General features: G+C 41.9%; 4 protein-coding genes across 14 annotated transcripts; 2 read left to right on the top strand and 2 right to left on the bottom strand.

Moving 5' to 3' along the window:
• Positions 1-29,649: 29,649 nt before the first annotated feature.
• ncln (nicalin) lies at positions 29,650-42,649 on the top strand. Of its 8 annotated transcripts, none has more exons than XM_084067043.1 (15): positions 29,650-29,945; positions 31,817-32,007; positions 34,380-34,521; positions 35,142-35,236; positions 36,145-36,225; positions 36,727-36,830; positions 38,308-38,396; positions 38,771-38,910; positions 39,225-39,451; positions 39,991-40,078; positions 40,225-40,263; positions 40,486-40,649; positions 41,396-41,449; positions 41,754-41,832; positions 42,314-42,649. In XM_084067043.1, exons 1-15 carry the CDS (start codon positions 29,771-29,773, stop codon positions 42,374-42,376), a joined length of 1,731 nt encoding a protein of 576 aa, XP_083923169.1. In that variant the 5' UTR covers positions 29,650-29,770; the 3' UTR covers positions 42,377-42,649. The 8 variants fall into 8 exon arrangements, with proteins under 8 accessions (XP_083923169.1, XP_083923170.1, XP_083923168.1 ...); XM_084067044.1 differs by having other exon boundaries at positions 34,377-34,521; positions 39,225-39,403; XM_084067042.1 differs by having other exon boundaries at positions 34,377-34,521.
• Positions 42,650-44,782: 2,133 nt separating this feature from the next.
• On the bottom strand, positions 44,783-87,024 carry cers1 (ceramide synthase 1). Its single transcript, XM_084067050.1, has 7 exons — positions 85,679-87,024; positions 59,658-59,817; positions 54,991-55,171; positions 52,939-53,100; positions 52,404-52,551; positions 51,559-51,716; positions 44,783-48,885 (listed from the first exon to the last, which is right to left on the bottom strand). The coding sequence occupies exons 1-7, from the start codon at positions 85,943-85,945 to the stop codon at positions 48,843-48,845; spliced, it is 1,119 nt and encodes a 372-aa protein (XP_083923176.1). The 5' UTR covers positions 85,946-87,024; the 3' UTR covers positions 44,783-48,842.
• Positions 87,025-87,691: 667 nt separating this feature from the next.
• cope (COPI coat complex subunit epsilon) lies at positions 87,692-96,071 on the bottom strand. Its single transcript, XM_084066853.1, has 10 exons — positions 95,955-96,071; positions 95,727-95,789; positions 95,367-95,467; positions 93,945-94,097; positions 92,367-92,420; positions 91,964-92,045; positions 91,358-91,513; positions 90,172-90,240; positions 88,861-88,935; positions 87,692-88,022 (listed from the first exon to the last, which is right to left on the bottom strand). Exons 1-10 carry the CDS (start codon positions 96,054-96,056, stop codon positions 87,969-87,971), a joined length of 909 nt encoding a protein of 302 aa, XP_083922979.1. The 5' UTR covers positions 96,057-96,071; the 3' UTR covers positions 87,692-87,968.
• Positions 96,072-100,352: 4,281 nt separating this feature from the next.
• Positions 100,353-122,780, top strand: tnfaip8l1 (tumor necrosis factor, alpha-induced protein 8-like 1). Of its 4 annotated transcripts, XM_084066964.1 has the most exons (4): positions 100,353-100,664; positions 101,918-101,954; positions 117,378-117,657; positions 120,007-122,780. In XM_084066964.1, the coding sequence occupies exons 3-4, from the start codon at positions 117,386-117,388 to the stop codon at positions 120,293-120,295; spliced, it is 561 nt and encodes a 186-aa protein (XP_083923090.1). In that variant the 5' UTR covers positions 100,353-100,664; positions 101,918-101,954; positions 117,378-117,385; the 3' UTR covers positions 120,296-122,780. The 4 variants fall into 4 exon arrangements, with proteins under 4 accessions (XP_083923090.1, XP_083923089.1, XP_083923092.1 ...); XM_084066963.1 differs by lacking the exon at positions 101,918-101,954; XM_084066966.1 differs by lacking the exons at positions 100,353-100,664; positions 101,918-101,954 and adding an exon at positions 115,749-115,858.
• The last annotated feature ends 7,220 nt before the right edge of the window (positions 122,781-130,000 follow it).

Here is a 130,000-nt window from a genome sequence, read left to right as displayed (position 1 = left end):
GACTGAAACATATGAATCCAATAAAGCATATTCCTGCTGAAAGTCAGTGTTCAACTGTAATATGCGCTTGACTTCTCGTGAGACATTGGCATGAACTTAGCATTTCAAAGAGCCTGTCACTCTCTCCGTCTGCATCTCATCTGTGAGGTTGTTGTCGAGTGGGTTCGGTTGCAGCCAGGGTCGTGACCTTAGGTTCAGTGGACCTGCGGCAGCAGTAGCTCCAACACAGGCCCATGGTTTTTCTCACAACTTGTCATTTACACGCTATAGAGCAGCAGGAATGGACCGGACTCAGGCTTTGTTCCCCAGCTGTTCCCGTTCAGCCCCAAAACACAATTACCCAGGCCAGCACACAGCTACGGGCCAGAACCACATATACCCTGATTGAATAGCGGAGGGGTAACAAAAGCAGATCAAGCCCAATAAAGCAGCCACATCATGAAATCTGGTCAGCCTTTGAGGCCTGAAGATAAAAGGGACCCTGACATCGCTATGGAGACTAAAACGAGAGACGAGGCCGGAGTTGGAGGCTTTGGTCTGGATAACCCGTTTATGGCTGTGTAATTTTGTGTGTGCGCTTTGTGTATGTTTTTTTGATGGGGGCTGGAGAGTGTGTGGTGTATGTTTATGATTTCAGCATATGTGGCAGGAGGCCCAGCCAACTGGGTGTAACAAGTGTGTAACTCTAGAAGGGAGCTGGATCATTGACCCTCCACAGTTAGTTGGAAATCCTTGTTTCAGTCAAGAAAGACACAGTAGAATCTTCAGTGTTAATTTTTACTTTTGCGACTCTGAGAATGTAAAAATGGTTTTAAGTCAGTGATTCTCAACCTGTGGGCCGGGGACCACTGGTGGGCCATGAGGGTATTGCAAGTGGGCCCCCAAATAAAGATTTTAATGATGATGTAACATAAAAGAATAATGTAAAAAGAAAACTAAAAAACATATGTCATGGTGTTTTTTCTATAAAACCTTGAAAGAAAATGAGTTTTCTTTGTCATACCAATGAATAGGAACTATACTATGTATAAGTATACTATGTTAGTTCCATTCATCCAAGCTGGAACACAATCAATTGATTGACCATAAAAATGCACCCGGCCCGCCCATCTCCCCCATAACATGTTAAGTGGTCAGATGGGTGGGCCGCAAACGCCTTTGAGATGGTTGAGAACCACTGGTTTAGGTGATAATTATATTCAACCCATTTCAGAAAAGAAAAAACATGAACGTTTTTTTCTCAGTCACATTTCAGTTTTATTCTGCTAGTTATGATTGCATTGGTTGATACATTACATAAAGGTCTTGTTACACCTACAACAGCAGAATAATTATTAATTAGAATAAATTATTTAGATACATTTTCATGAATAAACATGAATGATGTGCATTCAGTTAAATTCAGTTGATACAATGTTACATCAGTGGTCCTTAATCCTGATCTTCAGGGACCTCTTGCGCTGCTGTTTCACTTAACTGAACCAGGAATTTAATTTCATGAATTTGCAGATCTACGTGCTCACAATGCCACGTGATGTGACGCGTTGTGGGCTACTTTTAAAGTTAAAATAATAATTGTAATAAACTAAATTAATGACATGCCAAAAATAGGGACACCAGGTTGAAAGTGGTTAAATGCATTCAACTGGTGTCCTTGTAATTTCACCTCTCCAATCACAGATCTGGGATGCCAGGTGAACACAAGCAGCACTAGGGCTCCCAACGGATGAGGGCTGAAGAACTCCATCCATTTCAGAAATGGATGGAGCATTGCCCTGAAGACAAGACTCCACCACTGATGTGATCAAGTAGCCATCTTAAAAGCCTTATTTATACCGGCGTTGCACACCAAAAATAGCTGATCTACAAGCTCATAATGTGACGCAATGCGAAGAGTTGTGAGTTTGTAGATCGGCTAATTTTGGTGTGCGACATGCATCACAACCAAGTACAAATCAGGTATTACGCTGTCATCAGGTAAAACGTTAGAATAGAACCTCCAGGTAGAGTCTATTTCTAATACAATGGTAATGCCACGGCGCCATCCACAATCAATGGGGCTGCTGGATAATAGCAGATTCATTGTCTGGGCTAACAAGCTTTCATTTCCCTATGGGTATAAACTCCTTAAGATGAAACTCTTTCCTTTCTGAGGCTGTGATTTATACCTACAGTAGAGACAGGGAGAGGGGGGGGGGGGGTGAAAGAACATTGTGCACATTCCCAATCACTGATAATGGGGGCAGCCAGGGTGACATCAATTACACAGACATAGCAGACATTTCACTGGGATTACCTCACAATGAGCCCCAGTCCCTCTCAGTCTGGCCTTTGATAGCTCAAAGAGAACGGGTGAGAAACAGAGGAAGAGAGTAAAAAATAGCAACCTTGTCAAGGGAGGAACATGAGGCTGAAATAAACATGAAGGCTAAACAGAGCAACAACAAGGGCTGCATCAGTATGCAACAGTATTCACACCGTCCGCCACTCAATATCTCAGGGTCTGCTGTACCTATAAAATGATAAATATGTTCAGGAAAAATCCATAATTTGAATTAATGAAGGGACAGTCATCTAACTCTAGCTGCTCTGTCTCGGATTAACTGCAGATTTTAGTGCCGATGTCTGACAGGTAGGAATGCTCAAGTTTAATTCCATCAGGGACAATCATGGCGGGAGCCACGGACCACCACATGCCCCCCGCCACTCCCTCCTCCAAGGCTCTCTTTAAGGGGGTGTGGCAAATTGAACAACAGTGCAGAGCAGCCAAAAAACGCTGAGACTGCGCTGTGTGCTGATTGGAGGATGATGAGGTGATGCAGAACAAAGATTCAACTTGTTAGTGGGCTCCACTCCTGTTCCTGCTGAACTGAGCCAGTTTTCAGATTAAACACTGATACCAGTTCAGTAGGCACGGGAGGTTACAGCCCCCTCACCACTTCATATGGGAAAGTGCAGCCTGGGTATCATTACATAGATATATAGATATAGTCCACCATTAAGTCCATGTTCTTGTTTGTTGGCAAACCGGCTGGCAGGCTGGTGCTGAGTTAAGTGAAGTGGACAAGAAATGGGCATGTCCGGACAGATCTGCATTCTTGAAATCCCAATAGATCCAATGGTACATTCAAGTCCACATCGGAAGTGGGTCTAATTGCATCGCTCACTGAAAAAGCATTCAAATACCTTAGTATGCATGATGGTTCTTGCCAGGTGCATAGCAACATATCAGTTGCTAAAATAAGTCTTGTTAGTAGCACTACACTCTGTACAGTCAGTGACCTTATTCAGTGTATTAGCCTAATATATCAATGTTCTTAATGTATTTAATTGAAATCTCCCGTCTAGGATGTAACAATACAACAACATTTAAATCTGCATGGCATGGCATGGCAATGTCAGGTTGTTAGTGATTGTAAAGTATTATCAAGTTATACAAAACATATAAAGTGCTGGTCCCACTATGTCCATTTATCTGTTTCAGGAAAACCCAACACCTAAATTAATCACAAACTACTTTGAAGGTTTTCAGGTGTTGTTTGTTCCTGGTGTGATTCATGCTATGTGATCTGAAGCTGTAGAGTCCGGAACACAGAATACATCCAACCCACACCAACTCCTGCACCGAACCATAATTCTCATTCATTAACTCCCACGCCTGTACTGAATTTCCTCCTCTCATTCTCCCTCCCAATATCCCTCTCTCTCTCTCTCCCTCTCTCTCCTTTCCTCCCTCCCTCGCTCCCCTTTCTTCATATCCAAAGATCATCAAGTTCTTTCCATTCACCGGAACAAATCCCCCTCCGCCGAAATCAACTATTTCACCTCAGGCACTGAACTTAGCCACTGTGAACAACACATAGCAGGGATCAATGCTCACCAATTAGCTAAGCTCTGTGCCTTTAGCAAGTGGCTGGCTGGATTTGGAGGGAACAAAGATTTGCGCTAGACCTTTACGTGACTACTCAGTGGTAACATTGGTGGTTTCAAAATCTGCGGCGCTCCAGATTCAAAAGTTCATTTCGCCTTCGGCAGGGTTCATTTCATTCTGTGCTTCAGAGTACATGCTGCCACTCACTGAGGGATCCTTGCCTATATTTCAAGCAGCAGCAACAGTGAATCCTTGGGTCATGCAGCCGTGGGCCAATTTGGATCAAATTTGAATTTCAAGTAATAATTTCAGGCAGCCATGCTTTTAGCTGCAGTTAGAGGTGTTTTACTCTTCAAAATCTAATTCCACAGCAGTAATCTCTTGTAATCTTGTGTGAGACCTTTTTAAGCAACATTCGTCTGAACATTAAAACATCTCTGGTCAATATGTCCATTATTTATTTCACTGACTCCATGGTAACATCCAGTGTCTTGTATCAATTTTCTGTCTCAACATGAGCGGAAAAGCAGAGCGGCCGAGAGAAGCTGCAAACAACACATGCCAGAACTGCCAAGGAATGTAAGGATGCACCTGGATCACCTGGTGAGCTGTGAAGGAGTGGAAATCCCTGGCAATGTGATTTTTGTTTCTCTTTGTGCATCAAATCACGGTGCCAGGAACCCTCCCCACCACAGCCAGGTTGGTGGCTAGATCCCCTTTGCCCCGATTCACCCTCCTCACCTTCTCCACCCTTCTACCGTATGTTCCACATGCTTCACCCTGCAGCTGTTGGACACCTGTGACCTGAGAGAAAGAGATAGAGAGAGAGAGAGAGGGGGGGAGAGGGAGGGAGGGGGCACATAGTTTTACAAGTTGTAATTCTATAACAGAACCGTTGGAACCCACGTCTCTGACAAACTCAAACCCTCATCCCTCATACTTGCAGTCTGAGGAACACTTGAATGCTTTGAACGAGCCATCAGAGCTGGGACTGATTTGATCAATTACGATGAACCTCAAACCACTCTTTCTGTACAAGCCTGGAATGTAAGACAATACACCTGACCTCGGTAGGGAAAAAAGAAAGTTATGAAGTTTGAGCGGACATGAGGAATGACTATGCAGTGTTCTGCGCTGCCTGGGCCGTGCGTCAGCAGGATGCAGCAGATGTGAAGTCTGGTCGGAATATGCAGACCCAGCTGCCTGCTCAGCCTTGCTTGTTTAAAGTGACTCAGAGACAAAAACACTGGCTCTGTTTGGAATGGCGGGGGCCGCAAACACTGTCTGGTGCTACTGGACATCAATAGTCATGGTATAAAGTGCCAGTGTAGGAAAACTGAATATCAAGCATATGGCCCAAGAGGGGCAATGCCCGCCCCTATCCACTTTAAATAATCAAAGTAGAATATGATAAATGATTGCGGTTCTGCTCCGACTCTCTCACCTCAAACAAGGGCTTTCCACTCATCAAACAGGTCAATGTGGAAATATTTGATCTCTGTTCCCATTCTAAATCATTCCCAAAGCTCTTGAAGTCATTGGGTGGATCTGGGTGAGGGAAGACGTACAAAAACAAACTCCCACACTCTTTACAACTTCCCCCTCGCTGCATTAGAATGTCATCATGTATTATTATCTATTGTTGTTGTTTATGCTGCTTTGCTAGGAAAATTCCAGGGCCACCCTGGTGGGAAGGGGATAATGACAGGATTGTTGAGCGGTGAGGAGGAGGAGGAGGAGGGTAGAGTTGAGTCTCAAAATTCTCTCCTTGATCCCTTTGCATTATGTTCTCATTGCCTCTCATTCCCTCCTAACCGGATTATCAAAACCATTGGCGGACCAGATCTGAACTTCCTGCCATCTGACCTTCTCCTCCCATTAAGAGCCAAGAGATGGAAAGAAAATACTTCGGTAACTCACCCATTTTAAAGACTGTCTAACCAGACCAAGGAAAAGACTATCATTCTGACTATGATCCTCGTTTACAGCATCTTGATAATTACACATCATTTTCCTGAGGACTATCCTTCAGTGCCACAGGGCTACACTTAAAGGTCCATAAAGGAATTACAATATCCGCTTACAGGAACCCCATTGCATCCATACATTGTTTTTATGTAAGGACAGAGTGTCTTCCACAAGCCTGAATAGCAGCATGCCTTTGGCTCTGCGTGGTGTTTATAAGTCTGTGCACAGTCACAGCACATGGTGTACAACTTAGCGAAGTGGTGCGGAATCCTTTCCAGACAGAGAAATATGTCCATCGTGTCAAACAGCGTGAATGTGAACACTCTGTCTAGTCCTCCCTACCCTGGAATCATGAATACAAAATGTTGTCCAAGTCTGAAAGGTGGAACTAAAGGTTGAGCTTCACCGCACTGGCTGTTGGGGAACGGAATGAGCGATTGTGTTTGTGTGTGGGTGTGTGAAACACACATAAAGCTGTGTCTTAACGTGTGTATGTCTAAGACAGAAAGAAAGTGTCAATGTGTGACAGTTGACTCAAAGGGAGTTGTCTGAGTTAGGGTTTGTTTGGTAGGTGTGTAGGCTTAATATAGGAAATGTTTCGTTTGTGATATCATTCTCCACTAATGCTCACAGTGAGTCAACACTGTCGAGTTGACTGAATGGCGCATTAAGTCGACAGATTCTTGACACGTGGGCCAAAAAAAGAGAGAGTGGCATATAAGGTCAGTTCTGGCCAATATATCAGCTATTATTTGGCTTTTTTGACAACATCGGTATTGACAATTATGCAGCCGATGTGTCTCAATTTCTTTCCCACTTTCAACAAGTGTCCCTATTTTGGGCATATTATATAGGCTATTAAAAAATAGCTGATTTTCTACTGTTTGAAAAAAAGACGAAAGTTTTTCAAATTGATAATAATTGATTTCGCACTTTTTTTGTTTTGTTTTGTTTTGCTTTACAAGATATCGGTTAAAACATCTGTAATCGGTGGGCTAGGAATCGGGATCTGGCATCGATGAGGCTCTACGTTGTAGAAATTCATTTGCTGGAACAGATAAGTCAAATAATATTTGAAAACCTAAGTAAAGGGGACAAAGGTAGCCTGCAAAAACATGATTGGCATAACTATAGTAATGTATGTGAAGGATGTGGTATGTAAGACACATGGAATCTTTCATCTAAAATCACAATGCTGTAGTCAAACTCTAAAGTGGCGTACTGTACAACAGCCTCATTGAAAGTGGTGTGATTTTGGGTGATTGTAGATCCCACACTAATGTATTTGATTACATTCCCTGAACTACAAAGAATGCATTCAAGAGTTTTTCTTTTCATATGCCAATACCTTCTAGAATTCCTAACCTGAATCTCTACTTGCTGTCCACCATAAACTATGCATTTGTCAATAAAAACATGAATGGCACTGGAAGCTGGAGTAATTACTGTTAATTTAATACACTTAAATGATTTATCTGTAAAATAAATAGTTGTCTGTATGTTAAATCTTACTTACTTCCTAGTGTAGACAATAATGTTCCTATCCGATTAAAAATTCTATTCTGTTCTATCAGTTGGTAGTGATTTCTGTGTAGCCATAGCAACTAAACAGAACACTTGGTCTAGTTTGTTTGTGGTTTGTGAAAGCATGAGGTCAGACCACTAGTTTGTGTGAGGCCAAACGGACATAATTCACAACCTTTTGTAAGTTCTTATTGTGCACAAGGCAGAAGGCGTGAATAAGTCACCATATTTAGAAAGCACAATGTCTACAGTGTCAAACCAAGCGACCCCATTCATATAGTCTTGACAATTTGCTCATAGGCGCAAAGCTGAAGGTGTGGACAAGGACCGTCAGTGGGACATAAAAGTGGGCATTGAGAGTTGGGTGCCAGTGTCCCCCCCCAAAAAAAGGGGTGTAATGTACAGAATTAGACCGGAAGATTTACATAGCATACATTCACTGATGTGCAGTGGTGCAAAGTAACTAAGTACATTTACTTAAGTAATGTACTTTTTTTTTTTTAGGTATTTGTACTTTACTTGAGTATCTCCAATACTTTTACTTCTACTCCACTACATCTCTGATCCAAATATTGTACTTTTACTCGACTACATTTATTTGACAACTTTAGTTACTAGTTACTTTGTACATTTCGATTTTTATTACTAAACAGACATTAGCCACTTCAGCCCTATATATATTTCGGCCATTTGAAAATAGCCAATCTACAAGATCACAATGCGTCGTGATGCGACGCATTGTGAGCTTGTAGATCTGCTATTTTCAAAAGATTTGCATACATTTTAAAACTTGTGAAATAATGCGACATTCTGCATAATGAGTACTTTTGGTACTTTAAGTCCATTTTGATACCAATACTTTTGTTCTTTTACTCAAGTCAATTTTGAATTCTGGACTTTTACTTGTAACAGAGTATTTCTACATTGCAGTATTGATACTTTTACTTAAGTAAAAAATGTTAGTACTTTTTCCACCACTACGATGTGTGAAGTTCCATTAAGCATATTTTCGTCCTCTACAGCAATCCTGTTTGCTATGGGACTGAGTAGTTTACTCAGGGGATGCTGGCATGTACTGTATGTGATGGTGGTAGTGATGACTGCAGGTGTTAGTTTCACAGCTGACCACAGCTCTGCTGTGCTGATGCCACTATGCATGTCGCACACCGGTGCCACCATGATTTGTCATCCCGCTCTCACAAAAGGCAAGCAAAGTATAGTGGAGAGAAGGAAAGCCAGAATGTTTGCGTGTGCACAGAGAACAACTTCCACTTCTTAATGAAATGCTAGTCTATAAACTCTTGCATGCTGGGTTTATGGATTCTGCTTCTCCAATCTGTTTCATGTGCAAAGCAGATGCCATGCAAAGTGCAAAGCTCCTCTGAATTGTAAAGCATTGCTATTCTTGCTTGACAGAGTGGAGCGTGGGATCAATCCAGGGACCATTTAACACAGAGATTGATTCTGAAATTTAATACAAAATCCCAGGCAATTGCAATTAGCCAAAATGACACTGACCTCCAAGTTGTGTAAATGGTAAATGGTGCATTCATATAGCACCTCTATCCAAAGCCCTTTGCAATGCGCATTATATTAACCCATTCACACACCGATGGCGGAGGCATTCAAGCGGCCAATGAATGCACCAACCTGCTCATAGGGAGCATTTTAGGGTTCAGGGTCTTTCTCATGCAAGGACACTTGAGAAAGGCCGGGGATCGAACCGGGGAACCGTCCGATTCCCAAGTGGCCACTCCACCAACTGAGCTACTGCTCAAGCACATAGTGTTGTGCTTGTTCATCCCCAGAGATACTCTGTAGCAGATGTTCCCAAACGCTGTGCCAAGGCACACTGGTCCAGGTGTCCCTTGGGACACCTTTTGTGACAACCACACACTATTATTGCAATAGTATACAACTATACACAAAGTTATGAATCATTTTTCAATTTGCTATATCAGTACTTTGTGCAGCACAGTTTCTACATCAAAGGCAAATTCTATACCCTAAAAAACATATTTCAAAGTGATATTATTTGGTGCAAATTCAAATAACTATTTCATTGAAATTATTTTCACACATTTTCAAAAATAGCAAAAATAGTTTGCTATATATCTACATAGATACAAGCTCACAACCTGTCGCAATGCAACACAGTGGGAGCTTGTAGATCGACTATTTTCGCTATACAGGTGTGCCTTGAGATTTGGACTTGCCTTGGGCACAAAAGATTGAAAACCACTGCTCTAATAACCCTTTTGCTGAGACATGGGTACTGATGGAGTGGCTGAGATCCAACTCCAAGAGATACAGCACCTGGGGCGGACATAGCTGAGCGGTTAGTGAGCTCGCCTGGGGAGCCAGCGGCCCTGGTTCGACTCGAGGCCAGGCCAGCAATGTGTCGATGTGTGTCCCTGAGTAAAACTCTTAACCCCTAATTGCTCCCCGAGCGCTGCACAATGGCTGCTCACTGCTCCTTTTAGGATGGGTAAATGCAGAGGACAAATGTCACATATATGCAAACATACTGTGACAAAAAAACACCCCTTATATCATTATATTATATATTATTACAGCAGAGATACATGTTTCAACTAGATGGCAGGGCACGCCTCTTTACACACAGGTAACCCAAAAGCCCCATGGGCATTAAGAAGTCATCAGCAGCGCTGGTTAGATCTGGGCTTCATCATGCAGCCCATTAGGCCACTCATTATAGATAAACCCCAACTCAAGTCTCACATACAAAGTGCCCAGTTCTCGGGGGAGTTTTTTCCCCACATGTTCTATCAAGTATAATCCACTTTGCATTGTGTTAATGCAATTTGGCGGGGTGTAATTTCATGCAAAATCAATCATTGCAAATCTTTTTTTGAAAATGAAGCGGAACAAGACATTTGAGTCTAACCGGATTTAATTGCCGAGTCCCATATCAAAAGAACGACTTGTTTAATGGGTTTGAATGTGCAGTAAGCTTTGTACAAGCATTGACACACCTCTTGTAGAAACACTAGAGGTATAAAGGTAAAAGATTTGATCTAGCTCTCCACACTGACAGGAACATGATCGATCATAATGCATGAGGGGAAATGGGCACGATTGCATAAAAGCCTGGTGCACACTATCTCTGAATCTGATAGTGGTAGCTATCCCGGCTATTAGCTAATAGCTGCTGCAACCCTGATAACATTCTGAGTGGAGGAGAGAGAGAGAGAGAGAGAAAGAGAGAACAGAGAAGAGAGAGAGAGAGAAATCTCAAAGCGTGACTGGGAAACAAGGGAAAGTGCTAAAGAAAAAGAGATCTGTAGATTGCGAAAGAGAAAGCGAGGCAGTGAAAGAGAGGTGAAATCAAGCAGAAAAAAACTGATAGAGATGGTATGTGTGTTAGAGAGATGAATGAGGGAGAGAGTGTTCAAGTGAGCTAGTCATCAGACACAGACATAAACATTACTACTGCTGGGTTCATTTGAGGACACCGGGATGCACTGGAGCTGCTATGCACAGAACGAACTGATTTACTCAACTAGACTCAAACCAAACCACCTGTTTTATTCATGGCACACCTTATATAATCACAGTGACTCAAGACAACACCCATCAAATCAAAGGTCTCTTGAATCCTATGAATATATGACCCTGTCCTGTCCTCGTATCATTTTCCGTCATCTGCATTGACGCAAATATGGTTATGTGTACTGTAGTGTGTTGTCATATCGATGGCAGTACTGCAGATGCCTGCGCTTGCACCTTTCCAGCTGTTTCCCATTCAGGCAGACAAAGGAAAAGGAGCAGAGGAGATGGGAGAGGCAGCCACGGCAGACTTTTGAGATGCATCCGTCACCATGGCGTGTGAGAAGGCCAGGAGGAGTTGGCGTGTTCGGATCGTGACCTCTGTAACCGGCAGGCTCCCTCCCACTCCAAGCATGCAATCTCTCCACATACTGAGGCCTGTTTTTCCACCACACATGGCTCCAATTGGAGGCTGCTGCTGCTGTTTCTGCTGCTTCGAAAAATAACACCCTTGACAAACCTGATTATGAAATCAATGATGGGCATGAACATATGGTATTGAGCTGACACTGTCACCACAGTTGGCTATTTCTAAAAGATTTCTGTCTAGTGTTGACTTAAATGTGGATTCATAGTATTCACGTGATGTGTTTTGCCGTACAGTATGGCACAGTGCTACAGCTCATTGGCCATGGTTGTCATTTCATGATAATCACCTGCTATTTGATTACAATCACCTGTTGTTTGCCACCGACATGTCTGCCACCGAATACTATGAATAGAAAAGAGAGCTTGTTTGAATAAGTATGCCATTGGTTGAACATGTCCTTGAAGTCTTTATAATAGCTTGTGTGCACATGTGCATGCATGTGCTAGTGTGCTTATGTGTGTGTGTGAGTGTGAGTGTGAGTGTGAGTGTGAGTGTGAGTGTGAGTGTAAGTGTGAGTGTGAGTGTGAGTGTGAGTGTGGGTGTGGGTGTGGGTGTGGGTGTGGGTGTGTGTGTGTGTGCGTGTGTGTGTTAGAAGGCATGTGTTTAAACTCTTGCCCCAGCACCAACAAGGAAAGCTGTTTACTACTTGGTTCATCGTTAAAAAGTAAATATGCGTCAGTCGGGTGCTATCAAAGGCCCCTTCATTTGGTCCGTGGCTAAGACGGCTTGGATGTGTGCTGTAATTGCCTCGGTTCAGACAGCAATTCTCTGTGGTCTGGCTGCAAGAGCCCAGGGAAGCCATACTGTCCTGTACACTTAAACACTGTAGTTGATCTGAAGAGAGCAAAAGAACACACAAAGTGCAGAGAAACCGGGGGACACACCTGAGGCCGGAGCCATTTGAATGCACACAGACACAGAGATACAGATAGAAAGATGGATACATAATAACTAACTTACATACACACACGCACAGTGATCCATATCGATGGAAAAGATACAGGCAAACCCAAATAACAAACATCTGTTCATTGTTCCATGACAACGCCCCAAATCACATCTGACACAGTTATTATTGGATATGCAGTCTACAACCTTCTTTCAATATAAACGGTCAAAAGAGGATTCAACTTGCCCTCACAGTGGTCTTAGGTTCTCTGTATTAACCAGTGCATTTAACTGTGAAACCGTATTTAAGCATGTAATAATACTAGTAAATATAATATTTAAAAAATGTGATTATATTTTAGTCAGTAGGCAACTGGTTACTATCAATATTACTGTATACTGTACTTATTCAGCGTTTAATGCTGACACAGTATTAATACACATGTTATTAACACTGGAGGACATTGCTGTATAATGCCATTATTAAGTTACCATGTTACCATTTTAACTTGTGACATGCATAGGAAACCATCATGTCCCAAATCACATTGGTATGTAAACTGTTACACAGTGGTCATTCTCATATAAGTGACATGCAGCATGTGCCATGATTATTGAGCCTAAAAGAAATGTTTCTTCAAAGTTATAACCTGACCTTCTCTCGTTGCCTTATCCATGGGAACAAGTCTGAATGGCTGACTTAGCAGACCCAGATAAAGCCTTGGAGCATAGTCAAATATTTGAACTATTTGTCTAAAAATGTCCTGAGTGCTTGACTTCAGGGTTAGTTTATAAAATCAAAACTCCCTTTCCAAAACAGTGGTGAGATTATGGAATTCTAGGACCCCCCACAACAATAATGAGCTTGCTAAGAATAGGCTTCGGCGAGGTCCCCACATGGAACAGCGCACAGGTGTGTGCGAATTACTAACTGTAATACCTTCTCACATAGTCAAAATCACACGTATCATATAGCTAGCTTCACATTCAACTGGATTTAGATAACATTGCATGATACAGCATGCCACAGTATGTTACACCTAGAATGTGTTGAAGTAGATTCTCTCTTGAAATCTATTAGTATTAAAGTGTAAAATGTTAGGCCATAAAAGTAATCACTTAATATAGAGGCACATTTTAAAGTACCACTGTCAAAAGATGTACACTGAAATACAGCATTCACTAACTCCTACTATCTGGATTTTTTTTGTCTGATCTCCAGTCAGTCAGTTGTCAAAACGAGACAGGCATCCAGGGAAACAGTGAGACAATAAAAAGAATATCAAAGACAGAGAAAGAGCAAGGTTTTTAGGAGTCATGACTCGTGACACTCACCCTGGCCCCAGATCCAGGAGGCTATTTGTTCCTTGGGAGGTAGGTGTGAGTCAGCTTGGAGTTCAGATGAGGATATGGAAGAGTTGATCCAGGAGGACCCGACTGAGCGACCAACACTTACTGGCTGGTTTGCTGGCTGGGCGAAAAACATGTACGCAGCCGTCTGGCTGCCCATCTGATTGATTATCTGCACGCTACCTGACTGTCTGACTTGTTGACTGGTTGGTTGGCAAACTGACTGTCCGACTTTTACAGAGCAAAGTAACGCTGTGCCAACTGGGCCATTTCACATCAAGAAACTGTCGGCAGCACCGCAATCCTCAGTGCCAGGGGGCTCCCTGAGAAGTACTGTCACCAGAGCCATCCTGTCCTGTCCTGTCCTGAGCTCTCTTGGGTGGTTCCCAGAGCTCAACAGTGGAGAGGAGGGAAGGCTGAAGATTTGTTCCCCTGTTCCCACAGCTCACCAGGAGGAGAGGAGTGGAGGCTGCTCTGTTCCCATAGAGGTCAGATGTGGAGTTAACACACCCAGCCAGCTGGCTGGTAACTGCTGCCTGCCTGCTACCGGAGTTCTCTCTCTCTCTCTCCCTCCCTCCCTCCCTCTCTCTCTCTCTATCTCTCTCTATCTCTCTCTCTCTCTCTCTCTCTCTCTCTCTCTCCCTCTCTCTCTCTCTCTCTCTCTCTGTCCTCCCTGTAAACCTGATAAATCACTCTGGAGACACACAGCAGCGTCCTACTCAGCCAGTCGCCAGCCCAGGGACAGAGAGATAGAAGGGAGAGAAGGACAGGGAGAGACTTTCAGCGGGTTGTCCCAAGAGATCCACTGTCCATATAAGAGTGTGGAAGCAGCGCTGCCAGTTCTCCCTCTCCTTCCTTCACTCATACTCCCTCCCTCCTTTCTCTCCTCCCTCGTTCCCTCTCCTCTTTCATCCCCTTCTCTTGTTTTATTTTTTTTTCCAGGCTCCGTTGAGACACTCTTATTGTAGCAATTGCATTAGCCTTTAGCCAGAGAGAAACGGCTCTTAGTGCCTAATGCACTGCTCTCTCGCTCTCTGTTTTTCTCTGTCTCACTCTCTCCATGTGTGTACCAGCTTGACATGCACACACACACACACACACACACCCTTTACCTCTACAGCTTTTCTTCTTTCTCTGCAAGTTATTCCTTAAAGAGACACTCTCTCTTTTTCCCCCTCCATCCAATAAGGCTCTCAGGTGTTTCTAACAGAGTCCAGGTGCACTATCATGTTTCAGGCGGGGAGGGTGGGGGTAGGGGTGAGGGGGTGCATCTGAGAGGCATTGATTGTGTTTCTCTGTATGCCTTGTTATCATCCCAAATATTTACAGAACTAATGCCACTGCCGGAGAACTTTACAACCAACATACTGTAATGTTTGTAAAGACCATATTGTAACAAAGCATCCTGTTGTGTTATGCAAAACCTATTCATAATGTGTACAATGTACAAATACGCAGATCTCACGAATAGAAACAAATCTCAAAATACATGTCAAATTCAACAGGAGCCACCATATAGTATCAGGATTGGATAAAATATCCTCCATCAAAACAATCACTGTGCTAGCAAGATCATTATTATGGTGATTCAACAAGAGGTGGCTTATACAGTTCTTGTGGATTACAGTGTAAATAGCAGCTCTGCTAATGTACTGAACAGCTCCACCAACAGACACACACATATTATCTCCATATTTTGTATTAGATTTATTTTTGTAAATTCAAGTTTGTAGATCTGCTATGTTTGCTATTTTGGAATTTGAGTCCTGCAAAGTAACAATTTTGGACATAGGAGATTTCCACCCGACAGCAACGATGTATATGTAGGAAGGACATTTTAGTTGATTGAATGCTTCACACCTCAAAGGCAGAACAGCAGTTGCCTGTGGCGCGACTTGTTCCCTGCCATAAAACTAGAATGACCAGAGTGCAGTCAGGACTGTATTTCAAAATATATTACACATCAAGACATAGCATTCACACTAATTAAACCTGCTGTGTTCTTTTTCAAGTTGGGTAATGTCTTACTAAAGCAGTTTGCAGGAAGAGAACTGCAGTCCCTGCAATGTTCTCGAAATAGTCTTGTCCTCCTAAACGGAGAATCATACTGTTATGAGAGCGATTTGTCATCTCAGTGCGCTAAATTAGAGGACAGTGTCTTAACTGCTTAATTTTCTAGTGTCTAGTTTCTGCACTTGTGAGCTAATAGGGGGATTTATTTAGCACTGCAAGGGATCGACATGGTGAGTCATCTCCAGTAAAAGACCGAGTGCGAGTGGCACACACAGTCTGTCACTGTACTTCACAAATGAACACAATGGGGAGACATTAGGAAGCACTCTGAGAATCACTGAAAGTCTACACGCAATTATGAGGACACATGATGGAATTGTAGTTGGGGAATCAGGACATGAGGGCATTTATCATGTTGATGTTTTCTCAGCACAAGTTATGATATTTCATCTTCCAATCGATGAAATCCCAGTAGCCTCAAACCAAGGTGCTCATGTTTGTTTACCCGTTATGTTCTCGGGGACCATATTCACTTGTTTATCCTGGTGTTGATTATTCGAACTTTCCAGAAGTCTGAGCCAGGTCAAAGGAGAGAGGCAGCATCACAGACAGTGATCCAACTCCTGTCTCAAATGACACGAGACCACACATCCACCAGTAGACCTGCTCCGATTGTATGTTATTTGATACTATACAAAGCGCATAAAACATAGGGATTGAAAACAACAGACACTGAGCTTGTGTTTTTCTACACTGCCATTGGCTATCTGTGCTGGTAATAATAATTGAGTTTTTTTAATACTGAATCAAAGCCGAGAGCTCTAACAGTTGAGGCTGCTGCAGTAGTTGATGACAGAGTGAGGGAGGCAGACAGCCTGACAGCCTGGTTCAGTCGGACCTTTCCAGGGTGGGCTGAACGCGGTGCCAGAGGGAATGCCATGCACGGTGCTGTGCCGGGAAGGCAAGCCTACGCAAGCGGGCACCACTGAACCAGAAAGGGGGAGGGAACACACGCACAAACACAGGCATTTCACTGCCCTCAGTCACAGTCCAAACAAACACGGACACACACACGCACGCACGCATGCACGTACACACACACACACACACACAAGTAGGCTATGCAAACGAGATGTTCCATGGCATGTGGCAAATGCCCAGTTTTCCTGCCCACATCCTGTTTCCAGAGCAGACCAGAGTCTGCGTCTTCACACGGGGCAGAACGGAGGCCGCAGAGGAAAAATGATACAGATTAAATAGATGCTGCTTTCATTTTCTATTTACCTTTTTTTTGGGAGGGGGGGGGGGTAAATATATATAGTTTGATTTCACCCCCTCTTTATTATAGTTTGTTTTACCACACCATACATCACTGTCAGCGTTCTCATAAATGTGCTATGAGCTATGTTCAAAGTTACATGTTGTGTAAACCAGATTCTTACAGCAGGTCCAATAACACACATGCACACGCACACGCACACACACACACACACACACACACACACACACACACACACACACACACACACACACACACACACACACACACACACACACACACACACACACACACCTGAACAATTTACGGTATAAACAAGGACTTTTATTGAAAGCTGTTAGAGAGAATGCATATTGCATATTGTCTTTTCCGCTCTCTGACTTTTCTTTTCCCCCACACATACAGTATTACAGCACAACTGAAGCGCAAATGTCATCTTTCTCTTAGCTATATGAAAGTGTGGTATCTTCCTTTTGAGCTTGCTTTTCCAGGAAACCGGTATTAATGCCCGCCTTTTGGATCGAAAATATACAACAAAAGCAATATGCATTCATTTTGAATATGCTAGCAATTCCAATAGTGGCCTTTGTACTATACAGTACACTCCTCAAGGCATCTTTGGAAATGTTCTTCAAAAGACTCAAATTAAGAACTGTGCCCTCAGGCTGACACATGTGTACGCAATATTGACTCATTAAAAGTAGTACATTATCTAAGGAACTCACCCGAAGAAGCTGCCGACACACACACACACACACACACACACACACACACACACACACACACACACACACACACACACACACACACACACACACACACACACACACACACACACACACACACACACACACACACACACACACACAGCACACACACACACACACACACACACACACAGCACAAATTAGAAATCTATATCAAAGAGACAGAGCACAACAAAAACACTTTACTTTATACTCGCATGACCACGTCGCTCGACTAATTTAACAGAATTCTACGTTGTGTCGCTGTTTTTTGTATGTTTGTTTGTTTGTTCGTTTTCGTTAGATTTGTTCCCAAATACTGTAGATCTTACTCCTTTAACCATAACAACCATAACCCACAAGGATAAAGACGAGAGATTGAGACACTGCTGTGGAACAGCTGTGTGTCCTGGGACGGACAGAAGGTACAGGAGGTGAGCGGGGCAAATGGGGGATAGAGATGGAGAGATGGCTAGAAAGAAGTGGTTGGCTTCCGGAGAGGGGAAATCCCTGGGGACTAGCGAGCCTCTCCCTCTCTCCTCAAGTTCCAGATGGAGGGAGATACCACATCTGGAGGCAACCAACCACACCACACCACACCACACCATGGCATCAAAGGATGGAACACGGTGGACAGCCAAACAGGTGGCAGGGCAGTCCAACTCTCTCTCACGTAGGCACGCACGTGCACACACACACGCACGCACGCACGCGCACGCGCACACGCACACGCACACGCACACACACACACACACACACACATATAGAAAGTACACAGATATAAACACGTACAAACACATATAGAAAGTACACAGATATAAACATATGCAAACACTCACACACATTCAGTATACATGTGTAAACCACCCCCTAGCTCTTCACTGAATCCCCAAAAGGCTCCATTTGGTGACATTTGTATACTCTCAGAATTAAATGGACCAGCCAGACACCAGCACATACTAAAGACCACTGTGATGAAGCTGCTACAAGTTGTTACAATCTTTGAAAATTGGTACTGTATATGCAACAGTGTCACGAAAAAAACGCACCGGTCCATTTCATTGAACTCTCCGAGTTCAATTAACTACTGAGATTGTACTGTGTGCACTTGTACTTAAAAATATCCTGTCTGTCTCTTATCTCTCTCATCTCGTTCTACAGCTGCAGCAGCAAGCAGACCGCACAGGATGAATTCATCAGCGTGAGAGACTGCAAGACGTTTCCATGAAGCACATGTTGTGAGGCTCCCTGTTCCAAGCTCCACGGTGCAGAGCAGCCTACCCTAAACCCTGGTCCAGCACTGTACTTCATATGGCTGCTGATGTCAACGGATGAGGCGTTTATGTGTTAAGTCCTCCTCAGATCATCCTCTAGAACACTGGTTCTCAAAGTGCTTGAGAGGGTTCCAGAGGGTCCCCACCAAAATGAGGAATAGTTTAAACACTTTTTTTGTATTTTTCGGCTATTTGATCATTTGCTATTTGCCCAGACACATTAAATCTTTTCAAATGGGAGTCCAATTTAGGGGTCCTTGACATGAAAATGTTCGAGAACCACTGACCTAGAAGAGCAGTGCTGTCTCCTTGTATTGCATTAAAGCCTAATTTAAACTTGTTGCATGCCGAAAATGTATCTCTCAAGGCAGTTTTAGCTAACAGCAGAATCTGTAAGCACTACTACCTTAAACATGTAAGGTTGTTGTTAGTAGGAATACAGAAGCACCCAGGTGGAATTGGACTAAGAAAGGGGAGGAGTCAAACTCAAGTTCCTGTTTTACACAAAAAAGGAGGTGGTGCCCCCAGAGGCAAAACAAAGGGATTTATTTATTTATTTTTTACAGAATGGGTTCACACTACCCAGATTGGCCAAAACAATCCACAAGCTCGCAGTGCGCTGCAGAGTGGTCTATAAATTAAGAATAAGCCTACTCAAACACAGTGTTCATTTTTACATCAATCTTAGATTTTGTTTTAGTCATAGGCTTTTGAATAAAATTCTATTTATTTCAAGTCATATTTTAGTCATCTGATGTTTTGTTTTAGTCTAGTTTTAGTTGACAACATTTCATTTGATTTTAGTCAACTAAATCTACAGCTGATTTAGTCTACTAAAATGTCAAAGGTTAAAGGGTAGGGTAAGTCATATTTTTGATGAAAACAAAAAGTGTTTTGTTAAAAGGTTAAAACACTATATTCTGATAGTAATCATTGCTTATCAGTTCAGTAACAGGGGTCTCACCATCTCTTCAGCTCTAATAAATAGAAAATACATTTTCTTTTTCTGTTTACTAAACAGCTGGAGAAACAGGGTGACTCCTGTTACTGAACAAACACTCTATAGCTATTAGCAATTAGTACTATCAGGTTAGTGAGCCTGCCTAGGGAGCCAGAGGCCCTGGTTGCCCCAGGTTCGATTCCAGGCCAGGTCAGGATATGTGTCGATGAAATGAAATTTGTCCCTGAGCAAGACTCTTAGTCTTAACCCCTAATTGCTCACAGGTTCTCATTGGAAACAAGACCGCAAGGACTTTCATGAACGACCTGTTAAAAGGAATTATCCTTATCCTTATCAGAATGTAAAACTATTTAACACTTATTTAACAAAAGATAACACACCTTTAAAGTGTAATCAATGTTTTAAATGATTCTCAAATGTACATTTATCTTTTTAGTTATATATTTGTTTCAATTTGACGCCAGAGAAACTTTACATTCATTCAGCATGCCTATCAACCTTTTACTTTACAAACTAAGATAAGCAACTCTGGGTCATTCACATCTCTAATCAGTACAGGACAGGTCAGTGGTGGTTTCTATTATTTTAGCTTGTGTTGTATTTCAAGTTTCATGAATTCATAGATAGATTAAAGTTAAGTAAAAATAAATAAATACATAAATGAAACATTATGTGAAAGAAAATGCATGGCCTACTGGCAGAATGCACAAGAAATTGCTGATCGGTCCAGTAGTTTGCGCGATTAGCCCCAGAAACACAGACAGGCTTACAGATAGACAGACAGACTCACAGACCCATTTCTAGGCGGCTCACCTCCAACAGAGCCCCAGCCACATTATCCTTCTCACAACTTAGGTCAGTTAGTCACTGCATTTCTCTGTACAGCAGTGGTTTTCAAACTGTTTGTGCCCAAGGCGCACCAATGAGCAAGTTAAAATCTAACACTGTTTGGGAACCACTGCTGTAGTGTATGCCTATAGTGTAACTTCACACTCTTACTTTACTCATGGCAGCAGGATTTCTTCATTTCCTGTGTGAGCAGATGAATCTGAGTTTGATCTGAGGCATGTGTGTCATCTGTACAGTGTGAGAGCGAATGCTTCTTGGTAGCTTCAAAGCCAGGAGATTTTGAGCTCTCTGAATCAAAGGGTGTCCTCAATATCTTGAATACAGAGAGAGAGAGAGAGAGAGAGAGAGAGAGAGAGAGAGAGAGAGAGAGAGAGAGAGAGAGAGAGAGAGAGAGAGAGAGCGAGGTTCTCGCTGAGGTGGTCAGATGATGCCTTTCATGGTCAGTTGATGCCTTTCAAAGTGTGTTCAGCCACACAGATGTTTTGCGTTTTAACACCCTGAGCTGATAAAGTGTGAGCAGCTGTATTGATAAGCTGTGACTGACAAGAGGAAAAGGAGAGAGAGAGAGAGAGAGAGAGAGAGAGAGAGAGAGAGAGAGAGAGAGAGAGAGAGAACGAAAGAAAGAAAGAAAGAAAGAGAGAGAGAGAGAGCGCGGTATAGAGGTATAGAGAAAGCAGGTTCGGGGGGGTTATGCGAGAAGAAAGTCTCATTCCATATAAATCTCAGTGCAAGCATAAACAGGAGCAGAAGGGAACCATTCGCTCCCTCCTGCATGCCTCAGACCAGATTACTTCCTGAAGGTTCGCTAGCATTTCAATCATGCTGCCCCCCCTTCCTTTTCTCTCTTTTGCTCACTCCTTTGCAATTGCTTGACTGGGCCTCCGTTATTTATATTCATAACAAACAATGTATTTATGAGGATGGGAGGATGGGAGGGCGAGAATAGTATAGAACAGAGGAGGCTCTGTGGCTCAGAAGCAAACTAGTTTTAATACTACCTCATCAACAACAATGGAAACTGCTGTGGTGGGTTATTGGCACACCAGGGACCTCCGTTATAAGCCTCAATTGACAGGATGGATGGAACACACCAAAGCCTCTCACAGTCACTTCAACCCTTGGCCTCATCCTTCCAGCATCCTGACCAATTACAAACCAGATGTGACTAAAGCCCCAGGATCAGGCCTCGCTGATTGGAGCAGATCAGCATCACAGGTTTTGACTTGGATCTCCTGGTTTGGGCTCTGTGACGGGGGTCTGATGTCTGTGAGGTCTGTAGGGGGACCTCAATGGGGGTCCATCTGTGTTGAGGTTTCATTCAGAAACACCAGGATTATAAATATTGTACACACCATCCTGCATGTCTACAATGTAATAATGCATCGTTATATTTTTACCTCCATCACCAAGGTTTTTAGACGACTGACAAACTATTTCAGATGTGGTGGGGAGTGCTGATTGGACGGTATTCCTCCATGTACAGTAAAGTCTATATGTATCCAATGCTATGACAGCAATTGCATCAAAAAAAGCTTTGAATTTGCATGTTTGCACGTTATAATAAACATAAGCTTCTGGATTAATCTCAAATACTTTGACATCGTTCTTCCAATCGTCGTCTGAGTGGCCCAAACCTGGTCTACACTTGGCCGACTATCAGTCAGTAATCAGCCCAATCAGGCCCGGCAAACAACCAAAACAAACAGTAGGCGGGTGAGCGATGGTTGGACAGCACTCCTCTAGGGCGGACATGACCTCAGGACAAGGTGGCCTCATGACTAATTGGTGTTTAAGCTCGATCACAGTCAGCACACTTCCTACTCCTGTGGGCCTGCTAAATGGCTCCATTCTCTCTGTCTGCCCCCTCCTCTCTCTCTTAGTCTTCTCTCTCTTTTCTGTCTCTCTCCCTCCCTCCCTCCCTCCCTCCCTCCAGGCCCCCCTAGCCACCCGTCTGTCTGTCTGGTCTGGAGGGAGGCACCGTGGGAGTTTAATTGCCTCGTATTTCCACGAAGCCAAGTTCATTACATTAACAGCTCTGGCCCACGCCGCATTCTTCTAACCTGCCGCAATTTGTTTTTGTATTTATTAGGCTGTCAGAGGAGGCAGTTTCCCGCTCAACTCAGGGGGAGAGAGCGAGCGTGGCTGGGTGAGGGAGAAGGTCAGAGCAGGCTCTCAGGCACAGGCGCCCATTGTGATCTACTAGCCAGGCGGATGAAAACATGACAGGGAGGCACACAGGCGTGGAATGCAAGGCCTTCTCTGTCCGGGAGAAATCAGGGTCACTCTGAGGGGGGGGGGGGGGGGGGGTGGGGGGTGGGGCGGTGACGGAGAGACATTAGGAGAGGAGGAAGGTCAACGGAGAGGTGTCGAGTCAAACCGTAAACATAATTTTGGGATTAGATGGAGGATATCATTTTACACAATTTAAAATCAAGTCTCCTTCACAGGCTCATGGAACACATAACCTGCTAGCTGAATAATAATAGTTCAACGTAGAACATCTTAACAGGTCAGAGACCCTACAGTAATTAATTGCACTTGTTAGTGTTGCATGTTTTGATACCTGGCTTAGACGGATAAGAAGGTCCAGTAATAACTCAAAAGGTATTCTACAAATGGTGTACAGACTGTGATTAGAATATGCCTCAATATCACCCCACTGACCATGGCAGATACATAGACAGAGACACACAGAGGAGTGTGTGCCAGAAGCTAGTGGGACATCAGACAACATTTATAGAACGGATATTTCCATTCATAGCAATGCTGTGCTTCCATGTCACATAGAAAAATGCAGTATATAATCGAGCCACGAGGGTCTCTGTGTTGTGTTTGTTTGATATAAAGATACATTGGTTTTATGGCATCTTAACTAGCAAAAGAGGTGGCTCTTAACATGAAGGAATGACACGTATGACCTATCTATACAGTCATAGCTATGTCCAGAACAGAGGTTTCCTTTCAGAGAAGTTGAGGGAACACAGTGAACATCCTTTCCTATCATATTGCACAGCAGATTACCACATCACATCCTTTGCCCTTACAACCCTGGGTCTCTCTATGTATTTCTTTATGTTCCTCTCACTCTATGTACATTCCCTGTTGTGGCACATGCACCTCTCCATTTCACAACCTTATTGCTCAGCTACATGTTGGATGTGTGATTTCATACATTCTCTTTCAATGAAATAGGCTTCCGAGAAAACAGGACATTTGTGAAACTTCAAAAAGAATGACAGAAATAGAACAGCTGTGGTAAAAAAGGACATTAACTTTCTGCACATGGAGATGAGGTGAATGCAGTTGGCCAACAGTCTGTATTGCAGAAGTGTGAGGCCACCACAAATCCCTGGCTAAGGTTATTCAAGAAGAACTAGTATCTTTACTCATCAATGCTGACGGTACCGTACGATGATACTAAACTAAGCGACTATGAATTAAATATATAACATCAAGCCATGCCCGGCATAAAATGGATCAACTTGATTCCTCACTGGGGTTCACAGGAATCATGGGGGAAAAAAGGGTGAAGACAAAAATCAGACAAAGAAGTATTGTAAAATGCTGAGGAGTATTAAAAATAGGCAGGGAGAATTAAATAGATATGGAAGGAGAAAGAATAGACAGAAAGATAGATGGAATGAGCAGAAGAGAGAGAGAGAGGGTGGAGAGAGAGAGAGAGACAGAGAGATATGGCCAGTCCACGGGACATATGAGTGAGCAGCTCTGAAAGTGGATATGAAGGCGGATGAGCCACGCCAACCTCCTCTGACCACATTAACAAAACCTAATGGAACGGCTGGCTCCAAGAGGCCTCGTCATCCATTATCTGACTGTTGCTGCAACCAAATAGGCTCCCTGTCTAGCTGGCTGCCTGCAGCTCACCATCATACCCTGTTCTTCTCTTCATCTCATTTCTAGTGGCCTTAATGAAAATTATGTCTAAACTAATTGCTTAGTAGGTACAGTAGCAAAGACAACAATGCCTGTATTTTAGTGCTCAGACCTTTTGTGAATGTACCTACTGTACCCATTGCAATTCCCAGCACACACCCCGTTACTCTTCCGCAAAACATCTGGGCTGACTGCAGATTTTTATTTCCCCCCTTTAATCCGTCGTTATACCAATTCCCAATTTTCCCTACACTTGTGTAGTCCCCATCACTGCTAAGTGCTAACCCCTACATTTGTGGGAGGGTAGACGTGTCTTCTCTGATACACATTAATTTGCCACTTCTTTTCATCTAAACAGTGAGGAGTTTCGCCAAGAGTGCGTAACGCGTGCAGAGGAACATGCTATCCAACCTACTGTAGTTCTTCTCCATGCCGAACAGGTGCCCTGACCAACCTGTTGGAGTCACTAGTACTGCGACAGAGATCGCCTTCCTTGCTCGGCTTCATCTTTGAACACGGCCAATTGTCTTCGCTGGAGCGCCCGGCCAAGCACCGTGGCACCGTGGAGGATTCAAACCCATAGTCTCTGCGATGGTGGGCAGGAACTATGCCAATGCTCCAACCGAGTGCCCCTGACAGCTGAATTGTTTTCTAGGCATCTGTGACTTCACACTATATGGCAAATTATGCAACAGCAAATATACAGTGATATTCGTCTGACAGCATGTGAACTTGAAAGCAATTCAATATTTGACAATTTAGTATTGCTTTGTATTACTTTACTTAATTAACTGTACATTTCTGTGTTCATTTTACTCTGAAAGTGTAAAATGAAGCCATAAGAGTGTATAAGGAGTCTCAGAGCTGACTCAGGATTTTACAGTGTATCGACATTTTGACAATGATGGATTACGCTGATGGAACCAAAATATGAAAGAGAACCAGTGGTATCCTTTAAGGACCCCAATATGCTCAGCGGTTGAGCAACCTGCCAGTGTGGTGAGAAAATGACAGCATCCTCTGAGAATGAGAGAGAGCAAGAAAGAGAAGGGAAACACAGAGACACACTACAAATTGCTTACTTTACTGTGAGCTAGCTAATCTCCCGTTAATCCATGGTACTTACCCACACACACTGACTGAATCTTTTGTGTGGCCACACAGAGGAAGTGTTTTTCTGTGGTCTGGGGTCAGGGGCAAAGGCTGGACTGATTCAGAACATTCCCAGGAGCAGTGGAAAGAAACGGGGACACAGTGAACAGCCCGCACATTGTGTGTGTGTGTGTGTGTGTGTGTGTGTGTGTGTGTGTGTGTGTGTGTGTGTGTGTGTGTGTGTGTGTGTGTGTGTAAAAAGGCAAGTGTGCATCAGTTTTTGAATAGCGCACTGTTTACTGTAAAGTACGTGGACATTCCCTCTGTCATACAATAATGTTTTATGTATTTGCACAAGGCCTTGTCTTCACATTATTGAGCCACCGGATGTTTCTGATATTTGAATTAGCCTCTATCGGCAATGTGACAGCTCACCAATTAACAAACCTTAGGTGAGGTGCTGGAGCTGAAGAAAAACTAAATAAATAGAGAAAAGAAGCAGCATGCGCTCACTCAAAACAGCAAAAATCTAATTTTATTGAAAAAAGCTCACAATAAAATTTGATTTTTGCACAGGTTTGAGTGTGGGAATGTTGTTTCTTTCATTTGAGATAGACTATGACATGATGACTGCTGCAGGGCAATGCAACATGGTATAAACAAAACATTATTTCCTACTAATGTGTTATTGGCTTTTTTCATTTTGCCATTCATATAATCACAATGTTTTCCAGTGTTTTGAGATACGTTTGTGGCGGTTGAAGAATATCTTCAACATTACCAAATACCAGGCCGTCTGAGAATATCTCCAATTGATAATAACTGCCCAATAATGCAAAATCATTACCACGAGTTTGTATGGTCGTACCTAATTGGTTTTCCTCCTTTGTTTGCCTCCTGCTCTCTCATAGGCCCGGGCAAGGATTACTCACACAACGGAAATAATGACGCCAAGGTCCATTAAGTGGGATGGCAGGACATCATATCAGCATTAATCTCCCACTTAGCTGAGCAGCCCACAGAGGGGAGAGAGCTGGGGGCAAAGAGAGAGAGAGAGAGAGAGAGAGAGAGAGAGAGAGAGAGAGAGAGAGAGAGAGAGAGAGAGAGAGAGAGAGAGAGAGAGAGAGAGAGAGAGAGAGAGAGAGAGAGAGAGAGAGACAGACAGACAGACAGACAGACAGACAGACAGACAGACAGACAAAGACAGAGAGAGAGAGAGAGAGAGAGAGAGAGATATGATAAGAACATAAGACATCAGTTCTAGCCGTGGTCTTTCCTCAGATTTAGAGCAGAGTTCGAACATTTCTGAGATGGTTATACTGTCTGTAATGTACAAGCTCACTATACGTTGCATGCAACACATTGTGATCTTGTAGATTTTCAAAAGATTTTTATACATTTGAAAACTTGTGAAATGGGGACAATCCGACAATGTGCATAATGAGTACTTTCTACTTTGGGTACTTTAAGTACATTTTGATACCAATACTTTTGTACTTTTACTCAAGTAAATTTTGAATTCCGGACTTTTACTTGTACCAGAGTATTTCTACATTGCAGTATTGATACTTTTACTTAAGTAAAACATTTGTGCACTTTTTCCACCACTGCTGCACTCTGCACTGCATAATAGTAAGTACCCTGACCTCTTACCTTTCTTACCCACGGTGTGGTAATATCTGTTCTACAGCGCCATCTGCTGTTGGAATTGCATTCTGGTCTGGTCTTGTCTGCTGTTGGAAATGCATTCTGGTCTGGGTCTACAGCGCCATCTGCTGTTGGAAATTATGCATGGCCAGTAAATAGCTGTCCCAGATAGATCCTGAAGGACCACAGATATGAGATAATTCCATTGTATTCATTCAGTATAAAATATTTCAAAGGGGTCGTCATTTAACTAAACACAATAAAAATGAGAGGAAATGAAACAAAGCCCTTCATTAAGTACCGTGCATTGCACGCGTGTGTCTCAAGCGCTTTCAATACATATCGATGAATAAGCCCGCATAGGTGATCTGTTGCAAGCTGAGGTAACCAAGTCATTTGCCTGCTCAAAAAGGCGTTTGTCAGTTGGTGCCAGTGTTGCCATGTCCGCTTATTATAAGCGACTTTGGGCTTGTTTTTCTGTAAAGTTGCTTGTAAATATTGGTTAGTAAGTGTAGTTGCATGGGCTTGTTTCCAATGTTGTTGTTTTTTATTATGGTTGAAACCAGTGGTTCTCAAAAAATGTTCATGTCAAGGACCCCCAAATTGGAATGGAAATATTTTGTTCCAGGGACACCCAGATTTGTGGATTGTGTTGTTAGAATCATGTTCCGCATTTTGTACCTTTTTCAAGATTTCTTTGGGGGAAAATAACAGATCTGCAAGCTCACAACGTGTTGCATCGCGACGCGTTTGGGCTTGTAGATCAGCTATTTTCAAATAGCCAATGTAATGTGTTAAAGGGCGAAGGGCACATTGACACACGCCTTTTCTATTTGAACGACTCTATCAAACAAGATGTCGACAAGGGCAAATATTGCAATAAGCTCAAAGCAATAGGTTTTGATGACACGTCGGTGAACAACTGGATGAGATCCTACCTGGAAGGGAGGGAGCAAGTGGTGGAAGTAAACGGCACCCAGTCCCCTCCCCTCCCAGTGACTTGTGGTGTTCCTCAAGGAAGTATACTAGGACCTCTACTGTTCCTGATATATGTGAATGATATGTCTTCAGCTTGCGACTGCAAACTGTTCCTGTTCGCAGATGACTCTGCTGATCTCGGACAGGGACAGGCTGCAGGTTGAGAAAACTCTCAGCACTGAACTCAACAAGATCTGCATCTGGCTCTCCGACAACAAAGTCTCATTACACCTGGGTAAAACTGAATCCATCCTCTTTGGGTCCAACCCTAACCTTAGCAAGGCTGAGTTTCATGATCAAAGTGGGTGAAAATGTTATCACAAGAAAGGAGGAAATTACCTACCTGGGTTCCATCTTGGAGGCAAACCTCTCCGGTGACAAAAACGCCGAAAAACGATCAAAAAGGTCCACAAAATAACACGGAGGATGTGGAGGATTGATCGTCTAGTCAGTAAGAATACTCTGAAGATTCTTGTAGGGGCCCTCATACGAGGTCATTATGATTATGCATGCACTTCATGGTATCACAACACCTCCAAGGCCTTAAAAACAAGGCTCCAAACATCCCAAAACAAACTTGTAAGGCTACTTCTTGGCCTCAATTACAAAACCCATCTAACCCATGCCCATTTTGCTAGGATTGGATGGCTTAGGGTTGAGGACAGAGTACAGCAACTTGCTATGGGCCTGGTCTTCAAGATACACCACAACATTGGGATCCCCCTGTATTTGTCAAAATACTTCCAAAATGTTAATCAAGTCCATGATCATAACACCAGAGGCAGCTCCACAAACCATGTTCAACCCAGATTTGGCACAACAAAGGGAATGAACTCGTTCTCATGCTATTCATCAAAAATGTGGAATGCCCTACCAAAAGGAGTAAAGGAGTGTAAAACCCTACTCACTTTAAAAAATGCCCTAAAGATACACCTTCAGGAGGCTGCAATTCAAAAATGGCCCTTGTCCAAGTCCTAACCTACCCCATATCCTAACCTAACCTACCCCCTACCCCCCCCCCCCTCTCTCTTTCTTCTTTTGTACATATTTTTCACTCTTCATACCAGTAACCTGTAAACTGATTGTATGACATTCTGTATAGTAGTGTGTATATCTGTCTGTCTCTTATATGTCATCATGATTTGTGTGCATGGGGATCTCATCTTAAACAAGCTAAGTGCTTAACTGAGCTATCCAGTTTAGTAGACCTTGTATTGCGAATTTGTACTTCCATGTACTGTCATGTACTGTTCTCATGTCTTACTAAATAAAGTACATCAATCAATCAATCAAGGGCTCGCTTCTTCTGGGCTCGTTTCTCTCTCTGAAAACCTGGCAACCCTGGTCGGTGCGGTTTCTAGCGTTGTTGGGGGATGCTACAGCTAGCACACAGTAGCTAACCTTCCTGTCAAGCTTCCTTCCTGGTTGTTGGAGACAGACAGCGACTAAAAAGAATACCATTTCTCTCTGATTTGTCGCGCAACACAACCGCCAACATGTTCGAGGAGGCGAGCGAGATGTTCGACAACATGTTCAAGACGTCCTTTCCGCTCACGTTCATTGTGTTCATCCCCGCGGTGCTCATCCTGGTGTCGCCGCTGCCAGCCGAAGCCGCACATGAGTTCACCGTGTACCGCATGCAGCAGTACGACCTGCAGGGGCAGCCCTACGGTGAGCGAGGAGAATACCAGGTCTATGTATCCAAATATATGCGGGCGCGTTGAGAGCTTGTAGAGCTTGTTATTTGGATACATACATGCATCATCATGGCATGTAGTAGCTTAGCCCTGGTTTAGCGAGTTCTCTCTAACGCCCTGCCAAGGCGCGCTGCTATTCTCATAGACTTGAAAGATCCCAATGCCGTGCGAGGTCTCCCGACTTTAATCAAAATAAATAAACCAAACTATTTTGCTGCTCACCGAAACAAAGGCTGCTTTGTGTTGTTTAAAGTCTATTCTCCGGGGTGGGAAGCCTGTCAGCACACCACCGTCTCTGTATAATACACTTTTTGGGCAGAAAATAAAATATGTACAACCAGATGGAATTTGTGTGATTTACTCCACTGCGCCCTCTACAGATCTGGTCCATATAAGTTACCATTGACCAGATCTGTAGAGGGCGCAGTGGAATAAATAAAACAATTTCCATCTGGCAGACATATTTTATTTTTTGCCCAAAAAGTGTATTGTACAGGGAAGGTGGGGTGCTGAGAGGCCTCCCATCCTTGAGAATAGCCTTTAAACAACTCAAAACAGCGTTTGTTTCGGTGAGTAGCGAAATAGTTTAGTTTATTTTTTACTAAAGACAGACCTCGCACGGCAGTGGAATTTTCGGCCTGTGAGCAGAGCAGCGCGCCTGGCAGGGCGTTAGGGAGAACTCGCTAACGCTCTGGACCAGGGCTAGTAGTAGCTGTCCCAATGACAGCTCGCAGTTAGCGTGGCTAGCCGAGTTAGCATGGTTAGCCCAATGCTTTCTGTCCTACTGCAGCAGTCAGTCCCTCGTTGATGGCTCTGGTCCATACCGTTGGGAGTTCTCCTTCTCCTAATGCTATGGACCAGAGCGACCTCATTGACAGAATCAAACCATTCACCTTTTAATCAATCTCATTACTGACTCCTCCCTCATTGATACCAGAGTGTGAGATTTCATTTCTGGTAAGCGGTGGTAGCAACACTACAATCAACTTTCTTCTCAGTATGTGGGTTGTTACATCTCACATTTATCTATGAACGAGAATGAATGGGATCTAATAGCATTTTGTATAGGCTTCAAAACCCAACCATGCCCTTACCTAGCCCTAGAATGTCTGTGATCTTACATACATTTCAGGTATTCCAAATACACAGTCATAGATCACCCTCGTCGACGCGCTGTGTAGTGACGATCTGCGCGACCATAAACGTGCTCTAAACTCCGTCTGTACTCACCCAATAATTAATTCCTAAGACTTGAGTCATATTTTGTCCTCTAGTTTCATATCCATTTGAAAGTTTTGCCAGAAAACGTGTGTTTAGTCAAATATCTCCACTTTCCCACGAGCTGCACACGGACGACTTTCTGTACCGGCGAGGGGCCCGGGAATGAGTGCAGGACTGAATATATGTAAACTTCCTTTAGGACGCACAAATGTTTGGGACACACAATTGGCAGATGGAGTGATTCATTACCCCGCACCAATCACAAGCACCTGTCAATTGTGTTCCCCATTCGTTTGTGCTTCCCTGTGTCAATTTGTTATGACGTTTTAAATTTGGTCCTTCACTCAAGTCCGTGCCCCTCGCCCGTACAGAAAGTCGTCCGTGTGCAGCTCGTGGAAAAGTGGAGATATTTGACTAAACACACGTTTTCTGGCAGAACTTTCAAATGGATATGAAACTAGAGGACAAAATATAACTCCAAGTCTTAGGAATTAATTATTGGGTGAGTACAGGCGGAGTTTAACATAAGTAGATGGTCTCTTTATGTTGTCAAAATGGTATTAGTTGACTTAAGACGTTATGTTTGCAAATACATTTATTGACTAATATTTCTGTTGTCTCTAGGAACCAGGAATGCCATACTGAACACAGAGGCACGTTCTGTGGAGGCGGAGGTGCTAAGTCGCCGCTGTGTTATCATGCGGCTGGCAGACTTCTCCTATGACAAGTACCAGAAAGCCCTGCGCCAGTCAGCGGGAGCTGTGGTCATCATCCTGCCCAAGAACATGTCTGCTATGCCTCAGGACATAGTGCAGGTATAAGAACACATCTGCTATGCATCAGGACATAGTGCAGGTATAAGAACATGTCTGCTATGCCTCAGGACATAGTGCAGGTATAAGAACACATCTGCTATGCATCAGGACATAGTGCAGGTATAAGAACACGTCTGCTATGCATCAGGACATAGTGCAGGTATAAGAACACGTCTGCTATGCCTCAGGACATAGTGCAGGTATAAGAACACGTCTGCTATGCATCAGGACATAGTGCAGGTATAAGAACATGTCTGCTATGCATCAGGACGTAGTGCAGGTATAAGAACATGTCTGCTATGCCTCAGGACATAGTGCAGGTATAAGAACACGTCTGCTATGCATCAGGACATAGTGCAGGTATAAGAACATGTCTGCTATGCCTCAGGACATAGTGCAGGTATAAGAACATGTCTGCTATGCCTCAGGACATAGTGCAGGTATAAGAACACGTCTGCTATGCATCAGGACATAGTGCAGGTATAAGAACACGTCTGCTATGCATCAGGACATAGTGCAGGTATAAGAACACGTCTGCTATGCCTCAGGACATAGTGCAGGTATAAGAACACGTCTGCTATGCATCAGGACATAGTGCAGGTATAAGAACACGTCTGCTATGCATCAGGACATAGTGCAGGTATAAGAACACGTCTGCTATGCATCAGGACATAGTGCAGGTATAAGAACACGTCTGCTATGCCTCAGGACATAGTGCAGGTATAAGAACACGTCTGCAATGCATCAGGACATAGTGCAGGTATAAGAACACGTCTGCTATGCATCAGGACATAGTGCAGGTATTCACCTCCAGTGGCATCATACATGACCATCTTAAGAACACGTCTGCTATGCCTCAGGACATAGTGCAGGTATTCACCTCCAGTGGCATCATAAATGACCATCTTAAGAACATGTCTGCTATGCATCAGGACATAGTGCAGGTATTCGCCTCCAGTGGCATCATAAATGACCATCTAGCATACAAAAGTATAGTCCTAGTCCGTTGCAGAGATTATGACTAAGTATTGAGTTACCACCTACAGAACAACCACTGCTCACATTGGGCCGCACTCAAATTACAGTTGGATTCATGACGTGCGCACCGGCCATTTTTTTTCTTAGCACCTTGCGTATGTTAGTAAATCATTACGATAATAATAATGGCTTGAATGTATATGCCGCCTTTCATAAACCCAAGGACGCTTTACATAAAAACAATGAACAACCAACAAACAAACAAAACGACAAACAACTATTTGCCATAAGCCTGAGAGAATAGGTGTCTTTTCAAGGCAGCCTTAAAAGAGTCCAGTGTGGGAGCATGGTTAATCTCCATTGGAAGAGAGTTCCTAAGGGTTGGGGCTGCCACACCTCAGGCTCTGTCCCCAAAGGTTCGCTTGCTTGTTTGGGGGATAGAGAGTAAGTCTGTGGACCACAGGTTGTGTGACAGAGTACGTTTTTGGAGGAGGCCTGAGAGGTTCTGTGGAGCCAGGGTGTTCAGACATTTGTAGGTGAGGAGGAAGAGTTTGTAATAGATGCGGAACTTAACAGGAAGCCAGTGCAGCTGGTCACGGGTGGGGGTGATGTGCTGCGAAGGCTTGGTGCGGGTGAGAGCTCAACCACACTTCCATGTACAAAATCATGAGCACAATGCAGTTGCGTGCGGGGAAGATATGATGACGCCTGTGCAAGACGCAAAAATAAGTTACACATAGCGCTGGTCTTGGAAAATAGTGCAATGGGTGTCTGTTACTAATACTGTATATTTTTTTAATTATGGAAGAAATTATTACAATTTGTGACTGGTACATTTAACTAACTTACCATTCTTTGTAAAACATTTGCAAGCATTTGGTGGATGGTCTGGTGTTAATTTCCCCCACTGTTTTATAATGCAGGAGGTCTCGTGTGAACCTGCACTGTCAGGAAAACATGCTTTGAGCATTGCTCTACTTTCGAACTGAGATTTATGTACAAACTCAAATTAATCCACGGATGCCATCTCTTATCAGCTGTGCCACACTTAAAACAAGAACAGGCAAAACCAGACTTCTAGGGTTCAAAGAGACAAACGTGAAAAAAGTTTGAATGTTTTCATTCCTTTTTTTTATTGGTGTCATAATCCCTTACGTTTGCCAAGTACAAATAATTCAAAGGAAATTGTTTCAGAGACACAATGGCCTCATTGATACTAGCACAACATGATGCAAAGGAACTGAAAGACATATTTGTCTAATACTTGTCTCATACTAAATTTGTTATGATTAAATGGTGAACTACCATTTATTACATGTTTATTGATTGAAACATATTTACTTTGCTGTGTACTAGTTGTCAAACTACCCTCTTGTATTGTTCCTTTCTAGCAGTTCATGGAGCTGGAGCCAGAGATGTTGTCCACCGAGACAATCGTCCCCGTCTACTTTGCCATGGAGGATGATGAGCTGCTGTCCATCTACAGCCAGACCCTGACGTCGTCCTCCTCCCAGGGCTCATCCTCTGCAGCCGAGGGTAAGTTCCATAGATTAGATCTTTATTTAAAACCCATTAAGACCTGAGGCCCATTCTACAAATGCCTTCTAAATCAGATCTCACACTTTCGAGATTTTTTTTAAATGTTAAAAAATGGATGTACAAGCTCGCAGCGTGGCACGAAGTGAGGCGCTGTGAGCTTGTATATCTGCCTCTGTCTTCGGCCTGGCGGAGACGATGACAGAATCCTGCCCTTGGCTAAGGCAAATATGTAAGCAGAAATACATGCAATCAAAATCTAATGTGGCTAAACATCACAGATGTACACCGATCGTTGCAGTCCAGTCAACTGTACAGTAATGGTATCCTACAGTGTTACTGCTGAATAGAATACACCAGTGATTCTGTGGGGACTTCCGTGTCTACTCTGTATAAAGCATAGAGGCGCTCTTTGGGTGCGATGAGAAGTGAAACCATTTTCACCCGTTTATGTGTACATAGTTATTATTACAGTGTATATAGAGGGCAGTGTATTTGTGAGAAATATTATGTATATTTACAGCAAGAAGATGCATAGGGCACTGGCAAATGATAAAGTCATATCCTATCCTTCCACACTTTTAATATTCATTTGTACTGTGTGTTCTGCCTTCTTATAGTGCTGATTCATACGGCCACAGCCAATGGCTTTCAGATGGTGACCAGCGGAGCTCAGAGCAAAGCTGTCAGTGACTGGGCCATCACCAGCCTGGAGGTGAGAATCCTACCTCCAGGGCATGCAATCTGAAATGCCATAACCTTGAGAAAACATTATTTTACTCCGCTAAGTACTTACGGGGTGCTAAGTATTTTGCCAAATATTTTAGAGAGAATAAAATCAACAGAACTACTGAGGTGTCCGCTGAAATGTGTGTTGACCTAAGCAGGGTGTTAAACCCCAGGGGGAATAAATGGGTTTTAGTCATACTGCAGGGGATTAGGAGACAGACAGTGGATTTCCTCTGAGGCCTGGGGGCAGGCGGTTACTCTTGACTGTAGACCAGAACATTGCATAGTAAAGGTTTTAATAGTCTACATGGTCCCATAAGTTTAGGCTTAAGTCACTGCTGTAAGCTCTCTATTCTTGACTTCATTTACTGCTTGGTCTCATGCGCCACATGCTTTGACTTAGAACAGAGGGCGCAGTAATTGAATTAAAATTGAATGTCTGGTGAACCCTAACTAAATTAATCATGTTACAAGTTTTCTAATCAATCCAAAGTCTCATTTCTTACTGTATCACATGGATATGTAAATGAACCACCTCAACAAGAACACGTGCATGAAGGCAAGGCCTATAGAATATTTTGCACACATAGATGCACATATTTGCATGTACTACAAATGCTTAATAGACATTGTTTTATTACTATAAATGGAATGTGTCTCCAAAGACAGCATCCTAATCATGTCTTGAAAGAGACCCTAATAAAGCAGTTATGCACCCTTTTTTTGCATAAAGCAAAGTGCGCCATCTGCTGTTGTAGTGCAGTAACAGCACTCTCTTTACTGAGCATTATGGCATAGCAATTAGCTATAGAATCAACCACCTCTGCTGTAGGGTCTAGCATTTAAAACCTTTACCCTATAACTTGTCTAATGAGGGTCTCTTATTTCTCTCAGGGTCGTCTGGCTGGGGTTGGCGGGGAGGACCTGCCCACCATTGTCCTTGTGGCTCACTATGACTCCTTCGGTGTGGCTCCAGTACGTGTTTTGGAAATGTTCTAGGAATGTTCTAACTGAAGAAATACTTAACTAGCCTACTAGTTGAAGGAGTTTGTCAAATAGCCTGTTCAGGGTTGTTGTTTTTTCTTAATGCAAATGAATGCAAAGAATTATCCTAAGTAATATTTATTTGAAGATTAAGTAATAAATATTTGAGTAACCTGTACAGACAAAAAATATATTTAATTAGTATACAAATAGTGGTCTTTTTTTATTTACTTGAGACAGCAATGATGTGTTTATGACATTTCAGGAAAGCCTTCACACAAAATGTACAGAATAAAAATAAAACAATCCCAGTTGACCAATATCTCGTAGACCTGATATAGCCTAACTGATTTAGGGGGGAAACCAAAACGTTGTCCCAATTCAAATGTATTCATAACTGACCGTTATTTCTCACAATATCCCATTACTGTGTGGTGGAGGCATGGGGTTACAATATGAAAGTTGACATCCTGCATATGTTGTCATCTACAGTGGCTTTCCTATGGAGCAGACTCTAATGGCAGTGGAGTGTCCATGTTGCTCGAGCTGGCTCGTCTCTTCTCTAGACTATACACATATAAGAGAACACATGCTGGGTGAGTAGTAAACAACTTGGCAAGTTAATTTATTTGTGGTGGCTAATGGTCAAGAAAGGCCTCTATATGTACTGTACACTCATATCTCTGCCCATTGGCCTCCAGTTATCCTTCTCTGCATTGTATAGACCAATTATTTGTTTACCAACATTGAGACTGGACGCACAGGTGATTGTTTCATGCAATCAATTCCCAACATATTGTTTCGGGGTGCGCTGGTTTCAGTTCATTCAACCTCCTCTTGTGTGTTGGCTAGTGAGGCGCGTCCTATCGAGACATGACAGAATGGGTTTCATTTGGTGCCGGCCTGCGCGCGCATACTGGTTCTTATCAGTGTGACGTCGTCTGTTAAGCGGTCTATAGGGAAGAAAGGAGGAGTTCAGTATGGATCCCTGGGAGACCATTGAAGTATATAGGGTTTAAGTGGTTAAGATGCTAAACATCATACCCAATCTATTGTCGCTGTCAGGTGGAAACCTTGTATATGTCCAAAACTAGTCTGTTACTTTTCAGGTAATGGAAAAAAGAACCTGTGTTCCAATGGATCCAATTATCTATTCACAAGCTTTTGTTAATCCTTTTCATTGGTTATAAAACACGGACAGACCTAACCTAACAAATCTAACAGCAAAAATAGCAGATCTACAAGCTCACATTTTGCAATGTGATGCACTGTGAGCTTGTAGATCGGTTATTGTTGCTACTTTTGTGTGACCCTGTAGTATGTTGAAATATGTAGATACAAGATTTCTGCCCGGCAGCAATGTTGGCTATGTTCTCCATACCAATAATTACTGTGCACTAGAGCCCTCTGCTGGATGTGATGTGGAATGCCACTTTAGAACTGAGCAGTTGGACACAAATCAATCTCTTCACTGAAGCTTGAAAATATTTCTAAAAAGAAGTGAATGCCAACTTTGGGGGTTCTATCGCACACTGCACATAAAGATGAAGTCTATATTATGCTACCCTGTAGTTGTTATGGACGGCATCCAAACCCTTTCACAGAGCTTCATTAACTATGCACTACTGACAGGAACTCCATTGACTTCCACTTACAGTGGTCAATAATGTGGGACAGACGCCTTTTTGTTTACGTTGTAACCTACTTAGCTGGATGGAAACAGTTCTTTTAACTATTGCAAGTGGCAGCTGAAAGAGGTGTGTGTGTGTGTGTGTGTGTGTGTGTGTGTGTGTGTGTGTGTGTGTGTGTGTGTGTGTGTGTGTGTGTGTGTGTGTGTGTGTGTGTGTGTGTGTGTGTGTGTGTGTGTGTGTGTGTGTGTGTGTGTGTGTGTGTGTGTGTGTGTGTGTGCGCGCGCTCTCTGAGCGTGATCCTAGTGTTATAGTTGTGATGTGAAGTCTGCCATCCACTTCAGTGAGAATTATTTTCAAAACTCTAACATTTATAGTGATCATTCTTGGTGTGGGTGACCCTTTACTCTAGATTTGACTCATAATGTGTCCCTGTGTGTTTTAGGTTCAACCTGCTGTTCTTTGTGTCTGGAGGAGGGAAGTTCAACTACCAGGGCACCAAACGTTGGCTGGAGGACAACCTGGACCACACAGGTACTGTTGCGGGTTGTCAGCTGCCTGCTATACATTTGCTCAAACAGAATAGAGATGGAGTGGGCACTGGACATTGTTGGATTTGTAATTTACCAATCGATCACACAGCATGGCATCCATGGCCGGGGTTGTTTTGGAAATCATATAGGAACAAATGTACAGGAAATGTATATAAGCTCCAACATTTGACCAGTCACACTTATCTCCACATGATGGCATGTAAACTTGTGTTAAATCCCGGCCTCATTGAGCCCTGTATTCATGCAGGCCTCAGCAGGTCTTAGACAAACAATGCCTCATCTCTGCTTTTCACCCTTCATGCATGTTTCCTTATTTGTGCCCATCATCATTGTGTCTCTTATCTCCCTCTCCAGACTCCAGCCTGCTCCAGGACAATGTGGCGTTTGTGTTGTGCCTGGACACTCTGGGGAATGATGATTCACTCCACCTCCATGTGTCCAAGCCTCCAAAGGAGGGAACCCCTCAGTATTCCCTGCTCAAGGAGCTGGAGACGGTAAGAACCAGGAGACATGCTGCCGCTCAGAAACCATAGACTATGTTGGAGGACTAATGATTCTCCTTTGCAAAACAAAAAGCTACCCTTGTTCAATTGACCGTATTCAAACGGAGGCCCTTTTGCCCTCATGTCATACCTGGAGGGTGGCAGGTCTGACATAAGAGGAGAATGGCTGCTGTGTGATATGGTCAATGGGGAACAATTGTGTCCCAGCTATAATCCATACTTAACTTGATTTGGTGTAATAACTTAACCGAGGTAAACTTCCTTCTGTTGCTTTCTCCCCTCCCCACCCCTCCCTGTGGTCCCAGGTGGTAGACAGCCATTACCCAGAGGTGAAGTTCTCCATGGTTCACAAGAAGATAAACCTGGCTGACGACACACTGGCCTGGGAGCACGAGCGCTTCGGGATCCGCCGGCTGCCGGCCTTCACTCTCTCTCACCTGTCCTCGCACCGCCTGGCTCAGCGTTCCAGCATCATGGACGTGCGGTCAGTGTCCCTCTCCTCTCGCCACGGAGCGGGAGAGCCCCCTGCTGGGTGGGTTCATTACTGCAAGTCTCCGAATCGACGACAAAAAACAACACGTGTCCATCATAGTCACCATCACCATCTTGTTGTTCATTGTCGTGGATTGTTGTAGTTGGTCGTCACAGCTTCACCCAGTTCGTCCAACCTTTGGGCAGCCCACCTATCCCAACCCTGTCTTGTCGCACCATCCAAATCAATCCCCATTGTACACTTGGACAAGCTGCTGTCATAGCTGTCTGTCTGTGAGTGTATTCGTGAACCATTTATCTGTTTTGTGTGATATGGAGCCTACTATGTCAGGCTATTTAATGGTTGTTCAGTGTTGTTTTCCCTGGCATTCTTTTTGTATTTTTGAGGCTGCCAATTTCACAGAGTTGTTTGCAGGTTATGATTCTCTGTACCCTTCCAGGTTATTTAAATATGGGAGCTCAGTAGTTATTCTCTCTTCCTTTCTAACCGTGCTGGCTTTCTGACTGCCTTCTGTTCTGTTGAGTTGTTAGTCCACAGGTCTAACGGTATGTGTGGCCTTATGGTCTTTGTGTTTGCAGGCCTCATGTTGACTTGAAGAAGCTGAGCAGGAACACAAAAGTGGTCGCAGAAGCCCTGGCTAGAGTCATCTACAACCTGACTGAGAAGGTACAACACTCTCTCTCTCTCTCTCTCTCTCTCTCAGTTCTCGCAATTTCAGTTCCTTGACTTTCTGTTACACCTGTAATTAATTCCTAAGTTCTGTCTATACCTAGTCTGTGTAAATTACTCTTGTGTTCTGCCTGTCTGCACAGGGTGCCCCAGGGGATCTGCAGATCTTCACTGAACAAATGGTAAGCTCCTAAACTCGATTAAACTTTTCTTGCAGGCACAAGTCTGGCAGTGTCCTTGTTGAGATTTGTTGCTATATAGTTGAGGCATAGTTTTCTGTTGATGACTCACACATGGCTAATACTGGAAATTCTCTCTTCCGGTGTGGACTATGTACCTCATGCTAATTTGTGACTGTTCTTATTTGTTTGTCTGTGTCATATGTCTGTGTATGATCACTGTAGCAAGTACAAGAGGAACAGCTATCATCAGTGGTGGACTGGCTGACAGCCCAGCCCAGAGCCGCCCAACTGGTGGACAAGGACAGCAGCGTGGTGTCCACCCTTGAGTATCACTTAGGACGCTACCTCAAGGATGTCAAGAGGCACTACGTCAAAGCTGACAAAAGGTATAGTGGCCAAAACATAAATACTTATTAGACCCTCCAGAAAAACGCGGGCAAAAATCCTTGATTATGTGGTAAAATCCTTGATTATGCGGGCTAAAATCCTAGATTTTGCGATGAAATATGCAGGGGTTTTATGTGATTTTATGCGGTGAAGTTGCAAAATATGCGAAAAGATGCGAAAATATGCGGCACATATTTCACAAATTATGCAATGCGCATATTATGCTATGCGATGCGCATATTATGCGATGCGCCCTTTTTGAAAAAAAATTATCCCTGCATAATCATGCGTGTAATCGCATATTATGCGCATAACCACGTTTTTCTGGAGGGTCTAGTATATGCACACCCTTTTTAAATTTGAACATAATAATAGTTACTAAGACTCCTGATGTCCTTACAGAGTAGAAGTTTGATGATGTGAAATCAGGTTTGACATTGCTAGTCGTCATTTGTTCACATTCTGAGACTCACTTGTGCAATGTAAAACAAAGTTGATTCTATAGCATAGACTAGAGAAACAAGTTCATGTTTGTCTACCGCATAGGTTATGGTAGCAATAATGATGAATCAACCCAATCACACCCAAATGAATGCTGAGATGCTAGAGCTCGGAAATACATTCAAAATAATTCTAGATGGTAGTCCAGCTCAACGTTTATGCGAGACGCAGTAATGCAGTGGTGCGTTTTAGACTGCTCCAGATGATATCGCTCTGACAGCTGCTTCCTTTCTCTCCTCCTCAGGGACCCAGAGTTTGTCTTCTATGACCAGCTCAAACAGACTATGAATGCTTATAGGTAAGGGATAATGGGCTGCATTTCATTGGCTGTTGGGTGGAATCCTCATATGTCCAAAAGTAGCAAAAATACAAGCTCAAAACGTGCCGCAGTGTGTTTTGAGCTTGTAGATCGGCTATTTTTGCTACTTTTGTGTGATGCTAGTTTGACGAAGTAGGGCATTCATTTACAAAAAACATAAAAAGTTGAAATATGGAGATACAAGTTTTCTACCCAACAGCAACGATTCATATCTTCATAGAGATGTTCCTCCTCTGAGCTTAAGTTAACCTGAGGTTTTTCTTTTTTGATTCTCCCATATCAGAGTGAAGCCTGCCATCTTTGACCTGCTGCTGGCTGTCTGTATTGCAGCCTACTTAGGAGTGATGTATGTGGCCATTCAGGTGGGTCAAGTCACAGGTTTCATCTTCATCTATATATATATCTCTCTCGCTCTCTCTCTCTCTCTGTCTCTGTCTCTCTCTCTGTCTCTCTGTCTCTCTGTCTCTGTGTAGTGTAATACTGCTATCCGTTTAATGGGAGGGCCAGCGGGCATATGTATAGATATTTATTTAGTGACTCAGACATATCGGTCGGAATGTCCGGACTGTGTGAGGGCCGCTACTCGTCCCGAACCTCTAGTTATACAAAAGTTCCATACGTTACAATTTATGAAATAATTCATTATAAATTGAAGAAAATGTAAACTAACAGTTATAAACAGTGGCTGGTGGTAGTTTCTAGGTTGCAGGTCACAAACAAGGTGGATCCATTCAGAGTGCTATACTGGGAGATATTCGCATTGTCTCTCAGTCCTATACCGGTCTATGTATAATTGGTACTCCTTAGTTGGTTAATTGGTAATGTTGCCTCTGTCTTTTCCAGAACTTTGGTGTCCTCTACAGTATTGTCCGCAGAATCACCCAGCCCAAGACAAAGACTCACTAAGCTCCACCCATTTCCTCTTCTCATCTAGACTCCACCCCCTTTCTTCAAGTCATCAACAAACACTAGCCAATAAGAACACAAGGGCTGGACCAAGCAGCTCTATTTGTGAAGTTTTCCATACAACAATATCCCCCCCCCCCCTGCCCCCGCCTCAACCCGAAGAAAACTGATGTCAGATCCTTTCTTGCTGCCAACTTTTAGTCATCCAGCCTTTGGTCTCAGTGGCCAAAATAGTTGGGATTTGTTCCTATGTCTTCTGTCCCCATGAACAAACATTTCACCGGTCATTATTCATCACAAATCCAACCCGTAGCTGCCTGTTATTTTATTTTATTTATGTCCAATCTAATCTGTGGATCATTGAGTAGAGGATGGATCTAAGCCAGACCAGTGGTTCTCAAACCTTTTAATGTCAACGAGCCCCCATAACTCTAGAGTGTACGGGTCCATTTGGTTCCATTAGTACACTCTCAGATTAAAGACCTGTAAGGGCCCATTTGGAACCCTCTCAAGGAACCCTTAGGGTCCCTGGACCCCACTTTGAGAACCACTGGTCCCAGGTGGTGGATGTTTTTTTGTCTGAGCTTTTTTGCCGTTCCATATAGCTAACCAAGTGGCTGAAACCTACAGTATACCAAGGCTCTGGGATCTACACTGTTTAAAGTAGGTTGTGAGGGCTAACCCATTACTGTACCCACTGATCACTCTGCCTTCCTCTCAAAGTGTTTATTCTGCCAAACTAATGTGGAGGGGTGAGTTGTCTTCAAAGGCAGCTAGGAGGAAGACTTGACTGTACAGGAATTACTCTGGAATGAATAAATATATATGTGTGTGTTTATATACATACGATATATATATATCTCAGATATATGGTATATTAGAGTTCTATTAGCCAGCCCGGTTGACTTAAAAATTTCCTCTAACAGAAGAATTGTTTACGTGAAGGATGGCTTGTCTAAAATTAAATGTGAAATACAATACTGTATATGCCATTGCCTTTTTAGTGAAATTAGCAAGACCTGAAACAATGTCTTTGCTGCTCTATCTGTGAATCCTCCTATTACTCATTCAGTACAATGATTACAGTTTTAGAAAATAAAATGGGTCAAGGGAGGAAATGAACAATAGCTGCCATAAATGCAGTTGTAAATTGTGGTTGTGGTCACGCAGTTGGTCTACTTTATTACCCACTTTGACAGGTAACAAACCATCTTTTGGAGAACCTGCTTTATAACAATCTTGGTGACTTGTAAAATAGTGGAAGTGAAATTTGCAACTTCCAGCCACTGGCACAAAAAGGCTAATTTCCTGCCCTACAAACGGATGTCACATTGATTGTTCTGTCTGCCTTTTTTTCCCGGTTGTCACTTTTATCTTTACTGTTGCCATTTGTGTGAATTTTGTCTCGTTTTAAATTGTTCAGTTTTTTTTTGGTGAATTCACAGTAAATGATCTCGTTGAAATCCACTAAATCTGCACTCTTCACAGTAATCTTATGGAACCAAGGTGGTTAACACTCAAGTAAAATGAACTGCATACAGTGCGGTCAAAAGGTCACATTCCACAATTGGTCCTTGGCCATATCTGTATGTGTGCAACACATGACAGAGTGCCACATCACGTTACAGAATGAACTCTTTTATCAATAGACCTTCAGAAAGTCAAGTGCTGTGACCCTTGTTTTTAGCAACACATTCATCAAGTCTACGTTGCAGTATACAGCACACTGAGCACAGTATATATACGATAAACTACATCAGCCACAATGCACAATTGTGTTGGTTTTAAATAAATAAACACATTTCATTGGGGAGAAGTCACATTTTAAAGACGTGTCCCTAGCATCCCTATTCTGGGTATGTCTTGAATGCTGAACATTCGGCAAAAACAGACGTGAGCTTGTAGATCAGCTATTTTCAGTGTAGAGATTTGGTATAGGGGGATATATGGACCCTTGGGGGAAGGTCAACAGATTATATAAGGTATAGCGGTTTAGGGCATTGGTGTTGATAGGAAAGGAGTGTGCCGGTACATCATGTATACTGCAATGTGGCCTTGATCAAGTCTGCCCTGCCTTTTGCGAAGATTGAGTGATGTTTGTTTTCTGTGCTTATTACTTATAGTGCAGCATGACTGATGTCCCCCTCTACGACAATGGAAACTGAAAATAATTGGTTAATTTAATTGTGGTAAATATCTATGAATTTTAATTTATTGAAGCAGACAATGCTTATCTGTGCACTGAATTGAAACTCTTCTTTCTAGGACATTCGTTGTCTGTCTTAGCAGTTTTTCCACCACATACACTCAATCCTTGCATTGAAAATTACATCAGTTATAACAAAAAATAAAATTATTTGTCAAAGAAATCTGCATCACCCGTTCCTTTTTCCTTAATTTGAAATGTTTATTTTATGGGGGGAAATTATACAATAACACTGGTTCAATGGAGTTATTAAAATTATTATAAAAGAGTAAGTACCTGTCTTATCAAGTGGTCAGATTCAGAATCTGGTCAAATTGAAACTAAATTGGGGATGGGGGTGGGGGGGCTGATGATATACTTTACAGTGTGTATCATTGGTCCAAATAAAACATGTATTCTGAAAATACACTTTGAACAGAGATTGACATACATCATGATTTGTCCCCTCAAAGAAAGTCATAACAATTCCCACAGATTCTCTACACTCTACTACTTCTTTAGCCTAATAATGAACAATAAAAATAATAGTAATAAATTACAGTGCAATTTGTAAGAAATACCTGCGGAGCAACTGCCCCTCATATTCACTACAACCTCTTCCTCATCACCAGGTCCCAGAAACACATAGGTTTGTGAATTAAGTTGGCACATTCTAAAAGCATTAATACATCACCCAAACTCAACATGTAAATGCATTGTCATAATGAGCTTCATCTGCCAAATGTTTCCCAAGTAGCATCTACCCTAACCCAGGATGAACTGAACCTTAAGCCAACATTGTATTGAATGCTTAAGAAAGACATGCCAAATCTGCACTGAAAGGAAACTAGGCGGCTAAATACTCTTTAATATTTTTCCCTTTATAACACAAATTATATTTCTTTTCTTTTTTTCAAGGGGGGCATAATGAAACAGATTTCAGAGTGGTTTATCCTTGATTCACATTGTCAGTAGTGCTGTCTGTAGTGTAGACAGACTGGGAGAGAGCTGGGCAGAGGTGGAGGGAAAGAACACTTATAAGCCTTTTGTAGACAGTACAGCGGAAAATTCACTAGGCCACGGTGAACCCCAGGAACCAGTTCTACCTAACAGAGATCATAGTTGTGGTGGGTTTACAGCAAACTCTGCTCCCCATTGGAATTACCAGTTAGCAACTAATTGGAACCAGTTCGGCAATAAAAAAGAAAAGAAAAGAAATCTCTGTATTGAGAGTTTAGCAATTAATAAAGGTCATAACATTGATAAACTAGCTTCACAGGAGATATATCTTCGGGGTGGAGGTAGAGGAGATGAACTGAACAGTGCAGGTCATCCACATTAGAATGACATGCAGCAAAAGTTGGCTTTCCTCCACCTAGAGGTTAAAATCAGAAAGCAATGGCTCTGAAAAAAAGCTATTTGATGCCTTTGGATGATATAGAATCTGTCTAAATAAATTATAGAACATTAATAAAACATAGCATGATGTGGTACAGCACACACATAACATATGTATAGGCTCTACAGTACCCCACATAACCTGAACATTAGCTTCTTCTTATCAAGTAATGCGGAATGAGAGCAATGAAAAAGGGGAACAGGTTTAGGACTAATAAACCCAGACAACTGTGATCTATAAAAACAACCCTATCGTCTCCACCAACTCCTACACAGCAGAACAAAAGGGACACACACACAATGATTGGAATACAAACAGTGTTCTCAGAGGGAAAACAGCAGCAATTCCAAAACTCATCAACAAAGATGAAACGTAAGATCAGCAGCGATGATGACGTTGAATGTAAATAAAATCATGAGCTAGTTTGTAATCCCCAGACCGCTAAAACATGTTACAGAGCTCTCCTAGCTATAGTTAGCAGGCCTTAAGGGGATGTGGAAGACGAGGCCATGTACTGGACAGTTTGGGATGCATCATCTGCTGAACAATAATAACATCTGTGGCCTACTCCAGCAGAACAAGCATGCCGTTCATCAAAACAAGAACTTGAATTTGATCGAGAAGGTAGAGGACGGATACAACCCTTATTCATATTTCATGGTTTTCAGCCAAGGGGACTCCTGCAGAGCTGTAGCATAGGCCTACATACATTCACTGAAACACAGAAACCATACCTCACACTCAGGGTTCGATTTGTAAAAAAGAATAACAGAGGAGAGGGACATTTTCTTAACCATTAGGCCTACTTAACTTTGATTCTGCCAATGCTTTTCAATGAGAACGGAGCGTTTTTTTTTTTTGCGGAAATCCGCGAATGGCAACAAACCGCTCTATTTCCATTGAAAAGCATTGGCAAAGTTCAGTGTGACTGCACCCTTAAGCCCTATATTATTCATATGGCAATTAGTGAAAATAGCTGATCTACAAGCTCATACAATCGTGACGCATTGTGAGCTTGCAGATCTGCCACAGTATTTTCGCTACTGAATAATACTTTTTTTTAACATATTATGACAATTTGCCCAAAATAGGGACACCAAGCTGCGAGCTTGTACATCTGCTATTTTTGAACATTTTTGAAGAATCTTGAAAGTGTTGTTTAGAAGGCATTTGTAGAATCGGCCTCAGGTCTTAATGAGTTTAATTCAGTCTGACCAGAAGCAGAGATCAAAATGAATGACCAGAGGGGGTGGTATCAAAAGCAGAGGCATGGATGTCCCCCATTCCCCCAGCAAATCGAACCCTGCTCACACATTAAGGTCAGAGGAGGCAGGTCCATTCTTGGAAGTGTGCGCGCATGCACGCACAAACACAATGTCCAGTTATCTCTGCAGCTTCAGGTGAGTTCACTTTGAAGATAAGTTATGCACATTGATAAAGAGGTTAAGATTACATTGATAGTAGTTTTCTTCTTTGTCATTTGTTTTTAAAACAACTTCATAGCGTATTTCCAAAACCATTCCAATGCCATGCATTCCACAATACCATAATGTGTGCATATGTCTTTTTTCTTTTCTTCTTTTTTTTTAATCATACTTCATTGTTTTGTTTTTTATTATCTCTATATAAATCCAGGGCCATTGTTAAAATTTTACTGTGAACCTGACTGCCGCCACCACCCACAAATTGTTTTTGGATATTATTCACATTCATATAAAAAAAGAAGAAATCATGAGGATGATACCGAAACCCAATCAATCAATCAAACTGTCATCATTAAACCAGCAATCAGCTTGTATGCCTTCATATCAGTGCTTCAACAGATGTTATACAAGACAAAAGACAAAACATAAAATGTTAAATTGCAGTAAATATTTCCAACGCCTATTCCACCGCCTATTCCATCACAAGAGAGAAGAAAAAGAAAACAAAAACATCTTTGGAAAAGAAAAAAAAAACATGAACTGAAATTAAACAAAATGTGAAATGTTTCCCATGAAATGACCAGCAATGCACTTTATGTCCTTCACATTACAAAAGACTTTCTGTCAGCGCTCAGAGCACAGAGACACCCTTCCACCCCACGGACACAGTGGGGGGTTGCTTCGTGGTTCACAGCCATCGACCTGTGCGATGATATGGAAAATCAATACGAGTTGAGTTGGTCAAACGACACCAGGGAGCGAGAGACCACGGCAGAGCTGTTTTTGAATGATGCACCTTCCCTTTCTTTACAGCCGGGTCTTCAAACCTCACATCTGGAGTCAAAGAGGATGATGAAAGCAAACAAAATAAAAAAAAATATTGCGTGGTCGGTGTTACACAAACACTGGTGGTCAATCAATCCTGTGGAGTCAGGGCAGAGAGAGAGAACTTTGAACATTGCTCACCCCTCCAGCACGGGGTCATTATTGGTATTGTAGGTCTAGACTGGGCACTTTGAGCACTTTAACCCCTGTACGTGTTGTCCAGGGCCATGATGATGATGATTGTGATGATGATGATTATGACCGCAGAGTATCTACACACCCTGGAGAACTGTACAACTCTGGTCTGCACGTGACCAACTCCCCACTCTGTCTTGCCTCTATGTGATCTACCAGATGTGATGATGCTAACAATAAGACTGTAAGGTCACCTGAAATAACATTCACAGTGCTAAAAAAAAAAAAAAAAAACACAATCAAAACCAACGTGATGACAGAAAAAAAATCAAACCAAATGAAACAAAACTAAAAAGATTGCGTCCTAAATAATTTTTCGTCCTTTTTCTGTTTCATGGAGCTCTGCTCTCAGCCAGGTTTGAGCGCGAGCCATACCAGATGAGCCTCCTCTTGCTTGTATTTGTACTCAAGTGCCAGGTGGTGGCGATGGGGAGGCCATTATAGATGTTTCTCCTTGGTGAGGCCATTCTGCACGTGCTTCCTGCAGCAGAGAGAGAAGAGGTAAAGACCACGGATGGAGAAGGAAGGGAATTGAGCGAAAAGAGGAAAGCCAAAGAAGAGGAAAGAATGAATCAATAGGCATAGAAAAGCAACAAGGGTGAGCACGGGAGTGACAGAGCAAAGCACATGAAGAATTCATGAGGATTGACTTGCAAAAATCTATAACACAAGGAAATGACAGCACTCACAACTTTACCCAAGTAAAGGCGGTTACACACCGGCGAATATGCGAATATACGCAAAATTCGGATTCGTTCCGAACAATTAAAAGACGCTTTTTCGCTTTTTTGCTCCATGTAAGCTTGCATTGACTTTATAAGGTTTTAAAAAAAAACGTATTATTCGCATGAAAAAAATCGCCCCGGTGTGTAAGGACCTAAAAAGGACATCGCTTCACTAACAGCAAAGTATTACCGTATACCTTCAGAGCAAAACAAATGTGTTAACTTTCATTCATCAGGTTTGCTCTTAGTTGAGCATTATTACTTTGCGGCATGCTTAATTGGAATCTATTATTTTCGGCGAGCGTCAGACGTCAATGTATACGACTTTACTGTACGTTTCTATCAGCTGACACACATGGCTGATGTGTCTGGGCACATGTCTTCCTCTGGTCAGAGCATGCATGTTGCTTGGTGATTAACAGATGTGTGGTGTTAGCAGGCACAGTGGCTATCATCAGAGCTCAAGGCCAGGAAGATAAGAAGTGGGGGAGGTTAACACTAATCACATCTCCATATGGACATGGGGCTCTTTGATCCTATCTACCTATCTGGACAACTTACACAATAATCCCCATGGCAGAGCTGCTCCTTCTGCCTTGTGTGTGTGTGTGTGTGTGTGTGTGTGTGTGTGTGTGTGTGTGTGTGTGTGTGTGTGTGTGTGTGTGTGTGCGTGCGTGCGTGCGTGCGTACGTGGCCGTGCGTGTGTGCGTGTGTGCAACAGTGTGCGTATGTGTTTGTTTGTGTGAGTGTTTGTTTGTGGAGTGCGTGCGTGCGTGCGTGCGTGCGTGCGTGCGTGCGTGCGTGCGTGCGTGCGTGCGTGCGTGCGTGCGTGCGTGCGTGCGTGCGTGCGTGCGTGCGTGCGTGCGAGCGTGCGTGCGAGTGATTGAGAATTGCATGTGTGTTTGTTTGTCAGACCAGAGTCAAAGATTACATTCCAAAATGTTTTAGTGATTCTACTTGGGGGACAGATTTAATGAACTTTAGTTACTTTAGTTATTTAGATTTAAAAACAACGAAGGCTACCATGATAATCAGAAGAACATGACACAAGTTAGCCACACTGAGGGAATAGGTAGCTCCATAGATGAAAAAAAACACACATTGTTGATTGATTGATGTTATTTGATCAATTAAAACACAATAGATTGCATGTAATACCTCATTTATATCTACACAGAAAGCTTACTCCGCTGTCAGTATGTGTGAGAATGTGTGAAAATGTCCTAGTTTCATGATTCCTGAAGTTAAAGATAAAGACGCTAATCACTAATCAAGTTTGGCATGTTCTGGTTTAAAGCTTAAAGGAGAATTTTGGACTCTTATACCTTTTCTATGATGTTATGATATCTTAGTATGAATGGTACAGTAGAAAAAATTAATAACTCAATCCCGGGTCCGCCACAGCTTAAAACGTGCGCGGATAGGCCTTGCGTTTTTTTTTTGTGAGATCTGACGTTCATAGTGACAGAACACTGTTCAAAAAAAAAAAAAGGTCTCGCTAGACGAGATTGAAATCTCGTCTAGCGAGACTTAGTTGTTTTTTTTTGTTTGTTTTTTGGTTGCATAGTGTTCTGTCACTATGAACGTTAGATCTCACAAAAAAAAAAAAGCTATTGAAATATGTGATCTAACGCAAGGCCTATCCGCGCACGTTTTAAGCTGTGGCGGACCCGGGATGGAGTTATGAAAATTTTCTACTGTACCATTCATCCTAAGATATCATAACATCATAGAAAATGTAAAAAAACCTTAGTCCAAAATTCTCCTTTAAGGCAGCAGCGTGGCTGGACTCTGGGCACTTGCCTATCCACAAACTATAGGGAGAAAGTGATATGATGGTAGCCTGGCATTGACCAGACTGATAACGTGGATTCACTCTCACATTCCTCCCCGGTATCAGTCTGAACTTCGGCCCATAGGGAGTGAGTATGAGAAATCAGAAAATGATCGGGCCAATCACTGACTGCGTTTCAACTGCTGTCCGTACAACAGTGAAAAGCATCAAAATCATTTTCTGATTTCTCATACTCGCTCCCTATGGGCCGAAGTCCAGACTGATACCGGGGAGGAACGTGAAAGTGAATCCACTTTATCAGTCTGGTCAATGCCAGGCTACCATCATATCACTTTCTCCCTATAGTTTGTGGATAGGCAAGTGCCCAGAGTCCAGCCACGCTGCTGCCTTAAAGGAGAATTTTGGACTAAGGTTTTAGTAGTTTTAGTTTTAAAGTACCTGTAGCTGATAACAGGAAATCCAGAAAAAATGTTTTTGTGCCATAAAGACAGAATGACAACGTCTCAATTTTGAGTCGGAGAGCAAGGTGATCACTGAATATTTTTAACGGACATCAAAATTAACATCCTGTGTGCCACTTACAAAGATGTATGAGACACTCAGTCAATGCATGTCCCTGTGTTAATGGACTCACCCATGGGCGGAGTTTTGATGTCCTGCATCATTGTTGTCTTCCGGCTGAGGCCGTTTGAGCAGACCTGCTGCTGCCTTGGAGCCCTCCTCCTCTTCATACTCCCGAACATCATTCACCTCCTTCAACTTCAGAACCTTCACCACAAACAACACGATGAACTACAGGGGAGGAGAGGAGAGGAGAGGAGATTATTTTTCAAGCCAGCATTTGTGGAGCATTAGCAAGAAATCAAACTGTGACGATCAAAACGGTTTCTGAGTTAATCATTTTTGTTTAAAAGTCCAGCCGGTCTAATGCAGTGTGCTGTTTACCAAGTACTGTGTACTTCCAATGGAAAGACTAATAAAAGAGAGGGGAAACAACTTTATGAATATATGGCAGCCGCTGATAGATTACTTGCCCAAGGATTTATCTACTCTGATTTATAAAGGAAGTGACTCATTGGATTGGAAAGCCCCGGTCGTACTGTTACAATTTGCCTTCTGATGTGCCCATGTAGCCTGACACTCAGCCTGAATTTTCATTTCGTTTCACTCCATTATTCAGTCTGAAAGCCCTCTCAGTGCAGCCTTTTTCTGAGATGGGGGCGTGGCCAAAGTTGGACTCTTTAGTGATTGGTTCATACTGGATTATCCCGATCCCGATTCATCGTACAGATTTTCAACCGAGAAAAGCCCGCCTTCGACAGCGTCACCAGACCCTGAATGCGAGGCTAGCGATTCAGGGTGTGTGTGTGTGTGTGTGTGTGTGTGTGTGTGTGCGTGCGTGCGTGCGTGCGTGCGTGCGTGCGTGCGTGCGTGCGTGCGTGCGTGCGTGCGTGCGTGCGTGCGTGTGTGTGTCCTCACCAAGAACCAATAGATGTTCATTAAGAGCAGAGCCAGGAGCAGGGCGTTGAAGAAGAAGTAGAAGGGGATGTTGGGGACAGACTGGAGGCTGGACACACAGGTGGCATATAGCACCTTCAGTGGGAACCAGTATAGACGGAACCAGAACCTAGCAGAGAGAGAGAGAGAGAGAGAGAGAGAGAGAGAGAGAGAGGGGGGGGGGGGGGGGGGGGGTGAGAGGCTTAAACGTTTGGTATAAATCTTAGCTTGTCTTCACTGAGACATCAAAGCTGTGGAGGAAATAAAGAGAAAGACAGAGGAACATATTGAGACAATGACAGAGACAGAGAGAGAGAATGAAAGAGCAAGAGGCAAAGAGTGTGTCTGATAGAGAGAAATGGAGAAAGAAAGGACATACAGCCCTTGCTGGGGTCGAGCAAGGCCTTAAAATTGGGCCCAAAGGGGCAAAGAGATGAGAACAATTAGAGACAGATGGGGAAAAGAGAAGAACTTGATAGAGAGAATCAGAGATGCAGAGGAGTGTACTGTGCCTCACCAGGTGATACTGAAGCTAACAGAGCCCATGTTGGACAGGATGTCATTGAGGAGGTAGTAGCTTCCTCCTCTGGACTTCAGGTAGATGTTGAGCTTGCTGAACTCCAGCTGGATGTCGTTGATGTCATGCAGGAACAATACAAGAACACCTACGTTGTGATATCTGAGGAGAGATGTAAATCATATTATAGAGTATTTTTAAATGGACAAAAATAACAACAGTGAACATTCTTTCTAATCCATTAGCATTACGCATGAAATTTGCAGAGCAAGTTCCGCTAGGAAACTCTTCGCAGTTGCTTCTATTCTCAACCATTCACATACACACTTCACTAATAGAGTGCCCCAATTACTGTAAATGGGGAAGCTGGCAATGCTCATTTCGAGGGTTTGGAGCACAAAGGGCGCATGTGACATTTTTAGGTAAACTGTCTGTTAAAAAATCGTCAGGAGTACTCCTGACGAAGGCCGCAGAGGCCGAAACGTTGTGTTTTTACCGATTATTAAATATATATTTTTGGAAGCTTTACGATGGTGTGCGGACCCTCTCCTTTTCTGCAGTATCATGTCAGTGTCGTGGTCAGTATCATGGTCAATATCATGTCAGTATCATGTCAGTATCTTGTCAGTATCATGTCCGCATCATAGTCAGTATCATGTCAGAATCATGTCAGTATCATGTCAGTATCATGGTCAGAATAATGTCAGTAGTATCATGTCAGTATCATGGTCAGAATAATGTCAGTAGTATCATAACAGTATCATGGTCAGTATCCTGGCAGTATGACCACATCTGTCCATTCTGTTTTCATAGATACCAAATTTCAAAAAGCCTTGTTGACAATAACAGAACTGTGGTGTCCCACAGTGTTTTTAGGTAATGGCTAATGGTTTGTAATGCTCTTCCTTTTTTTGTAGGATGGTACACACAGCCAGCCTAGATGGGCACAGTTGATGCCAAGGGTCATCCACCAAACACTATTACTGCTCAGTGGCCTTCCTAAATAACGTATGGACCTAATATTGAAGCATTGGTATTAGAGAAGTGATAGTACATATAGAAGAGCACAGCACTAAATACAGGAAATGTTCTAAAAGATGTGGTCAGCTGATGTGTTGTAAGATGGCCGTGGCTCGGCCCACATCCCTATGTATCTGTACATAATCTTATACTGAATCCCTCTTAAGCTGTGTCATCATATAGGTAGATATGTGTTGGTGTTTTCTCGCCATGTTGTTTCTTCTACTGATCACAAACCTGTGCTGTATGCCTATAAGCATGCAGTTAGTACCGCATCTGGCATCTATCTATTCCTATTCCAATCCTATCTTTCCTGCTTCTGTATCAGTTATGACTCACATGCTATCTTCTGGTCACATCATGTGGTTTGTGCAATAGGTACATATTCTCTGTGTGTGCTAAATAAACGTTAGAACATGTCGTGTGATGCTGCCTTGGTGCCTCTTGTGTTCTCCGAGCTCATGCTTGCTCACAGATGAGTAATTCAACTGAATGACCAGTCACTACCTTAATAGAGGAGAGCTTTTAGGATCACAATAGAGGATTCACTATCACAACACTATGTTTCAAAGACAGTCATAACTTTCGCTGGAAAGTTTAGTTTGCTGAATGACAAAGAAAAACTCGTCTCAGTCCATCTCCTGTCGATTACTGTGCATTTCGGGCGTTATTTGATTATAGCAAGTAAGAACACTGTGGCGTTTTACATCACCGCCTTATCAGGTTTCCTGTTCAGTCTTGCTGGATACCTTTGGTTCGGTATCGCACATTCTCCATGAATTGCCCTTCTTTGCACAGAAGCACATAGCTGTAACTGCATCCACCAATTTGCATAATGCTGTAATGATTTAACCAAACTGACCATATGCTGCTTTCCCTAACCACACATTAGGCACATTGCAGTCAGGTGGCATTGAAGTGAAAGTGTGTGATGCTATTTGTAGTTGTCATGAAAGCCATTCAAAATCCATTTCACTCATCTAAATCCATGCCAGAAACGTTGAACTCAAGCACCAAACAAACAGACCATACCTGAAGGCATAGGAGAAGCTGATGAGTGCCAGAGTGATGACGTGGTGCACCACCATGACAGTGGAGTCTTTTCTCCAAGAGTCCATGTAGACTGTAGCATAGATGGAGTGTCCATAGAAGCTTCCCTGGATCAGGTAGGCTATGGCGATGTCTGTAGGTACGGACATACCACTCTTCCAGTCTGCAGGGGAGAAGGGCAGGAGACGTGTGGATGTTAGGGCCCTGATATGAAAGAAATGTTCATGTAATAAAGTGACATGGGGGAAAGCTAAGATCCCTAGCTAGCTACTTTTATCCATGAAAAGGAATTCAGTCATGTTGGGGGGGGGGGGGGGGGGGGGGGAGTGGAGGGACGAGAGCCGGTTAAATTGGCAGTCTAGGATGAAAGTTTTTGGCATTTGATGCTTTTTATTTATAGTACAGTGAAGAATGACAGGAAAGCTAGGGCAGCGAGAGGGAGGGATGACATGCAACCCTGATCTGACTCAAAGCAGAGATGCTGCGGTTTAATGGTAGTTATGCGGTTATGCAGATTTGGCTAATTTGATACTGAATTTGTGCTGTGCGTAACTCAACAGAGTGCCAAATCCGGTGTGAAACTCTACTTTTACTTTGGTAATACAAAGTATACTTAAGCATTTATATATACATTTTTTAAGCATTTATATATAGACGTCTATATTATAGACGTCATTTCAACGGCTATAATATAGACAGTCTATAAATATACGCTTAAAAAACAGATAATCAACGTCTAAGCTAAGCCTAGACATCTAAAAAACTTTCACTGTTAGACCAATTATAACCCAGTTTTAGCTTAGCCCTTAGACGTATTTTAGACGTCTAATAGCCGGATAAATGCTCAGTGGGTATTTTCACAGTAAAAAGTACTTCTTCCACCACTGGCATTCAGTGTGACTGACACAAACAGGTGTTACCTTACATAGATCCCAGTAATACTCTACACATTGAAATCAGTGACATAGATTACAACAGGTTTTTAGGAAGGAACAACTGGGAATGTTATTGTTTCTGGAAAATCTCGGGAGCGTTATGACCTTGCTGCATAGAAAAGGTATAGTAGAGAGGAATATACTCCACAAAAATGCATATAGATACTCCACCCCCCGCACAGTCGTAGACACACTCACACACTTTCCTAGAACTCATAACCAAGTACATAGGAATGGCCGGAAAACACACGCACGCACGCACAGTCGCACACACACATACAAACATGACCAGACACAGCTATATACAGTGACTTCCGGGGGGAATAGCAGATGTGAAGGGCCAGTTGGGCTGGCTGAGGGGGCATATCAGGTTCTCTCCTCTCCTGAGGATTAAAGAACTCTTCTAAGGCCCTTCTGGCAGAAAGACAAAATGACTCTGCTGGCTGCTCAAAAAGCTCAGTCCCATAAACCTTATCAGATGGACGGACAGACGGAAAGTTCCTCCTTGGCCACTAGAGTAACTTTTGTATCCAGTAGGATGAGGTTACATTCGGACCTTGTGTAATGTTTATTGATCGGACCTTCCGTCATTAAAGATTGAAGGAGAGGCTGCTACCTGCATCGTAGCAGAGAAGCCACTCTCTCTTATCTCCTCTCCTACTATACACCCTTTGCTCACTACTGTATATAACTCTGTCCACCCTCTTACAACTCCTCCTATGATTCTGTTGCTCACTTCCATTTCTCTTAATTTTGCTAATTCCCCTGCCACCCCTCCCTATCTGGTGGCTCAGATCCATCTCTCTCTCTCTCTCTCTCTCTCTCTCTCTCTCTCTCTCTCTCTCTCTCTCTCTCTCTCTCTCTCTCTCTCTCTCTCTCTCTCTCTCTCTCTCTCACACACACACACACACACACACACACACACACACACACACACACACACACACACACACACACACACACACACACACACACACACACACACACACACACACACACACGCACACACACTCTATTCCTCTCTCTCTCTCCCTCCCTCCCTCCCTCCTTCTCCTCTGTGCCTCTCTCTGAACGAGAGTGTCCGGTCACATTAAGTTGTTCCTGTGTACACATCTCGGGCTGACAGCTATTAGGAGTGATGTGGCTTTTAAAGATGAAGCCGAGTTGTCAGCTAGGATGCGTTAGCGCCTCTCAGAGGGGCTGGGCCTGGATCGAAGCCCTCACACCTCCATGCCTGATGCAACAGACCAAAAGGCTATTAAAAAACATCAGTGGCTTAAGATTACCATCCTGAGAGAGTGGGAGCCATCGTACAGGACCTAAATCACACATCCCATGTCTATCCCAGGGGTACCCAAACGTTTCTATGCCAGAGGACCCCCAAATAACCATATATCCTTTGGCTGCGGGACACCTATTACAAAATGGTTTGGACAATAATGACATGCCCAAAAGAAAGACACCAGGTTGAAAGTACTTAAACTATAATGTAGTCTTATGAATTGAAATGAAAAAATGTATATATTTTTTGTTCTTTTTCCTTTCCTTTCCAATTGGCCCCCTGGCAGCCCCGCTTTGAAAACCACAGGTCTATCCCACATTACTACAGAGGTAAATCCTCAGTGTTTATTTAACTGTCAGAATGTCCTTTAGTTCTGCAGCCGATTAATTTTCAAATGTTGTTGCGCCAAACTGAGTAGGCGTACAGTACTGTAAAAACACTTCTGAATGCCTGTCAACTGGCTGCAGGATCACTCCTCGTTGTGGCTTTTGATGACTGAAAAAAGCAAAAGCATTTAAATTCTGTGAAATTGCACGGCCGTCTTGGCCTGTCATCTTTGCTCTGTATCTCGCATCCCTCCACCACCCTGTTCTCCCTTTTTTCTGTGTGTTCTCCACTACACTTCAGGCGCCATCTGATGCCGCTCAGCTCTATGGACCCCAAAGCCACATACTTAGCTTTCATACCACTGGAACCACCAACCCTCACCTGCTTCTGGATTCAGAAGTGCTCCACCCCATCCCCTCAACCACACATCCCTTCATCTCTTCTTCCCCTCATCCTTACATCCATTCAACTCTACATTATCTCATCCTTACATCCCTTCATCCTTTTATCCCAACATCCCCCCATCCATACATCCCTACAACTCTTCACCTCTACCTCCCCTCATCCTCACATCTCCTCCTCCCTGCTTCCCCATATGCCATTCATACCTACAACCTTCACCCCCATTACTTCCCTGTTCCCTCCATCCCCGTATCTCCTCATTCCTTCATCCCTTCATCCCCTTTGCCCCTCTCCCTTCGTTTACCTCAAATCCTCATCTAATTCAGTGGTTCTCAACCTTTTCAGGCAGGTCACGGCCTGAAATCACATTTGAACTGGCGACCGCCCACCCTGACAAGCACTTGGAATTGTAGGAGTTGAGGCATTTAGTTTGACTCGGTTCCACAGATAAATATTGTGATAATAGCCGATCTGTACATGCTCACAACGCCTGCGAGGCATTGTGAGCACAATTTTTGCCTCTTCCTCATATTATTTGACAATTTGGCCAATGTTTGACCAACTTTTATACTATCGTTTGTTGATTACTTTTGATGCAGTAATGGTCTTATTAGGGGCAGAGCACTGCACAGTAAGAATTATATATTTTAATCATCTAAAAAAGGGGCGTGGCCTAATGGCTCAATAGCGCCCCCTACAACATTTCGTGCTTGAAGCCCCACAATACGGTTTCACCTACATGTATTCAAATTGGTACACACCTGTATCATGTCCCGACTTACAAAAAAGTCTCTTGGAGCTATGACCTAAACAGAAACAGGAAGTCGGCCATTTTGAATTTATAGTGGCATTTTTGTGCATTTCAAGCCATTTTCAGAGGTTGTACTTTAACAAACTCCTCCTAGGCGGATTGTCAGATCCGCCTCAAATTCGCTCAGTGTACACAAAAGACCTTAACGATGAAAAGTTATCAAAAGCTTGAGTTTTCGTAAAAAGGTAAAAGTCCTTAAATTGTCACTTCACTGTCAGACTCTGGGGAGGGACCCAGAGTCTGAAATAAATACAGCCCAAATCAATTGTTTGTTTGAAGGTGCGGTCTTTACCAATGAATGTGTTTTAAGGCGCTCCAATGAAATATGAGAACAGCAATGCAAATCACTTTACAAAACACAAATGAGGCTTCTATTTTGAATAATCAAAGCTCGCCAACAACATTTTTACTACACAAAGTATCTGTGGGACAAGGCATTGACAGCTACTGTTAGATTAGATTATAAAGACTTTCTCTCCTCATCTATCCTATGGCTGCCTTTACCACAGTGCCATTAAATGGACACTTAGTTGGCACTAAATTAATGTGTCTAATATTATGGACCAGGATATATATAGGACAACATTTGTTTTGTTTTTGTCAATGATTGTTACTCAACTGATGATCTTTTTCTATATTTCTTTATTATGCGACTGAGGACTGTCTCATTATGTGAAAGCCTACTTCAATTTAGATTTTGACTTGAGCAAAATTAAACTGATCTGTGTCCAGTTCTAGAATGAGTGAATAAATGAATGAATGAATGGACACAGTTTCTCTACTCGATAGATTAACCAAATACAAAAATAAAACAGCGAGCGGACGTGCCCTGCTTGTACATATCACATGACGCCTCACCCTGTCCCAACCAACCGCAAGTGTATACTCTTACCATAGAAGACGGAAGGGGGGTCATGGAAAAAATTGTAGGAGGTGAAGAAGAGCAGGTAGGTGCTGTAGGACCACGACATGGTGTAGAAGACCAGCTTCCACGCACTCTCCGGCATCTTGGCGGCATCTTTGGGCTGGAGGTTGCACCACCGTGCTAGAGGCTACCGATGACAAGGGGGAAATTCAAAGTCAGACAGAGCCCAGGGATATCCTGACACAGAGACAGAAACACTGACACTGACAGAAAACCATGGTTTTCTGCATGTCTAAGATTCGGTTGAGGGGTGAGAGCTTTCTTTTCTGAGCGAAGCTGAGCATTTCTTTTTCCAAAAGAGAATTTTCCATAAGAGATTCTGCTCTGCATAGTGTTTTGTGATTATTGAGATAGTATAACAGACTCAAGAGGCAGATACAGTAGACAGGAGAGAGAGATGTAGTCAGTGTACACAGCTTTAACCACTGGGACCATCTGTTGACACAGTTTTGTAAACTGTAAAATACTTGTGTCAAACCACTATGATACTGTGATACTGTACCTGATGGTACAGTATGATAATCAAAGTCTATCTACAAGAGGTGTAATTCTTGCTTTGTGGTCCTTTGTGAGAGGGTGTAAAATGAACACTCACTACATTCAATACACAGCCTAAATAAGGCAGTTGAGTATAGGTAATCTAGGTAATCTTTAGACAATTATTGACAGACAAGGCTGCCAACTGCCAGTGGAATTGACGACGTCTGGGAGAATCTCCACATTTTTTAAATCATAAGAATGAAGAAGAATTACACACCGCTTAACAAAATAACTGAATTTGTTCACTCTAAAATTAAGTACACACAATACACACTCGGCTGTAGACAGCATGTGACTTCTCACGGAAACGTGTCTTGTGCAATTCTGCCAGTGACTGTGAAAAGTTTGCTATACAAGCAGAAATAGAGGAAGTCAGAGGGAAGTTTCCTATGCGAGCTGATGTGTGTGATGAACTGTATGCGTGTGCGCGAGTGCACATGGTAATATGCCCCTCCCAGCAACACCTGATTACAAATGTTATCGTGTCTCCTTCTTTTATATTCTTAGGCCCGAAACAAGCCTACGTTTGCAATGACAGCGTCCGTCCGGCCTGCGTGCTGCTAATGAACGGCCCAGTTGTACATACTCAACGTCACATGTCCCTGCGAAGGTAATAAACCTGCCAAGTTAAATTTAAGCATTTGTGAAGGACAGATCACATATTCAAGAATAAAGCTTCATCCTTTTTGTTGCCTCCTATAGAATCCCCTCGCTGCAATGCAGGTTGTGCTTGTGCTGCATTTTCAGGTGACACATTTTAGAGCGTGACATGTGAAATTGCCGTGACGTATTTCGAAGGTCCCATACTCCAGTCTCTCCAATACCTACGCCGCAAAGCTCAAATACTGAAGAGATAAACAGAGAACAAACACTTCACTTGTGATAAGCTGCGACCAACTCTCGGTAGAATAGGTGGAATAGTAATACTGCTTGGGACCATAACATGAGGTAGACAAACACACTTCTAGTAGAAAGACAGTCGGGAGGACAGACAGACGAGTTAGGTATCAAGAGCTATTTTTGCAAGATTTTGAGATGTATTCTGTCTGTGGGTTTTATAGATATGAAAAGTATGGACAAGGACTTGTCCATACTTTTATGTAGTAATAACTACATACATTTGATACAATTTCCAATTTAGGCTCTTAATCCAGAGCGATTTACAGTAGTAAGGAAGGAAAACGCGAGGTAATACATCAAATGCATAGGCATAGTGATCTAGGATCATAGGGAAACCAAGAACCTAGTATAATATCAAAAATCAATAATCTGTACATTGAAACTATACACACTAGGGTGTCAGGTCTACAACTGACCTGGCATCTGTCTACATAACATGCTTTCTAAACCACATAGTAGGCTTTGCATAAGCCTGCAGGCCAGGGTCGTTGAGGCTAAGGCAAGTGCTACTTTCGCTACAGGCCAAAGTGGAGTGAAGAGGTGAGTCTTCTGATACATTTGGAACACAGGTACTTTTGCACCTGGGTTTTGGACATACAAGGTTCCCCCCGACAGCGTAGATAAGCTTCCAAACACATGGAAGGACAAACTACTGGAGACAGACAGATGGAGAGACATGCAGGCAGGCACTGTACCACAGGCAAGTAGGCAGACAGGTGATCACTGTGACACGACTGTGCCAAGATAGAGAAACTAAACCCTGGCTCCTTAGCTTACCTCTTGACAGAGGAGAAGGCTCATAGCGTGCACACACACACACACACACACACACACACACACACACACACACACACACACACACACACACACACACACACACACACACACACACTCTCTCTCTCTCTCTCTCTCTCTCTCTCTCTCTCTCTCTCTCTCTCTCTCTCTCTCTCTCTCTCTCTCTCTCTCTCTCTCCACCATGCTGGACCACAGGTAAGGTATGTAACTGGAGACAGGAAAGTGAAAGGAACCTGTTTCACTGATACACCTCAATCACTTGTCACTGGGCTACCGGCCTGCAGTGCAAGGCAGGGCCAAGTTCAGAGGATACCTCCAGTGCATTTCGAATAAACGTAAGCATTCGTTCATACATGATTAATGTTTGAATTGTATTGCAATCTAGATTGGAATACAATCTAGATTACCAAAGCTGCCGTAATTGTTGCTTCCAAACGATGGTATTTTCACAAATATTATGTCTCTCTCTTTCTATTTCATTGTCTTAACACATTAACAGCATCGTCTCTGTTTGTTTTGTGGCTCTCTCGTAGGAACATCATTGAGTCAGCACGAGACAGACACAATGAGAACAAGAGGAAGGAAGCTGACTGAGGTAAGAAGATAATAGACCTGCCAAAGGGACTGCAGATCAAATTGAGCTACAGTATAAGCTAACGCTGGTATTGTACATCAAAATGTTTAACACTGTACAAAGTGTACACGGTCACTTATAGAGATGAGAAGAAACGGAAAAAAGCAATAAATATGAATAAATAAAGAGAGAGAAAGTGAGACAGAGGGAGAAAACACATGATATCCTTTGTGGCAACGCATACCGAGAGGTGGCATGCTTCATCACCTGACCCAAACCGGGCACGCTGATTGGCCAGGGCCATGATGACATATGTCTAGTGAGTCATGAGTGGGGAGCGTGGCAGAAACCACACTGCATACCTCTCTCTCTCACACACTAGACTTAGGCCTAGCTCTCTCACTCACACTATCAGCCCTGTCCTCCTCCATCTCTCCAGTTATCGTGACTCGTTCTCCCAGGCCACTGTTCCTCTCCATCTCTCACTATGCAGCCCTCCCTCCCTCCCTCCTTCATTCCTACTTCATGATGTCGCTCTACCCCTGCTCCCATGTTCCGTCTCTCTCTCTCTCTCTCTCCTCCCCAGTGTCTCCCCCCCTGCCTGCAACATTTATTTATAGAGGGCAGCTGTCAGCACAGTGCATCCCCTCTTCTCTCCACGCCCACAGCACCCTCACGTGGTTCTCCGTCACTATGAAGCCACTATGACTATGGGTCATATGGGTTTATCATCACCCCCTGCATCACGGACGAGCATGCAAACACACGCACAAGCATGCGCAAACACACGCACAAGCATGCGCAAACACACACCCGGCAGAGGGTAAAGCACACCTTTGGGTTGATAGGGCTTCTACAAACACACCAGTCTCAGCTCTGGAGCCCATATCTTATTCATTAATCACTATTATGCTGTACAGCTTCTGCACTGCTGCTACTGCTGCAATGTCCTCTACTGCCGCCAGCCTTCCCACGCCTAATACTGTGCTGTCTCCTGAGCCGACCCAAGCCTTTTGGGGCCCCAGGCAGAATTTGATTCGCCCCCGAGCTTTCCCTCAACCGGCGGTGCGATAGAGAAAGAGAGCAGGGGAGAGAAAGAGAGGAAGATGGAGTGAGAGCTGTTCATTATGAAATGGTCTGCATTTCTATACCGCTAATGGGGCAGTTGCTCAGGAAGTGGAACCAAACGGTTCCCAGTCCTATCCCCAGCTCCTCCTGGTAGCGTGTTTGAAGTGTCCTTGAGCAATAAACTGAACCCCTAACCTGCTCCCGATGAGCAGGTTGGTGCTTTGCATGGTTGCCTTCGCCATCGGTGTGTGAATGTGTGAATGTAACACACATTCATGTGCTTTGGACCATAGACAAGCAGGTTTGTGCTCTGTGCAACCATAAAGCATCTACAATGAATCTACAATGTCTACAATGAATAAGGTGCTGTTGTGTTTGAGTTGAGAATGTTGAATGTCACCAGCGCTAATATAGGCAACAGTGCTATGCCTTCTCTCACCCAACACCCACTCTGTGTAACACTGCTTTATCACCCCAGTCACACTGTACTACTGTATTATACCACTCGATATCAATAGGGCAGGCCCCAAACGTCCGAAGATCCAAAGGTTTGTTCATTATATTGACTTTTGGATGTTAATGTTCGGATGTTCGCTTATTAATTTAATTCATTTATTTTCTGGTGACTCTCGCATGACTCCTCGTTCTGCACTTCTCTAGCCGAGAGGATACGGAAATGGTCTGTCTGCTTGTATGTGCGTTGTGCAAATGGCCAGATACGTACTGGATCCATGCTGGATCTGAGCACACTGCACAGAGCATGAAAATAGAAGCACGGCTATCCACAGACACTGCAGGACGATCGACGCAAGTTAAAGTTTAATGTTGAGGATATATAGCCTATCCTGGAGTGGTTGGCAGATTCAGTCAAAGGAGTACAGAGGTTGAATAACTGAACTTTACACTATGCTAGTTATCTTAGCATCACTAACAGTGTTGCTAATGTCACAGCTTGGCTCTAGGCCGTGACAAACATTGGGACGGAGTCCAGGATGGAGTTATAAATCAAATACAGAACTGAGGAGGTATAAACAAAACATGATAAGGATCCTATGGAGTGTGGAGTCAGTAATCAGTAGTGTAGATGTGGATGTGTGAAGCATGGTGTGGTGCGAGGTGTGTGGATGGAAAGAAAGAACATAATCATAGTAATAAGGGCATGGAGAATAGGGGGTTGGAGCTGGTGGACACAGGTCTGCTTTTGTCAGAAACTGACCAGGGCGGGGATTTTATAGCCTCCTAGAGGCACCGGGCCCAGGTGCTTTCCAATGAGCAATCAGGCCCCACCCTGCTTCCCTATAGGGCAAGAGTTAATGCAAAGCATCACACCCACAATCACCCAGACTATAACATATGGGGCATCACACTAACGACAGGACAGCTATGTAAGGCACTGAACATTAACAAATGACCATTAAGAACATGGCCTGTCATCACAGACCTGATCCACAGAGACAGGCCACATAACATTGTACGTTTAGTTTACCTCTCTATTCCTTTGCTACACTGCGGGCACGTGACAGATGCGCTCCGCTCACGGAGCCGCTGCCACAACAGTACGCTGGCATCATAATGGCACGACGTCACCCGCACACCAAATAAATAAATAAATGAAGGTTCGAAGGTTCTTTCAAAAAATCCACCAAACGTTTGAACCCTAAAAATGGCTTTGGGGCCAGCCCTAATGTGTCACACTCCTGTATCAACCGACCACACTCACCCTGTATCACCCTACCTGGTCACACCGTACTATCACCCAGCACCCACTTTGTCACACAAATATCCTAATAATCCTTATACCTTTATCAGTGGTGGAAAACGTACTCACATTTTTCACTTAAGTAAAAGTATCAGTACTGTAATGTAGAAATACTCTGTTACAAGTGAAAGTCAGGAATTCTGAATTAACATGAGTAAAAGTACAAAAGTATTGGTATCAAAATATACTTAACGTACCGAAGTAGAAAGTACTCATTATGTAGAATGTCCCATTTCACAAGTTTTCAAATGTATAAAAATCTTTTGAAAACAGCAGATCTACAAGCTCACAATGTGACGCATTGTGAGATTTTCAAAAGGCCGAAATGTATATAGGGCTGAAGTGGGTAATGTATCTTTTGTAATAATAATCAAAATCTACAAAGTAACTAGTAACTAAAGTTTTCACATAATTGTAGTAGAGTAAAAGTATAATATTTGAGATGTAGTGGAGTAGAAGTAAAAAATACTGAAAACTGGAAATACTCCAATAAAGTCAAAATACCTCAAAATTGTACTTCAGTACAGTACTTGTTGAGTACATGTACTTAGTTACTTTACACCACTGGTCCTAATGCTACTGTATGTGTCTTAATGTCTCAATGCTTAAATGTTTAGTGTAAAGCACTTTCAATTGCCTTGTTGTGAAAATGTGCTAACCTACCCTACCTACTGCACTGTCACACTGTACTCTATCACCCAGTATCCACTGCATGTGTCACACTGCATGTATAACTCTACTGTCACACTGCAATATACCACCTAGCACCCACTATGTCACACTGCTGTATGACCCTACCTGCTGTCACACTGTAATATACCACCTAGCACCAGGGGTGCTATACTATGGTCACACACTGCTACTACTGTAATAGCTTACCCAATATCGCTGTTGTAGACTAGCAGGCAGATTAGTTGTTGTATAGGGTAGGTACTTAGGAAAACAATAGCCAGCAGTAGGCACTTCACACACCATCAGATGCGCAACCCAACCCCTCTTTAGAATGCGTAGTTAAGTTAAAGCCAACCCAACCCGTCTGTAGAATGCGTTGGTGCCAGGGCAACGGAGTTATTTTCTCCTCTTTGTTGTCTGTGTGTTCATGGGAATAATTAATAAACTGTATTGTATAACCTGTCAAAAACATTGATGTGGTACAGTATGTTGTAAGGCAGTACGCAATACGAACAGGAAGGATTGTTAATGTCAGTTGTTTTCTTTTTGAGTGATGTGTCATATAATCCCATATGGGATGGGCAAAAATGGTGGCATGACACGAAAATAAAAATGTCATTCATTCTTTCATACAACCTAACATACTGGAAAAACGTGTCCATGCATTCATCCATCAAACACAAAAATCCATCAGCACAATCCATCACCACGACTGCTGTTGATTCAGAACGCTGCTGCTCGACTCCATACTAATACCAAGAAAGTGGAGCATATCACTCCAGTTCTTAAATCCTTACGCTGGCTCCCTGACCTGTGTGTCAAAGAATTGATTTCAAATGACTACTGTTGGTCTATAAAGCTTTAAATGGTTTTGGGCCAAAATACGAAATACTTACGAAACTACGATATCATGAACCATCCAGACCTCTCAGGTCATCTGGGAGAGGTCTGCTTTCTGTTGATACAACCACTAATAAACGTGGGGAAGCAGCATTTAGTTTTCATGCACCACATATCTGGAACTAACTCCCAGAAAACTGCAGGTCTGCTGCCATTCTTACTATTTCTTTTAAAACACAACTAAAGACCTTTCTGTTTGCTGCTGGCTTTACTTGAGTAATTTTGTGTTCTTACCTTTCTTTTCTCCTCTGCACTGTAACTGTATCTATACATTTTACTTATTTTGTTTTATGCATCCTAATGTCAATTTATAATTGTATTATAGTGTATCCTGTGCTTGATGTTTTGTGTAAAGCACATTGAATTGCCTTGTTGTTGAAATGTGCTATACAAATAAAATTGCCTTGCCTTGCCTACTGTAGACCGGTAGCTACAATGACAATAACACTCATTTTGTTTTTCAACCATCACCTCTATTGACCTCTATTGCATTCTATTATCCTACCTAACTTCTATAAACCAAGCATTCCTTGGAAAGGTTAAGACAAAAACTAAGTAGGTCAGGAGGTGGCTTATTGTCGGTATCAGACGAGTAACACGCGGGAGTCTGTCCCCGTTACAATGCGCTAGACCCCTGGGAGATGGATTGCTGAGGTGGAGCGCCACACCTATCCTCAGCTCCCAGTACCGCACGACTTACCTCACCCAAGCCGTGCTACTCATGCACTGAGTTGGCAGTGCCCGGGAATGAACCCATGACCTTGTGATTTGAAGGCGAAAGCTCTACCGACTGAGCTACCCGGACACCTGGAACTAAACAAAACAAAAAAAGAACGCATTTCTAACTAAAACGACTTACTGTATGCACACTTAGACCAAACTAAAATTAATCTAAAAGAAAAAAAAATCATAATACTGGTCAGGGCGTGTCTGTGCGCATCCACGTGTGTGAATGTGCACGTGTGCATGTGACGTCATTAAAATAGCGTTCCCCCCAGTTTAAAAAACACCATTACTCCACTGCCTAGCACCGACTGTGTCACACTTCTGTATGGCCCTACCTGGTGCCACACGTTGTCCATGTCTTTTTCTTTAACACTTCTACCTCACTAGTACTTTCTATATCTTTATCAACCTGCGTAACTCTGTATTATCGGTTTCTATGGCACCCACAATTATTGTTGCACTCTATTCTGCCCTACTTGCAGTCTCACTTGCTGTTGAATCCAACTCCAAACCATCTACTGTCCCTACGGTCTGTTTCCTCCTCCTATTTCTATACTGTCACATTCTATTTTCTTTTTTTTTATCACTATAGTGCACTCTCTGTCCTATGAACACTCCACATCTTTCTCTCCATATGACAAAACACTTGCTCTCACACTGCCTCTTAACCACACATGTACAAGCACACACACACACGCACGCACGCACGCACGCACGCACGCACGCACGTACACACACACACACACACACACACACACACACACACACACACACACACACACACACACACACACACACACACACACACACACAGAGAGTGTCAGTATGCACATTTTAATGATGTTACTGAAAACAAAATGTAAGAGCGTCAAAACATTGGGTTACAGTAAACAGTACACTCTGACAAATGTGATGATATTGTATAACCAGAGATTGTATGCATTTCCTACAGCATACTGTTTTGTTAAGTAGCACTGTGTTGTTGCAGATTAAAGACAACATTACTATGTGAGTGTGACTGTACAGAATAACGTATAGTCAAATGAAAGTGAATGTGTGGACCAGCAGAACAGGGACACTGGGTCAAGGGCGGTGAGATTATCCTGTGGTCCTCTGTCATGCAGGTGACAAGGTCTTGGATTACACTCCACTGTGTATTGAATGCTGCGACCACTCAATACCCCCATTCTTTCTGTCTCTGTACCCTCCTCTCTCTCTCTTTTTCTCCCTTTATCTCGGTACTTCTCTCGTCTCCCTACCTGGCGCCCCCCATCTCCCTCCGTCTAGTCTGTCTATCTCATCCTTTTCCTCCTTTTCTCAATGTACCTCTTTCTCTCTCTCTATGACAAATCTTGGCTGGACTTATTTGATTCTATAGGCCAAACAGAGTAGAGCAAGTGGAGAAAGTGAGGGAGGGGGGGGGGGGCACGAGACAGAGAGTGGGGAGAGACTCAGAGAGTCTTCACAATGAATTAAGCAGTTCCCGTAGCAACCATGCACGAGATGGCAGCTGCCAGGATCCAGCAGTGTGGCTAAAGCACTCTCTCTCTCTTTCAGTCCCTTCTTCCTCTTCTCAAACATCCCTCCTTCCCTCTCTTTCTATGCTCGACCGCCACCAGCTGTACCCCGCGGCTGCCTCGTTCACTACCCACCACACACACGCACACGCGCGCACACACACACACACACACACACACACACACACACACACACACACACACACACACACACACACACACACACACACACACACACACACACACACACACACACAACCACCCCAACTCTCTCACCATATCTCAGTTTCATCCCCTCTGACATTGCTGCAAGCGAGGAGAGGAAAGAGGCTGAATGGACGCTGCTGGCATGTTATATAAACAAATGAAGCAAGGCCAGTGAGTCAAGCTTCTATGTGGGTCTATTCAATATGACCCTCTGTCTGTCTGTCTGTCTGTCTGTCTGTCTGTCTGTCTGTCTGTCTGTCTGTCTGTCTGTCTGTCTGTCGCTTTCGTTCCCTCTGCTTGGTCAAGCATTTGACTCACCTACTCAGTCTCACCTTTTAATACTGTTATAGTTTCCCCTCCCCTCCTCTCTTCATCCTTTGCTGGGACATTAGGTACAAACAGCATTTATTTTCGGCCTTGTTAATCTCTTTGGAGTACCATGGTTGGGTTAGGGTGAACCTGCACAGAACACTGCAATAATTTCAGGAAAGTTTATACTCTGTTTATCAGAAAAGGTCAGAAGGTATCAGAAGGTAAAGCGGCTGTCAGTGAGCCAGAAGATTCCCGGTTCTATCCTAGGCTCCTCTTGGCTTGGTGTCGAAGTGTCCTTGAGCAACACACGAACTCCAAACTACTCACAATTAGCAGGTTGGTGTGCTATAGAATTGCAGACAATTTACAAAGTATTCGGTAAATTTGACTGTATATTTCCGTTAATCAACTGGCAATTGTTTACAAATACACTGACCTGCCCTTTTCACACATTCTCTGCTGCTCGGGAGTCTTTTGTTTATCCATTAAGTATCCTTTCATCTGTCCTCTCTCACCAGGGAGAATCACTCCCGCTCTCTCCTCTCCTGCACTCTTAACTTTACTCTCTCTCCGGTTGTAGATGGGGACAGCTGTCATGGGGATAATGAAGCATGTCCTATGAGTCACACGCAGAGGTGGACAGAGTACCTCTTTGTTGTCCTCCTGTCCATCACACACACGCACGCACGCACGCCCGCACGCACGCACGCACGCACGCACACACGCACGCACACACACACACACACAACCTTAAATCAAGGCAGTCTGAGTCACAGCTGTGGCCCTCTATGGCTCACGAGTCACGACATGCTGAGTGGTGCTTCTTTTTCTTTTCTTTATTCCCAATATATTTCCACCCCCTGTTACCATGCCACTGGGTTCTGAACTGGGTGACATACAGACAGCAGTGAGGCTGTGTGGGACGCAGGCCCTGGGAGACGAGTGAGCCGTTCATTTTTAAGTGACTGACCGAGGAAAAGGACAACAGATGAACAGTGTTCTGCGTGCGTGCGTGCGTGCGTGCGTGTGTGTGTGTGTGTGATTTAGCCAAAGCTGCAGGGAATATTGTCACACACAAGGACAGAGACACAACACACACAACATAAGACAGTTTCTCTCTCTCTCTCTCTCTCTCTCTCACAGACACACACACATGCGCGCGCACACACTGACACGCACACACAAACAAACCAAGGGCAGATGCAGTGATTTGACATACACACAAAGTAGGAGAAATAGGCCCACACATCTCCACAGTAACAGCAGCAAATATTATGACCAAGTGGAGCCACAACAATATAATCATACGACATGTTCAGTGTGTCTGTCTGTGTGCTGCATGTGTCGAGTGTGCACCTCCTGTGGTATGACAATATTTACATCAGTGTGTGTGCATGTGGGAACATGTGTTTTTGTGTGTTGACTAGGCAGCCGTGAGCAGGTGTACCTACAGTACAGGAGTAGGTGGCTATTAGGAGGCTATCACACTTCCTGCTCTAATTGATGCCTGGAGCATCACATTAAAAGAAGCCGTCTTTAGAGACAGGATTAGGCTAATATGCACATGCCAGCATGCACACGCTGAAAGGAGTGGTGTCAAGGGAGACCTGGCCAAGAGGGCAATAATAATAATAAACTAAATACTACATCTCAAAATGTCCATGTCCATATTGACTGACCTGTCAGTTATCACCAGAAAAACGTTTACGATTTAGGCATTTAGCAGACACTATCTATCCATCCAGAGCTACTGTACATGCTGGATGAGAACACATACTGTAAGCAGAGTACAAAGACAAATATAGCTGCAAGCAGCGATAATACGGGGCCAGGAGAGAGAAAGAGAAATGATAATTCCTTAAACAGGTCAGTTCATGAAAGTCCTTGCGGTCTTGTTTCCAATGAGGGCCTGTGAGCAATTAGGGGTTAAGAGTCTTGCTCAGGGCCAAATTTCATTTCATCGACACATTTGCTGACCTGGCCTGGAATCGTACCTGGGGCAACCAGAGCCTCTGGCTCCCTAGGCGGGCTCACTAACCACTCAGCTATGGCCGACCCTCAGAGAGAGAGAGAGGGAGAGAGAGAGAGAGAGGGAGAGAGAGAGAGAGAGAGAGAGAGAGAGAGAGAGAGAGAGAGAGAGAGAGAGAGAGAGAGAGAGAGAGAGAGAGAGAGAGACGGAATAGATTGAAGATAGAAACGGAATAGATTGAAGAGACAGAGACATGAAAACGGAATAGATTGAAGATAGAAACGGAATAGATTGAAGAGAGAGAGAGAGAGCCATGGAAACGGAATAGATTGAGTCATGTTTTTTGCAATTCAACTTAAATGAGTCTGCATCAAGTGAGGCTTGAACCGGCAACCTTGCGATCGTGAGGCACTCTTAGGTAGCTGCAACACTACCTATAGTGCTATAGCTTTGTCCAGGCTGATATTGTCTGTTGAGGATCACAAACTCTTGCCTTCTGTCATGACCCAAGCCCCTGTTTCACTAACACAAAGATCACTCGTTCACAAACCATTTACCAATGAAGAAATTGTACATCTCCTCAGAACCAAAACTAGTGAAAGTAGCCGATCTACAAGCTCACAAACCATTAAAAGTTGTCAGATTGTACATCGGCTATTTTCACAATGAAGTATGTTATACATTGAAAAAACATACTCTCATTGCTATCTGAAAAGTTGTGAGATTGTAGATCAGCTGTATGTAAAAAACACTCAATTAAGTATTTCATGTTATCTTTAACAATTGCAGATGTATTCATTGATAGTCATGTTGTGTGAAATGCAACTTAGATGAAGTCTGCACCAAGTGAGGCTTGAACTGGTGACCTTCAGGTTGTGGGGCACACATTTAAGCGAGAAGCCACCAACAGACAAGAACCTGTGAAAAAGGAGATCACACAGATCATACAGTTTCACGCAAATAGCTGAAAAATCCTGGGTTTAAGTGTTTTTCAAACTGCTCAAGATTGCGGACAACCTAAGGGCGGTGCTTACTGGTCAACGTGATAGATGTGTTCCTCATTAGTCAAGGCACATGTGTAAGCAGGTCTAATGGCTGTCGGCCAAACGAGGCATGACTTTTGCCTGTTTAAAGTTTCAATTTTCAAAAAATTGCTATAGCGCCCCCGTTTGACCAATTGGAGTAAGATTGGTTTCAGTGATATTTGGAATGGCCCTTTACATTTCTGCAAAGTTTCAAAGAATGGTAAGTCTGCATGTATGAGTTAGGGGCAGATGAATAATTGTCATAAAACTGCAATATTCATTGGCTCATTAAAGCTTCATTTTTTCACTTATGGAAGATATTTTGCAAACGTTTTTTGGTATAGGTCCAAAGTTCATGTGTAAAAAGTTTCGTGCAGATTACTCAAAAATCCCAGGAGGAGATAGGTTTTAACTGTTTTTCATATAATTCAAAATGGTGGGAGATCTAAAGGTCAGAGGTCAAAAGTCAGAGTGTGAAAGTTGTTCAGCATGAGGAGACGCATGTGTGCATCGAAGTTTCATGGCTGTAGGTGAAACAGGGCATGAGTTGTACCTGATCAAAGTTGGCATTTTTCAATTGAGTGCTATAGCGCCACCTTTTGACGAAAGATTGTGAGAATTATTTCTTGATCGTTTTTCATGACCATCTATCATATGGCCGAGTTTCATAAAAAGCGACTGCACGGTTCAGCCAGAACTGCCAAAAGTGGCAGAAGAAGAAGAAACGGAATAATGCCAATAACAATATGGGTCCATGCTGGAAGCCTGGCCCCATAACAATGTGGTGCTTCAGATAAACTAGGATAAACAAGTTTTTGTTTTATTTACTGTAAGATTAATGATCTTTTTCCTCTGGGGAGAGTACATTTAACCTCGGTCTGTCATATCAGAACCTTTTAATTGACTGGATGTCAAACTCCATCACACCTTACATGGCAGACAGCCCAAGGCTACAGCTACTCACAGTCACAGGACTGCCTAGCTACAGTAGCTAGGTCATTTGATAGGGCCTATGTCGCCTCATTCACGTTTCGTATCATTATGCAATCGGAAACACAACATTAAAAAGGTCAGGACGATGATAGTTCGCCTGGGGACCTGACAAATTTGCAAGCTCATGTTTCATTTGCGATGCCAGGCTATGTGATAGTAACCACACACAGTGGAGAGGAGGGAATACTGTCGTCAGCAGGAAAGAAGAATAGCAAACACATTGAAATTATTACTGTAATCATTCATACTTAAGAATAGCATAAACCATTTTTCATACTTCCCCATATACATGCACTGCCTTAAATGTTGTCCATATATCATAATGTACTGCTGATTATGATCATACCACTAAACCCAACAGGAATCGCCCTACAACACCACATGAAATAATAGATAAATAGCCATTTGTAGTTAGCTCTTGTTAGCCGAAGGCAACCCACAGCTTGTGATCTGTGGTCATATGGCTTGTGTTTAAGCATCATGGCTATCATGACAATAACACTAGTGATTTATTTGAGACAGAGAGGAGAGGGACAGAAACATACTGTGTAGTAGAGAGTCAGAAACGGATAGAAAGACAGAAAATAGTAGAGAAAGAGTGTGTGATAGAGGGAGAGATCAATCACACAATTCAGTCTTCCTTGATTCTTTATCTGTTCACACAAGCTGCTCTCAGTGAATCCAAACTGTCTTCTGTGAAGAGGCATATGGTTATCATTCATAATGCAACAATCATGTCATTGGCATCCCTGGGAAAAGCAGTTTGCATTTGTGTGTTAAAGGTGGACTAGAAGAACACATATGTCTACGGGTTCACGCTAATTATCCATCCACTGATCATATAAGCCTAGCTTAGTGATTAGTGATTCTATCATTACACTATAGGTGATGAACTGAGAGAGAGAGAGAGAGAGAGAGAGAGAGAGAGAGAGAGAGAGAGAGAGAGAGAGAGAGAGAGAGAGCGCATGCTCTCAGTCATGCCCCGATAGCCTAAATCCTCTGTGTAGAAGCTTAACTCAGGGGACAGACAGTATGTATGTTGCATCTATACAGTAGCAGCCTACATGGGATATGCCTGTCCTCGAAACACCATTCAGCCTAATGGAGCTCAATAACAACTTTGGATGGGATTAAGGTTATCTTAAACGTCAGGGGAGGACAGATAGACACAGACTAACATAAAAAGATAGCTTCTGCCAACTTGTGCTCAGTGGTTTAAAACACTGTACCATACCAAACAAGCTCGCCTCTGCCCCCTTTCAAATCCTTATCTGAGCCTCCCTCTAAATCTGTCCATCCACTCTGCTTTCGCCTACCACGTCTGGGAACTTGGACAGACATCCACAAAACAAAAACAAATCAAGACAAAACAAGCAAACCAACAGCAGTTTTGTAGCTTCAAAACTGTGCCAAGAAAGCTTCACTGCTGAACCCATGAAAACGATTCTAAAAATCCTAACAGTTTTCTGAAAAACGTATGTTTTTATGTCAGTGGTTCTCAAACTTTTTCATGTCAAGGACCCCTAAAATTATATGTATTTGGCCGCCGACCTGAAAATATTTTGTTCCAGGGACACCCCGAAGCAAAGATTTGAGTTAAAAAATATAAACTATATTCAAAGATTTGCACAAATGTTCACGATTCTTCTAAAATAGCAGATCTACAAGCTCATATGAGCTTGTATATCTGCTATGTTTGAATATCCAAAGTATAAAATAATGGTTAAAGTGGTTCAAATCTAAAGTGACACAGATGCTTTCCCGGTTTTAAGGGTGAAATGATATCAAAAACTACAGAATGACATATAAGTAATCCTTGATCATACTGACATGGTTTCTGTTACAGTGTGTTATGACCTCACAGCTGTGTCATGATGTGTCCGGCGGGGTTTAAACTGATACCAGGTGAGTATGTGTTCTGTGTGGTCTGTCTTTACAAACACTGTGGCTGTAGCGTAGCGCTGTTGTTGGACCAACTTGTGTAACCGATGCCAGATGTCAGCAGTTAACAAGCACAGTGCTACGCTAGCCAATACCTCAAAGGAAGAACAGGGACCAGAGTGTGCAAAAAAGAGAAAACAGGAAGAGTTCACGGGAAAGGAAGAGAGTAAGAGGATTTGTACACTTAGAGGATACCAAAAGGGAGAGGAAGGGCGGAGACGACAACATTACAGAGCGGTAGCAATTATAGAAAAAACAAATTTACCAAATTTCCATTGGTAAACACATGCGGATGTAAGCCTTTTCTAGTGCATAACAAGAAACGGAAGGGAGAGAGACAGAGAGAGAGAGAGACAAGGACAGAGGAAGATAAGACAGGGAACGAGAAGGCGAAACAGAGAGAAGTGAATTAATAGTCATCTCAAGAATGCCTCTGAGATCTTGCCCACAAGAACCCAAGAGAAGGGGGAAGAATTTCATTTACACTCAAAAGCTTGTAAAATTCTTCTCACACACACACACACACACACGGACACGCACACGCACACACACGGCCACAACAATGAGGTCCCTTGGGCTCATGAGCTAGGAGGGGAACAGCCACAGAGTTGTTTCCTCTCACCATCTTCCCTCAAATTGCCATTGAGAATGGCCTTGTTTGAAGAAGGCCATTTGCCAAGTGAGACAAGCACAATGCGCTTTTTATCAGTGGAGTGACCGTCCAGCTAGTCCATCTGGAAAGAGAGAGAGAGAGAGAGCGAAAGAAAGACAGCTCTATAGGGGCCAACAGCTCTGTAGCGGTCAAGATTACTCAACACATTCCCGATGAACAGAAGAGATGGACATTGAGTCACAGTCAACAAACAGAACTGATTCACAGCCCTGGATTGTAACTGGGGCTTCTTTGACCGGGATATAACACTGCCGTGGCCGTGATTCATTCACTACTTTCGAAAAATGGTCAGTCTCTCCTTTTCACCAGAACAATCCAATGACCTACTGTACGCTGTGACCTTACCGTACCGTATGGACATCATTTACTGCTTTACACACACATAATGTACTCATTCTATGATAATGGTCACTTATTACGTGTGTATACATCTATGATAATGATCACTTACTACGAATGTATATCTATGATAATGATCACTTACCACATGTATCTATGATAATGATCACTTACTACATATGATAATGATCAGTTACTGAGAAATCTCCACTGGAAGCTTGTTAGCCTGTTGTTGCAATGCTAACATAAAAGCTATTGATATCAGCTAGCCAGTATCTGTTGACCCCCTACTTCTGGTGCCCTTGCTCGAACTGTTGCTTGAACTTGGCCTTCCTTATGACGGGAAGTACACACCTGTACAGTTTTGTGACTACATGTTGTACAGTCGTGATACAATCTGTCCTTTTGTTATCTCCTTCCTTCAGCCAGAAAAAGGATGGAGAATTCATTAAGGTTTTAATATACCCACTGAATATTAAAAGCTCCATTGTATTCCTGTCTGTAGGCCTGGAGATTGAAGGTGTGGTGGAGCAAAGAAACACACTGTCCTGAGGCTGTTCTGGGGCTGCTAACCCCAAACATGTCAGGTCAAGGCAGTAACTATTGGTCAGTGAACTTGTCATGTGGTTAAGGGGCAGATGTGACAGCAGATGTGTTTGTCAGTGAGGCTGGAAAATGTGCTGAGAGGGGAGGAGAGGAGAGGCACGACACGATGCGACACGACGTGACACAACACAACGCAACATGACACAATGACAGGAAGCAGGGACGTACACAGATAGACTCTAGGTGGTGCTAGAGCACCTGCCCTTTGCCCTCTTGACCAGAAGTGCCCTTTTGAAAAAAGTCAGTTTACAGCAGGGGTCTTCAACAGGGGGTCCGGGACCCCTAGGGGTCCTCAGAGTTACTACAGGGGGTCCGCCAAATCTTTATGTGATATGATTTTTCTTTTTACCATAACCACTCGAAACCTAGCATCCTTTTTCTGAGGAGAACTTTAGCCAAAAATAGCAGATCTACAAGCCCACAACGCCTCGCGCGAGGCGTTGTGGGCTTGTAGATCGGCTATTTTTGGCAAAGAGGTATAGGTGTAGAGGGAAAAAAGAGCAGACCAAGTAAACAAAAAAAAGTATAATTTACTTGAGCACCTGCCCCTCAAAATGTCTGTGCATGCCACTGACAGGAAGGGAAATCAAAGCATTCGACCAACAGTTGCTTTCAATTATTGTCAAAACTACACAGAAGCACAGTGTAGAACAAAATGTTTTATGTACAGCATAGTAGAGTGTGTTTTTTTCAACATACAATTAATCTGCATAATAACACATTATGGTGGCGTCGCAAATGAAAACAGTGGTCACAGCAGATTGTAAAGAGAGGGTCCAAATGAATGAACAATCAAATGGAGTTAAAACTATCCTATTTTAAAACAAAAGCGTCAAGTTTCTCTTTCGGGCCCGGCGGCCATGGAAAAAAGACATCCAGTAAGTGAAGCGCACATTTTAATGGAGATTTTGTGATATGTGTGTTATTAACTACAAGTGTATACATGCATACCACCAGCACAGTGAAAGTAGACAAATGATGGATTATGAAACACTCAAACACTTACTGGTATGTTGATGTTAACATGAGATCTAGCACGCCACCAAGTTCATTCACTTGTGCACTGTATTAAAGGGATAGTTCACCTAAAAAATAGGTCTTAAGTCTCCTACCGGAGCCGCCACCAGTCATCAAATTATTGGCTTAGGAAAGCGACAAAAACTAAAAAATCTCCATGAATTCCAGTCTCCATGGGGTGTGTAATCGATAGAAAAAAAGTAAATTTGAAAGGGTGAACTATCCCTTTAAGGCTTAACTTTTGTTACAAATCTTACTCGCACTGAGCCATTACACACCTGTAACGTTGGTTTGACAGAATCTGTTCACAGACATGAACACTGATTGAAAGCACAATAAGCAACAAAGACATTAAGAAAATGTAAAAAATATATTCTTTCACCAAAAATCATCATCACAATAATTGTGATCAATAATCATGGTTACATTATTAAGTAAAAATAATCGAAAATGTGCTGAGAGGAGAGGACTCACACGACAGACACAACATGACACCACGCAACACAATGCCACACAATGCAACGCCATGCAACACAAAATTACAATTTTATGAGTACGCACTCTTGTCTGAGCAGGGTCCAAAATATGCTTTTTAGCTCACCAGCCTGGTAGATACAAAATTCTACCAAACTTTTTTTTACCAGACAAAGAAAGTAATGTATATAGCACTTTTCTTTTTACATGCATTTAATCTGCATAATAGCACTTTATGGTGGTGACTTAAAACATTAGTAGATTGTAAAGAGAGGCCTAGCGGTTAAGGCGTATACCACATTATTGGCTCTAATGCAGCCTAAAGTGGGTTCAATACCCGAGCCCGATAACCTTTGCTGTCGTCTCTCTCTCCCTGTTTCCTGTCTCTCTCTACTGTGTACTATCAAAAAATAAAAGCCCCAAATGTATTAAAAAAAAGGAAGCGTCACATTTCTTCTTTTGGTACGTATAAAAAGAGTGTGATTAACTACATCTAAAAGTGTATATTGATTGATTGAATATTTTATTAGGCAAAAAAAATGTAAACATCACAACTACATTTATAATACTTTGTCTAAAAGATCTGTCCAAAAAAGTCCTTGTGGTCTTGTTTCCATTGAGGTCCTTGGTACCACTACTATATGTACCACTACTTGCACTGTGAAAGTAAACAAGTGACAACAGTTATATGAGGCTGATATTTTGTTGGGTGCTGACCAATTAAACCAATTTTTTGGTTGGGGAAAAAAAGAGTCACCCACCAAAGTGTTGGTTGGCTTCCAAATTATACTCGCCAAATGAAAAATCGACCCGCATTTCACGCTTGGCTGGTGTTAATTTCAAACCCTATGCCTGAGAGACACGCACTTTCCCTAAAACCACTGATGTGTGATCAGGTTTCTATTTGTGGATTGTGGTTCTAATGGACCACACAACAGGAGTGTAACCTGGAGTGTAACCTGACCCAAGATCTGTGGTGGTTATTGGCCATGTCAAACCATGTGCTGCTTTGACAAGTTGAACAATAGCAAGACATGAGCCACAAGAGCCTCACGTAGGAAGATAAACCCTGCAAGCTGGCAAGCCCACTGTTTCTCTTTGCTTTGAGTGGCATTGTGTGTGTTCATATTCATCTGTCTGTGTGTGTTCGTGTGTGTGTGTGTGTGTGTGTGTGTGTGTGTGTCCGTGTGCGTGTGTCCGTGTGTCCGTGTGTGTGTGTGTGTGTGTGTGTGTGTGTGTGTGTGTGTGTGTGTGTGTGTGTCTGTCCGTGTGTGTGTGTGTGTGTGTGTGTGTGTGTGTGTGTGTGTGTGTGTGTGTGTGTGTGTGTGGGGGACGGACGGACGGACGACACGTGCACACATGTCTGACAGGAGCGGTTTATACAGGATGTTATAAACAGCTTCTGCTAAAGATTTGACCACAGACCGCTCGAGAAGGGCAGTGTGTGTGTGTGTGTGTGTGTGTGTGTGTGTGCGTGCGTGCGTGCGTGCGTGCGTGCGTGCGTGCGTGTGTGTGTATGTTTGTGCAACCAGACAGGTCATGTATTAGCACTGTATATTTGAGTATGTTAACGATGGCTGCTGAATGCTGTGCCAGCAGCTTTGAGCACCAAGCCAGTCTCTAAACCCCTGTATCCACTTCTCTCCTCTCTTCCTTCCTCTCTAGCTCTCTTTTGGTCTGCCTTAGTTTCTCCTAATTGCCCCTGCTGTTCTCGCAACCCTCTTTCATGTTCTCCTCTGCTTGTCTTTTCCTCTTCCAAACTCCTTTTCTCTTCTTGAAAACCTCTCGACCCTACCCCTCATTCTACTTCATCCTTCATCATTTGTCTTTCCGGCTCCCTCTCTCACTCTTTCTCATTTTATCCTGTCTGAGCAGCTCCAGCCAATCCCAGGTACTACAATGACATGGCAGGAAGTGACAGTTAAGCTGACTAATGCATGCAGCAGCTAAACATAATATGCACATGAAAGCACACTCAAACACACATGTGCAGAATTCTGGCAGACAATTGATTCAATGAATGCATTATGCACCCAAAACCCACATCTGCATACAAAAGAATGCAGAGAATCTCATGAATGTAATGTAAACACATCTTTGCCCCGAAACTCAGGGTGGAAAAAATAAATAAATAACTCTATTCACACTGTTTTATCAAAGAGATAAGCTGGAATTTTAAACTTGGTCCCAAAATACTATTCAGTTGATATTTGACAAATAGGGGAGTAAAGCCATTTTCACTTTCTCACACTGTTTACATTAGGAGACTTGCATTTTTTAGTATTCTATATACAAACTGAAGGACGCAGTTAGCTAAAGCCTTGCCTTGAGCCCGGACAATTTTTTTGAATAGAAACCTTTTCTTCACAAATGACAAGCAGATGGTGAACAAAACTCATTAATTAAAACCCAAAATGCCAACGACGTCCCTTTAAGCGTTGATTCATTGATAAATCAAAACATTTAAAAAATAATATATAAGTGCTTCTCAATTGTTATTGTAATTAATTGAAAACGTAATCGATAGAATAATTGCTAAGAAGATAATCTTGCAGCCCTAATCACAATATCACTCTACAAGTTTACAATAAATAGCAGTGCATTGACTCATTATTCAGGGGTTTCTATTTAGGCTTTACTGAAAATACTACTAATAATCTCAACATATTAGTAAGGCTATCACACAAATGGCCCAAATGATCATCTCTCTCCAGCAGCAGCCATGTGTCAATAGCCGTGTGAGCGAGGCAAGACATCAGTCTGCTAATTATTTGAAACTGGATTAGAAAGTCAGCTCAATTTCCTTCAATATAAATGTATTTTTACATCATCTATCCAATGTTTATACTGTATGAATAGCTTTTTTTTAACGGAAATGTTAGTATCATGCCCTTTGATAATTGACATTTAAAAAGTGTTTACCCACCAATGTTTGGTATCCTTTTTTTCAGGACAATCTAACATTTAAAAAAGTCAAGAGACCTCTTACGATAAAATAAATAGTTGATGCATTCAAATGTGCCAGTATATCCAACAAAAATGTTGTGCTTCTTGCCAAATGATATCCCTGCTCTTTACTGATAATAAAATGCTTTGAAAACTTTTTTTTGTGCAGCTCATGAATGTAGCCTGTGATCGTGTGATAAGTGAGTAACAATAAAGAAAAAAAATCTAATCAAATCTTAACCCATGAACCCCCCACCACAATTGTGTGGGGTGGGTCTATGATGGACCCACCCGACACAATATTGGTGGTCCCCAGATTGCTCTTAGTCAGAATGGTGGGCCCTGGGTCAAAATCAGTTGAAAACCCCTGCTGTAAGTGACTGACAGTCCTAAAAGACAAAAAGAAACACTATGCACTGCACTTCTGTGAAGTTCTTTATACTGGATACCCTTAAAAGGATAACAGTTTTCAGGGGACATGATGCTTTTTGTCCACGCTTCACGTCACATGACTGCCTTCAAATCCCCCATTAGCCCTCCTTCATACAACTCACTGCATACTGTATCTCTCAAAATGATCCTAGAGGGGAAAACCTCACCTGGTTGTAGGATACTAATAAAAATATGTACTGCAATTGCTGTCAACATTGTGATGGCAAAATAAATCATAATTATGCATTTTCGATGCAATTTATTTTTCAATGCATTTAGTTTTAATAACACCACATTTCTTCTCTTATGTGCCACTGTGAGCCTGTAGCCTCATTCATCATCAATATTGCCAATTCATTATTTTTGATTAACTATTGAACTAGACCTGCCCACATATTTATTAGCTCAACCACAATGCCTATCATCCCATACAATATGAAGATAATATTCATCATCATATTTTATTTGCTCACAGCTCAGCCATTTAGCTGAAACTGACTATTGTGTTTTCTATCACACAGACTGAATATCTAATCCGTGCTGAAGAGCAATAATAGAATGCTTTATGTGTGATTTACATTATTCTTTGCTATTTGCGTGTTCTGTTCATACGCATTTGATTTCAATGAACAGAAACCAGAAATCAAATAGTGTTAATGCCCACCTCACATTATCATCATGATGTTTGACTGTAATCATCATCTGGCATTAGTTCAGCACAGTTGACCTGCCACTGAACCCATCTTTCAATCCCTAATGTGAGCACTCTATACTGTATATAGGTGGTATTACATGCATACACCACGTAAATGTCATGAAAGGGGTAGACGTTCCCCTCAAGATTCACAGCCCATATATATACTATCCATACCTCATGCTGTATACAGCCCATCTGTTCCTTTCCATTCCATAGGGGTGACGGGTCAGTGAGTCACATCATGCACACTGCCACACTATATGTAAGGGAAAAACAGGCCCCATTCCTTGCATTCTCAGGCCACATCTGGCTTCACACGTGGGGCCCTGAGCTGCACTGTACTACTATAACATTGTCAGAGCATCTACCACAGAAACTACTTCCCCCCTCACTCACCTCAATGGTTGAATTACAAGACAGAGGCCACATGTTAGGCTGTCTGTGGGGAGTGCTATATTAGAGTTAGGCCCCAATACTGGGTACCTCCAAAAGGGTGGAGGCACCAAAGAGTTGGATGGGTTAAGATAAAATAGGAGATCTGGGCCGAAAGCCAATCTCTCAAAGCAGAGCCCTGAGGTTTGGTGAGCACTATCTGTCCCTTTAGTATGCAGACTATGCACAGTAGAGTAATTTATTTGCCGAGTACAATAAATACAGTGTTTTCTTAATGGTCTTCTTAGATCATACATCATACTGTACAAATCACATGGTAGAGCTAGACCTCACATACCATGGAGGGACAGTGAGTGCACAATGTCATTATCTGAAACTGTATCATACATCATGCAATCACTTGGCTTTATGCAAAGACTGACTTTGCCATACTGGTTCCTTACTAAAACGAACAGGTAGGAGGTATAGATATTGAAATAAATAATACAATAAATTCAAATAATGCTTTATTTATTTAAAAAAAAAAGGTAAATGCAATTGTATTCATGCGTGTCACTTGAAAATTCAGTGGCAATATAGTGTGGTTATGTGACTGGGAAATACTGCTGAGCTACAAATTACCTTGCAGGTTAACCTACTCATGCACATACTCAGGCCCATATGATCCTCAGGCCCATATGAAAGCATCGGTTAACTGAGCTTTAAAATAAAAAAATCATGCACAACCCAACTTCCAGTAGGGGCTCTAGCCCATGGCCCCAAAGCTTCAAAGGGCCTGGCGGCCTGCAAGTGGCTATCAATGATGTTGACAATGAGGTTGTTTTTTTCTCTACTGAATATCGCGACAGTCTTTTATGTCTTTTACACATAACATGCATGCCTTTGTGTGTGTGAGTGTGGGTTATCTAGCCTAGTGAACTATTCGCCGAATAGCAGCAGCTACAGTATGTCTAGTGGATGGCAAAAATGAAAAATAAAATAAAATCAAGAAGAAGATGTTTGAAAAGGTAAACTTGCATCTACATTTCTAAATTGATTGCACTAAACCTATAGTTCCAGCACCAGTGATGCCGGCGATGCTGATGCTGCAAGTTCATCGATCAAAAACGAAATGAGATCCACTATGGGACTAAACAGAATCATATGATTTGCATGTACTAAGCCTGGGCAAAGTCCTGAGGTCTACATAGATCCGGCGCTACAAACACACACACACTGGCACCAAGAGAAGTATATTCTCATGAAGTAATTTGAGATAAACTCTGTAAGCGTGAGCCAGCCAGGAAACATCTGGCTCTAAACTTGCCCCACTAGCATTTTTGAGCTGACACTGCATTTAAGGACAATGATAGCTGATCTCACAATTATTGATTCACTCAGTGTTTGTTGTCTTTAGTCATTCACCGTGGATTAAAAAGAGTACACTTGATGTTGACTATGATAGTGTACAGTACATGGGGCGCAGGAAGTGAATTCTGAATGCAATAAAATATACAATGTTTGTCACATATTAACCAACACTTGTGCCAACCCACCACAAATAGAAGGACATTGCATTACATTCACAGGCTCTTTTCCATACAAGAGTTGCATCCATGCTACACCACATAAACAACCTGTGAACAAGTGGGCAAAACTTTCTAAGGAAAAACATATCCCCGTTTTGTGTGTGTGTGTGTGTGTGTGTGTGTGTGTGTGTGTGTGTGTGTGTGTGTGTGTGTGTGTGTGTGTGTGTGTGTGTGTGTGTGTGTGTGTGTGTGTGTGTTTTGTGCAACAGGTTAATATTTTCTAACAGATTGCACGGTTTGTGTATCTGACCAGGGGTAATGGCTATCCATTCCCATTTCCCAATGACTCAGTTACTATACCTTAAACCTGCTATAGGAGCAAAACTTGGTTAAAACATGAAGCACAGGCAAACTAAAAATGTACAGGGTGTGCACACACAATGAAATTCTTATGGGTTCATTTTTACACTCTGAGTTAAAATAACACTGAGGATTTTGCTGTGTGTGTGCATGATCTCTCTATTGTTTTTATTATACTCTTACCAAGTGCAGCACACACAGATCATCTCACTGTCATTCTGGATTTTAATTGCCACTTGCAGTTGTCACAGTAACAGCTCTCACTCTGAAATATGTATTTTTCGCATTCCATACAGAAATAAGGGGAGGGGGGACCTTTTTGAGACTCGTCCGGGGACATGCTTAGTCGACCAGGATATAAAAGATCGTTTTATTCTTCTAAAACTGTGACATATGATATGAAGCATGTGGCCTTCAATAAAACGTAGTCTGAGAGCAGGCACAGAGGCTGCATTGACACTCAAGTGCTTTGATACCAGGGCCCTATAATTAGAGTAAAGGAATGAGCAGAGCTATTAGGCCAACCAGTCAAAGAGGGGCATCAATTATCCGTGCTGGTGTGGAAATGGCTTTGATATGGATGCACAAGGATGGATGAACGCAAGGAGGGGCTAGTTGGATGTTCCATGGTGGGCCTGAACTTACCTTGAACAGTCTTTCTGTCAGTCCCCATCGTATTTGAGTCCATAAGAAGGCGCAAAAGAAGAAGAGACCAATCTCTATCCAGGTAATCTTTGCGTTCTCCAGGAGAGTCCGTTTGGAAAGCTCAAGCCCGCAAGCACTGCAGTCTCTCAAGGCACCGTACATGACAGTGGACGCTTTAGTGATGAGGTCCACGTAGCCCGGCATGGGCTCCACAGCCCTGCTGCTGTCACCCATGCTGTCAGTGTCACCCACAGGATGACTATCCATTGCTGCACGGCACAGTGAACACAAAAAAAAAAAAAAAAAAAAAGGAACTGGGGGAAAAAACTGACCCCGATTCAGGGATCCAGGAACGATGGGCACGAGGCAGCCGGTCCGGGCTATCCTATGTGTCACTAATCTCTCCAACTGGCTGTTAACCTCAAAACGCGGAAACCAGCTTTAGCTAACCAGCTTAGCCTCTCCAGTAGCCTAATTCTTTGTTTTCTAAATTAAGACACGGGCCCATTCTTCACATACAGGAACAATTGATGATAAGACCGCGAACGTCGACCGTATAAATGACGACCCGAACGCACCCAACCCTTATATACACGACAGGATGTATTTACAGTTTTAGGCCAGCTATTAATGAAGCGTTATGGCAATTAATGTGGCCCATCAATGATTGGATGTAATTGTGAACACCATTCCGCTACGCACGCTGCTGCTGCTTCATCACCGGCCGCTGCGTCGTCGTCGTTAGCCGCTTGGCTAAATCAAAAGCACACAATACTGAACAGACCAGCATTTGCAACAGCTTGAAGGATGATAATGTAATAATTGAATGGTGGTACCGCAACAGTTTATAACGTCGATAAACGCCGCTCCCCGCGCGTCAGCAAATGATTCAATTCGCGTCTATATGGGCCGCCTATGTAACATACAGTACGTTTACAATGCAAGCACATGCGACTATTGTGCGGCTATGTTAAGGGCTTTCATATCCGTTATTCGTCGTATTATTGTCTATAACGTTTCCCTTGGTGTATCACGAGTAACCGTAGCCTATATTCCTACCAGAAACCCGCGGCAGAAGCGACACTGAAATATTTTCTGCAGCAGGAAAACGTACTGTAAAAAAAAAAAAAAAGATGAAGGAGAATTATTATCCTTTTGAATATTCGGCCTCCTCTGTTGGTCAACGTGTCCTGGCTGTCTGTCTGTCTGTCTGTCAGTGTGACAGAGAGGGGAAAATGCGCGCTACTTCGATGGGAGTCTATTGTAGAACGTGACACCATACGGCACAGTCTAGAGTCGGACTCAAATTCTAATGCTGGACTACAAAGTAAAAAAAAAACGCTCGTCTCCGTCTTCTTCTGTTCGGGGGACCGCTTCCCTCAGCCGCCCAGAAAGCCATTGATTTGAAGTTTATGGGGAAACGAAGAAAAAGCCCCGAAGACGCGTGACGTAATTATGGCCCGCTATCTTCTTCTTGAACTGCTGCGTTAAAGGATGGTTTTTTAAAGAGACAGTACACTCACTGCACAGCAGGCTGACCAGACCACACATACATTATACATGCATACATGTACAGGTACACACACACACACACACACACACACACCTATATCCAAGTGTATCTCAAACTTTTCAAGTTCAAGGTCTCCCCTTAACTCTGACAGTGTACAAATGGAACCAAATGTACACTGTCAGAGTTACAGACTTGTAAGGGTCAATTTGAGAACCATTGTCACACACATACATATATACATACACACATATATTTTATTATAAAATACATATATATTTTATTATAATGTAATATTGATATATATATATATATATATATATATATATATATATATACATACACACACACAGAGTGCATCATGACATTTAGTATTATGTTCTTCAGAATTCTTCTTCAGTTAGGCTAGATTTTGCTGTCTAAAACGTACATTCAGAGCAAAGAGTATTCTGTAGAAATTGCTTTCACTTGTCTGTCACAAGCAAACACACAGAGAGGACATCCACGTGGTAACAAAACATTTATTACCAAATCATAGGAATGCTTAAAGAAAACAGAAAGATAAATGCAAATACAAAAGACCGATGAAGTTGACCATTATGAGGCTAAATACAGTGTAAGTAGTTTAAATAACTTGAGTTTCAAATTGAGATTTAATTAGTTTAACAATGATTCAGAGTGACAGAACAGAAAACATATACAATATGTATGGGTGTGTGGCCTTCAAGGTGTAAAACTGAGGCCCATTGTTTGGGTATCCCAGGAAAAACAGTGGGCTTGTTATGCCATGGTAGTGGGAGCATACTGCATCGTTAGTCTGTCGAACTCATTCTCCTGCAGAAAAGAAAAACGGAGAGAAAAGAGGAAATGGTTCAAATCAGAAGGAAAATATTTGACTAGTGGAGCAGCTGTTCGCTGCATGGTTTGACACAATATAACCTAGCTTTTCAATGTTTATTTACATATACTGTCTTGTGTAATTACTGTGTGTGTGTGTGTGTGTGTGTGTGTGTGTACACAACAGGGGGATAAGTTTCAAAGTTTAATGGCTCCATTCCAAGGACACCTGTCATAAAAAGAACCAAGCTGGTTTATTAACTTATAAGAAAACAAAGGTTGCAAGAACTTGTCCATCAGCATTGAATGCATCTGGTGGTGACCCAAACTAGCATGGCCCATGTTTGTCACGTTCTCTCTCTCCCCTCATCTCACCCCAAGTATGTGTTATAGAAGTTCAAATGACTCAGAGCAATCGTCGATTTTGTTAGGGGGTGTTGTCATTTAAAAAAAAAAACGTAACCTTAAATAATAAGGTTACGGTCAACCTTAAATACTTACAATTAACAATAGTGTTTACTACTTTTTTTGTGATGAGTTTTTCTTTTCAGCAAGTACAATATAGATATGTATAAGATAATAGTAATGTTACAGCAGGTACACTGCATTATGTATAAGTTACATTTAATCACATAATTGAATCAGGCATATTTAATTAGTACAGTTGTGCTGATCCCAAGATATGAATTGGAAGGTATTTCTAATCTGTTTGTTACCTATTTGTATGTGGTAAAACATAAAAAAATAATTTTACCAGAGTGAGAATATGAATCACTGAAATGCAACATGATGCGATTCCACTTTGCATGACCACATCCAATCAACAGCACATTACCTTGGCTAAATAGTCTTTAAGAAATGGGTGGGCTCTGTGGGCATCTTTCAACTGCGAGAGGTACCGATTGGTTACCTGAGAACAGATGTACATAGAGCAGAGACATTTCAGGGACCAGACCAAAAAAAAATAGTATGTTAACATAGTAAACAACACAGTTTCAACCTAGTTAAAGGACAGACCAGAGTTAGGCTTTATGTATGTTTGTGACAATAGTCCACTTTGATCAAATGAACCCTTGCTGACAACCAATACACTAATCTGTGCTTATCTTAAGAAACTCTTACAAGATGTCAAGGGTCAAGAGAAAAGATTATCGTGGATCAGATATATGATGTAAAAGTAGAAGTAAAATAGATAGTTGGGCCTTTATCTTATGACCTATGCGCTCCACGGTTTATTACTCTCTTTGAGCACTGGCTTAGTTAACCACTTAATTTACTCCATTATGCCATTTATTTTATAGCTTAATACCTAAATTGCAAATATATATACATCAACTGATTATTATTTGCCCTCAAGGATTAAATTATTTCCCACAGTACCACACAGGTGCATACATTCATTAACAGGAACATATAATACTTACAGAACTGTACAGAATTATAAAAGATACAGGATTTTCAGAACACTTAAAGCTACACTACATAACTTCCTGTTGTACTCCGGATTTGAACCGGAGTCTTCTGCACAAGTGCTGAATTCATTTGTGTCAAACCAGGAACAGGATTGTGTCTAAGGTCGTGTCTAAGACACAGGATCTAAATCTCTCAATAGAAGAGCAGGGAGACCAAATACAACCACCTCAATAGTATAAGTTAGATTATATTAACATACTCTAGTCTACCATACAGACAAAATATAATTTTATTCGCTAAAAAAAATTACATAATAGAGCTTTAATTACAGGGGTCACAGGATTGATACTCTACGCAGTATACACCACGGGCTGGATTTCATGTAACTTAAGAGGAGGTTACTTATTTAAAGCTTGTATGTCTGTGGGAACGAAGCTCTTGCGAAAACATAACAAGGAACTACACCCCTTCATATTTCTGTTCTCTCCACAAGAGGACCTGTGGAAACTAGACTGCACCTGACCAAATTCCCCTGGTTTCATCAAACCGACAGAAGCAAATTAAACTGACAACGGGTTTATGTTGCACTTCAAGCATGCTGTGAATGTATGGATTTGCATGGATGAAGTTAAAAACTTGTTTAACTAAAGGCTTGGTTTGTCTGGAAGAAACTAGAAACGCTCACAGCTGTCTCATGAGTCTCCTGGTAACAGCTTTAAGTGCAAAGTCTCACCTCGGGAGCTTTGCCCAGGTGCTGGGTCAGCACTATGAGGTTGATCAGCGTCTCAGGGTGGCTGCTATCCTAAATTGCAGAGGGATAGATGGAAGGATGGGAGCGAGAGGAGGAGAGTGAGGGGGACATTTAACCACACACATCCCAATGGAAAACAATAGATAAATAAAAGTGGAGACATTGTAAGAAAAATGTACTAGCTTCTAACACTTAAAATGCAGACATCCACACAGATACTTTTTTTATCTCAAACATTTATTGTAGCACATGACTGTATGAGTTTATGTAGTTAGTATATAATTTAATGTAGCACATGACTGTAATACATTACAGTATGTAGTGTACTGTGGTAATGTAACTGCATGTACAGTACGTGACTGTGTGTAGCACATGACTGTATGTAGTGTGTGACAGCACAGTCGTATGAGATTGCATGAAGTATGTGACTATTGCATTATATGACTGTGTGTAGTATGTGAGTGCAGCCTAATCTCTGCCATTAGCTGACCATATCTCATCTTTGTTCTATGGACAACAACACTTAGATCTCTATGGTCACGACGACTTCCAAGTTAATATTCCACTAGCTTATCACACTAAAATGATAGTAATAATGTGTGTTACAATATGCTTTACAACCAATAAATACTATCAAAGAGCTCTTCAATAAAAATTGAAATGGACACAGATTCATAATAAACATTTTGCTACCACCGCGCTGCGACTCCATGCTCTGACTCCTCTGAAAATTAACAAACGTTTTGTCTATCGTCAGACGAAGGCTGGATATAGCCGAAACATTTGTTCATTTTAGAGACATGTAAGAAATAATAAAAGTCAACTCACTCTTGCCACTCTGAGTGCGACCCATTACTTGTACAAAGGATTAATTATAACAATGTTACATTTAAACTACAGACTAAAACTGTTGTTACCAAGGAGGATATGAGGTATGACACAATTGCTATATCAACACATTTACATTACACTCCCCTCCCCTCTGAACAGAAGTGTGGAAAAAACAGTCAGTGTTCTGTGACATCCAACAAACCACTACAACACAGAGACCAACTTTGCCCCTTCACGGATCAAATGTATTCTATGCAAAAGACAGAAACTAATCATGTGGCGGCATCTACTGTTCAAATGTAGGAAGCGCACATTACAAATCGCACAAAAGTCTAACCTTGTCCAATGCCTCCTGCAGCACTCCCTCAGCCTCCTCCCACTTATTCTGAGCCATGTAACAGGCTGCCTGCCCATTGAGAAGCAACAGAGTTGCAGAGTACTTGTCTGACATCTCCTGGAAGATGTAGTAGGCATCCTGCAACTTCTCCCCACCCTGGAACAACAAATGGAAAATGTCAAGGACATGGTGAGGACCGCTGTAATCTAAACCTTATCCAGTGCTAAGAGAACTATACTGTTAAAGTGGACTGCAGAATACTAATAGAATTACATTTCGATAGTTTAGTGATGCATATAAGGGATGATGCACAGTGAGGTGGTCATTAATGGAAAATAAACCCAGGGAAGCAGTACCGTTCTGATGTGGAAGTCCTGATTTGCCCTGAAGGGGTTTAGTCTACAGCAGTCTACTTTCAAGAAATAACAGACTGCAGAATAAGTTATTTGACCAATCATAACGGAGTATTCAACAAAGCCATGTAATAAGCCAAATAAATACATTATAGTACAAACTATAATGTATTAATTATATTGGATCATCGTTCATCACATTATACACATTATAGCGTATTGCACATACTGTAGGTGATTTGATGCCACTCACCACAGCGATATTGACCCAAGCCGTGGCTAGCTGGGTTAGAGTAGCATCTTCATCCTGCTCCTGCATCTTCTTCAGCTCCTTCCTGTCGACAGGATATCCACATCATGAAAAATGTACAACATGTTTAACTCAGGGAGTGTTGGCTCTCAGCACACAGAAATTCATGCAGACTCAGCAATATAGGGCTACTGAAAGGTAAGAGCGACTGGGTGATTATATGATTGGGTAGGCAAAGTGACAGCTTCACCGGTCCTGTGATATTATTCAATGAATTAAGATGCCACTTGGACACTTCACATAAGGTTTCACTGAAGGAAAAATAAAAGATATACAGTATATCACAATGATAGAATGCTAGCTACTGTTAAACCTATTTCCTGGTGATTTTGGAATGAATCCATACCTTGCCAGGTCAACACGATCCAGACTCAGCAACACCTGAATGGTCATCGCCATGCTGAAAAATATGGACAGGCTTATTTCTTGATTCTTAATATTTTTTAGAGAATTAGGCTTACTCTTTCACAAGTAGTTTTCAAAACATTGTTAAATGCACATCTCAACATTTTAGACTTCAAAGTTCAAACCATTGTACTAAAGTCTAGCTTACTGAAAGCCAAAACTGTTCAAATGATCAAGCCCATAGCATAGTAACTACTATGACTCAAACAGGTCCTTGGTCAGTATGGTCCTTATAAGATTAGTAATAAAAGCACTTTTCTTAATGTTTGAAAATTAGTAGACAAAGGGCAAACAATGACATAGAGTAAGATAACAAAAATACAGCATCATAATATATAATAAAATAAATATATAATAAAAACAGTTGAAAAAGAATGTTCCAATTTAAAAAAGATAATTTATAAGGATGTGTTTTAGGTGACGTTTAAACAAAGATACGGATGTAGCTACACAAAGTATGAATGGTTCAATAAATCATTCGACAAATTTGGTTACCTACTGACAGAGTTACAAAATACAATTATTTAATTACTGTACTTCATAAAACAAATAAGTATCTGTACTGTTATTTCTTTCACCTTAGACTTTAGGCTTTTACTCACTACATTTCAAATGAAAAATACACACAGTAATACAACATTTATTCCTGGATAATTGTCTGCTTTAAAAAATATATATATATATTAATAGGTTTAGGTCTTTAACCTCTAACCCTAACCCTTTATGCCTTTATTTGACAGGACAGTCGGCTGACAGGAAATGGAGAGAGAAGGGGAGTGACATGCAGCAAAGGCCGTCGGGATTGGGAGTCAAACCCGCGCCGTGCTGTCAGGCTACATTGAGCCTTAATGACTTAATGTCATTTGAGTACTTGTGGGTTTAAAAGGTCAAAAATATAGGTTGAGGCTAATCGATGTAATGCCAAGTTGTACTGTATGTGATCAATAAAATTGTGAAATGTATTCTAAAAGCCAAAGGAGGGATGCTAAGAGTAATATAGTCTCTTCTCTTTATTTATTGGCTGAGCTGTCAGACAAATGCCAGATTCTTTTAATCTGAACATCAGACAATACTAACAAATAAGCTGGACAGTAAATGTTTAATTTTAATCATATTTATCTCATAAAATACATATTTAATGAGAGTGTCACTGGTGATCAATCCAATTAAATGTAAAGCTTTTCAACTGTAGGTATTTCAGTTTTGGTCAGAAATGCATCAAATGTAATCAATATATGCCTCTAGTCAACATGACCTCATTCTTAAATGGTTGACATTAACTGCCTAAGTACCATTTTATCATACTTTGTTGTGTGATGTTGACGCATTGTGAAAATAGCCAATCTACAAGTTGTAGTACTTGTGTCTCATTGTGTTGCAACACATTGTGAGCTTTTAGAGCTGCCATTTTCATCTTAACCAATAAAGACATGACGAAAATAGGAACGGCAGTTTCAAAGTGGTTAAGAGTTGTAATGCAAAGTGACTTTTAAAATTGTAAACATTGATCCATTCTTACCACTCCAGGCTCTCTCCCTGGTGCAGTGTCCTGAGAGCAGCGTCTGTGTTCATTTCATGGTAATAAATGGAAGCAGCCATGAGGAGAAAGGCAGTGTTGGCTGCATCCACACTCTTTGCCATCATTTTGTCTAGATCAGCAACAATAGCATCCCTAGACACAGCAGAACAGAAGGGAACAGTAAATGTCAGTGATAGGGACTAGAGAGAGTTGGCTAGAATTGAATTCAGATGCTGGAGATAGATATATATCTATATCATATATATATATATATATATATATATATATATATATATTTATCCCTTCCCCTGAGCAAGCAGACTATTAGCTCAGTGGTAAAAACTTCAGCTCTTGCGCAGGAGACCTAGGTTCAAGGGTAAATCTTGAGCTCTACAAAGAGTTTAGCCCCTTTCGGAACCCTCAACCCTGTATACCTTTTTGGTATTTGGGATAATGGATTAAACATGTTTAATGGCAACACCGATCAGCGCCAATCAACAGACGTTTCTGCAGGAACCTAATGCAGTTCAGAGTATCTTTCACATCTCTCTGCAACACTTTAGAGACGTTATATTTGTCCGAGACCAGAGTGGTACTAGCGGGTGAATTAGAGAAGGCATTGACTTTCAAGGAACCCTCGATACTTTCATCCCAAATACAATGAACTTATTCAGGGTTCCAAAAGGAGTTGAGACCTCAGGTGTGTGTGTGTGTGTGTGTGTGTGTGTGTGTGTGTGTGTGTGTGTGTGTGTGTACACACACACACACACAAATACTGTATATATATGCGCTCTGGAAAGAATTAAGAGAACACTGCAAAATTATCAATTTCTCCTTATTCTTTATCTGTAAGACTATTTAGACTAACTTTTTTTCCCCCTATAAATACTGAAATTTCTCTCAAATTCCAAGTAAAAATACTACGGTTATAATATGGAAAAATCTACGCTTGGTGGAATAACCCTTATTATTTTACTGACGTATACCAGAGCCTTCTATTAGATAGTTTGCGCCAATGAGGGGTCAGAAACAGCGTCGGTCACGTGGTTCATGTAGCTGGAAATAGTGACAAGGAGCTGTCGACTTCAATGCATTCCATGAACTTCCGGTTTAGGGATTTGTCACTATTCGCCAATGTGTGTATGTAGAAGACCTGGCCCGAAGAAGTGAACGCCACGGAGTTGGCATAATAACTCTCTAATAGATGGCACTGACGTATACCATTTACCATCCAGATTCCAGATGGTCCTATTGTGAGATGATAGTAATAGCCACAGTGAGTGTGTGTGTGTGTGTGTGTGTGTGTGTGTGTGTGTGTGTGTGTGTGTGTGTGTGTGTGCGTGTGTATGTGTGTACACACACACACACACTCCATCATTGTCCACCTATTTTGGAGACAAAATGGGTAACACAGGCTCTGACCTTTTGCTTTCGCTGGAGCGATATTCAGCAAACATCCGGACGGCCTGCAGTTCAGGTGCAGAGCTGGGCTTGATGTCATCCAGGACTACAGCATACTTTCTCTACAATAACACAGACGTATCAGGTCACAATTTGTCCACAATTTTGGATTGGATCCAGTTTATTCAAGTAAATAGACAAAGACAATACATATAGCCTAAGCTAGCCTTGGATCAAGACTATCATAGATGTATTTTATAGATGTTTAGACACGAAAGTAAAAGTCAGACTCGACAAAATACATCTATGATAGTCTTGATCCAAGGCTAAGCCTTAAGCCATTGATCTCTGCATTTGAAATAATTACTTGAAAGTGGTTACCTGGGCAACGTATGCTCTGTACAAGAACATATCCCTCTCAATCTCCTTCTCTTGTGCTGAAGGCTATAAAGACAAACATTAGTAAGAAACTCATTCAGTCCAGACTCCAGTGACATGATGCTAGCAATGCTAGCTGACTTTAGCATGAAGTAGAGAATAATAAGACCATTTTTTGCAAGTCAGAAAAAACAAAACAACCTCTGACAATCATTACAATCCAACACTTGCCTTAACCTTCTGAGACTCGTTGATACATTGCTGATAACTGCCAATATAATAAGCATTTTTCACATCGAAGAGCTCGTCAACATCACCCTGCTGGGCCGCCATCTTTACTGGACTTCCTCCAGCTGACACGTCAACACCGTCGTCGTCGTCAGTCGCACGCCTCCTCATCATTCTGCTGAGGCTTCTGGGATGTGGAGTTTGTTTACACCAGAGATGTACGCAGTGGTGGAAAAAGTACTCACATTTTGTTTTACTTAAGTAAAAGTACCAATACTGGCATGCACATTTACATTGACAAAGCATTGGCAGATTCCGCCACAGAGGTAAAATAAAAGTGCGGTGGGGCCGTGCCCTTACAAGTAAATGTCCGGAATTCCAAATTTACTTGAGTAAAGGTACAAAAGTATTGGTATCAAAATAGATTTAAAGTACCAAAAGAAGAAAGGCTACTCATTATGCAGAATGTCCAGTTTCACAAGTTTTCAAATGCATAAAATGTGGGAATCTGTGGTAGAAATAAGCGTTGTTGTTTTATCCCTTTGAACAAATGTGTCTGTGAATGAATTTCGACACACACCGGGATTTGCACAATTTCTCAAATCAACATACATCTTTGAAAAAAGAATGTAGATATCAAGCTATGCTTTACTAAATTTGATTGATTGATTGATGTACTTTATTTAGTAAGACATGAGAACAGTACATGATAGTACATAACAGTACATGGAAGTACAAATTCGCAATACAAGGTCTACTAAACTGGATAGCTCAGTTAAGCACGTAGCTTGTTTAAGATGAGATCCCCATGCACACAAATCATGATGACATATAAGAGACAGACAGATATACACACTACTATACAGAATGTCATACAATCAGTTTACAGGTTACTGGTATGAAGGGTGAGAAATATGTACAAAAAAAGAAAGAGAGAGGGGGGGGGGTAGGTTAGGTTAGGACATGGGGTAGGTTAGGACTTGGACAGGGGCCATTTTTGAATTGCAGCCTCCTGAAGGTGTATCTTTAGGGCATGTTTGAAAGTGAGTAGGGTTTTACACTCCTTTACTCCTTTTGGTAGGGCATTCCACATTTTAGATGAATAGCATGAGAAAGAGTTCATTCCCTTTGTTGTGCCAAATCTGGGTTGAACATGGTTTGTGGAGCTGCCTCTGGTGTTATGATCATGGACTTGATTAACATTTTGGAAGTATTTTGACAAATACAGGGGGATCCCAATGTTGTGGTGTATCTTGAAGACCAGGCCCATAGCAAGTTGCTGTACTCTGTCCTCAACCCTAAGCCATCCAATCCTAGCAAAATGGGCATGGGTTAGATGGGTTTTGTAATTGAGGCCAAGAAGTAGCCTTACAAGTTTGTTTTGGGATGTTTGGAGCCTTGTTTTTAGGGCCTTGGAGGTGTTGTGATACCATGAAGTGCATGCATAATCATAATGACCTTGTATGAGGGCCCCTACAAGAATCTTCAGAGTATTCTTACTGACTTTACGAACAAGCCTCCACATCCTCCGTGTTATTTTGTGGACCTTTTTGATTAACTTAACTTAAATTAACTTAACAGCTGTCAGCTAACATACTATTTTGTTATTAGAAGTCGTCCTAGTAGGCTACTCTTAGCTATACTGTCACTGTCCTTTGTTTTTCGTAACATTATACTGCATTGCCATGACAACTGAATTTCCCCAATGAGATCAATAAAGGTCTGTCTAAAGTGCCCAGTTCTCCTCTGAGCCTAATCTGGGTTCCCAGAAGCTACTGTCTGACTCTGAGCCCACTTCACAATAGTGCCCAGTTGTCCTGCATTCCATCCATCTGCATTATGCAAGTAACCCGATGTGACCACTAGATGGGGTACCAGTACTCAATGGAGAAAGTTTTGTACAAGCAGAATTATAAGGAGGGCTATCTAGGCTATGAGATATTCATAGAATAGCCTACCTGACCTAAACATACTACTTTTAGACTTCAACGTGTTTTTGGCAACGTTGATATTATATTTATACCAATATATCATATACACTCCAGTGGTGGTAAAAGTACTCACATGTTATACTTAAGTAAAAGTATCAATACTGCTATGTACAAATACTCTATTGCAAATAAAATAACCAATATTCAAAATATACTTGAGTTAAAGTACAAAAGTATTGGCATTTAAATATACTTAAGTAGCCTACTCAAAGTACTCATTATGCACAATATCCCATTTCCCAAGTTTCCAAATGTATAAAAATCCTTTGAAAATAGCAGATCTACAAGCTGTGAGCTTGTAGATCGGCTGTTTTCAAATAGCCAAAGTGGTTATATTTAATAGGTTATATTAACTGTATGTTTTACAAAGTAACTAGATACTAAAGTTTTCAAATAATTGTTGTGGAGTGAAAAGTTCAACATTTGCCTCTGAGATGTAGTGTAGTGAAGTAGAAGTAAAAGTATTGGAAATACTCCAGTTAAGTAAAAGTACCTCAAAATTGTAGCCTACTGTAAGTACGGCACTTGAGTAAATGTACTCATTTACTTGATTCCCACCAGTCATATACACCGTAACGCCGATTATTACAGCCCTGCAGCTGCGCAATACAAACTACCATTGTTTGTCCAAGAGCCAGATGTGTTGATGACGCATCGTTCGGTGTGCATAAACCCACGTTGATTGTTGACACCCGGCGGAGCATAAATAACACATGTTGAATCACAATGGACATATTTTGACCTCAGGAATTCCTGCTAGGAAGTGTTCATTAGACTGAAGGGAAACTACCCCTGTCTTGAAAACATCCGCAGCCAAGCATTTGATTCAAACATGTCTGGTAAACGACGCTGTGTGTGTGTGTGTGTGTGTGTGTGTGTGTGTGTGTGTGTGTGTGTGTGTGTGTGTGTGCGCGTGCGTGCGTGCGTGCGTGTGTGTGTGTGTGTGTGTGTCAATAAGTAAGTATCAATACTGCAATGTAGAAATACTCTGTTACAAGTACAAGTCCGGAATTCTAAAATTTACCTGAGTAAGTACAAAAGTATCAAAATGTACTTAAAGTACCAAAAGTAGAAAGTAGGCCTACCTACTCATTATGCAGAATGTCCCATTTCACACATTTTCAAATGTATAAAAATATTTTGAAAATAGCTGATCTACGTGGCGTTGCAGATGTTTAGGCTGGGAACGAGGCTACAATGCATTGTGAGCTTGTAGATCGGCTATTTTGAAATGGCCGAAATATAGAGAGTTAATGTAGCCTACGTGTTGTAATAATAATCAAAATCTACAAAGTAGTATGGAGTATTAGGCTACAATATTTTCCTCTGTGGTGTAGTGGAGTAGAAGTACTGAACATTGGAAATACTGTGTGTGTGTGTGTGTGTGTGTGTGTGTGTGTGTGTGTGTGTGTGTGTGTGTGTGTGTGTGTGTGAGAGAGAGTGAGTGAGTGTGACTACCATTCAGGCCAGCTGTAAATAAATATCGACAAATCTAGAAAGTTTAGAATTAGCCAAATTGATGGATGAAAAAATAAAAAAGGATAATATGTATTTGTGATTTATGATTTAACGAGGCTGACATTTTGCTGGTGACAAATAACACTGAGTGCTCCCCACAGTTCCTGCTCATTGTTCCCCAAACACCATTTCCTTTGGGAAATTCTCAACCTTGGGACTGTGTGTGTGTGTGCGCTGGATGAGGATAATGACTGGAAGCCGTTGTTTTGGGGGCAGGGAACGTCCTAGCACTAAATGGGCCTTTCTACTGGGTTAACTGGGTTGGTCCCAGTGTTGCCATGTCGACTTATTATAAGCGACTTTGGGCTTATTTTTCTGTAAAGTTGCTTAAATATTGGTTGTTGGGGTTTGGGGGCTTTTCTAAAGTGTAGTTGCTTATTTGGGCTTGTTTATAAAGTGTAGTTGCTTAATTGGGTTTGTTTACTTAATTGGGGTTGTTTCTAAAGTGCTTGTTTCTAAAGTGTAGTTGCTTATTTGAGCTTTGTTTCTAAAGTGTAGCTGCTTAAATTTGGGCTTAATTGTTTCTAAAGTGTAGCTGCCTATTTGGGCTTGTTTCTAAAGTGTAATTGCTTATGTCAAGAACCCCCAAAAGTAATTTGTATTTGTCAAAAATATTCCACATTTTTGAAAATAGCAGATCTACAAGCTCGCGACGCGTAGTGAGCTTAGATCGGCTATTTTCAAATAGCCTCTGGATATAGGTTTAAAGTGCTCATGTGGCTTAATATAATAGTCGCTTATTTTGGGCTTGTTTTCATAGACCTGGCTGCTTATTTCTCTCACAAAACCTGGCAACGCTGGGTTGGTCCACTTCAGTTGTGCTCGTTCATTGGCCGAACTCAACATCAATCTGGTGCCGTCTGTCTGGGTCCCTCAAGTTTGAAACTTTTTTTTTGGCTTCAAGGAATCGGGTTTCAAAGTCCTGTAACCGATCTCACAGCAGCGAGAAGAAGAAAACACTCTTTCAATAATTTACACATCACTGATCAGTACCTTGATACAAAACACGGTCACACTGTGGAGGAGAGAGACGACACCGTTTCCTCGTACAAGAACACGGAGATACGGGTAGAAGCGACCTGTTGTTATGCGTTGCCATAATGAAGACTTGAGATTTTTGCCTTGATTAAGTTGTCAACTTGTAGTGTTTCCACTGATCTGTCCCATTCACGCCCCGCATCCGGTCGATGAACAGAAAGAAAAGGTAAGTTCAAACCGTTATTGGCTTCTAGTGATCTAGATCAGTGGTTCTCAACCCTTTTCAGTGCGCCGTGACCCCCCAAAATAACCATATTTGAACTGGGACCCCCAAAATAATCACATTTGAACTGGGACCCCCAAAATAATCATTTGACCCCCCCCCCCACCCCCACCCTGACAAGCACTTGGAATTGTAGGAGTTGAGGCTTTACATTTAGTTTGACTCATTTCCACAGATAAATATTTTGAAACTAGTAGATCTAACAAGCTCACAGTGAGCTTGTAGATCGTCTATTTTCACAATTTGTGCCTCTTTCTTATATTATTTGCTAATTTGTCTAATGTTTGACCACTTTTTATACTGTAGTATAGTTTATTGATTACTTTTGATGCAGTAATGGTCTTTTTTCATATTATTTATTTATTTTGTATTTACATTTTAAATTGTCTCTTAACTGTCACCTGGGGACCCCCCCCCCCCCAATCATGTGGGGACCCCCCTGGGGGTCCCGACCCACAGGTTGAGAACCACTGATGTACTGTAGATCTGTGCGCTTCAGCAGTCTTTACTGAAACATAACATCAAGATGGAGACCACATACTGTTGTAGGCCGTGGTCAAATTACAATCAGGGGGGATTTACAAGGAACATTTCGCTCCCTTTTTATTTCAATAAAGGTTTAAGACCCTAAATGGGTCTTAAAGTTTTATTGAAATAAATTGCACTTTGCCTCGTTGACATAAAATGAGAGGAGACTTTTTAAAATATCTAAATTCGGATTTACATCACATTTATATGTGACCATTTCACAGTTTGCCGGCTGTCTTTTTAACTACACAGTTAAACAGCAAAGTTTTTTTTTATCAGTAGCCTAAGTGTTATCACAATTTTGGAGATAAGCTCAACCTACTTTGACTGCAATGCATTAGTGGCAGGCTATCAATTCACAGGCTGAAAGCACAGCCCATATGTTTTGCCAACATTGATATGTTTTGCAACACATTTCTCTGTTTACATTCTATAGCCTCTACTCTGAACAAGGCTTCATTCTGGATGAATAGCCCCACTGTGTAGGTTATGTTCTGGCAGGTAGCAAGACAAATTATCGGGCATAGCAGCCTTAACAGACATGTCAAGTGAATTACGACCTTGAATTGGGAGTCAGAGTTGTCTCGCTGCTTAAATCAACTGTGTTGTTGGTGAAATGATTTAGTGTTCACTGCTACCACCCCTGTTGTCATTTGTCTCCTCTGCAGCCCAAATCTCAGTTGGTACTGCAGTAGCAGATAACCAGTAAGTTGATGTTGGGTAAGGTTGGTTAGCCTCTGTATTTGAGAAAATCCAGTTATCTGAGTTTCTGTTTTTCTAAGCTGACAATAGAGTCAAGCTCTCAGCTCTGCCTTCCTGCACATGCTCTCCTAAGAAAGGGAAAAGATTTATCTGTTCAACAATGGTGGAGTTACTGCTGTTCCTGCTGAGGTGGATCCATGGCAACTCATTGACAAGAACGAGAGGTGTCTGACCTGCTTTTACTGGGCTACAAAGTTCAGTTGTCTGGGCAGGTGGCATTCTGTTGCCTTGGAAACCTAAAGTATGTTGCTTGAGGTGGAAAGAGCAGAGCTGTTGGGCAAGCCACATTACTTACAGACATCATGCCATTATTGTGAGTGTGTTCATGTGTATGTGAGATAGGGACAGAGATATTCAACAATAGACAATCACACGTGTTAACCTTTCTCCTGGAGAGCGAATGTAATTGCTCCACATGAAGTGGCCTTTGTGAAGAAGTAAATCAAATTAACAAATTATGTTTTCTGGGAATGAGGTGAAGGATTCATCATATTGTGCCTTGCACTTGTGTAGTGAGGATAATCTAAATGTCTTTGGCCCCCATACTTAAAGATCAAGCATTGGTTAATGCTTTCATTATGTTGTGCATTATTTATAATGCTTTCGACAATGTGCTAGTACTACTGTGTATATATATAACGGCATACTGGTTTAGATAGCAGTTAAACTGTAATCACATGACAGCAGAGTAGACTTTATGTTCAACAGCCAACATCTTTCCTCTCTTTTTCCACAAATGCATTATAGCTGACTGCCGAGACACCACAATTGTATTGGTACTTAACAAGAAGATACTGCTCGGTTCTAAATCTTCATGATAAATTGCGAGTTTTCGTTGACTGTGTTCCATTGGCCCCAGGGCGCCGTAGGAATGATTTTGCTACTTTATTCCCAGCCTCATTGCACATGCATGAGAATAAGTTGATGTTACTGAATTAATTTTGCGGGCTCCTAGCTTACTTACTGTACACTTTAGTAGTCTGACCTTTTATCCCTGTCCTTTCATTTATTGTGCCATACCTGTTGCATCATGGCAGACTTCAACCAGCCTCCAGGTCTATTTTTCTCCAAATCGGCGAGCTAAATTATTAATCCATGATCCATTATATGCCGGCACGTTAATTATTAACTGCTCAGAGGGCTTCAGCAGATCTGCAAAGACTGTAAAAAAAGGGCAGGTTGGGGCTGGTTTCTTAAAGAGGCTGACTCTCTACCTTATGAGCAGATCTCCATGATACATCATACACAAATGGGAAGATGAAAGACTCCACATGCTCATCATATGAGATCTAATAATATGTTACATGAATGCATATAAGTGCCCATATCATGCATGGTGCATGTATTCAAGCATACCTATGAACCATTATCTCATTACCATGCACATGGCATTTATATCATGCCACAATGAGATATGCACATATGCAAGAGCAGCAGTACACATGCACCTGTACTACACCACATAGTAAAGTACAGTCTTATTAGTACAGTCAGTATGTTATGCAACAGATTGAGAGGGGAGAGGAAAGGGGGAGTAATGCTACAAAACTCGATGAAAGATTAAATTGCAACAGCACTCAGTGTTCCTCAAAAGCTGTTAAAAGTGGTTGTGTTCAGTGAGTGGTTATAAGTCCTCTTTGAACACAAAACGGGCATCTACCAATAACAAAGATTATTGTCTCAAAGGGCATAAAGTTTATGTCCTAAAGCTGGGGGAAAATCCATTACAGTTTTTTTTTCGTCATATAATGTAACCTGTGATGTTCTAGTTTGGTTCAAATTCAGTGCTCTTCAAACTTGCTATAATGTATGGGCTCACATCTTTCTTTTTACCCAGAAGTAATTTTTCAGGCTATTGTACAAAGTAGGACAATATAATTTCCCCTGTAAATAGCTACTGCCTACCAGTCTCCAGTATTGATTCAATCTGTCTGTTGTTGCAGAAACTTGGCGACATTTGTGAATAGCTTTGTGTACCAAGATCTGGGGATTTGGGGAGCTGTTCTTACCCCTTCAAGTGAACAAACTTTGTTTGGATTCTAGCCCACTGTTTGGAAAAACAATCAAGACTTTTGCCCCTGAAACCACATAGTCAATGAATCCAGTCAGACCCCTCACCCCTCTGTTACAGGTACACGTGATTTGACAAAGGCCCAATTTCTAATCACATTATGGTACCCAAGTTTGAAACACTGACAGCCCATCAGTCTTTTTTATATTGGATTAAAGGAAAGTTTCCACCCTGAAATTCTGAGCGTTTGATATAATGTAAGTTATAACTGAAAGTGAGAACTGAACAGAACAATGTTATTTTCTACTGAATGGTACTGGCACCGCCAGTAGCTCCCAAGAACAGTTAATTATCGCAAGTATTCATCCTGTTTCCTCAATAGTATAAGAACACTGAAATGGATACATAGTACAGCACTGTTGTGAATCTACACTGTCTTTTTACCAGCAAGTTCACGATGTTCTGCTTGTTAGTACTCTTCTTAGAAAGAGTGCAGCACTAGGAAACCAGGACAAATTCCTTATACTGTAAGACACTTGCCAAATAAAGGTCATTCAGATTCTGAATGTAGCCCCACTGTCCTGATTACTTCTCACACACACACACACAAAAACTCCTTTCAGGAATTTGTGGTAGGCAAATACAGGTTACTAACATCAGAGAATGTAAGTGAATATATAAAGCATACAGAAAGTAGTTCACCTGGCCTTTATTTAGGCCCACCCAGTGATTTAGAGGAATAGGTAGGCATTCAGTTATAAATAATCTTCAGGACATTGGCCAAGCAACTACTACTACTACTACTTTAATTCATGTGGTTGACAAAAGGCAACATGCAGTATAGTAAGTGCAGCTAAAGTATATCTATCGTTATAATATGCATTTATATACGTTTCATTCGCTACTCCTCTGGCAATTTTTGCGGCACATACAGAAAGCTACACACACATTTGGTTTTACACTCTAACCAACAGTGAATTTTGCCATTTTTACTCCACGATATGTAAATGACCATAACACAATTTGTATACTCCACTACCATTGTAGTGCCCAAGTCCTATACTTAAGGTACTACTGGTTGCAGAGGAAGTTCAGACGTGTGCTCAATAACCGATGCCCAAAAGGTCCGTTGAGTTCATAAACAAAATATATTTATTCTCTGTAGCCAATCTGTCACTTCAGCATACAATAAATACATCAATAAATAAACAGTCAAACGCACAGGATACAGACCACCAGCTTAAGAAACACAGTCAAAAAACTGTGTTCCTCTGCCACAACGACCGTGTTAAATACCTAGGCAACCTTGGCCTTGACCAAGCCCTGAGGTGACGTCTCTTACAACCATACTAAACCTTCAAATGTTTGTCCATTCCTCCTTTCCTTCATAACCAAATTATTAAGTGATAGTATAGTAATGGTTTTGGAGAAATGAAGGTCCAAGTGACAGTATTCAACTAGGAATGTCAGCTGTGTCACTTTCTAAGTCATGCTATACAACACAACGGAAGTTATTTTCATGGCCTTGTGTTGTGGTGCAGGTGTAGCATAAGTGTACAGCCTTGGAAGATGGAGGGTTGAGTTTAAAGTCATACTGTGTACCTTTTTTGAATATTTTTGGCGACACCTCTGTTAGCTACGTATGTGGTAATTATAGCATCTGTTCATACAGTAGCTTGTTTTTGCGGCTTCGCTAATACATTTCAAGAAAAATAAAACAATGTACATTTCAGGGTCCAAAGCAAAGCACTTCCTGTGAGTGTCTGTGTAATTTTGGCAGGAGTGTAGAAGTGTATAAAATAGTATTTATAGAGGTGGAACTGGAAACACCCCACAGTGTAATGGTTGTTGTGAAAAAATGTATATAGAAAATGACTTTATTTTTAATTGAAAGGGATACACAGTGTGAACAAGTCCAGTGACATGTTTTCGCATTGGAATGTTTTCAAATGACATAAAATCAACTTGCTTCATTGGGAATCGTGTGTTTGCATCTGAATAACCAATATGTTTCATGGTTGAATTGACTTAACACGGTAGAACACACCACTGGATGGCCATAACCAAACAATAGAATTTCTCATGTAGTAATATGATTGTATCCCTTTTCATAGAGTTCCAGGCTGATGTAAACATCTGTCATGCCCAAGTGAACCTGTCTTTGAAATTTGTGTGGGCCTTAATAAGACTTTGATGGTCTGTTGTTCACTTGTATTGGGGATTATCTGGTTGTGCGAGAGCTACAGGTGTATCCAATATCTGGCCCCTTTTCACCTGACACACACCAGAGTAAGTATGAGTGACAAGCGAGTGCAGAGGCTGCAACCTGGAATCTTCCCAAACAACTATCAACTGGAGCTAAGTGCTTGGATGCGTTTGCCCCAGTGTCCTGCTTTATCTGTCCCTGAACTTTAGACGAGGCAAGTTCATGCCAAGTATAGCACATTTCATACCCAATTGAAGGTGCTTTACATCAGTCATAAAAAGTCATTCATTCAAGCACATAAAAGGCATTTAAAAGCAGACAAAAATAACCTATTTTAAAAAGAAACAGGTTGAAGGTGAATATTTTAAGCAGAAAATTGTTCTTAATAAAAGAACATAAACGTTTTAGTAATTATCCAGGCTAATTAGCTAAACACTGCCTCACCATGTTTTGTTAGACCAGTCCCGGACGATCTGAGACTTTTTGAGAGTTCATAATGTACGTCAGAGATGTATATTGGCACTAAAGTGATTTAAAGATTATCACCAATATTTTCAAATCAATTCTGTGACTAGAAGCCAATGCAGAGATCTGAGAATTTATAAATGTGTCCAGCGTTCTTAGATCTTTTTAGAAGCTGCATTCTGAATGAGCTGTAGCTGACTGATAGCTGTGTTGGGGAGATCTGAGAGAAGACTATAATATTCTATCCTACTAGAGATAAAGGCATGGATACGTCTTTCTAAGTCTTGTTTGAACAACTCTTGCTTGATTTTTAAGACGAAAATATGTTGACTTTATTATTGACTTGATGTGGCTATTAGATATTAAAGGACATTTCCCAGGACATTTCCCGTCTTATGAGCCTGCACCATTTCTTTTTTCTCACGTCCTTTCATAGCCTCTAGTCAGGCTACACAGTAAAGTCCTCAATGTTAATTTAACCTAAAAGGGGATGTACTGTGACTGTAAGTGATATTTTTGTTGAAATAAGTGTTAAATAGGTCTATATGCCGAGTGTAACACTGTCAATTTGAAGCTGATAAATGATCTCTGTGGAGTTCTGTCCTTATTGGATTATAGAATTGGTATCCTTAATTGAAAATATATTTTATGGTACACCCTTTTAAGAGAGTAATCTCTGATCTAAATGGACCTGGTTTCATTTGAATGATCTCAGAGTTGCAGTATATTAAAACTGATGATTATACTGTGAAGGAGACCACACAGGCCTATAGGCACCTATACAAAGGGGTGAGTGTGCCAGAGTGAAAGAGCCAGACGTAGTCATTGGCTATCACTAAAGAGAGCTTTGAACAGCGCTAGGTTCCAGTTTCATTTCCATGAGTCATGTTTGCCTTCAGCTATTAGCCTGTATGTTGTCACGGCTGAATGTATACTGGCCTATTCTGACAGAGGTGTTAGTTGTTGATTTTCCTTTGTTTGTATAACAGTCTCTCTAATTATGCTGAGCAGGTGTTGGCTGGTTGGCTCTGGTTCTGATATCATTTAATACCATTCAACCAGCCAGCCAGGGCCCATATAAAGGTTTCGAGGTTTGTGTACTATGCACGCACACACGGCTGTGTATCTGCATCTGCTTTTTTATTTGCTTACGTGATTGCAGGCGAGCTGCTGACCGAGGCTTAAGTATTTTGCCTGAACACAAAGCAGTTGTTGACGCTGTCATGTCTCGTTCCGCCTTCAATCGATTAAAGTTTGTCACCATAAATACGGTGAGAGATGGGGTGTCAGGGTTGGCTGGCCTCTCTCCCTGGGCACCAGCCTACTCACACATATTTTAGATCTGGCACTAACAACTCTCATGCTGCAAAGTCACTGGAAAAGGAATCCTTAAGGAATCCTTGATCGAAAACCTTCTCATCATTCTAAGCACAGGGCCCTTTTTATGAAGGCTTTACTCCTCTCCCTTTGGGGAGCAGGAGAGGGAGAGCGAGGATGTGCAAAGAAAATGAGAGATCGAGGGTGAGGATATCTGTCAGTCTTTTTCATGAGGGCGTCGGGGGGGGGGGGGGGGGGGTGTTATGTCATTCTTTTGCTTTGAGTGAAGGCACAGACAGAGATGTTCCTAAGTGCCAATCGCATCACATGTTGAAAGTGTTTGGATTGACGGCATGAAAAACAAACACTTCCTTCTTCTTTTTCTCTCCTCCCTATTTCTTCTTAGCTATCCCTATTTCTTTCTTCTATTTCTTTCTTCTATTTCTCTGAGGTATTATTCGTCGGCATTGTAATGTTGACAGCTTTGACTGTAACAGCCCTAGGCTTGAATAGGCAATATGCTGAGAGTCTCAAACAGGTGCCTTTTGGTTTTATTTCTTCATGTTGTCAAACAACATTTTGAGAACCATGACAACTATAGAATGAAAAACAAAAGAAATGGACCAACAACGCTATATAGTCTCATAAAATGACAACAGTCATTACTCATTACATAAGAAGATGAATTAATTGTTAGTTAGTTATGAAAAGGTCATCTGCTTCTTAAACAACACCATGACAAGTTTGGATATTAGGATATACCCCAGAAAAACTACCTTAAATTACCTTTTGTGAACAATACAAGCCTGTAGTATTACTAATATGGACATTAGAATAATGAAACCTTTCCCTTACTTTGCATAAACATGAACCTAACTCAGTTTCTGTAATAAAATGGAAGTTTTACAGATAGTTTTTCCTAGTTCACATATTGAGTCTGTTCAACTTTGGTGAACATTTACCGGACCTCAACCAAGAGCAAAGAAGTGTGTGTGGTTGACCCCACTTGGCTGCCATTGGCTATAATTTTCTTACCACATGTGACCAAAAACCACAACCACTCAAACAGACTACAAAGCAGCAAACCGATTTCTATATGTGTCAGACCCTGCGCTGCCTTCATTCAGCATGGCGAGATGCAAATCTAGCCTCTGCAGACGATGATTATTCGCCTGCATTCACACATCATGTGTGACCTTGCCCTAACTAGGCAAAATGCGACAGTGCATTGTTAATGGGGTTTCCCTGCCATCTCTGCATGGACTGATCTGGGTGCTCCAGCAGAAGGCAGAATCTTCCAGGAAAACTACAGGCAACTGCACACATAACTGAGTTGTTTAGAGACCATACCACACAATCTTCCAGTAAAAAACGAATGAAAGAGATAGCAAAATAGTAAACAATAAAAGAAAATATTCGAAAAATGTATCGATCATTAGTTCACAATTTACTATTAATGATTGTGAGTGGGCATAATTTAGGACTTTGGAGAACTGCAAATGCAGCATTATTCCTTTGCAAACAACCGCCAAAGCAATATGACGAGTCACTGACGAAATAAGCATTAGTTTTAAACATAAAATACTATTAATGATAAGGAGCGAGCATAATTTAGGACTTTGTTTGGAGAACTGCAGCATGCATTATTCCTTTGTGATCAACCGAGAATGCAATATCATTGTGAACTAGTAGTACTCATTTACAGTGACGGCTCAGGCTCTCTGAGACAGCCTAGAAATGATCCATAAGATTGAGGGTGACAGTAGAGTATCCCTTCTTGTATCCTTTCTTGTCTAAATTGTCCACGGATAAACAGAGCGATGAACATCTAAAGCTTTTCTCCATGATTTTCATCATAGTGATCCCAGCTCAACGCTTTGTAGAACCTTGATTACATGTTCATCATAGAGGCAAGGAGAAAGGGACACTTAAATGCAACAGGAGACTTGGTATATAAATCACCTCTCTTTTTCAACACTAACACTAAATTTCCCTGGTGTTTCAAGATAGAGGTGTAATGTTCTCTCTTCGTCCTCTCTCTCTCTCTCTCTCTCTATCTTTTCCATTCTCTTCATACTCTTTGGGAAGCATCCCGCTGCCTCTCTCCAAGGAGTCTTATTGATATTCGTAGAGAGGGAATGCAAAGAGAGAGTGAGAGGAATGAAAGTCATACTGCCTTCCAGTAGGCCTACTACTGACAAGAATAAAGATCACGAGGCACACGACACAGCAGGGGTGTTTCCTTGTTCACTTTGTCTGTTGAGCTAAATAGTACCTAGTTTATTACTTGCCTGCATACAGATAAGCAATTTGTCGGTCATATAGACTTACAATAATGCTCTGTAATTTGCATGTGGGGTAAGATTGTGCGGGAAATCTGGAAATGAATCCCTTATTGTAATCTAAAGTTGATAATATTTCAAATATAATTAATTTGTTCCTCTGTGGCTGTCATCTGTAGTGTAGGTACATAGCATGTTATTTAAAATAGGTGAAATGTATTGACTGCACATTTATTGGTTTAAAATAATGTAAAATTGCATTGATTGCACATGTATTGGTCTAGTTTTTGATGTATATCTGTCTAATGTATTGTTGCTGTGTTGTCGTTTGTTATGTTGTTGAGTGTTTTTTTGTTGAAGAAGACCACAATGGAAACTAGAAAAAGTGCTCCTCGGAGCACAAGTCTCCGCCAGGTCAGGTAGGTTACTGTGGCCTCCTGGTGGCGCTATAATATGCCAATGTGAAAAGGGTGCCATTTCTTTGTTAGGCCTTTCACGGCAATCGGACACTGCATTCATGATTTGAGGCATTTTGTTCCAAAAATGTGTTTTGTTAAATTAGACCTGCTGGTGGCGATATAACAGGCCAATGTGAAAAGGGTGGCATTTGTTCCTCGGCCTAGTGGGAATGTGCGTGTGAAATTGCATGGCAATCACACACTGTGTTCATGATCTGAGGCATTTTGTTGAAAACCTGTCCTGTAAACTTTGTAAGTCATTGTTAGCCAATTAAGATGGAATATGAAATATGGGACACATCCGTCTTGATGACATGACTATAGAGATACTGTGTACCGATTTACGTGATTTTTGGACAGAATGTGAAGGAGTAAGAGCAAAAAATGTGTTTTCCAAAAGTCGGCCTCCTGGTGGCGCTCTAAAAGGCAGATGTGAAAAATGCAGACCAAAGGTTGTTCCTTGGCCTCTAGGGAGTATGCGTGCAAAGTTTCACGCAGATCGGTGCAGTTATAAGTAAAAACGTGAATCGGCCTGTTATAGCGCCACCATGAGGCTGATTTGAACGTTTTGAAGTGGCTTTTGTTCCTTGGCATAGTGGGAATGAGCGTGCACAATTTCACGGAAATCGCATGCTGCGTTCATGATTTGAGGCATTTTGTTCAAATCAGGCCAATCCTGCAAACTTTTGGAAGCCAACTTTAGCCAATCAAGATGGAATATTGAAAATCAGACAGATCCGTGTTGATCACATGACTATAGAGATACTGTGTACCGATTTGCGTGACGTTTGGATAAAATCTGTAGGAAAAATGGGTTTTGCACAAATCGCCCCCCTGGTGGCGCTATAACAGGCCCATGTCAAAAACTTGGGCCAGAGGTTCTGAATTGGCATCCGTGGAGTGTGTGTGCACAGTTTCGCAGCGACCGGGCCAACGGTGCCGGAGATTAGCTGCTCACAGACAGATGGACACAAGGACACACGGATGGACGGGGTGCAAAACATACTCTCTCGCCATGCCTTTGGCCTGGCGGAGACAATAAACCCCCAGGCTGTATTGTGTTTTCATCCTCAGTGATGCATTGCCTGTATGTCAGAAAGTGCTTTGGTGCTCTTTTTTATGTCACCAAATAAAATCAATCAATCAATCTAGTAGGCTACATTTAGCAAATTATTGACAAAGAAATGCATCAAGAAAATAAGGTCTGACTGTTGAGCCTGTTAGTTCTCTGCATAGGCATAGGCTAGTTGTGTTTAAATTAACTCATATACAATGGTTGATTGCCTTGTATGTATTTTTAAATCTATCCTAGTGAATGGCAAACATCCCTCTCTCCTCTTCCACTGTATTATGCATAATGCACATTTAATTGGAATAGGGGTGGATGTGGGATCTCTAATGTTTGGTGCACTGAATGGGACTGGATCTACTCTTCCTGGAGTGAAGGCTTTGGTGCCTGGGCTGCAGTCCACTCATACTACATTCGCCCCAATTCTTTTTCATGAATGTTCTCCGTACCATGTGTTTGCAGTTCATTTTATAGTGTGCACATGTATGTATGTATGATCATCACTGTTTATGCTCCAGGCACTGGTCTGACTCTGCACAAACACTTCATGACAATTGGAAATGAAATGTTGTCTAATTGTGTGTGTGTGTGTGTGTGTGTGTGTGTGTGTGTGTGTGTGTGTGTGTGTGTGTGTGTGTGTGTGTGTGTGTGTGTGTGTGTGTGTGTGTGTGTGTGTGTGTGTGTGTGTGTGTGTGTGTGTGTGTGTGTGTGTGTGTGTGTGTGTGTGTGTGTGTGTGTGTGTGTGTGTGTGTGGAACTCCACAATGTTACACAACACGGCATAAATAAATCATATATTGATTATTTTGCTGAATGTTGTCATTGCATTCTGAGATGAATAGATGTGAACACATGCTTTCTATACACAATGCATTAGCATTCATGGAGGCCAAGGATTGTCCACACTGCAAGAAAGCATACGTAGTGTACTGTACTGTCTGGGGCCATCTGAAACATTGTTTCCTCTAGTAGTTGAAATGTGGAAATTGTAGTTATTCTCAACAGAGCAATTTCTGTCCTATTTTTCAACATTGTGTCCCACTTCACTTTGCAACATTGTTGTGTGTGGAATGCTCAATGCTGCTCTCTTTCAGTTTGCTAGATTACTTTGTCCTGAAGTGGGCGCACACAGAAAAATACTCGGTGTTCATTTAACTCTAATATAAGAGCAGTGGCGGAAGAAGTAGTAAGTACTGTAGCAATACCACAAAGTAGAATTAGAATTAAGTAAAAAGCCTGTATTCAAAATTCAGCTGATGTATAAAATGGTGCGTAAGTGCCAAATCTTATGTTTTGTAATAATAATACAAATCTGCAAAGTAACTAATGACAAAAGTTTCTAATAATTAGTGGAGTCAAAAGGACAATATTGGCCCCTGATACAGTAGGTAGTGGAGTAGAAGTATAAAGTCCGGAAAATGTGAAGTAAAAATACCTCATTAATGTACTTAGTCATGTTCCACAACTGTCTTTGAGTGTGTAAAACATTGATACAAATAGATACATTTTCACACTCTCAGAGCTAAATCAACACTGAGGATGTTACTTTATTTGAAATGGGACTGCGTTTTGGGAGCTGAAGAAGTGATCAGCGAAATGGTCCTCCTGGCTCATTTGATGGAGGAAGATATAGGGATGTGAAAGCCCATGGTTCCTCTGACCCCATGTATTTATGGGCTGGCATCAAGACAGCCTTCCTCTGAGTCACTTTGGTTTAACACACACATGCACACAAAGGGAAAACCGCCACATGCATAAATAAATCAATGATGTGTGAGTTGGCACTGTCTGTTGTGCACTTTCCTGCACACACAATTATACAAACACTCACTGAAGCATTCCTATTGGTTTCCTGTACTTTAGCTCTTTTTAATTCATGGTACATGGTACCTATGATGATACAATATGCTCATCACTACAGTACCTAGTATGAGATGTTCATATGCCCAGAGGGATATTTGGACTAATTTGACAGCTACCGTGACTCACTGTCTCATAAAGGAAACAGTGGGTGGCTTTGTGCTTAAAAAACAGCAGTGGAAAAAGGTCTTGATCACTTTGATGCCATACAGTGAGTACATTCTTTCCATGTAAAGGATCATGCTTTGCATTGTTTCATTATTGCCATTATAAACACTATTCTGAATTGAATATCTGATGTAAGAAACCATTCCTTCATTGTGTCTTTGTGGTTGTGTACAGTACCTTGCTTTTCTTGAACGGGGATTCCTAAAGTGGGGTGCGAAAATAAAAATGTAATGGTGGTTTAATGGATATAATAATAATACACCATTAAACCAACAAATGGGTTTTTTCATGAAGTAAAAGCATGCAATTAAAACATTTCCTTTGTAAACTTTGGTAAAAGCTTAATCCAAAATTAAAAACTTTCATTTTAACAAATGAATTAATGTACCCAAAATGCTCTTCAGCTGCAATTTCATTCATTTTAATGATTTTCTTTCATTTTATGGGCTCAATTATGACATTCCCCCCCCCCCATCTTATCTCATGGTGGCCCTCTGCCAATGAGCCTGTGCGTGTGTCATTGCCCTCATCCTTCCTCTTTGCTATTTAAAAGTGACGTTTGTAAAGCACAATAAAGCAAATGGTATTGTCTCGCTGTTGAAATGTGCTATACAAAAACCCTTTCCTTGCCTTGCCTTATGTGTGTAACTTTGTCGCAATTAATTTAAACTTCGACAGTGTAGTTTCAATTTAAATTCATTCCAATGTACATGTTTCTGTGCTCTCTTGTATTTATTTACATGTTTTGTGATTATTTGTGCATGTGTGATGCCTTCAACGTGGCTATAAATAGGCTATTTTTCTAAGGATAGGGGGTGGGACAGCCCAGGATGTAGAAGGGGGCGCAATGCCTAAAAAGTCTGGGAACCGCTGAACTAGGACAATGCCTGCTGTCCCCATTGGGAACGTATGCCACTCCGGTTATGCAATACCCCTTGTGCCCATTGTACCCATTGTACCCATTGTCAGAGTACTTAGTGTAGTGGTAGTACCCATTATCATAGCACTTTGAGTCCGACCGCCTTCACACCGTGCACTCCCCTCGGTCGTCGGCACGTTTGAAGGTGATCGGTCGGACGGTTCTTGAGATACGCAAAGGACGGAATGATACACACTCACTCACAGCGAGTGAACTTATAGAGAGACTAAGACGATGCCCTTTCGGAAGCATGCCCCCCTTCGGGTTATGCAATACCCGTAGGATCCGTTGTCAGAGTACTGCAGTAGTGGTACCCTATTATCATAGGACTTGGAGGCCATTCTATGACAACAGTACTATGACGTCATATTGACGACATCAGACAGACAGATCTCATTCTCCATATATATGAGGATTAGCGGATTTATCAATATTCTTTGGAGAACCGCTGATCCGACGGACTTCACACGGACACCCTTGGGTCCTTCCTTGGCAACACACATGCAGAGTTTGAAGTCGATCAGTTGGCCGGTTCAGATACACGAAGGACATACACATGCACACGCCCACACAGATTTGTGTTAAATAGAGGGATTTTCCTTCCTTTCTTTCCTTTGTCTCTGCAACTTTATCTAGTGCTCTGTAGTATGTGCTTCCCCCACCTCTCTCTCTCTCTCTGTGTCTCTCTCACTCTCTGTCTCGATACACAGATGATTGTCAATCTTTACGGTGGTTGTATTCCATTGGACGTCCTTTTCCTGTCACAACAGCTCACAAATCTTGCTGCTGTGTTTGCACATTGTAGCAGATCTGGATGTTTTTTGTTATTGGTCATGTTTTCAAAACTTCTTTTTGGGTGTTTGTTTTTAATCAGTGGGAAATATGTGTCTCTGAAGTCTTGGTACATTTGGCAGGTAGTTAAAAAGTGCAACTCTTGTTTCCACCTCATTTTGTGTGTGCAGTAGGTACACAGTTGGTCTTCTCTTGGGAGCCAGGCCTGCCTGTGGCGGCCTCTCTCGATGGCGAAGCTGTGCTCACTGAGTCTGTACATAATCAAGTATTTCCTTAGTTTTGGATCAGTCACAGCACTCAGGTACCGTATTCAACCACTGTGTATTCTCTGTTTACAGCCAAATAGCGTTCCAATTTGCTGTGGTTTTTGGTTGATTCTTTCCAATATGTCAGGTAGTATTTTCTCTTTGATTTCCTATCCTTTGGTTTAGTCTAGCGGGGTTTCTGTGTGGTGGCTCTGCTTTTGTGAACAGAGTCCCAGAACCAGCTGGCTGAGGGCTTCTCGGTAGGTGGGGGCTTTGTTATGGAGCATGTCAGGATCACTAGGTGATTATGACATTTAAATGCTCTCTTTTGAATTTAGGTAATTAGTGGATCTCTCCCAATTTCAATTAAATTCAAAGGAGCTTTATTGGCATGAGAAAACATACGTTTACATTGCCAAAGCAATTGTAAAAATATAATAAAAACGGTTAAAATGGGGAATGTATATACAGTTGTAGGGGGCACAGCATTGTGTAAACGGAGCTTTGTCACATTGTGTTGTTATACATGTTATATGTACAGGGTATAAAGCTTTTTGAGACAAATGGCAGCAATCTTTTGCAGTCACTTTGGGACAAATGGCAGCATTCCTTCTCAAAACGATTTAAATAGTATACAAAAGAAAAACAACCTCAGATTTAAAATGCGTTTTAAATCGTTTTTTTTGTTTTGTTCAATCATCATCATTGAACTCAGTATCCCCCACCCTTCTCCCTTTTCCCACTCTTCCTCACCCAATCCTTTCTATCCCGCCCTCCCTCCACCACTCCATCAATCAAGCATCACACAACTCATCCACTGCATCACCGAGTCAGCAGGTCTTTCAGATCTGATATCATCAGGTTTGTCCATAGTGACATTGTGCTCTTTTGAGCATGGTTAATCCTTGCCGACGACAATTCCAGATAGGCAATGTCCAAAAAGCTCCTTAGCCAGTGTGGTCTGGATAAGTCATGTGGAGGTTTCCAGCGTTGGACTATAATCTTTTTGGCTGCTGTAAGTCCTGCCAGCCAGACTTTGCGTGACTTTCCAGTAAGAGCCAGTTTAGAGTCATCATTCAAAAGATGTACGAACGGGTCCATTGGCAGTTTTACTTCCATTAAGTCTGTTAAAGTCCCCAACACATTTCCATTTCCAGAACTCCATAATCCCGGACATTCCCATACCATATGGACAAAAGAGCCCAAGGTTCCCGGGGCACAGAATGTGCAATATGGGTCAGGTGCCAATCCGTTCCCATTCGATGCCTGATTCTGGGTGTTACAAATGCTCTGTGACAAAACTTAAAATGTATATGATGATTTGGATTTTTGATGCACCGGATACATTGTCCCAAATGGCATCCCAGTCCAATTCTAGCCCAAAATCTGTTATATCCCCATTCCAGGCTGTCATTCCTGCCGAGGGTGTATATTTTGATCATATAAGTATGACACTATTCGTTTAGGTCCTAAACGAATAGAGTCCTAAACTTTAGGAGCTCTCTGGAACCAGCTAAGAATGGGAGTTTTAAATTGTTTTAAATCCCTCTCTTCATCTCTCACCAATCTCTGCAGATCTGACCATGGACTCCTTCAGCACCAAGAACTTAGCCTTACAGGCGCAGAAGAAGCTGATGAGCAAGATGGCTACCAAGAGTGTGGCCAACCTGTTCATCGATGACACCAGCAGCGAGGTGCTAGACGAGCTCTACCGCGTTACCAAGGAGTACACGCGTAACCGCAAAGAGTCCCAGAAGATCATTAAGAACCTTATCAAGATGGTGGTGAAGCTGGGCGTCCTTTACAGAAACAACCAGTTCAGCAACGAGGAGCTGGTGCTTGTTGAAAGCTTCAGGTGAGGACGGGGGACACTAGTAGTGCACAGACCTTATTGTCACTGTCAGGTGTTCCAATGGATCCAATGTAGGTATTATTTAGTCACATGCTCTTGTTAATACTTTATACAGTATTTATAAAACCTCCACTGAAACACTTTCACTTTGACCAAAGAAAGAAATGAGCAAATAATAGCAAAAAAAGCATAATGCCAAAAATAAATCTTACCCTCCCTCACAATGCACTCACGTAGCACACCTGTACTAGAACCGTCTGTCTGCCTGTTATGTATACCTTGTCTCTATAGAGACATATTTTTCATTCATATATTTCTAGATTTTATTTCTACTTGGGTGATGCCCATTTGGAATGCATGCCCTTTCGGTAGGGAGCATTTATCGATGTGCCAATTGATTTGTTTATTTTTATTTTTTTGCTGCGCAGTTAAGAGGACAGCGCAAACAGCCTGTAACTACGGCCTATGTTTGATATATTAGGAAGAATGATGTCAGACTCAAAACACGGTCGCACCCATTTCTTTTCGAGTACAGCACCTGGTAGCGACCGTTCCGAGGTTGCCGGATTTTACCCGGGCGAGTGTTCTTGTATTCCATTCTCTCTAGTCGCGCTGTTATTGTTTGGCGACAAGGCACGGTGTATTCTAGTTCGAGAAATGCCATTATCTCACATAAGCCTTTCCCCTCAACAACGCTAATGGGCATCTTCAACATAATCTTGGCTATCAAATCAGTGATCTTTTCAGCCCGCCAGTCATCAAAATGGCGAGGTTTCACGGTGAAGTCTGCCATTTTGCTTTGCTTGCGTGAAGGCTTTGGGTGTCTCTTTTTAATGTGATAGGCATACTTTGTGTTGCACAATTTGCATTGCACTGTTTTATCGCCAATCTTGACAAAATCGTCCCACACCGCACTCCTATGTGACACTGCCATTTTCAAGCGAACTTTCAAGCATGCACAAGCAGAAAGTAAACAACTAGTCGCGCGCACACGACCAGACCGGACATGCACTAGCACTCACATTTGAAAAACATTATTTTTTTTTACATTTTGAACTGTTTTTGAAAACATTAACGCTTATAACGTTTTTGAACAAGTCCTAAAAACTTTTTTTGAAATGAAAAAAATAAAGATTTTAAGATTTCTGTTTTTAGAATCAACAGGAGCAGGAGTCGAAAGTCGACACATTGTTCACATCCCTACGCGTAATGTTTGTGCCGTATAGCCAATATACTGTAAGTGTCAGCTTATGCAATGGAACAGAAAGTGGACTAAAGCCTTAATATGGAATAATGTGATAGAAGAATGGCAGTAATGTTTAGATGGATCGAGGAGGAGAAGGAAGGCATCTTCATCAAATTCAAATAAAACTGGGCGAGAACAGAAGGTACACTATAGGAAGTAGGAGACAAGAGGTCATCATAACATGTATGATGACCATGTATTCCCAACTTGCATCGTCACGACATGCATGGCCCAGAGTAGGCCGGCACCGAAAAGTTTGATGACATAATGGGATCTCCATACATGCTATGGCCATAAAAGGGACACACGTCACAGACAGAAGCAGATTTGTGGATTCATAGACATCTGCTTATCCGACCAACTTCCCACTCTGCACTGCACTCCATCTGTACCTCAGGGATACACACCAATTTGAAGTCAATCACTCGGACAGTTCTCGAGATACGTGGGAGACAGACAGACAGACATACATTCCATGTATTTTTAGACTGTTCTGATGCTTATGTTTTTCATTCTATTTCTTACCAAGTTGTTTTATTGTGGGAATGAAGCGAGCAACCTGTCTAAGCATATGCACTCACTAGGCCAATAAACTATTTCGGATTCAGTTCAGTAGATTGAGAACTCAACTTTTGTCACACGTCATAGAAGACACCTTTTCTTATGTAACCAAATCATGAATTAAGAAGTTTTTAAGAACTGTTGAAATTGCAGGAAGCTGGTCTTTGTCAAGAGCCAAGTCCCCTAAAGTGGGGACACGGGAGGAAATATAATTTTGGTCTTTTTTGTATGCTAGCAGGAGAGGGATTACAGAAGTTCACTTTTACCATTATATATCTCAGTAATGCTATACTGTAGTAGAAGTAATTTGTGTGTTGGGAGTCATTCGACGACAGGAATGCTAGGTGTGGAAAAGGATGTTTTTTATTGCCAATATGGAAATTACAGTGAAATAATATTGCTCAAAGCTGCTTAAGTTTGAGAATAAAATCAAGACACAGGCATTTTTAGTATTGCCCCACAGACTTCATTTTGCTTTGGGTCACACAGATGAGGTTAAGCCTGGTATAGAAACTGACCACCTCTCATGTCCTTCACTTTCACAGGAAAAAGGTCCACACTCTTGCCATGACAGCGGTCAGTTTCCACCAGATCGAGTTCACCTTTGACCGGCGCGTCATGAGCGCCATTTTGAATGATTGCCGCGAACTGCTTCACCAGGCCATCAACCGCCACCTGACGGCCAAGAGCCATTCGCGTGTCAATCACGTATTCAATCACTTTGCCGACTGTGACTTCCTGGCAGCTCTCTATGGGCCCTCTGAAGTTTACCGTGGCCACCTCCAGAGGATCTGCGACGGCGTGAACAAGATGCTGGATGAGGGAAACCTCTGACCGCAGGCCTTCTGCTGACCCCTGACCTTCATCCTAATTGTAGACTTTGCCATCAGAATTCTTCACCTTGGGTCACCTCCCAAACTTTCCCTTCTGTTTTCTTTTTTTTTATGAGACAAAAAACTGAACATGTATTTTAACATTTTTACTTTTTGCCATTTATTGGGTTGTGTTTTTGTGTCTATCAAAACATTACTGTAATACCGAAGTCCCTCTGGTTAGTCATAGTCCAAAGTCTCCATATTCTCCTTCCTTTCTTTTTTGTTATTTAACAGTAAACAAAACCCAGAGGATTTATTTTAGTGAATGTAGAACCTTGTGCTCTTATCAGTACATTCTTGAGCCATGCGCCTTGACAACTGTGCTTGAAACTGTATTTTTACCTTTCACTCCAAGAGCACTGCTCCCCTCTGCTTAACTTAATCATAATGAAATGACTCGAGCCAGAGGCCTTAGGTCGTATCACTTATTGTTGGCTCTAATGGGCTCAAGTTGTTTGGGGAGCACCAGAAAGGAAAAAAAGTGAATTTCCATCTTTTCTGTCTCCCCGAGGACATAAAGAAAGGGATTTTGTTGCTAAAAGCAGTAATGCACTCCATACCGAACAAGCGCTGTACTTTCTTGCAATAGTGAATCCATGCTAAGCACAGCAGTTGAATAATCCTGCTTGGCATTGCATTTAGAAAATCTCTCAATCATGCACTGAACACCATCCTACACATATTCAGACCAGTGTTTTGTTATGAGGCAACGTGCCTATAAACCCTTTGTTTTTTCCGCTTTGATAGTCTTTATTTTATAGCCTTGACAACAAAAGTGGTGTATTTAGGTCATGGGGGGACCATAAACGTGAAGGAATTTGATTGTGCTGTGTATTGTTGATTGTCTCTGCGCTGACTCAGGAGTCTCACTCCTTGTAACCTCAACTGAGTTGTACTGAAGCTGGCACTTGGAGGAACTTCAGCTGTGTTTCCATTACTGTGTCATCATGACATGCAAAAAGTCGCTTGGGCGTTTTGTCAGACGGGAATAGAAGGCACACAAAAGCAAAATAGACGTCAGAAGTGGGATTTAGAGGGGGTCATTCATAGGACTTAATTCTGGCTTATCCCCTACAGCACTCAAATTCAAATATAAATTCAAATGGATGTGTACATTAAAAAGGCTCCCTGTGTGTGTGCTGTCGAATGAAACATACACCAGGGCACACAAAATGATAAAGCATCCCCTCTCCGACGACCTCCCAGAGGGGAGGTTTATCACTTGTTTTGGTCAGATCACAGCACTGCAGTGATGTGTCTCTGAAAAGGGCGAGCTAGGCAGGGTGAGGTTAGATTAGTGTAGACACAAAACAAAACCTGACTGTATTATCCCTCTGCAATTATAGCTCCCCACTTGGGTTGGTAATGGGCTCAGCCTGTCTCCATCTAGCAGGCAGTCCACTCCATTTTCACGCAGTGGCCCCATGTAATGTGATGTCGATAACTATTGCGATTTGTGCAAAGCAAGTTGATTCTATGCAGTGAAGGTTGTTGAAATATTTCTTTTTCTTATAAAGAAGCATATGGATTGTTAGGCTTAATTTATTCTTTACTTATTTTTGTTGTACAACACAAAGTATAAATTTGCCTTTACTATTCTTCTTTCCTCCCTCTGCATAATAGATGGCTTTCTATCTGTTTTGTTTTTTTGTATCACTGAAACCATCTGGGAAATTGTGTTGCACCACAGCCTCATTTGGTATTCTCTGTGTGTATGTTTGTGCGCGTGCGTGTGTGTGTGGTCCCTGTGAGTGAATTGGAAATAGAGCCATGTAATGGGTATTGTGCTTTTAAAGGTAGAATCGCTGCCTGAGACTCTTAACTTCATCCACAGCAGCTCTGCCAAAGAGAAGGAAAGCTGATGTTTTTCTCAGCTGTCCTGGAAGCAGTCATTCCAAAGGAACATTCAAGAAAATCAGCATGCACTTGGGTGATTATGGCCCTGATGATGAAGGTGCAGCACGATGAAGGTGCTGATTGTTCACCCTTCTCACTCAACCGTTCATTTTCATATCATTTCCCTCCCTTTTGTTCCAGTTGTTGCCCATTTAGTTTGAACCATTTCATTTGGACTTTGGTGTGTGAGGGTATAAAGTGAATGCTTGTACATGGGTTCAGCAAACGGGTCATGTTAAATGCCTTTAAACGCCTTTCTGTCCAATCCCTTCACATCTCGGGTTTAGGTTAAATCTCCCCTTGCTGAAGTCATGGCATGCTTTGAAGAATGCACCACCACAGAATGTTTAAGTACCTCTGCAACAGCTACACTTATTTTACTTAAACTCCCCAACGAAGCATACTTTTCATGTTGGATTTTTACCATGTTGATTGTGAAATACATATACATATTTTTTTATTTTCACTTGTGTACATATGATCATCTGTTTTGTGTACTTTCTGTGTACTGTATCGTGACATTGCAAATATAATACAATTTACTTTTGTAAAAGAATAAATGGTTTGTCTTTTTCTCGCACATTAAAGCACCAGGCCCCCTCCTGGAATTTGTCGGCCAAATCAGAGGCTAATCTGACTGTTTCTGACCTGGATTTAGTCTTTAGTTGGCCAAATCCTCCCCCCCTCCACCCAGCATTGTTGGGTCTGTGTTTAGTTTGATAGCTTCCTACTGTGTGTGAATGACAAACACGTTGGGTTTGGAATCATTTTCCTCCACATCCCCTTGAACATAAATTCATAGTCCAGCCTGGGCTCATGGTCCGGTCAAATGTGGAACAGGATATTAATAAAGCGATAATTAATCTGCATGCTATCTTTTTTTTTCTCATCATCTTCATGTTTAACGTCATATTATGCACCTATTTTGCTAAATATTGCAACAAAAAAAAACGAAACAAAAAAAAAAAAACAGCAATATGACATCCGCCCATCAATCAATCTTCAACTTCAAAATGTTTCCCATGTTTGTTATGACACGCCCACTTTCCTCCCAACACTTGAATTATAATTGTTTATATTTCGTCTTTGTCCCTTTTTCTCCGCAATTTTAGTCATTATGCCAATTGATTCCTCCCCTCACAAATTTCTGTGAGTTGTCACAACTGTTGATCTTTTTTGTCACTGTACATTTACACATACGTGATTTTTTTCCTTTACATTTACCCATCCTAATTATTAGGAGCAAGGGGCACTATTAATACAGTGCCCAGGGAACAATTAGAGGTTATGTTGCCCAGGGACACTTCGACACTATTCTCTCCAGACAGAAAGTCAGCAACACTGCCCTAAACATATAATGTTGTTGTTAGTAGGAATAAACACAGAAGCACCCGAAAGGAAGTGGACTAAGAAAGGGGAGGAGCCAAACCGAGTTCTGTTTCTACACAAATGTCATTTTTTTCTCTCTACCCATTCTCTACCACCTACGCTGTTTGCTAAATTTGTATTCCTAGGATGAGCGCGGTGCGGGAGCGCTTGTTTTCGGACACCCCGAACGGAAGTGCGCCGTCTGATGCGGACTTGAGCCACGAGAGGTACTGCCGAGCGAGTCACTGTGCCGAACGTTGCGAAGTCCGCTTCAGCCGACTCAGCGCCCCCCGTAGTCTCGGTACCTCCGAGACGTCAACACCACCTCGCGCGCGGTCCAAGTGAACGCAGCCGAGCGCTCCCTACCCCCCTTTCAGTCAATCAGAAACTGCGTCTGGACCCGCTCATCCCTGGGAATGCTGCTTTGGCTTGGAAATCTATAAAGAGTGCAATGAACACAAAGTTCTGTATATGGTCAATTTTAGCTCTGAGCGACGTGTCGAACTACGTGTCTGAGTTTTGAGAATTCATACTGTCTGTGATACGTCGACAACGTCACCAGAAAACGTAAACAAGGAGGTGAATTTCAGACCTGGCACACAAAGCATAAATTGACCTTAGTGGGTGGGCCAGTTGGGTCCCCCAGGCTCTTGGCCTCAGTTGTTGGACTAGCAACTCAGCAGTTGCTACACAGGTTGGTCAGGGTCCTGTTCAGCAGGGAGAAAATAAATATATATACACTGAAAATATGATTGGTAATTCATATAGGGTACATATAGGGGGGTTATGTGTATAGTAAAGAGCACCGAGCCAAAAGCCAAGTCAAAAGAGTTGAGGATATGATTAGGTTGCTTTTATAAAGTGTAATCTTCAAACTTTGAAAATTAAAACTTCAACATCATTCAATTTGTCACGACTTGATTATCAAAGTTGATATGAATGAAGGTTCTAATATGTTTTGGTGTTGAACCTGCCTTTCATCAGGGCGTAATTATAATTTCTACATAATGAATTGACCACAATGAAGCTGTCTGCATCTTAAGGAGTGAGCTGAATAGATGAGCAGCAGCAAGGAACCATTACTTATGCCATGCATATTCAATCACACTTTACTGAGTTACAGTATCACTGATGGTCCTGTTAAGCGCAGCTGTTCCAAGCGAAGCAAAAGCAGCATCCCACACACCTTAAGGATAGCAGCAATGCCCCCCCTCCTTTGTAATTTTGCAAATTTGCTTTGACTTAAGTATGTAGTCCATCACTGTAAAAATATGCAATTAATGTAATACAAATATAACTAGACGCGTCGCAATTCCGGGGAAATTGCAAAGTGTGGTTGCGCCGACGCCGGTCCCCCTATGGGTCAAAGTGGAAATGCTTTTGGGAATTTGTTGAGTAAAGCATCCTCGACATGTGATTCAAATTTGGGATTGACCGGACGTTTCGTTCGTGATTTCTGGCATTTTTGGTGAAACGGGCCCCTCCCACTAATTTTGGAAGCCAATTACGGACGAACGGTAAGGACAATCAAAATGCCGTTTGGATATCTTTACCGCATGGGTCCATAGATCACGTGTACCGATTTGTGTGAGATTAGGACAAAATTTGAAGGAAAAGGAGCAAAAAGTGTGTTTTGAAGGAAATTCAAAATGGCGGAAAATCTATCCTGACGCAAATGGGCGTGGCCTATATGGGGAGATGCGTCGTGACCCAAGGAATCCAGGTGAAAAGAAATTTTGATTTTACGACCTACGGTTCAAGAGTTATAGGCCAAAAGGTAAAGGGGGCTGTTATAGCGCCACCATGTGGCCGACTGGTGTGATTATTTTCTTAATAATTTTTCAAAAAACTATTAACCTCCCCTCCAAGTTTTGTAACTGTAGCCTTTACGGTTTCCGAGAAAAAAATACTTGAATGGGAGTTTTTGCAATTCCCATTAAAGTGGATGGGGAAATTTAATGCACTAATAAATCAATATCAAAAAAATCTATCCTGACGCAAATGGGCGTGGCCTATATGGGGAGATGCGTCGTGACCCAAGGAATCCAGGTGAAAAGAAATTTTGATTTTAGGACCTACGGTTCAAGAGTTACGGGCCAAAACGTAAAGGGGGCTGTTATAGCGCCACCATGAGGCCGAATGGTGTGATATTTTTTTTAATAATTTCGGACTAAATTATGAATTGTCCCTCCAAATCTGATAACTCTAGCTCTTAAGGTTTCTGAGAAAAAAATACTTGAATTTGAGTTTTTTCACTTTTACATTAAAGCGGATGGGGAAATTTAATGCACTAATAAATTAATATCAAAAAATCTATCCTGACGCAAATGGGCGTGGCCTATATGGGGAGATGCGTCGTGACCCAAGGAATCCAGGTGAAAAGAAATTTTGATTTTAGGACCTACGGTTCAAGAGTTACGGGCCAAAACGTAAAGGGGGCTGTTATAGCGCCACCATGAGGCCGAATGGTGTGATATTTTTTTTTATAATTTCGGACTAAATTATTAATTTTCCCTCCAAATCTGATAACTCTAGCTCTTAAGGTTTCTGAGAAAAAAATACTTGAATTTGAGTTTTTTCACTTTTACATTAAAGCGGATGGGGAAATTTAATGCACTAATAAATTAATATCAATTAAACTATACAACCAATCCCTTAGCAAAATACAAGCGCACGATTCCCGGTCAAGACGGTCATTTTGACATATGGCACGACATTGGGGGATAAAAACTGTGGGAGGAGATGCGGTTTGAAATAAAGTTTATCTTGAAGTGGAATAAAGTGTATAGAGTACTATAGTCTGGTTGCCCTGTTAGGGCAACCACACTAATTATTTACATATGTGGTAAAGTTTTGCGATACAAATGTATATCCACTCCACATACTGTATGTATGCTGTTTCACAAGTACAAAACCTGCACTCTGAGTCACATATTTGCATTTGTCAAATGGATGCAAGCTGATGTGGGAAGACTTTTGTTTCCATTATACTTTCGTCATGGCAAGTCGGAAAAAAGAATCAAATCTTCCTATCAGTGCTTGAGTTTATTATAAAAAATCAATAAGCATGTTGGGATAGGTTGGGAGCACTGGAGTAGAAACTTAATCAGGATGATTTAGTTATGGATCTTATATTACAACCTTGATGCTACTACATAATAACTGCTGCATCAGCAGCTGTAGTAGTACATACAGTAGTAGCCTACACTGTACCTGTCCTGTAGGCCCTACAGCAGTGTTCCCAAACTGCAGGTCCAAATTATTTTCCCCAGATGATTAGCTTAATGTGCACCATTGTTTTCTCACTCAACAGTAAACAAACCAACATACAGTATAAATGTATATTGGGTATCTGCACATTTCTAACGTGACAATTTGTGGACTTTTAAGCCCTTTTTAAATGTATTATTTGGGGGCTTTTTTTTTAAAGTTCTTATTGATAGTACAGTAGATAGACAGGAAATGGGGAGTGACACGCAACAAAGGCCGTTGAGGTCGGGACTCGGGTTACATTGGAGCCGTGCCCGGACCGCAAGGCCGGTGGTCCGGGCCTTTTAAGACCTTTTTAATACCAAATTGGCCAAATTGTCAAATATTACGTAAGAAAGAGGCAATCATTGTGAAAAAAACAGGTATACATGCTCACAACGCCTCGCAGTGTGAGTATCTGCAGTAACATAGACGTGTTTGCCACTGCCTTTCTCTCTCTCTCTCTCTCTCTCTCTCTCTCTCTCTCTCTCTCTCTCTCTCTCTCTCTTTCTCTCTCTTTCTCTCTCTCTCTCTCTCTCTCTCTCTCTCTCTCTCTCTCTCTCTCTTCCTCACTGCATGGGCACGAGGCAAAAAGCAGTAGGCCTAAGTAAATACACCAATTTACCAATTTGATAATAAAATGTATTTGATAAATAAATGTATAATCATTAAAACACATTTCAACTTGTCATTTGATACCCACCACACCCCTCTTTTATTGTGAATGGTGCAGTCAAATTGGCAAGTCAGTTGTGCAGAACACTCATACAAGTGGTGTAGTGCTCAAGAGTGTAGCTAATAGCTATAAAGCAAACTGCAGCCTGCACCAGCTCAAGTCAAAATGCCTCCCCCAAAAAGGGACACAAGAAAAGCCAGGGAGAACAAGGAAAGGAAAGGAGCAGAAAGTCAATGGCAAAAAAAAGTGTGATGAAGCACCAGGCAAAGCAGAATGTGGCAAGGTAAGGAGCTAGGCAGCAAATACAACTTTAGCTAGCTAGCTTAACCTTTAAAGACTCTATTACATAAATCAATGTTTACGTTTGTTTATCACTTAATCAAATATTTATTGTGCTGAACCCTTCAGTCATTTTTGGGACAGATACTGCATAGTCCTACATTACAGTACTATAGTATCATCTTCTTTTGGCTAATTCCCATTGGGTCGCTACAGCGGATCATCTGTTTCCATCTGGTTCTGTTTTCTGCGTCTTCCCCTGTGAGACACAGATTTTATCATGGCTTCATCTAATCCTGAAGCCTGTTAGGTAGGTTATAATTCACTGATTTCACTTCTCAAAAGGGACACGCAATCAACCCTTGCCTTCCTTTCTTTCCTCTCTTTTTGTTGTTAGGTAAAGTTACTGTGCCTGGCTCTTGGACATCATGAACACGAGAGCCTGCTAAGTGGGTGGCTACTGGCTGATATTTTGAAAGCTGAGAAGTTTTAAGAAGTGTATGGGCAGGGGTCAAAGATTCACTCACATATACACATATAGACTAAGATCTATACAGTAATGTCATTAAGTCATTACATTAAAATCACCTGCTTAAAATTGCCCCAGCCAATGTGGCAGCCACGGTAACGCATCACTCCAATGAACAGCAGTGGCCAATGCGGTATCTACATGTATATATCTATCTACAGTATTGCACTAGTAGTCCCAGTTAAAGAAACTACATGTTCTAGATTTTCAGACCGCTTTGCAGCCTGAAAATCTAGTAGCACTGATCAGAGCACTACGCAAAGCTAATGGGTTGGCCAATCATATCCGGATGTTACCCCACTGTCGACCCACCCACAAGGCCATTTTAATCTAGGATGGAGGCCCACCCATTACACAATCTAGCCAAATACTAGGTTTTGACCAGTCTAGACCTATTTTTCTCCCGAGATGCAGCTCATTGATAGAGAGGGTGACAATGGTGGTACAGCATGTCTACTTTAGTGCAGTGGGCCTACGGTACTGGCCTTTTAGCCATTATGAAGCATTATTTTGTACTTTTGCATTTGACAATGATGGATTGCGTACAGTAAGTGGAACCAAATGTGAAAAAACACCACCGGAAACCTTTAATTTGAGTCAGTGGAACAAAGATGACAAAGCGATGATTCTTGCAGGGAAACTTAATGTTCTCTGCTGTTAGGAAATGTGCTGGGAAGGGTAATCCTTAATTTATGTCATACAACAGTGTCACAAAGTAGGTTTAAATTGAGCAGCAATTTCATAGTCCAGCACTGCGGGCAATTTGCGAGGACATAACACAGAGAAACCTGCTTATCAACATGAGTAACAACCATGTTTTCTAATTTATTTATTTTTTATATACCATTACCGCACCAAGAATAAAGTATATCGCATTGTGTTCAAACAGAAGCTGCTGTATTTAAAACCCATCATGCCCCACAGCCATTGAAAATGTATTTTAGTAAGTTAAAAAGCCAGCGGACTGGGATGCAGTCAAAAGCAGAAAAGAACTGTTAAAACATTTTTTTCTATGATAGCCCCTTTCTACTATTCAAACCAATCCTGCAGAGTAACTTTTATTTATTGACCTATCTCTGTATACAAATTAGAGGCACGGTTATATATCCTGAGAAGAATTTCTAGTTTCTATTGGATTAGCTTGTGTGAATATCTGATATGTGTCATTCTCACACATGTAAAACATTACAGTATGTATGAATGGTGATACGGTCAGGTGAGATACTTTGATGGTGTAACTTATTTCTATGGAAATGCATCTGCGGTGGTCCAGCATTGCATTGTGTAGGCTATATTATATACTGTAAATCTGTTTAGGCCATTTGTACAGTGAAGAACAATGGAAACCAGTTATATGAAACCTGTGTTGAATTTTCAAACAGCATCCAAAGTAATTTTTTTGTTTTTTTGTTGTTGCTTTATCTCATCAGTACCAATCTCATGTAGGTTAGCTGCTTGAGCACACTGTAAGACCCTGAGTATTAATTTATCTCTGAGATCCCTTCAGGGTCATTTTTTACCCTCTCTGTTAAACTAACATGGCACCCTTTATGTTGGCGCCTTGGCTTTACTCTGTAGTCTATTCACATCGTCTCTCATCTTGTATGCTTAAGGTGCTCTCCCCTCCGCAAGCACGGCTATGTCTAACTTTTCTTCTTTTTTTTTCC

Source organism: Gymnoscopelus microlampas (genome assembly GCF_963454915.1).
Source record: "Gymnoscopelus microlampas genome assembly, chromosome: 9".
Classification (NCBI taxonomy): Eukaryota; Metazoa; Chordata; class Actinopteri; order Myctophiformes; family Myctophidae; genus Gymnoscopelus; species Gymnoscopelus microlampas.
This window is presented reverse-complemented; position numbering and strand designations above follow the sequence as displayed.

What these genes read in the sequence shown, in the direction of transcription:
- cope (XM_084066853.1), bottom strand. Translation starts at nt 96,056, where the DNA reads ATGGCGGCCCAGCAGGGTGATGTTGACGAGCTCTTCGATGTGAAAAAT. An exon ending in CGCTCCAGCGAAAGCAAAAG is followed by an intron (nt 94,098 to 95,366) that starts GTCAGAGCCTGT and finishes TGCTGTGTCTAG; the next exon opens with GGATGCTATTGTTGCTGATC. An exon ending in CTTGGGTCAATATCGCTGTG is followed by an intron (nt 91,514 to 91,963) that starts GTGAGTGGCATC and finishes TTGTTGTTCCAG; the next exon opens with GGTGGGGAGAAGTTGCAGGA.
- cers1 (XM_084067050.1), bottom strand. Translation starts at nt 85,945, where the DNA reads ATGGATAGTCATCCTGTGGGTGACACTGACAGCATGGGTGACAGCAGC. An exon ending in AGCTTCTCCTATGCCTTCAG is followed by an intron (nt 53,101 to 54,990) that starts GTATGGTCTGTT and finishes ATCTCTCCTCAG; the next exon opens with ATATCACAACGTAGGTGTTC. An exon ending in CATCAAAACTCCGCCCATGG is followed by an intron (nt 48,886 to 51,558) that starts GTGAGTCCATTA and finishes TCTCTGCTGCAG; the next exon opens with GAAGCACGTGCAGAATGGCC.
- ncln (XM_084067042.1), top strand. Translation starts at nt 29,771, where the DNA reads ATGTTCGAGGAGGCGAGCGAGATGTTCGACAACATGTTCAAGACGTCC. An exon ending in TGCTCAAGGAGCTGGAGACG is followed by an intron (nt 38,911 to 39,224) that starts GTAAGAACCAGG and finishes CTGTGGTCCCAG; the next exon opens with GTGGTAGACAGCCATTACCC. An exon ending in TCTACAACCTGACTGAGAAG is followed by an intron (nt 40,079 to 40,224) that starts GTACAACACTCT and finishes CTGTCTGCACAG; the next exon opens with GGTGCCCCAGGGGATCTGCA.
- tnfaip8l1 (XM_084066963.1), top strand. Translation starts at nt 117,386, where the DNA reads ATGGACTCCTTCAGCACCAAGAACTTAGCCTTACAGGCGCAGAAGAAG. An exon ending in GTGCTTGTTGAAAGCTTCAG is followed by an intron (nt 117,658 to 120,006) that starts GTGAGGACGGGG and finishes TCACTTTCACAG; the next exon opens with GAAAAAGGTCCACACTCTTG.